Genomic DNA, 144,179 nt, shown 5'->3' on the forward strand with positions numbered 1-144,179 from the left:
GCGCAAGACAGAGGTTGGTCTTTCTATTCCTCTCTATCTATAATTCATAAAGGAAAAACAAAAGTAGTTTTTCTCTGTTTGTTTCTAAGGCAGCTATCACACCTTAGTGGGATAGAGCAGTTCTATATAGACACTTTTCCCTGTAACACTCTACTATCCAGAATATTGCCATATTGACATCAATGACAACCTAGGTCAACAGCTAGCAACACGGCGATGCTTGTGTGGTACTAAGACAACTTCGTCAGGGCTATGGATGCTCGCTGGCAGCAAAGTGACGTCGGGTAAAGGAGGTCATTTATATCAAGGGATGTATACTTTCTTTAAAACTTCCTATTTGTACTATATAGGAAGTTTTGTCACTCGCATGAGGTAGATTTAAAATTAAATATTTCCCTAAAAACACATATTTATGGTTTTATACTCAATTTGTTTCAAGTACTTATCTTTTTAGAACTTATATTACTTGATCTATTAATGTAGGACCCATGGGAAATGTTTTATTGTTTGAAGGCTTCATAAAATTCATCATTTCAACCTTTTGGTAAATTGGAACTCATTATCCTATAACTAAAGATAATTGTTTCACCCAGTTTATTGCCAATTGTTGTGGCAAAACAAAAACCCCTACTTTTGCATTATTATGTTCATAATAATAATGGGGACCCTCTTTGTAAATTTTGTTCATTTTGTTTCTTTCATGATTTTATTTTGTTATTTTTGTGGGATTTTCATTTTTTTTTTCATTTTTCCCCTTTCGATTCCTTCATTGTGTGCCATCTCTCACTAGCTTCCCAACAAATCTAATTTTGCTGAGTTTTGACTTATGGTTTGAAGATGACGCTTGTTCAAAGTTTGGATAATTTTCATTGCCCTAGATTAAACAATGTACAAAAATGTATTTTATTTTAAAAAATGTAAATATAATTATTTAATTAATTTGTAAATATTATTATTTAATTAATTTATTAACTAATCTAAATTAATTAATTTAGTTGTAAATTAATTTGTTATTCAATTTATTATTTTTATTTTATTAATTTAATATTAAAAACCACGATTCAAAACTAATATATATTAATTAACTATATAATAAAAAACATATATCAAAAATTTCATGGTAATATATATTATATAGAATAATAATTAAAAAACTAAAAAAAAAATATTACCTCATCCAACTTGCTTTAGCCCGGAGGTTTTATTTTGTTGTACTTCATTCCTCCCGGGCTGTCATTCACTGCATAACATCATTGCAAGTGGGAGGAGCCATAAGGGAAAGGATTAGTGGAAGAATTTATTTACGCTGGGTGGATCAAAAATACCACGAAATATTACCTCCACTCCCTCACTTCTCCACTTCAACTCCCCATACTCCCCATTGCCTTTAACACTTATGCCTCGTGTAAATTTTTGTTTGAGCTTTGTTTTAATTGATTTTATAACATTAAATTTTAATTTTTTTATATTACTTAATTTGTTGTTATTTACTATGTTATTCTAATTTTGATTAATATTTTTAATATTTTGGTTTTTTTTTTTCTTTTTTAAAAGCAAAAAACAAGTAACTCCAATTTTTTTGCCATGGAATGATATTTTCCAACATTTTGGCAATTTTGAAACTTAATCTTTGACGGGTTCTATCTTGAGTTTTAGTAAGTCGAATGAGACTCATGATGTCTTATTTTAAAGTTAGAATCATGGAGAATAATCTAGCAAGATTAAATCAAACATATCTGAACATTTAATAGCCCAAAAATTTAACTGAATGTTGAGTAATGAATTTGTAACAAAAATTGATTTTTCTCGGCTTAGTTTGAGAAAATTTCATTGGCTTGAAAGAATTGTTGTCACTATTGTTTTTCAAGATTTATCAAATGAATATCTCTCTAGGAAACAATCACAACATGGAATTTCTTTTTCTCTGTCCAATATAATTTTTGTTTGGAAATTTGTTGAGTTAGCATTGTATTTTTATTATGCAAAATTAATTTGTTTTTTATTTTTGTTTTTGGATTATTTTTGGGGGGGAGCAGTTGGAAAGATCAACCCCATTTTTTTTTAATCAATGAGATTGCACGAGCAAGGAGACAAAAACGAACTTTTCTAGCTGAAAATTAATGGAGTGAATCTACCTTCCAAGAACTCTCCAATTTTAGATTCCTTCCTGTAAATTATAAATTGCAATTTGGAGAATGAAGAATGGGGTTCCATATTTGAAACTATAGCGACAATTCTCTAATAAAAGAGGAATTTTTGCACTATTCTAGAAGGAAGAATTTTGTAGAGGATTAGACATTCTTTGGACCAAGCTTAAGGAAATTTCATAGAGATGTATTTTAGCTCAGAAAATTTCATGCTACCATGAAGTTTTTTTTTGTTGAGAAATTTTCTACTCAAAAGGCGTCGATCAGATCTATGATTCTTTGTACACTTTTGTTAGAAATAAAGGTTGATATATGAACTGCATTTAATCAAATTTTGACGTAATTTTGATCCAGATAAATATGTGGTTTTGTATTTTTCACTATTGTGAATTTAATTTAATTACATGCTTATTTAATTAAAGGAAAACTATATTTTCTTGTTGATCTAATTGTAATAAAATTAAATGTTGAATTCAAATGGATAAACTTGTCCTTTTTGTTAACTATTTAGGAGATTAATGTCAATTTTTTCTTTGTTTTATCACAATTGTATCATGAGAATTTATTTTTTTATATAGTTGTACTTATAAATTTGAATTTGGATGTATGTGCACAAACATTTGATTACTATTCATTAGATAGTTGAATGTATATACCTTCTTTAATTGGTAGTAAGTTCTGGAACTATTTCCTGGGCTTATTAACTTCATTTCCATTTTGAATTCAAAGTTGGTCCAAACTTCACTACCTTTCTCTTCGTTGGGACCAAATCTATATCTTCCCAATCGAGATGGATTTAGAAATTTTTTTGTTGTTTTCATCATAAATTAGATTTTCATTAAGAATTTATTCATTTCGCTGTGTTGAAGCCCCAAAAATCGGGTCTACAACAAGGGGGATACCGGTTGGCAGCTCCTTTTCCGTTTGGTATAGCGGGTCCGACTTGGGATATGGGACCAGTTTCCCAATTTCAGTGTGTGTGTGTGAGAAAGATGAATATTTCTGTTTCTAACAGTTTCCAAATGGAATACTTCTACTCTAATTCTAATCTAATAATAAGGAAATTGTATTCTAACAACAGAAACATGTAAATCTACACTAACCCGGGGTGTGATCCTTCTTCTATGCGATCTAAAATGATTTCAAACAACAACTGGTAATAAAGACCATTCAGCTGCCATGAGAAAAGAATTCAATAGAGATGAACCACTTCGTATAAAAAGTTAGACGAAACAGTTGTGAAAAACATATCACATAATGAGCTATTCATACACTAAGCATAAATAAATAGCTATCACCGTACAAAAGTGTCAAATGATAACTCAGGCATTCATACATTAATATATAAATAACTGAACTGGAAATCACTTTAACACAAGGCAGAAATAATTAAGAGATAGAAATGCCATTTATAACTAGTCCTACTCATGAGCTTCAAGTGATAACGATTTATCTCTCCATGGTCAAATATCTACTAAGAGTACAAAAGTGCTACATCAGTAGTAGATATCAAATGCAAACATCAATAAATCATATTCCATTCATTCATCAAAACCTCCTCAGAGGGTACAGAAGTGCATGTTCTGAGGATAAGTTTTTGATAAATTTCAGGACCCTTCTCTAAATGCATGAGAAGGGTTTAAATACTACTAACTAAATCTAAAAATAAATTATTAAAAAAATATAGGATGCAGTTTAATGACCGTCCTCTTTTCAGGAAAATAAAACAAAATTAAAGCTAAAATTGAATCTAAAATTAAACTACTTCTGTATTTGGTCCTTGAAATCACACGCATGCAACATCTATTTGAGAAGAGTCGGCTGGCTGACTTCTGCTTTTAGCTGAGCTGAGAAAACAGAATCGACAAGAGCTGGTGCCGTTGTTTTAGCCGAATTGATGATACACTTAACAGTCATCCACTGGCTATGTGGCTTTACCAAGTATGCCCAGTAATAATCCCAGTTCAACTTGGTTAACCCTTGGATTGCTTTTGCCTTTTCTTGAGCTCTATGTTTCCAATCTACTTGTATCGTTACTTTCTTGTGATTTTCGGGGCTTGCAGGTGACTGGGCAACTAGCAGCTTTCCTTTTTCTAGAAATTTTCCTCAGCGATGCACGATTAGCGCTAGGCGCTAATCGCGCATCAGAAACTACCTCTATTTCTTGATCCGGGTTTCCTTGATGTGTTTTTTGTCTTTTACGCTTTTTCCTTTTAGCAGATATAAGGTTCAAAATTTGTAAAAATAATACTTCCGTAAGCTCTTGACCCTGAGCTTTAAACTGTCTGTTTCTGATATCAACGCTGTCCAGTATCCCCTTGACCATGTCGGTGTATGGGAGAATTTTGGGTCTTGCTGCTATCTGGTATAAGAATGAGCAAGCCAGCTCTGTGATGGATGCTTCAGAAGAACCATTTGAGCCCGCGGTAGCAGTAACTTCCATTACTCTGGGATTCTCCTCTTCGAGAAGATTATACATTCCTTCCCACGTAGCAATTCCCGCGTCTCTGTTATAGGCCGTGTCTATATACAAGGGCGCCATTTCCTTTTCTTCTAAGCTTGGGGCTTTGCTTTTCTTTCCCATTTCAACCTGCATATTGCTTTGTATTGGCCTCTGTCCTCCGTTCCTGCCATTCACAAGTGAAGTGAAAATGAATGACAAGGAAGGGTGATGGGAAAGTTAAATGCCGCAGACATACCAAGTATACCACCTTACGTGAAATGATTCTTTGAAAAGCATGCACCCATATTCCATTAATAACTGACAAATAACTCATTTATTAGCATTAAAGTGCATAACCATGTGTCAGCTTAAGGAAAATACTTTTCTTGAATAACGTGCCCAAAAGATCTGCGATGAAACGATTTTGCGATTTGCTTCACAATATCGCAGATCGCAACATCACGAAATGATAACATCGGAAAATCGTAACGTCACAAAGTTGACTGCTCGTTACATCGCATTGTCACTGATATCGCGAAATCGCAATATCGCAGATCGCAGAAATATTATGTATGACAATCTTTGTTAACCTGTTTTCTGCGAAATGCGATCTTGCGATCGGTGCCATTGTATATCGGTAAATTAACGAGTTTCGTTGTAAGTTGTGTTGTATGCGGTGCGATATTTTATTATCGCACATCGCATTGTCGCAATGTTTAAAAATTCAGCTCATAAGGTGGTACCCCGTTTTCTTTTTCCGATGCGATTTTTTCTAAGGAAAGGTTTTATGTCTTACCTTATCATCAAACTTAGATTTTTATGAATTTTAGAAGGGGGGATTCCTAAGTTTATGATGGTAATTTTATTCAAAAAAAGGAAATCTAAACACTACTTTGATTTTTTAAATTTTTAACTAAGGGTCCCCACTTATTTAGTATTAGGAATAACACTAAATAAGAAGGGGGGTTGTTGTTGGCCACAACAATTGGCGATTCACTTGGAAGAACCAGTTATCTCTGCTGCTTTTTGAATTTTCAAAACTTCCAAAACAAATTTTTTTCCAGAAAGCTAAACTTTATTATAGAAAGATAAAGTACATTATATTCTAACCTGTCAATGACATTTTGTTTCAACTATTTTCAACTTTGATTATTTGCTGCCTCAAGCTAGTAAATATTACTTGGTTTGTAAAGATAAAACAAAGTCTTCTTTGTAAACCAGTTTTGAATATGCTCATTTGTCGTAGGTAGAGCCTCTGCTGCCAGAAGGTGTTTATAACCTCGACAGGGTTACCTGTTACCCAACAATGATCCTGTGTCCTACTTAAAGAAACCCACAATTCTCAAAGAAGAATTCACATCCACACTCCTTCCCTTAATTTTCTTTTTTATTCTTAAAGAGCAATGTCTTGGTTTGGTAGCCAATTTATGACACAATCATTCACTGATTTATAACTTTGCTGAACAAGCTGGCTTGTGATGAGACCCCTTGCCTTTTGATTGCAACAATCTTGAGTCTTTTCCCTGTTGTGGTATGCAGTATTGGCAAAGTCAACAAGTTATAATATCTGTGATTATGATCAGCCGGCTCGTGATGAGACCTCTCACTCTTTAAGATAAATTGTATCCTTGGATTGTTCCTCTGAAAGTTGTGATTTCCTTAGTAGGGAGGAAGTCATTATTTCCTTAAGATAGCTCTGGATGACAATAGTAGAGTTTTTGGAAATAGTTGTTCTACAGAGAATCTTTATTTTGTTATTGATACTTTTCATTGCACTGATATAAAACAATTTCTCACTAAAGGTTGTTTTCATCAAATTTTATGAAGTTGAAACTAGTATCATATCTAGGCTAGAGTTTTTAACTGTATCTTTCAATAATAAAGATCAATTTTCCAAAATATTTGCCATTTATACAAGCGAAAGATCAAAATTTGAAAGAGAATTGGTGTCTTTTTTGTAAATGCCTATTGTAACCATTCACAACTGGTTTTATTATGAAAAGCAAAAACAACTACTCTACAAAAATAGAAGAATATTCTTCTATGGAAAATATTTCTTAAGCATCTGACCATTAACAGGTAAAGAATCCCTTTTCCCTGTTAAATCTTGTAACATGAAGGTAGACGGACCTACAATTTCTACAATTTGAAAAGGACCAAGCCACATTCTTTGAAATTTTGTATGTTTTCCCTTTTCCTCATGAGCCTTGTCCCATTTTAAAACTAGATCTCCCATATGAAAATCTTTTCTAGATACCATATTGGAATCAAAAGAGGCTTTCACCAATGCTTGATGATGAGCGTGATTTACCTTAGCCTGTTCTCGTTGTTCTTTTAATTTAATTAATTCCAGCTGCCTAAGTTGTAAAGAAGAAGTTGGTACTTCATCAATATATTTAACCAAGGTTAAAGAGGGAATTGCCAGATGTGTTGGAAGAACTACTTCTTTCCCATAAACTAAATTAAAGGGAGAAGTGCCGATAGAGGCTTTCTGTGTTATTCGATCTGCCCATAAAGAATATATTAAAGACTTATGCCAATTCTTATGATTTTGGTCAATGGTTCACTTGATAATTCTAATTAAGTTCTTATTTGTGGACTCAGCTAAACCATTGCCCTGCGGATAGTAATTGGCAGAATATTTAAGTTTGAAACCTCTTTTGGGTGCAAATTCAGTCATTATATTTCCAGAAAAGTATGATGCATTATCAAACATTAAAGCGAAAGGCAATCCAAATCTGGTGATTATGAACTGATCTATGAATTCAATGATATTTTCAGTGTTAGCTGTCTTGAGGGGAACTGCTTCTACCCATTTGGTAAAGTAGTCTGTTGCTGTAAGGATGTATCTATGTTGTTTGGAAGAGTTAGGAACGATCTCACATATTATGTCCAATCCCCACTAATCGAAAGGCTATTCAATGGTAACTGGTTGCAGTGGCAAGGATGGTTTCTTTTGTCTTCCAGCAGCAGTTTGACAGACTTGACATTTCCTTACGTAGTTGTGTGCATCCTTGAATAATGTGGGCCAGTAATAGCTTGCACATAAGATCTTATGAGCAACGGTGTCTCCAGCGTAGTGTCCCCCTGCTAGCCCATCGTTGAGTACCTACAAGACTTTTTCAGCTTCAGTTTTCTCAAGACACCTAAGAAGAACATAATCATAATTTATTATAAAAAGAATGTCATTCACAAGTTGATATTGTTTGGATTTTAACCTTAGGGCTCTTTTCTTGGTATGATCGAAGTTTGGAGGAGCATATCCATTCTTTAAATAATAAATAATATCAACGTATGATGACTCAACATCGTTTAGGCTTACCTCGTACACTTGTACCTCTTCAGATGGATTTTCGGGCATTAGCGATGCTCCTGCCAGTGTTTTACAAAAGCCTTGACCTTTTACAATAGTTGCTGGTTTGATTTCTACGTCGTATTCCTGTAAGGCAGTGACCAAATTGGCCCTTTTCTCACCCACATCCTTCTGTACTAGAATATTTCTTACCGCTGGAAACGGTACTATGATCTTGGTATGTGTTTTGAGTAAGAAAGGTCTGAAATATTTAATTGCTTTAAAAACAACATAAGCTTGTTTTTCTACATCTGAATAATTCAATTCAACACCTTGTAAATTGGAACTGAAAAAAGCAATTGGGGCTTTCACCTTCTCTTGATTTGCTTGAGTGAGTATCGTAGCATATGATCTATCTGAGGCAAATGTGTACAAAATAAAAGTATCGGAAAAATTTGGAGTTGCTAATGATGGAGCGTTAATAATGGCTTGTTTGATCAGCTTGAATGCCTCATGTTCATCTTGGCCCCATTTAAATTTTGCATTCTTTTTAATCATGGCTTGTAAAGGAGACATGATTCTGGAAAAATCTGGAACAAATCTCTTTACAAAGTTAATCTGGGCAAGGAAATATTGCATGGCTTTTTTATTGTGAGGTATGGGAACTGTGGAAATTTCTTTGATTCTGTCGGGATCAATGTGAATTCCAGATTTTGACACTATGAATCCTAGAAGCTTTCCTTCACTTAATGTGAAAAAAGGATTTTTTCGGGTTAAGTGAAATTCCATACCTTAAACAACGTTGGAAGATCTGTTTTAAATCCCTGAGATGGTTTTTTCGTTTCTTGGAATAAATAGTTATATCATCCAAATAGATTACCACTGACTTATTAACTAACCCTTTGAATGCAATGTCTACGGCTCTCTAAAATGTGGCGCCCGCATTAATCAAACCAAATGGCATCTTTTGATATGCGTATGTGCCCCATTTAGTTCTGAATATCGTTTTCAATTGATCGTCGGGGTGTACCAGCACTTGGTTGTATCCTGAGAATATATCTAAGAATGACATAAATTCTGAGCCCGCAACTGCCTGCAGTATTTATTCCATGGGAGGTAAAGGAAAATTATCCTTTTGGTAGGCCTTGTTAAGGTTTCGAAAGTCAATGCAGATTCTGATATCTCCGTTTTTCTTTATAACAGGTACCATATCGGAGACCCATTTAGAATGTCTAACGGGAAAGATTATTTTGGCTTTCAATAAATTGTTGAGTTCAGTTTTAATCTGATTTTCTAAATTTGGATGGATCTTTCTCAACCTCTGTTGGACAGGTCTTTCATTATCGATCATTGGGATAGTATGCTGAATGATGGAGGTATCGTATGTTTTGAGTTCATCGTAATTCCAGGCAAAGACACTTTTGTATTGTTTCAAGAGATGGATATATGCTAATTTCTCTTCAGGGGCTAGGCCAAGGCCTAGGTTGATGTTCTATGGTTTAACATCAGTTCCTAGATTTACTAATTCATAATTCAAAGTTGAACTTTGGAGTTTTGAATTGGTAGATCTTTTGAATCGATCTTCCAAATCATAAAGGTCTTCTAATTTGACTTCTGATTTAGGTATAGCATTGTTAGTACTATCCTGTTGCAATTGTTGGTCATGTTCGTCTTCGTCAATTGTTTGATTGGTGTAGGATCCTTCAGATGTGAGAAAACTCACGATATCAGGATTGTCATTGAAAATTCTCCAATTGGTAATGTTATCAGGGATAGATGGTCTAAAAATTAACTCAATTGAAAATTGGTCAGGGCTAAAATCTTATGAAGGAATGAGCTTGGAAGCTACGTTGGCTAAGAGGTCTATGCTAGCATTCTGGAGTCTGGGAATTGACGAAATATTAAATGCTATAAAATGTTTAGTCAGATCTTGAACTAAAGATTGGTAATGATTTAAATGACCTGATAAACAGTGTATAGTATTGCGTACCTGTCTGATTACAATTTCAGAATCTCCGAAAACTTGCAAGTATTTGAAGTTTAACTCGATTGCCTTATACAACCCTTGGACTAGAGCTTCGTATTCTGCGGTATTTTTGTGCACTCAAATTCGAGTCTATAAGTTAACATGGTTTTATCTCCCTCTGGGCTTACTAACACACATCCTGCTCCTGCTCCTTCGTTAGACTTAGAGCCATCAAAAAATAGTTTCCAAAACAAAGATTTATTTACAGGACTATCTATAAAATTAATGCATTTAGAACTATCTGTTCGAGAGAAATTTTCTACTTGAGATAAAACAGAATGTTCTAAGTAAGGTGAATAATGAGCATTAAAATTTCCTAAGAAATAATCTACTGAATAGTTGCCAATAATGTTAGAATTGTATGCTATTGGTTCGTTTTCTCCCTCGAGTTCTGTTACTATGTATTTCTGATGTCGCTTGCATTCAACTTTTATTTGGTTTGGTTTTACCATTATAAGGTAGCCACATGTGGGACCAGTCAGTTGCAAAGTATCCATGAAGTTTTTCTGACCAATCTCTGCTAAGAATTAAGCCATAAAATTCGGGAATATCAGCAACTAAAATGTCGATAACTTGACATATCTTTGGATTGGATGACAACCTTATGGTAACCTGATTTAATTCACCAATCACTTTGACTTGCGATCGATCTAGCTGAACTATGCGCACAACGGATTTCTGTGGTTGAACGTTCAATTTTGCGCAAATTGATCTTCGCAAAATATTTGATGAAGCTCCAGAATCGACTAAGCAATTATGCACATTTTTATTGAAAATTTCATAAGTAAGGAGAAATGGGGGAGTATGTGATCTCGATCTTCCTCCAATTAATGCGATATTGTTTGGATCAACTTTATTCATCCTACTAGTTGGAAGTCTTCCCATATCGTGGGAAGCTTGAGAGATTACAGCAGCTGGTAAAGGTGCAACTGGCACTGCATGTAATTCTTTCAAAAGTACTTTCTGCTGGTGTTTTAACTTGCTCAATTCAAAAAGAGTAATATTGGCCCTAGTCTTTTTCATGTCTTCTACGATGTTATACTCCATTTCATCCGAAACGATTAGCGTTTTAGATGGAGTAGATGTGTCTGTTTGGACTGGGCTGGTTTGAGTCGCTTTAGGTGATGTTTTCTTGGTTGCGACTTTATCCTTAGTCATTGAGCTTGCGTTCTTTGGCTTAGGTGTAGGTTGAGGAGGATCAAGTTGATTTTTGCTACGAGTGCTAACCGGGAATACCTCTTGATCTTATTCATTTGGGAGGATGAAATCCCACATACCTTGTAATTCTACAACTTCTTCTTCATCCGTATGTTCTTCGGTAGTGTTTTCCTCTTCCTCTTCTTCTGACTCAGCATTCGATATAATGTTAGGGGGTTTGGAATCAATTGAAGGATTTCTTTTAAAAGGCTTGTATGGCTTTTTAGAAGAAGTTTCTACCACTTGCTTCTTGATGTCGACCATTTCGTTAGACATGGTCTTTAAAACTTTTTGTAATCCTTATAAATCGAATGGATCTTTGGGTTGTTTTTTCTTGGGATCTTCTTTGAAAGAGACCTTCTTAGATTTTCGTTCTTCCATCGCATTTTTCTTTTCTATGGTTGTAATACATTTCTCTACTGCTATCGCTTCTTTCATGTTTTCAACTAAGGTTGTTTTATTAGCCCTATCAACAAATATTGCTAAGTTTGATGGTAAAGCAGTAATGTACCATTCACTTCGCACTTCTTCACTAGGTTGAGAAGCAGTAGGACTTTTGTTTAAAATTTTATTGAAACGTAAATTGAAATCTTTGATAGGTTCTCTTGACTCGGCTCTAAGATTAGACAAGTCATTAATTAGTGTCACTATAGACCTGTCATCACCAAACTTGGTCATAAATTGTTCTTGGAAGATGTCCCAACTAGTAATAGATCCAGATGGTAATGAGAAATACCATGATCCGGTTGTTCCTTGCAGAGTATAAGGAAAAAGTCGAACAACAACATCTTCATTAACAACTCCATTGAGATTTATAGATAACATGAAGTTATTTATATGCTCTTCTGCTAGCATGCCTACCTTGGGGTTAAACTTAGGTAGACATTTTTTAGGATGGGCCGGTATCTGACTCAAGGGTGTAGGCATTAAGACTGCCCCTGGGTTATTCCATGGAGATTGGGCCATTGCTGAACTACTAATACAAGAAAGTGTAGAAGATGATCCTTGTGGTTGAGAAGATGAGGATATTATGACTCCATATGGTTGAGAAGGAGTTGAGGAAGTTGCAATAGGCTAATGGACGATGATCTGAAGTGGAGGAGTGGATGGTTGACTTCGCGGTGAAAAGGTTGAGATGGATGATGAGGATGAAAGAGTCTCGCTATCGGATCCTTTAGGAGACTTCCTTGCTCTCTTTCTAGAAGGTAGAGGTAATTCGGTTGGCTGAACACCAAACTTTTCAATCTTTAACCTGGTAAGGGGATGAGCATGGTTATATTGCGAAGTCACGCTGCCTTGAGATTTATTAGACTTTTGAGGAGGTATTGAAAATCACTGAAGTTTGTGGATCAAAGATTCAACTTCAGGAGGTTCAATAGTAGATTGTTCTGAAATATCAGGGTTTGTAGTAGCAGCTATTGCTCCAGCGACTTCTAACTCTCGATTTAAAGTTTCTAAATGCAATGGAAAAGTCGGAGGAGATGGTGAGGGCGATTTACTCTCATAATGGTATTTAGATTTGGATTTTCTTTCCATTCATAGTTCAGGCCCTCCTTCTAGTGCCAAATATGTTGAAGCCCCGAAAATCAGGTCTACAACAAGGGGGATACCCTCCCGGTCTGGACCTTGGTTGGCAGCTCCTTTTCCGTTTGGTATAGCGGGTTCGACTAGGGATATGGGACCAGTTTCCCAATTTCAGTGTGTGTGTGTGAGAAAGATTAATATTTCCGTTTCTAACAGTTTCCAAATGGAATACTTCTACTCTAATTCTAATCTAATAATAAGGAAATTGTATTCTAACAACAGAAACATGTAAATCTACACTAACCCGGGGTGTGATCTTTCTTCTATGCGATCTAAAATGATTTCAAACAACAATTGGTAATAAAGATCATTTAGCTGCCATGAGAAAAGAATTCAATAGAGATGAACCACTTCGTATAAAAGGTTAGACGAAAAAGTTGTGCAAAACATATCGCATAATGAGCTATTCATACACTAGGCATAAATAAATAGCTATCACCGTACAAAAGTGCCAAATGATAACTCAGGCATTCATACATTAATATATAAATAACTGAACTGGAAATCACTTTAACCAAAGCAGAAATAGTTAAGAGACAGAAATACCATTTATAACTATTCCTACTCATGAGCTTCAAGTGATAACGATTTATCTCTCCTTGATCAAATATCTACTAAGAGTACAAAAGTGCAACATCAGTAGCAGATATCAAATGGCAACATCAATAAATCCTCTTCCATTCATTCATCAAAACCTCCTTAGAGGGTACAGAAGTGCATGTTCTGGGATAAGTTTTTGATAAATTTCAGGGCCCTTCTCTAAATGCATGAGAAGGGTTTAAATACTACTAACTAAATCTAAAAATAAATTATTACAAAAATATAGGATGCGGTTTAATGACCGTCCTCTTTTCAAGAAAATAAAACAAAATTAAAGCTAAAATTGAATCTAAAATTAAACTACTTCTATATTTGGTCCTTGAAATCGCACGCATGCAGCATCTGTTTGAGAAGAGTCGGCTGGCTGACTTCCGCTTTTAGTTGCGCTGAGAAAACATAATCGACAAGAGCTAGCGCCATTTTTTCGGCCGAATTGATGATACACTTAACAGTCATCCACTGGCTATGTGGCTTTACCAAGTATGCCCAGTAATAATCCTAGTTCAACTTGGTTAACCCTTGGATTGCTTTTGCCTTTTCTTGAGCTCTCCATTTCCAATCTGCCTGTATCATTAATTTCTTGCAATTTTTAGGGCTGGCAGGTGACTGGGCAACTAGCAGCTTTCCTTTTTCTAGAAATTTTCCTTAGCGATGTGCGATTAGCACCTAATCGCGGATCGGAAACTGCCTTCGTTTCTTGATCCAGGTTTCCTTGATGGGTTTTTCGCCTTTTGCGCTTTTTCCTTTTAGTAGATATAAGGTTCAAAATTTGTAAAAATAATACTTCCGTAAGCTCTTGACCCTGAGTTTTAAACTGTCTGTTTCTGATATAAACGCTGTCTAGTATCCCCTTGACCATGTCAGTGTATGGGAGAATTTTGGGTCTTGCTGTTATCCGGTGTAAGAATAAGCAAGCCAGCTCTGTGATGGATGCTTCAAAAGAACCATTTGAGCTCGCATTAGCAATAACTTCCATTACTCTGGGATTCTTCTCTTCGAGCAGATTATATATGCCTTCCAACGTAGCAATTCCCACGTTTCTGTTACAGGCCGTGTCTGTATACAAGGGCGCCATTTCCTTTTCTTCTGAGCTCGAGGCTTTTCTTTTCTTTCCCATTTCAACCTGCGTATTTCTTTGTATTGGCCTCTGTCCTCACTTCCTGCAATTCACAAGTGAAGTGAAAATGAATGACAAGGAAGGGTGATGGGAAAGTTTTAAATGCTGCAGACATACCAAGTATACCACCTTATGTGAAATGATTTTTTGAAAAGCACGCACCCATATTCCATTAATAACTAACGACTAACTCATTTATTACCATTAAAGTGCATAAAGAGGTGTCATCTTAAGGAAAATACTTTTCTTGAATAACATGCCCGAAAGATCTGCGATGAAAAGATTTTGCGATTTGCTTCACAATATTGCAGATCGCAACATCGCGAAATGATAACATCACAAAATCGTAATGTCGCAAAGTTGACTTCTTGTTACATCGCATTATAACATTGTCGCTGATATTGCGAGATCGCAATATCGCAGTATCGCAATATCGCAGATCGCAGAAATATTATGTATGACAATCTTTGTTAACCTGTTTTCTGCGAAATGCGATCTTGCGATCGGTGCCATTGTATATCGGTAAATTAACGAGTTTCGTTGTAAGTTGTGTTGTATGCGATGCGATATTTTATTATCGCACATCGCATTGTCGCAATGTTTAAAAATTCAGCTCATAAGGTGGTATCCCGTTTTCTTTTTTCGATGCGATTTTTTCTAAGGAAAGGTTTTATGTCTTACCTTATCATCAAACTTAGATTTTTATGAATCTTAGAAGGGGGGATTCCTAAGTTTATGATAGTAAGTTTATTCAAAAAAAAGGAAATTTAAACACTACTTTGATTTTTTAAATTTTTAACTAAGTGTCCCCACTTATTTAGTATTAGGAATAACACTAAATAAGAAGGGGGGTTGTTGCTGGCCACAACACATTCTTAGAAGTCTCCTTACCTAGGATAAAACTTAGGTGTGGCTTGCAAAAGCCCTCAATTCATCTTAAGAATTGCTTTCTTGTAGACATGTAGCAAGAGGGTAGGTTTGATTTCCTGTTCATATTGATAGTTAATTAGAGGCATCACAAGTCAGAAAGAGGGTGCGAAGGTAGCTAGACCCAATAGAACTAGTCTGAGCCATCATTACAAATGGACAAGAGTATGATTTGAGACTCTTACTAGGTGGTATTCCCTAAATATTGATGAGGTCATTTTTGGACATAAACGTTTTTGGCATTGGAAGGCATGTTGGAAGGAGGGCAACATTAAGTTGTCCTTTTGATGTTTTTTCTTGTTTTAGAAGTTTTATTTCTTTGCAATGGATCCTTCAAAATTACCTATTTGGAGTTGTTTTACTGGAATTTCACCATCCGCCACTCCAATAAAGGTAGTCAAGCTTCTGTCAAAAAAAAAGTTCAATGGTAGGACTTCTGCTTTAGACCATCTCCTTCAATTTATTTCAGGTTTTAATAATTTTAATATTGAAAAAGGTGTCATTTGCAGGATATTCACTCTTACTTGGACATACCAAGTAAAGACTAGTGCTGATCATTACCACTTTCCTCTTTACATAGTTGGGATGAGTTTTCAAAAATATTCCTTCATGTTTTGTAGGAATATAATTGTGAAAAGGTTTGTGATCAACTTGATGCATTGTGAAGGATGGAAGTGAGCCTTTGGACAATTTTCTAATTAGATTTTACTTAGTTTGTTTACAATTTTGATCCAAATATTTTCCTCCCGGTTTTTAGTTAATAGGATGGTTTATATATTTAGTGTCTCTTCCATGTAATTCTAACAATTTTAAGGATCTATAAGATATGGCATTTGTAATCATAGATACTATTGTTGAAGAGTAATTGGCTCAAAATGGTAACGTTGATCCTTCACAAATAATGTATGCAAATACTTCCAATCAACAATTTCAGTGAAGTAAATGTTGTTGAAACAAATAATGTGAATCTTGAAAATGTTGTTATCATTCAATTAGTTGTTGCTAATCAAAGAAATTTAGCTCCTTCAAATCATTCTACTTCTGTTGATGTGGAAGATCAACAAGTTGCAAAACCCATTAGCAACAACCAACAAGAAATAGATTCGACAAGTAATAAGCAACAAGCTAATCAATTAGAAGATATGCCAATAGAAAATTTCAAATTTTCTGAAGTTATTTCTGAATTTTCTCATGCTGAACTAAATGATCAATCACAAATTGCAGAGCATCCTAGCATCAATTTTCAAGTCAGCCAAATACACTCTTCTCCTAAAATTGTTTCAAGTAATAGCAAATATGATTTTTGTGATGAGGAAAACATTGATCAGCAATAAAAAATCTACAGTAATGTAAATGTTGAAGAGTATGAAATGTGAATTTTGAAAATGAGCAAATTTCATCAAATAGGGAAATTTTCAGGTACATATCTTCAAATAGCCATTTCTTTTTTTATCTCGATTTGTTTGATGATCTTAATTCATTGAATAATATTTACAAACTCCTTTTCATATAAACAAAATCCCTTATATAGTCCTTTATATAATTGAATAATTGTTTGGAAGAACTAAACTGAGGGAATGATTTCACTGGAAATATGATTCTATTTAGCTTTAGTCTTCTCTACTAAATTAGATTAGGAATAGGATTAGTTTAGTTATAAATTTCTTTTCCTTTGATTTTTCTTTTAATAATGTAAATTTTGAATAAGTAGGTAATGAGCCTATGTGTTTCCTTGGTATTCACTTTATTTCTTGGCAAAGAGTGACTTAGAGCATATTGAACATCAAATATGTTCAAAAAGGATACCATGCTTAATATTTCATTTGTAAATGTACTAGATTCTCTTCCTTTGCAAACTTCATCACATTGTTGAAATTGTTACTTGCAAAGAAAATCATGAATGGAGAAGTTCCAAAGAATATCTATAGTTGGGCGCTTTGGAAAATTCCCATTTTCTAATCCACAAGCATTATTAAACTGTGGCCATTACCACTATTATCCCTTAACTGTAAATATGAACACAAATTGACATCTCATTACTTAGCATTTAGTTTAGATTGAATATGTCAATGATTTTGAATGTGTGCAAATTTTGATAAAAGGCATGCGAGAATGTTATGATATATGAGGTAAACATGCAATTAAATTCTTCCAGGTGTGCATATATATGTTCATCCTCATCTGATGTTAGTTTTCATTTTATCACTTGTTTTCTCTTTAGTCACATTTTATTTCTTAATTTTGATGTGATTGTCTTTTAGGGTCTTCATTGGCTTGAATTGAAGGCTTTATTTTGTTAGTAAATTAAATAAAAATAAAGTGAGAAATTATTATAAATTCACAAACATGTTCAACAAAGAATTCATTTTCTCATCAGAATGTTTTTAATTTTAGTGCTCTGTATAAGTAGTTTTATTTAAATTTTCTTTCCTTTGCAAACTTCCAAGATGAGTCATAATCATTTCTCACCTTTTTTTTTTTTTTTAATGAAGTTCCAACAAAATACACGGTTCTTACTTGTTCTGGTATGCCATGATCCTTTGGTCTCTTAAGTTTTGGAAAAATAACCAAAGAAATGTTCTTGAAGTCCAAGGAAAATCACAAATAATTTTACAACAATCTTGGAAATGTCATCCCCATTCTCACCCCCCTGTACGTTAAAAAAAAATCATTTGCTAAGGTTGTGTTGGTCTCCTCTCACAATCATTTTTCATATTTGACTTGGCCTACATGTCACATCTTCCCGCTTGGTTTTCCCTGGAAATCTCACCCCGACTCTGTTACTTATGAATTCTTTTATTTCTGTCGGGATTATTTTAGTGGGATGATGTGTTTAGGTTCCACATGAAGATGAAAATTTTGAAATCTGATTGGCTCTGGTTGCCATATCACATCCTTACATCATCTCGTCGATCACAGCCTGAAATATTTATTTTGTGACCAGATTAAGCTAGCATGTCAACTCTTCATAAATAGGTCCCATTTGCTCCTTTACCATTGGATTTATATTTAATTTTGGAAAATGGTTAGCATGCTCAAAACGTAAAGGTAAATAGAATGTCTCTAATTTTTGGATTCTCTCGCACCTTGAAAATTTTTAGAGTGTCTCATTCTATTGATCATTATGAAAAGCTTCAACTCCTCACCATATACATCATTGCATAAGTTGGGATTATGGATTGATTCCATGGGATTTTATCAAAGTTTTACATCTACTGTACAAACCAAGGCACGTTTTAGGCAGAGTTTCATTATTTTTGTAAATATGAAATTCATTATTTATTGAACATGTAATTAGTATTTTTGGTAAGTATTTCTCTTGGCATAGACTTACTGCTGGCCTTAGATTTCCTTTAATAAGACCAATGACCTTGAGCATGCATAATTTTAATTAAAATATCTTCACTTTCTAAATTTTATCACAAAAGAAGATTACTTCTTTAAATATTTAAATTTGGGAAAGATCAAGACCTATGAGGTAAATTATAACCAAATTTTTCAAAAGTAAAATTTCATATGCCTATGCTCATCTTTTACTATTTTTTATTCTGGTTCTAGATTCAATTTTTATTTTGGTTTTAACTAATCTAAAGATTTGTTTTTGAAGTTCTTGAAGAATTTCCTTGAAAACTGTGCACCCCTGTTTTCTTAGATTTGGACTTTACTCTCCTCATTTTGCTTTCTTTCGAGTTTTGGAAAGGAAATTTCGATGTCGATCAAATTGTAAATCGGCTAAATCAGGGGAGTCTCTAAACCTCTAGTTATTTTTGCAAGCCTTATTTTTATTAGAAAAACGTGATGATGTTTCCATGCAGTTAATTTGAAAACAATAAATTTTTCAACGGGAGAAACTTCTTATTTGGCTTCACTTTCTGTCATAACTGCTATCTAGAGTTAGAATTTTTTATTGCTTTAAAAGCCTAATTATCTATAACTCTATAAGACCTAGTTGATTAAAATCTCAACTTAAGAAAAACACATGTTATTACTCTTCATACTTCTTTTTTTTAGACATTTTAAATATTCTTGTTGAGATTGTTGGGCGTGGAGCCTGATTATCTTCCTGATTGTTCATAGGTTTTTTTTTTTAGTTGCGTTAATACATGTTCCTAATAGGGTGACAATGCCACCCATATGATCACCACCAAGGGGGTCTAAGGGGGCGATGACACTTTTATGAGCCCCCCCATTGCCCCTTGGGAGGGGTTCAGAGGTAGCACCCTTGAAGCTTAAAAATAAATGGAAAATTACCTTGTAAAATATTGTGATTTCATAGTAAATATGGGTTGGTCATAAGGTAGATGATCTGATGGTAAAAGTTATATTAATTTAGGGCTTTTTTCCCTAGAAAGAAACCCTCAACTTATATGAGGGAATTTTATTGCAATTTTGTATTATTATTTTGAGCGAGAAAGAGAGAGGAGACTTTGCGAGATCGAAGAGGAAATTACAATGGATATTCTATAGGTTGTATCTCTTCATTTTTTTGGATAATATAAAAGGAAGGACTCGTTGTTTTTCCATGGATGTAGCCCAAATTGGGTGAAGCACATATATCTATGTTTCTCTTGTTTTATGTGTTTCTATGTTTGTGTTTCCACAATATTTTATGTGTTTCATTGCTCCGTTAATTAATTTCTAACAACTGGAATCAGATCTGAAGGTATATTTTGTTGATAAAATCATAGGAGAAAAGGGTTCTTGGTTTAAGTGGGAGTAAGATGGAAGATGTCAGGTTTAGGGTTGAGAAATTTCACGACCAAAATTACCTATTATGGAAGATGCATATGGAAGATTATCTGTATTATAAAGATTTGTACCTACCATTGAGTGGAAATTAAAGAAGTTGACAAGTATGACAGACAAAGAATGGGATCTTCTTGACAGAAGGGCACTAGGAAAAAGATAGTTGTGTTTGGCAACATCAATGTCATTCAACATTTTAAAGGAAATGACAAAAAAAGGTTTAATGATGACATTGGCCAAACTACATGAAACAAATTGACCTAAAATAAGGTATTTCTTGTAAAGATTCTATTTGATATGTAGATTTTAGAAGGTGGATCTATTGTTGATCGTTTAAATGAATTTAACGTGGTTACTAATCATTTATGTTCTGTAGGGGTAAATTTTGATGATGAAGTTAGGTCTATATTGTTTCTATGATCATTGCCAGAATTTTGGAATGGCTTAGTCATGGATATTAGTAACTTTGTCTCTGGATCTAGTACTTTAAATTTTGATGATGTTGTTGGTGCTATCTTTAGCACTGAAATGTGAAAGAAAATATCAGGTGAGACAACAAGTAATGCTTTGACTATAGAGACTAGAGGAAGAAAATTAGAGAGAGGAAAGAACCCAAGACATCAAAGTAATTAAAGTAAGGGAATATCCAAGTCCATATCAAGGATAGTGTGTTGGAAATGCAAGAAGAAAGGACATCTGAAGAAATATTGAAAATCTTGGAAGAGAAAAGGAGATAGAAAACAAGAGGACAATCATGAAGTGAATGTGACATATGATGTGTTGCAATACATAATGATTATTTCATTAGAAAATATTATTGATGCCTGGGAAGTAGATTTAGGGGTTGCATTCCATGTCACACCTAATAGAAACAAATTTCATGACTATGTTTAACGAGATTTTGGATAGGTTTGTTTGGGTGATGATAAACCCTATAAAATCATTGAATGGGTATTTTTTTGTATACAGAAAAAAAATAGAAAGAAATGGATATTGAAGGAGGTAAGGCATGTTCTAGATTTGAAGAAAAATCTAATTTCAAAAGGGAAGTTAAGTGGTGAAGGTTGTGTAACTACATTCATACACAAAACCTGGAAGGTCATTAAAGGAGTCCTAGTAATAGAAAAAGGAGAAAAGGTTTGTATGTTATATTTATGAAACTTTATTTCTAATTTTGTTAATGCTTTAACCTTCACATAAGAATATACAACACTCTAACATCATAGGCTCATACACATGGGTGAGAAGGGGATGCAAAGTATTCGCTCAAGAAATTTGTTACCATGTTTGACGCATGTTCATTTGGATTTATGTGAAAACTGTGTTTATGGAAAACAAAAGAGAATCATATTTATCAAATTTCGGAAGGAAAAGAAGAGAAGAAAATTAGAGTTAGTGCATACAGATGTATGGCTCGACCTTCTTAGGTATCATCCCTTGGTGGCTCTCACTATAATATTACTTTTATTGATGATGCAACTAAGAAAACCTAGATTTATTGTATTCAGAATCAATCTGATGTATTTGATACTTTCAAGAAATGGAAAGATTCAGTCGAGAATGAGACATGCAAGAAGTTGAAGTGTCTCAGATCAAATAATGGAGGTGAATACTGCAACAAAGAGTTTGATCAATATTGTTTAGAGCATGGAATTTGTAGAGTGAAGACAATTCCAGGAACACCACAAGAAAATGCTGTGGTAGAAAGGAAGAATAGAAGAATCATGGAGTGTGCAAGGTGCGTGATATTACATGTAGGATTGTGCTTACAATTTTGGGCAGATTTTGTAGATAGTATTTTTGATCTAATAAATAGAGGGCCTTTAAGTTCCTTGGATGGTGGTATTCCTAAGGAGGTAGGACAGGCTAAGAGGTAAGCTACTCATTTTTAAAGACTTTCAGTTATGAATCCTTTGTCCACATTAATAAAGAAAATAGAAAAAGCTTGAGGAAAAATCAAAGAAATTTTCCTTTATTGAATATAGTGTTAATGATTTTTGTTATCTCTTATATGATTATGAAAATCAAAAATCATTAGGAGCGGAGATGTCATATTTAATGAAAAGGTGTTGTTAAGGATCAAATGCAGATAAAGAAACACGAAAAGGTAAACAAATAATACACATTGCTTGATGAGGTCACAGACAAAATAAAGGTGCCTGAAAATCATAATGACCAACAACCACAACAACAATAGGAACCTCAAAAACCTGAAATTGGTGTTAGAAGATATACTAGAAAAACTAGACCCCCTAAATGATACTCTCCTTAATTATATTATGTATTATTCATTGATTCTAGATAACTAGAAAGATATGAAGAGAAATGCACGTAGAAACCAGGAAGAAGTGGGATCAAGCCACGGAAGAAGATACATACTCAATGATGCATAACCAAACTTGGGACTTAGTCAAGTTCTCTACAGGTAAAAAAAACGTTGCAAAATAAATGGCTTTATAGGTTGAAGGAAGAAGATGGAGGTAAACAGAGGTAGAAGACTAGACTTGTGGTGAAAGGGTTTTCACAAAAGAAAGGTATAGGCTTTGATGAATTTTTTTTCTCCTTTTGTTAAAATGGCTTCAACCAGAACTATTTTAATTATAATGGTAGCAAAATATTTACATCTTGAGTAGTTAGAGGTAAATACAACCTTTCTCCATCGGTATTTGGAGGAAGAAATATATATGCAACAAGAACAATGGTATGAGATCAAAGGGAAGGAAAAATTAGTTTGTAAGCTAAAGAAGAGCTTGTATGGCTTAAAACACGCTCCAAGGTAGTCGTATCTAAAATTTGACAGGTTTATTCCTGAACAAGGTTATACAAGATGTCACTCTGACCATTGTGTTTATCTTAAAAATAAAAATGATGAAAACTATATTTATTGCTATTGGGTGTAGATTCCATGCTTGTTGCAAGGTCTAACATGCAGGAAATAAATGTGGTCAAAATAAAATTGGAAAATTCATTTGCAATGAAGGATTTGGGTGCTACAAAAAAAAATCCTTGGTATGACAATAACTAGAGATAGGAAAAATCATAAATTGACGTTGTCTCAATGTGACTACATAGAAAAGGTGTTGGAAAGATTTAATATACAGAATGTAAAACTAGTTAGTACACCTTTGACTAGCTATTTCAACCTAAGTAAGGAGATGCATCCCAAGACTCAGGAAGAGATGGATTATATGTGTAAAGTTCCATATGCATCAATAATTGGAAGCTTAATGTATGCAATGGTTTGCACAAGACCTGATATTGCACATGCAGTGGCAGTTGTATGAAGGTATATGAAAAATATAGGAAAGGGCATTGGATGGAAGTGAAGTGGATTCTTAGGTATTTAAGAGGTACCAAAAATAAAAAATTATGTTTTGGAGATTTAAACATTTTTCTAAAGGGATATGTTGATTCAGATATGGCAAGTGATAGAGATAACATGAGAATCACCACAAGTTCTATGTTTACTATAGGTGGAACAACTATCAATTGGGTTTCAAAATTGCAAAACATTGTTGCACTTTCAACAATAGAAGCAGAGTACGTTGCTGCTATAGCAGCTAGTAGAGAAATGATTTGGGTACACAGATTTATGGATGAATTGGGCCAGAAGAAGGGGATGATCAGGTTATATAGTGAAAGCAAGAGTGGCATTCATCTTGCAAATAACTTAGCATTTCATTCAAACACTAAGCATATATATCTCAAGTACAATTTTATATGGTCAGTGTTGGAAGATGGATAGTTGAAGCTGGAAAAGATACACACTAGCTAGAATCTTACAGATATGTTAACAAAAGTTGTAACTAGGGAGAAATTGAGCTTTTTCTCAGTTTAAATTGGCCTTCAAGAATGATGATGAAGATTAGAAATAAGAAAGTCCAACTGGAGTCATTTTCCAACAAGTGAAGCAACGACGGAGTTTATATAATTAGTCTCCAAGTAGGAGATTGTTGGGTGTGGAGCCTAATTTTCTTCCTGATTTCTCATAAGCTTTTTTTTTCATCGATGTTGGATCGTTGTTCCTGATGGGGTTATAATTCTAGCCATATGATCACCACCATGGGGGTCCATGGGGTGCGATGATAATTTTATGATCCCTCGCCTAGCGGGGGGGTTCAGGGGCAGTGCCCTCGAAGCTAAAAATGGATGGAAATTCTCCTTGTAAAATAGTGTAATTCCGTAGTCAATTTAGGTTTTTCATTAAGAAGATGATTAGACGATAGAAGTTATGTTAATTTAGGGTTTTTTTTCCCTAGAGGACAACCCTCAATTTATGAGGGAATTGTATTATGTCTATGTATTATTATTCTGAGTGAGAAAGAGGGAGAGACTATGTGAGAGCGAAGAGGAAATTACAATGGATCTTTTGTAGGTTGTATCTCTTCATGTTGGTGGATAATATAAAAGGAATGGTTAGTTGTTTCTCCATGGACGTAGCCCAAATTGGGTGAACCATGTATGTTTTTGTCTCTCTTTTTTTTTGCGTTTCCATGCTTGAATTTCCGCAATATTTTATGTGTTTCATTGCTCTATTAATTAATTTGTAACAAAGGTTTCTTTCATTATGGCTTTGCTTTTACCTTTCCTTTTTGGTTTGAATTTTATTTTCCATTTGCAGTCCTCTTCTCGTGTCTTTATTTCACCTTTGCTTGTGATTGGTTTTGGTGATATTACCAAAATTTATGTGAGTAAACATTTCCTACCTAACATTGGTTGGCATGCATGGAAAATATTTACTCTATTAATTTCATGCATTTTCATTTACCTTAAAGGGACATCTTTAGTGAATTCTAAGTGCCCTTACCTTAACATGTTTCCCTTGGAGGAACATACATCCTTTCCAAGTGATAAAGTTCATCTTTCCAAGGAATGAATTGGCTTGAGCCTAACTCAATGAATCTCATTCATCCCTTCATTTCACATAAAATTCGTTGGATTGATAGTTGTGGGGAAAGATCAGGGCATCAAAACTTTGTATGTACTATATCCATTTCCTTTAAAATCTCTCGTACCCCGCCCTCTTCACTAAATTGCTAAAACGAAATTCTCTAAATAAAATTTATCAAAATGGTGGTAAAAGAGTTTTGAAAACCCATATGTGCGGGAAGCACAAGAAAACTCATCAAAGTACTAAAATGGCTCATTGGCAGTGGGGCTATGCTTGTGTGGTACTAAGACAAATTCATCGGGGCCATGGATGCTCGCTGGAAGTGAAGCAATGTTGAGTAAAGGAGGTCATTTATATGAATGGATGTACATGTTCTTTAAAACTTCCTATATCCACCTCTTTTGTCACTTGCAAGAGGTAGATTTAAAATCGAACATTTCCCTAAAGAACACAGATTCATGGTTTTAAACTCAGTTTGTTTTAAGTACTTATCTTTTTAGAACTTATATTACTTGATATATTAATATGGGAACCATGAGAAATGACTTATTGTTTGAAGGTTTGATAAAATTCATCATTTAAGCATTTTGGTAAATTTGAACTCATTATCCTGTAACTAGAGATAACTTTTCACTGAGAGTGTGGTCAATTGTTATGGCAAAACAACAACCCCCATTTTAACATTACTATATTCATAATAATAATGGGGACCCTCTATGTGAATTTTGGTCATTTCCCTTCCTTCAAGCTTTTATTTTGTTATTTTTGTGGGATTCTCATTTTTCTTGGTTTTTTCATTTTGATTACTTCACTGTGTGCAGTCTCTCACCATCTTCCCAATGACCCTAATTTTGTTTAGTTTGGACATATGGTTTGAAGATGACACTTATTCAAAGTTTGAGTGATTTTCACCACCAAGGCTTAAAAGATTTACAAAATGCATTTATTTTGAAAAATGTAAATATTTTCTTTTAATTAATTAGGTCAGCGAATTTGTAAAATATTATTATTGAATTAATTTATTAACTAATCTAAATTAATTAATTTAATTGTTAATTAATTAATTAATTAATTAATTTAATTATTTTAATTTTAATAATTTAATATTAAAAACCACCCGATTCAAAACTTTTGTATATATATTAATTATATAATAAAAAAGACACATATTACAAATTTCATTGTAATATATATTATATAGAATAATAATTAAAAAAAAACTCTTGCCTCATTGTTTACCTCATCCTTTCTTTAGCCAAATGTTTTATTTTGTTTCACTTCATGCCTATCGGGCTCTCATTGTGAGGATGAAATCATCACACTCGGAGCAGCCATAAGGGAAAGCTTTAACTGGAGGATTTATTTACAATGGGTAGATAAAAAATTTCAAAAGTGGAGAGAGGGTCCCACGTGGGTCCCCTCCTCCACTCTCTCACTTGTTCTCTTCTCCTCCCCAAGCTTCCCATTCCCTTTAACACTTATGTCTCCTGTGAATTTTTGTTTACGCTTTGTTTTAATGGTTTTGATAATATTAAATTTGAATTTATTTTATTTATTCTATATTATTTAATTTTATGTTATTTTAATTCTCATTAATATTTTTCATATTTTAGTTTTATTAAAAAAAACAAAATTTTATTAAAATAGAGTTTTAATTTCCTTGATGGGGTGATCAAACGTCAGCACAAGTGTCAACTGAGTGGCTCTTGGAACTTGATTTGGCTCCATGCACACATTAATTCTACATCATGCTAAATATGGGTACTCACTTTGCTGGTATGGGGAAGATCTTGCTCTCCCCGTGAAAAAATTCGTAGGCAAGTTTGGAAGATAGTCCAGTGTGGAGGCTCATGCAATGAATTTTAGCAAGAGAGGTGTGTGGGTTTGCATCCATGGTGGCTCCCCTGGGTTTTGGCCTTAGCTGTGACACGGTGTTGAAGTTAGAGTCTTTGTGGTGTGGTTTGGAACTTATCATTTGCTTTGTCCTCAAGACCCACGCTCGTGGACGAGCCTGAAACTAAGTCGACTCCAAGATTTGGCCTATCATTAGCTCTCACTTAGAAAAATCCTCTCTTTTAGAATTCAAATTTCTAAGTGGGGTAAGAAATTTGTGTCTCTTAGCTTATTTTCTTGTCTGTATGTTATGAACATTTCCTCTTTGGATTTGGGTGGGTGCAAGGTTGCAGGCTATTCGTGATCTCTCTAGGTGTCTCCTGGTGTGAGGACGGATTTTGGGTGACTCGGGAGTAGCTCGTGTGTTCGTTTTTGTTTAATTTTGGTTTTGTTGTCTATGGTGGAGGGCGGTTAGGGTAGTGGACTCAATTTTTACCGTTCGACCTTCCGGTTTGGGAAGTTGTTTGTTTGTATTGCTTTTGAGGGCGGGTGGAGAGTAACTCGGTGTAGTCTTCTCCTTTGGGGTGGTTTTATGTTTTTGGTACTTGTGTTGGGTTTTGCAGGTGCTGTATTGTCGCTCCTTTAGGGGCTTTCCACTGCCATCTGGGCGGCTCAGTCCTCTTCTTCGTGCCCCATTAATGGGGTTTCCCTCGCTACGACGGTGGGAAGGAGTTTCAAGGGAGGTGTCTAGAGCCTAGTGTTAGTGAGTCCTCAGCCAATCTAGGTAGCCAGGAATTCGAGGATACTGAGACTCTGTCTCCATATCGTTTGCCTAGTCATGTAGTAGCTTCGGTCACCATGGAATCTATAGTTGAACAACTCTGACGCATCCAAAGCAATATGGATATCCTTAGGGACCACAAGTATGAAGACATAAATGAAATTACGGATTACTTCAATGACATCTAGTATAGCCAGGATGAAATTCAAGAGCAGTTGGACTATCTCTCATGCCATCATTGTCGTATGAATTACCATCTTCACAGTGTGGAAGTGAGGGTGGAACTTATCGATTTCCATATGCATGATCAAGTCGGTTTCTTCACAGCTCTGCCTATACCACCACCACCCCCCTGCCCACCACTCCCCTACCCACCACCCCCTTGATATGGTGCTGTCAACTATGGCTTCTTTTTTGTTAAGTTCAGATATGCTAAGGCTAGAAAGCCTCCCAGAAATAATGTATGTAAGTTGTTTTTTTGGTATTTTCCAATCCCCAATCTCAAAAGTTATGGTCAGAATGAGAGCGCGGGGACTGCCGAGATGAACTTTGTAAGATGAATTTTGTTGAAAATATAATGAAAGCAATTTTGAATGACAAAAAAGAATAGAGTTTGAATTAAAAAGCCCAATGTTTTTTCCTAGTAATGATATTTTTCAGCACACTAGCAATTTTGGAACTCAATCTTTGATTGGCTCTATCTTGAGTTTTGCTAAGCTAAATGTGGCCCACTATGACTTGTTTGAACTCTAGAATCATGGGAAATAATATGGTAACATCAAATCAGGAAGATCTCAAAATTTAATAGAATATAATTTAGCAGAAGGATGAGCAACAAATTTGTAAAAAAAATGGCTTTGTAGAGTTTAGTTTGGGAAAATTTCATTGGCTTGGAAGAACTGTTGTCACTATTTTTTTTCATGATTACTCAAATGAATATCTCTACAGGAAACAATCATAGCATGGAATTTATTTTTATTTGTCCAATTTGAATTTTATTTGGAAATTTGTTGAGAGAGTTAGCATTTGTTTTTATTATTGAAAATTATTTTGTTTTTGGATATTTTTTGGTAGGGAGTAGTTGGAAAGATCCACCACAAATTATTTTGAATCAATGAGATTGCACCAACCAGGAGAGGAAAAAGAATTTTTCCCACTAAAAATTAATGGATCAAATCTATCTTCCAACAACTCTCCAATTTTAGATTTCTTTTTGTAAATTATAAATTACAATTTGGAGAATGGAGAATGGGGGTTCCAGATCTGAAACTATAGGGAAATTTTTCTTCTAAAAGAGGGTTTTTTGCACTACTATAGAAGGAAACTTTTTGTAGAGTATTAGACATTCTTTGGACCATATTTAAGGAAATTGACAAAGATGTATTTCAACTTAGTAGATTTCATGCTATCATGAACTTTTTCTTTTTGAGAAATTTTGTACCCAAAAGGATTCTATCGAATCTACGATTTTTTGTACACTTTTTTCAAAAATAAAGGCTGATAGATGACCTGCATTTAATTGAAGTTTGATGCAATTTTGATCCAGATAAGTATGTGGTTTTGTAATTTTCACTATTGTGAATTTAATTTAGTTACATGTTTATTTAATTAGAGAAAATCTATATTTTCTTGTTGGTCTAATTGCAATCAAATTAAATGTTGAGTTAAAATCGATAAACTTGTCATTATTGTTAATTGTTTAGGAGATTAATGTCAAGTTTTTCTTTGTTTTATAACAATTGTATCATGAGAACTTTTTCCATTATACAATTTTAATTATAAATTCGAATTCATTTTTTATTTAAATTTGTATGTATATGCACCAGAGATCTGATGATTATTTATCAGATAATTGAATGTATATACATGCTTGAATTAGTAGTAATTCCTAGAACTATTTCCTTGGCTCATTAGCTTCATTTCTATTATGAATTCAAAGTTGGTCCAAACTTCACTACCTTGCTCTTGGTTGGGACTAGATTTATATCTTCCCAATCAAGATATATTTAGGACTTATTTTGTGTTGTTTGCATCATAGATTATATTTTCATTTATAATTTATTCATTGCGTTCTTAGAAGTCTCCTTACATAGAAGTTGTTTTACGCGTGGCTTAGATGAGCCCTCAATTCATCTTAAGAACTACTTTCTTGTAGGCATTCAGCAAGAGGGTAGGTTCAATTTCCTCTTCTTGTTTATAGCTAATTAGAGACATCAAAAGTCAGGAGAAAGGCTGAGGGGGTAATTGAACCCAATAAAACCAGTCAGAGTCATCATTACAAATGGATAAGAGGCATCAACAAGCCATCAACAAGTTCCCAAATAATTTCCTCTATAAGAGGCATATCCATCACAACTTGAAAATTAAGTCGACTGTTGCAATGTGAGAGTCAATGGACACCAAGATAATAGTTGTCTCAGCTACTGCAATTTGGAAAAAAAAAGACTAGATTTTCTAGTATGGGATAAGCCCCTCAAATCCTTTTATGGCACTTCCCCCTAGTGGGTTAGCACAAGAGCTTCTAGACACAACTCTGAGGTGTGCTTCCTGAGGTAGCTTTATTTCAATAAACCACATATCATAACATATTATTTTTTTGTCTTATCCATAGGTTCATTGGAACCTACATGTTTAGTTAATGTCTTGTTATTTATCATTAGTCTAATAAAATACATCTATCCAGGCCCTATGGCCTGATTATCTTAGGGTTTTAATTGTTATCCATTATCACCCTAGGGAAACCCTACCATAATGATCTAGTCAAATTTCATAGATCTGTAGGGTTGTCACATCTCACACTGTGTTGGGGGTACAAATGGTTATCTCATGGTCTCCAAACTTCCATACAACCCTATGTTTTCTATTGGAAAGAGGTGAGTAATTTGTAATGCTTTGCTAAAATTCACTATAGGGTACCTCATGGTCTTAGGGATCTTCCAAATCTGCTGCAAAATTCACATAAGAACCTTAAAGTTAGTCCAATTTGGCTTTAGAATCCACCCTAATCCACCTCAATATCATTGTCATAAGTATACCATATGTATCAACATTTTTAGGCTAAAATTAAACTTGTAGAAGTTGTTATCAAGGGCTTGGACATAATATTAAGGTTAGTATGATCATTATATGATTGTACAAGCTACTATGAAAGCCACGAGTTACAAAGATACCCAAAAATCCACATTACTATACTATATGATTTTCTCTTTCATTTACCAAAGATGTGTCAAGCCTATGATTACAAAACTCGATGAGAAAGTGATTCATTAACAACTCAAATATTATTATCAGGATGTAATGTTTCCCTCTTTTAGCCCTTCTTTCATCATAGATCATTGTCATATTTCATGAATGCCACTAATTGGTAATTGAGTCATTGAAATAATGAAAGTCTCAACATTTTCCTATGCAATGTGATTTTTTCTCCTAAAATTAACAATATCAATCTTCTTTCATGGACTTCCAATCATAATAAATCATAATTCATGGGCAACCACAACCATTGATGCCATAAGTGTCATACAGATGTTGTTAGGATCTACAAAAGTGAAAAACTTTCAAATCATGATGTATTTCCTTTGTTTAGTGTTTGGAGGAGGACTTGGATTCCATATGCTATCAAGAGGTCGTCTATTCTTTCTCATATCATACTTCCACTTTAAACAAGAAAAATATGTCCATATTTTCCTTCAAAATTTTGTAACAAAATCCTAAGATATGGGCAGTCATGAAAATATTCACTAGGAAACCTACAGGACAGTCACAAATTCGATCAAGCTATCCATTAAAATAGTCTTGGATTCATCTCATTTTTCTAAAATTTTGCAACCATAAGTAGTGATTTTTAGGGGGGGTCTTGTTTGGTCAATGAACCTCAAGCGAAATACAGTCCAATTGGTAGACATTTTTCCAAATCACCATGTTTTCTACACCTCAAGTTAATCATCAGTGTTTTCATGAAAAGGTATGGTTTCAAGCATTCCCTTCATCTACAAACTTAGGTCAAGGGCGATCTATTACAGATTCAAGGAAAATTCCTTCTATTGGTTCCAAACACCTTTCATTTGTGAGATTTTGCTAGTGTCCTCTTCCAAAATTATAGATTTTGTAGCTAAAATATACTCTTGTTTCTCCACTTCCTGCTCTATTTCAAGATCATCCATAGAATCATATTTGCATAGTTCAAGGCCTGATTTACTATCTCCATATTCATGGCTCTCATCATCATGGTAAGTTATAAGCATCTCACTATCAAGGAAAATTTACACATCCCTTGTAGCATATAAGGGTCACAAACATTTGAAAATTATAGTTTGTTTTAGGTTTCATTCAAAAAATAATAGTGGCTCCCAATAAAAGTATCTACCACAATGCTTAGCAATTGAAACAAGCCTCAAACTATGTTTGAGCTATTGGAACTTTCATCGTAAAACAAACAAACCTCCTCCATTTAGGCCATGCATTTGAATAGCCCACCAATTTCACTTCAAAGGCATGAACTAGTTCCTGATTCAAGACATCAGATTTGAGAAATTTCCAGGCATTTTCGCTGCATGCAAAATTTAATAAGTACTCCATTTTTGAAGTCAACATAACCCACTTGGGAAACATTTATGGCACATATCCTTAACCAATAAGAATTCAATAAGAGGACTCAAATATAAAGGCATCTCTTCAAAAAATGGTTCATGATATTAAAATATTTCACATGTAGGTATTTTCTCTAAAAGGGTTTCAACAGTTATGTAGACATTTAGTTCTCTATATATATGCTAGAAGAGAACTTTTGTGAGCTTTTTTCAATATTTTAGATTTAAAAATATTGGGGATAGACTGATTATGATTGTTATATTTACCATTAATCCAATCTATAACCAATTTACAGTCTCTTAAAAAATATATATGTAGATCCCATTTTTGATCCAACCTTATTAACATCCATATAGAGTTCAACTTTTCCCTATCATTTGTCCTTTCCCCAAATGAAACTTTAAACAAATATTTATGATATATCTTCATGATAAAGTCCTACCCACGCAACATTTCAAGAATTACCTTGATATAACACATCAAAATAAGCCCTTGCCATATGTTTATCTATGATTGAGTTAATAATTACCCTTAGAGTTTATCCTTTCTAGGTTTCCACACTCATATGATTATATAATTTGATGGGATAACTATATCAAAAGGACATCATTTCCTTCAACCAACATTTCAATACTTGTGAATCAAAGTGCTTGATGACCCTAAAATTGGGGTACCCTCAAAAGATTTTCTTGCTCAGGAAAAAGAAAATGTGGATGTGGTCAACTTGATGAATTGAAGTGGTGAATCACCTAATGCATCTGAACAAGGATTGCAATGAATTGTATGGGAAACTGATATGGGGGAGAACATGGCATCTTTCCTTACAATCAACCTATATTTAATGAAGGCCAAGAGAATACATGCCCACTCCACTAGATATATTCTCAAAGGATGACTTGAAGAGGTCAAGTAAAATGAAGCTTAAGTGTAGCTACCATGACCATATTTGTAATGTTCTCATTTTTTAATAAGATAAGATAAAATAAGATAATTCTATTAATGTCTAGATGATATAAAAAATGAATGACATAAGATATATAGAAAATAATTTTTTCCAATCTAGAACTATTTTTTGATGCATTTCCAAGTCCAAATCCAGTCTAAGTTTTTGCCATGTCTAAGTCGCATGACCTTGATAATAACTTTCATCGACATAAATTTATAATTAACAATTAAAGGAATCATTTCAAGGATTTTTGTGTTCAAATTAAAGTCTTGGACCAGTCAAACTTCACACGGAGAAGATAGAAATTAATTATAGTTTTATCTTATCAGCTTTTTTAGCTTAAAACAAAAGTAGAAGCATTTATCTTTTGGTCATGTACCCAAAATTGGAAAGAACATAAAATTGAGATTGAATATTGCAGTTAAAATGCAAATAAGAAGTATGGAATGTCTAGGAAATCGTGTGATGGTAATGCACTTTTCCATTTCATTATCATGTATGTTTTTCTTATCACGTCAACTTCTCGAGTTGGCTATTAAGGAATATATATTTAATATGTAAACAGAAACTCATTAATACTTTGAATTTAATCAACTAAGTGAATTAAATTTAGCAGATAATTCATAGTAATTAATTTCCTATGGAAAGGAAAAATTATACAAAATATACACTAGTATTATAATTCCAATGAGTGTCTCACGTGACCCTAAACAATCATCCCATCCTATAAAAACCTCACTCACCTTTGTTTCCTCACTAATTACTCATTGTTATTGTCCATTCATCATTGAAGAACACCAAGAGCACACTAGTACCCAATCATATTGATTTTCGTTGACAACAAACAAAAAAGAGTGGTTGTGTCATTGTTTAAGTCAAATTTCCTTGGAATATCCTTTTGATGTGTTGTTGGGATAGATTTTAGAATTTTCATAAACACATGCTAATCCTTTATCAATGCCATACTACTGTTTAAGGAAGAAATCCTAAATTTATTCTTGTAGAACCATTCATTGTCCATGTAACAACAATAGGAGGATTTTTGGACTTAACCATCTTTATAAAATGGAGAGACGATAAGGCATATGATTTACTCTAACATGTGAAGTGGGATATGCAATTATAAATTCATGGAAACCTTGTAAAATCCATATATTGTAAGAGATACACATGGAGGCCTCAATACATTTATGGGTGGAAAACCTCGCTACTTGGTGATGCATTGATATAGAAATTGCATTCTTATATAGTAGATTTGATATGAAACTCCTATAAAGGTTGTATTCTAGACTAAGTTCTATTTTTTTATGGTGATTCTATCTCTGTTTCAAAATATACCAATAATATATTAGCCCACACTTGTGCAATTTCATGAAGTCTGAGGGTGAACTATGACACAAATTGGGACAAACTCCTAGACCATATTTTAATCCTCATTCTAGTTTTTAAGTTGTTTAAAAGGGTGATTGGGAAAGATTACAAGGAACTGGAAACTAAATATTTCTTAATAGAAAAAGCTGGCATTTAGTGTAGCTTTGAACCACTGGCTAGGGCACAAAGGTTGGAAGAGGTGACTATGCATAATGATCACACTTTATACTAAAATGTTTTTCACTAATTCTCTTCTAATAACAAAGTGGAACCTCTTGAGAGGAGTAAGGTTTGAGAATATTCCAAGAGGCTACAAACACATAAAAAGCCATATCAACAAATAAATCAACATGTAGAACAATAATATAAGAGGTTGTAACAGGACAAGAGTGACCACATCTTACAACACAAATGAGGTATTTCATTACATTAAGGCATGAGGTTTTGTGGTGTATATTTGTGGAAATTTTGAGGCTATATGAAGATATGATATGCATCAAGAATTTTGGAAGCATGTACATGATAAAAGGGGGAATGTTTGAGCATCTAAACATACTCAACATTTCAATACTAGCTATAATTAGCAATATGGGAAAATAAAACAACAATATGCACAATAAATTAGCTTAGAATGAGGCGATTTATGAGCATCCATGTGACCTTGTCTTAGGACCAATTTAAGTAATGTGATGGATTCAAGTTTGGCATGCATCAATGGCCATAATTACATATCTAAGTGATTGCATAGCAAAGAAATATGGTGTCATATGAACTAAGGAAAGTAATGGAATTTAAAAGTCACATAGGTAATGGAATCAATAAATAAAAAAACTAATATTATGAGCAAGGATATTGATATCCGAACTTTTCCAGATTCCAAATTTTGAGTAACCACTCATTTTTGCATTGATCACTCCATAGAATTCAGAATGGAAAGAGTAACATAGATAAGATAAAGAGGTGAATGCTCCAAAGGGTGGGTGGCGTGTGACAATGAAGATAAGATTGGTCAAAATTTAATGGAAAATAACTAAAACTACTCACTACCAAAAGAAACCCACCTGAAATGTGTGTGAAACCATACAACATAAAAGCATGAATCTACCATTTGTAAAACATGACTAACTCTTACCCCATTATCAATTTCTTATCTCAAACTATGTTTACCTCCATGGCCACTAAAATTATAGACTCCCAACCTACTCTATACCAATGTTTTCATTCTCCCTCCCACTCTCAATAATCCCATGACACTCTTGAACCTCTATTTCTCCATCCCTCCTATTGTTTGCCTCCACGTGGCCATTGTATTATATAGAAATACATTAAAATACACATATTTCTATACAACATATAAAATCCCTTCACCCCCCTATTATATGTTCAATATATTACTTCATTTTTTCCCCATATTTTATGCCACCATATGAACACACATGGTATGGTGTTTCTTTGTCAGTGAAGCCCCTGTGCAGGGAATCCTCCTCAATAGTAGGTTGTTTTCCATCCAAAAATATGTAAAATCATGGCATTTGGTTCCCTAGGGCTTGTTGTGTAGCCACTTATTGTCTAACTATGATAAGTCTTACTTATAGCATTATTGTAGGTGCATATTGATAGGCGAGGGGGAAAATCCCCTATCTTCATGGCAAGTTATTGGGGGTTTCCAGAGGAACTCACTATTTCTTCAAGAACCCCTCTAAACCAAGGTTTTATGGTTACCAAAATTTACACGAGTCATTAGTATGATTAAATTAATTAAGCACATATTCAATCATAAGGAATAACATTTAAAATAGAAAAATTGATAATGATAAACGTTAAAAAATGTTTTTTTTTCCTAGGTGATAAAGGTTATATATGGGCCTCTAAATATATAATTTAAGGGCCCATGAGGCCCATATTAGCAATACTTCAAAGTGGGGCATGGGATATTTTAGTATGAAATTTCTTGGAAGGCGTACCAAAAATATCTCACTGAAGTCCCTGGTGACATGTGACCCTAACAACAATTTGTGGTTGCTTGTGCTTCATATCTGCAAGAATAAAACAAGAAAAACCTGCAAAAAAAATACATATGTGATCCAAAATAACAAACAAAAATATATATCCAGTGTAATAACCCAATATGGAAATAATTTAAAATGAATATTAATCTTTATTGATAACACTTGGTGATGGAGATCTACAAAAAGGGTTTGCAAATCCCCCTCCATCGGTCGGTTCCTTTGATGTCCTTGATGCTTCAGTGATCAATTCTCTCTCAATATGTGAAAAACCCAAAACAATTTGTAGAGCCCAAGTGGGAGCTCAAATGAAAGAAGACGATAGCGGTGATGACAATAATGATAATGGTGAAGAATGAATGGAAAACCCTCTTATTTATAACAAAGTATTGGGTTGATTTCGAAAATGGAAAATAATAAAATAATATTAACCAAATCAAGATCTAACCATTAGGTTTAGTTGTGGAACAGGGCTGGAGAAAGTTTCAAATCACTAGAGGCTAATCTAGGTTTTCCAAAGAATTCAAGGTCACCTCGAGGGTCTTCATATAGTTAGTTTCAACCATGTTCGCAGAAAGGCTAATAAACTGGCAGATCTTCTGGCTAACCAAGGGGTGAACTGTTCTGATAGCAAAGTAACAATGGAATGGCAGGAGTAGCCTCAGAGCAGAGTAAAAACTCTGTGTCATGAGCAAGCGAAAGAGGACAAGGACATTGAGGCAAGGTCCTGTTGACTTTGTTTCTGTATGGGTAGCTTTTTCCTACATGGTCAGGTCGGTTATGGGTTGCAGACATTTTTCACCTCCACAACCCAGGTAAGATTTTTCCCAGAGATCCCAGGGAGAAGCAAAGGGGGAGTTTTAGATTTTTAGCAGAATGGTTGAAGGGTAGATGTAGTATTGTTTATGGGTTCAGGCACAGAAGCAAAGGGAAAGTGACGATTGATCAGTTTCCGGGATCGTTTGTTGGCCGCAAAACCCCTAGTTTCCCGTCGGTGATCGCCTTACCATGTCGGGGGGTGGTTCTCTGGTGATTGCATGCTTCACAAGTGGGAAGTGGTTTTCCAGATTTGGGTGTGATTCCATACATCAGGCAACACCTGGCAGTGGGGTTAGTTTGAATACCGCCCTCATCGTGCGTTATTGTTCGGTGTGGTTTCCTCGCACAATATGATCCTCGGCCATTGAATCAGGAATGGTGGATCAATGGTCAGGATTGATTGTGCAAGTCAGTGGGACCTTCTAGGTAAGGGTCGGGCTTCTTTGCAGTGCGAAATCGTCCACAACCATTGGATCGAACGGGAGGATCTAACAACTGAGATTAAAGATGCAAGTCGGGCGATGCACAGTAATAGGTTCTTGACGGATATCAGGATTAGGGAGTCCTTCCGACCCGAAATCTCAGCTTCAGGTGTGCCTCTTCTACCTGGGGAGTCGAATTTGAGTGGTTTGACAGTTTGGAGGCTTTGTATTCCTGTTAAGGGTTAGAAGTTTTGTGTGTAAGGGGCGGGGCTTTGGCCTTGGGCCTCGTTAAATTTAGTTTTGGATTTTTCACTAAGATCATAGTTCCTTGTGGACTGGTGTACATTATGTAATGCATATTATAGTTTAATGAAATAGAAGGTAAGACTCTTGCTTTAGCAAAAAAAAGGATCTAACCATTAGGAATACTTTATTATATTTTTTGGAGAGAGAAAATATATTCAGAATGGTCAAAATCTTTATTTAAAAATAATTAACAAATAAAATGATTTATAAATTATTTCACAAGGATTAAGAATGGTCTGAAATTGAAATAATTATTAAATAGGGCTTTAACAATTATTCCAAAACTAGATTTAAGGAATAATAAATAGTGATTTATTTAATTATTCCTAGGTGATTTAGTCAAACGTGACAAGCGATAATTATCAAATGTTTATTTAATAATTATTCCTAGAAAAAATTAAATAAATTATGTTTTATTCAATTATTCTCATGGGGGTTTTTTAATTTTAATCAGAAATAATTTAATAAAAATGGTTTATTAAATTATTTTGTGTGGTGAAAGTGATTTTACTATGGTAAAATTAATCCTACATGGTGTATTTTGATCCACCTAGTTAGAAATGGCTAGGTGATCATTATTTTGGTAATAACAGATTACCCCCCAACATATGAGTGTTAGGAGAAAACCATATGACTGAAATATGTTGTAGGTTACAATTCCACAAGACACCAAAGGGGAGAGAGAAAGAGAGAGATATCTGAAGAAATGCAAGGAAGGACAAAAATGGAGGGGGTGAGAGCTAGTAAATGGATATAAGTCTCCTTTTATGTTGGACTACATGATCTCAAATGAGGTTGGGGAAGCATAACCATATCCACCGAGATAAATGACTACAAAAAATAATGGTGAACCCAACAATGTGGGACTGAGCTAAAAAGTACATGATACATGATATGCTGGAAATGATGGGCCAACAAATAATACAATGAATCTCATATACACAATGTTCCTTGTTAAACAGAGGCCGGGACTATATACAATAACATCTAAATACATGAGACATAATTCCCCTCAAGCTAACACGGTGAGGAGGGATCACAAATAAAGAAGCCTTGTTGAACAAGAAAAGAGCTCTCAAGATCTAAATGGATCATCTGAAGGAGACATGTATGTTATGGGTGCTGCAAGCGGCTGACGCTGAACCCATCACATCTATAAGACTATATCTGAGGCTAGATCAACATATGCGGATGTTCACGCATGTGGGGGGCTACTTGAAGGGTCATACCCTTATGAGGTCTGGAACATCTCACACACACCGGGGAATCATTGGGACAATTGTCTGGATCACTGAATCATCAAGTGTACTATTCTCAATCGTGTGATAATGAGCTGGCATCGAGCATATGGGAAACAACCAAGTCAAAGGGCAATGATTATTCCATTTTCTTCAAAGATGAATGTTGGAAACAAGGTACACCATGGTCTAGACCATAATTCTAGAATAAATGTGCTGAAGTCAATAGAAGAGGGCCTGCCATATTTAAGTCAATGAGGAATCCTTAACAAAGGCATGAGGTATCATAGTAGAGTAACTGATGGAATGCCACTAGGGATGATGATGGAAGGAAACAAGATGAGTAGCAGATTGACGACTTCCCTTGTCAAAGTATAATATGCGTGGTTGACTTGGCAACAATTGACTCAATTCTAGAGGGGATGGTTAATGATGGGATGGATTCGACAACAATATGTATGGAACACTATAACTAGACTCAAGGGAGCTTGAAATAGACTCCATAGATGTAAGGGTGACTCATCTCAGATGCTCTGAACAAGGGTGACTGGATGATGCTGCCACATGGGGGAGGCCCAAAGGGGACCATAAAAACATGATAAAATGATGGTTACTCATGACGCAAAATTGACACGTGAGTCAATCAATGCATGGGTAAAGTGGTACTAGAGTATAGATTTCTCAAATCAAGAAATTCGATTTCAATTGGAGGTAAAGTGAGACCTCATGGAAAAAATGGCTTCCTGGTGAAGTATCACATTATCAAAAATAAATGGAGACCCATTATATAACTCGGTGAGGAATTTCCAGTGATGTTGATGGTTCGTCAAACGGAGCTATGGCTTGGTCACAATGGATGAAATAAAAACTAGTGTTTTTCTTATAAAAGGGTTTTTTTCCCCCAAAGCCAATTCATTTTCATAATGATTAGTTGGAGAATTTGGAGAGGAGGAGAAGGCCCTAAATCTTGTGGAGATAGGCATGGACAAACCAACCGTTGGAATCAAGATCTGCAAGTTGGAGGTAGGTGGCCTAACACTACTCATTATTTTTGGTCAATTGGATTTTCCGATTAGGGCTTCATTGCACTGGGGGAAACCCCTACTCTTTGTCACGGTCAGCGTGCACTTTTTGGGCCCTAGTCTATATTCTGGAATGTATAAAATAGGCCAAGAAGTGCATCCAATGCATTTTTTAGGGTAAAATATGTCTTCTGGACTGAGAAGAAAAGCAGGATGGGGGATCTCTATTGAGCTAAACCTGTGAACCAATGATGTGTGCTTGTTGGGAAAATTATGTGTTATAATTCCAACATTAAATTATCAATTCGAGACTCGTAAGCTTCGAGGCACAAGTCTAGGGAATGCAGGATCAAAGCATCTAACCTAAACTATCATCATGAACATTGAAATTTGTTCCTAAATTAAGTACGAAATTTCTATTCCTAGTTTGAAACTAATCTATTGATAAGCAAATGAATAAATCTAATCAAATAATGAACTAATTAAGACTTACTGAGAAATTATGGAAAATAATAAATGATCTATTCAAATGGGTGCTACTTGATTCAAAACAACTCAACATGTAAAAGATAAAATTTATGCCTAAAGCTAATTATTCACACAACACAATTTATTAACAAATGGTCTATAATTCCATAATCTAGAATACAAATTGAAGTGTTAGAATTCTGAATACTATTTAGAAAACAAATTGGAAATGAAATATAAATTTATTTAAAAAAATAAAAAATAATATATATATATATATATATATATATATATATATATATATATATATATATATATAATAAAAAAAATAAAAAAATAAAAAAATCCTAAAAATATTCTCGGGATCACACCATAAATCAGGAAGCAATTACATAATCTAAAATGCATAAATAAATTGTAGAAATAAATTAACAAAGAAATTAAATATAATTCAAACTATTTGCAAAGAATCAAAATATAATAGGCAAAATGAAATAAATACTAAAATTCACACTTACATGATCTAAATTAACCTTGCAAACACAATGGGTTCAGGCGCCCTTCTTGTCCATGTGCTGCAGGTAAAATCTCAATTCACAAAATGGGCATCAAAGCTATAGCAACTTCATCATCCTTTATTCATCCAAAAACATAATTTTAATATGCAACAACCTTGTAGGTGTGCTTCCTCTCCTATGTAGCTCCTCTATGTGTAACATGTAACTCTTGTGTGTAAATATCCTCTATGTAGCTCTCCCTTTATATACTACACTTTCAAAGTTTGAGATCCAAAACTCAAGGACCTGATCTTAGCCAAATGCCAATAAAATTACAAAATTACATTTCATATGATGTTTTTCGAATTGGTTATGGAAAATTTGTCTTGGGAAATCACATGATCCATGCACAACATGATTGAGATATAGAATGTGTGATTGCAACTCCATAGAGCTTGAAAAATAAATAAAATAAATCTTCAACCCAAAATATATGGAACCGTGGCTGACCTGAAACTATCAAACCCAACGATTATGTACTTAACTTCAGAATTCAACACCAATTTTGCACTTAAAAATTGCGCTAACCATAACTTCTTCATGATGACAAATTTTGACAAATGGTTTTTCGGTTACCTAAATTTAGGTACTTTGAACAAGCTTCATGTATTAGATTCAAAATATCCTTCTTTATTTAATCACAAATTGAGATTTTAATCTACAACCATTATGTACTTAACCTGTAGCAGCTAGTTTAATTGACTTATGAAGAATTTCGGCAATGGATCTCTGCATTAAATAAAATTGGCAAAACCATCATTAGAAAATCATAGAAAAGTTATCTCTAATCATTTAAAAGTTAAGAAAACTAATGATAATCAACCATGAAGTGTAAGATATGAATTGGCGGCAAGTTGAGAAATTATAGTATGAAATAAGCTAAAAATATAGGAATTTAGGTTATGAATGGTGATATTGTTTGGTGGAAAAATGGGCATATTTGAGGCCCAACATCCCCCCATGCATGTTTATTTTCATGTCCTCATGTAGATAGATCCCTTTCTCATTGACATATTCTTAACATTGTTTGTTCTTGTGGAGCATCACTTTTCACATTTAACATATCATACTAATTTACTCAGCAATACAAATTGAGGACCAGAAAGGGATGGATGAGGAAAAGATGATGGGTGAAATGAGGTGCTGATGGAGATGGTAAGTATGTGAATAGATGTTTACATACTCTCTCATTGCAAGGCCAATGCGTATAGGTGGTTTCCTTTATAATTTCATGGCAGTAATGAATTCATCCTCTAAATAGAATGCTAGGAGAAGACACTATAGAGACTTCCTTTATTAATATACCATAAGGATTTTCTTTTAACATGGTCATGTAATCAAAGTATAAGTATTTTTATTATGAGTGGAAAAAGGAAGGAAAACATAAGATAATGATTTATGAAAGATCAAATGCATGGAATAAGAAGCAGTTAATTATTAAATTTCTTAAATCTTCTAATGAATTAGATAACCTTAAGCCAAATTTAGCTCAAGTTTTACCTTTATTATTGATGTGCTTGCTGCTATAGGATGAAGTGGAGGATGGAATGGCTAGAGCTGATTTGACTAATGATCTGGTATGTTAAAGAAGGATGAAGGATGAATTGAAGGGTTGATGAATGAACAGAAGGGTTGAAGGATGTATTGAAGGTTCCCGTCTCCCCGATTCCTAAGGAGTTGTATGTCCCCAAAATACTAAGGAAAGGTGAATGTTGCTACAAGTGAATGGCTAGGCTGCTATATGTCAGCCTTTACTGAAACAAAATATACTCCTGCAAATGAAAATGGAAATGTTGATACAAATATCCAAACTACTGTAAATATGTGTTGAGATCACAAAACCATATAGTCTTCACCAGCTACACACCCATGCTAAATATTACATATGTGAATAATGGTGTCGATGTTGAACATAAGAAAGAATAATTGGATTACCAATCATTGAGGAGGTCATTAACCAATGCGAGATATCCCACCTTTGATGTCAATGGGAATCAAGGCAATAGGTACATTCTACTAGCCATGAATGGATTGTAGATGGTACAGGTGGATTTTAGTGGCCACTTACCTATTCCACTTGGACCCCCACCACTGCCTCTTTCAGGTTTTTCTCAGTTTCCTTTGTAGCACAATTTACTATTTTTAGCAATTTTTCGGGTCTTGAACTTCCATAGCCATTTTGAGGCCCTACACGACATTATTTTGGCAAATTTCCTGCAATGATTTCAAATGAAATCATGATTCTAGATGTATTCCTAGGAGATATCTTTCTAACAAGGTATCATAAACATCAAATGGAGATAATATGACCAAGTTATGACCCCGGGAAGTTGGCTGCCCAACTAACCCCAATGGGGTCCATAAACTCTTGCTGTTACACCTCCTCAAGTTAGGGTTTTGGTTGTTTACGGTTTTCTCTTATTTTTCAATAATAAAATGGCCCTTGAGCCTCATTGTAAATTAGTTCAAAGGCATGTAGCCGCCACATCTCTTCTCATAGATAAGCTACCATCACCCGAGATAGTCTTATTTACATTTTTTTTGTAAGCATATTTCAGTATTTGATATTAATGAAAATAAGTATTATTTTTGTTGCATCTCTGTATTTATGGTTATATCTGTAATTTGTTACATTCCTGTTTAAATCCGGATTAGTGGTATCAGAGCGGTCTCCTCTTTCTCTGTTTTTATTTGCATGTCCCCAATGAGGTCGGGATATAAGGAGTTAGGGCTCGATCTGGTTGAACCTTTGCAAGATCAGCCTTGAAAATGCCACGACTGCCCAAGGGGGGAGAAAATAAAGATGAGGGAGCAAGAGATTCTATCAAAATATTTCCTGAGGAGGCCCTCAAGAAAGAAAGGAATTCAATGATGGAGAACTTTGCCCAGATCCTTCAACAGTTGCCCACCGATGGCACATTCACATCTGACAGCCACTTTGGAGGCTCCACACCTTTTAAGGTACAAGTAAACTTTGACATTCCCATATTTGAGGGCCAAATACAAGTAGACGCCATAGATAAATGGTTAAATATGCTAGAAGGATATTTTTATGTTCATGATTTTTCCAGCCGGGAGAAGATTACTTTTTCTCTTCTCAAAGCAATTCCCCTTATCAAGGACTGGTGGGAAACCTATTGTGAGCAGAAGGATGAATCTACGACCCATCCATCCGATCTCGGCCCATCCATGCGACGGCTGATATTCATTTCGTGACCCCATCAACTACCGAGCTTTACCTCCCAGGGAAACGGTGGTTTTGGCATCGTACCAAATCCACGTGTCGCACGCCTGCTGTGCTCGCTAGTCCTCCGCCGAAACCGCCCAAGCCCAAAAGTGATGCGGGAAAAATTGCTTACCACCTCCCCCTCCGCTGATGTCATCCACTGACGTCAGCTGTCCTTTGCTGACATCACTTGCCACATCACCCGCCATGTCACCATCCATGCTGCCATGTCACTTTCCACACCATCTGTCCCGTACCCCCCACTGACGTCATGCTTACGTCATCTCTCCTTCAAGTCAATTTTTTCTGCCAAAATTCATTCTGTCAAATAAAAAGGGAAAAGGGTCATTTTGTTATGTTTTTTGCATATAGCGCCCTACACACTCTAGGCTTAAAAGCGACTGAATTCACAGTTCAGGTGTTTCGACCGCCTCTTAATCAAAAAAGCTACAGCGCAAGCTCCACAGCCTGCTATTCAACATGCCCAGTACATTTTCTTCCTCTTTTACCATAGTTGAACCAGCAAGCAGGGGAACTTCTGAGCTTGCAGAAGACAGAAATGAAGATGTACAGGGATACTTGCTGCCCTATCCAATGGACCGTCAGCAGTTCTATTTTTCCAGACAGTGGTGAGCAGGGTTAGTTCAACATTAAAGAGTATTCGATCAAATTCAAAGTGTATTAGATCAGAATTAAATACTGTCAGATCAGTATTAAGGAGTATCAGGTCGGCATTGAAGGAAATCAGGTCAGAATTAAAGAGCAGGTAAGACAAACAGTCGGCACAGAGCTACTACAGGATGGCTGCAAGCCGAACCATAAAGGCCTGCATCTAGCGCAACATCAGTTATCTTTCTCGAGCCGCTTCTATGTTACTTGTGAATTACTTTAGGTTAAAATCTAGATATTATCTCATAACTGTGATGAGATATTCTGTTGTACATATTTTTGTTGTATAAATACCCCCTCCATTAGATTTGTAAAGAGGTTGGCTGTGTGTGGATTTCTTAGACTCTGTTGTAATCCTGAACTTTGGAATAAAAAAGTTGTTGGAAACAAACTGTTGCTTGGCCTACTGGATGAAGAATTGAAGTAGAGTACTTGTCACATAATTATTGAATCAACCTCCGAATCAATGAGTCCCTTATATCTTATGTTTTACAGTTTTTTGGTTTATTATGTCATCTATGTCTCATAATCTGAATGATAAAGAAAAAGATTAATTCAGAATTTGCTTGACTACACTCTATTTTTAGTCTTTATTATTCATTGTGTTTTCTTTAGAATTAGCATAAACATTGAATTCTTAATTACTCATGTTTCCTGATTCTTTCATGTTGAGTATTTTCTAAGAAATTATTAACTGCTCCTTATCAGTAATCACCCATTTTCCCTCTTTCAATATACTGAAGGATTCTTAACTGCCCTTCACCCATTTGAGCCCATTCCATCTGCTTCAAATCTTTATTCATTCCCTGTTTGACTACCTTGCTCTGTGATGCCATCTTTTGTTTATTAACCAAATCTAGAAAACCATATCCTTTGACTCCATCATGCCCAATGGACTGAAGTGTTCTATTTTACCTCACTGTTCTATTGAATCTCACCACCCAAACTCAAAACAAAACCCTTGAACTTCATAACTAGCCTAACACCTTTAAAAACAAAGCTAAATCGTAAAGAGAGAGCCCTCTCTGGATACAAATTGGCTAGATTATGTATCTAAAAGATTGGTTTGTGGTTACCTCGGTCGTATTCCCTTTCTTACAACTTTTGGGAATAACCTGAGTGATAAAATCATTGGCGACTCCACTGGGGACCTGAATAATCGTTTGTTACTATTGTTTATTTCATAAGCTATAGATGGAGCCTGAAGTTAGCTAGGTAGCCTTTGAAACTGCTTTTGCTTTGAAATTGCAGAATTAAATAAATGATGCTTCAGTCTATCTCTAGTCTAGTTTATGTTTTGAATAGTTGGCTTCAAATCATTGATCAGTTCCTCTTTTCAAATAAATCTTTAGGAAAGTTCAAAGCTCCCACATCTAAAAACTTCCTATAAGAGACTGTTAAAGTTGTATTGTTAGAACTATTTCAAGAAAAAACCAAAAACATACCTAGAAACTGGCTTCAAAAGGGATTCACTACACCAGATCAAATCCTGATCCAAATCCTCCACCTATGTTTGAAAATCCTAATCTGATTCCTAGGATCCTTAGAAGCCAAGAGTGCCAAGAAAATTCTGCTAGTTCACACCTCGATAGACTTTTGCAGAACTCCGTTCAATCTGAGCTTACCTCTGAAAAAACATCAAACCTTTCTGTGATCACTGCAGCTTCTCCAAGTTCATCATCAGCACTTCAAACCACTCTTTTCATTCCTCCATTGACAACACATATTCCCATTGTTATCCCTACTCCTCTAGTTGTCACTCCTATTGCAGAAACCATAGCAAACCTATATACTCCCCTAAATTTACCTACCAATCCAGGGGCTATGCCTCAATACTATCAAAGTAAAATCCCTTCTTTTGAAGGTACTAGCACTTACACAGCTCAACAGCATAACAATAAAATGACCAACTATTTTGAAAGTTATGAGATTAATGATGATGATGTTAGAATGAAAGTGTTTGTTCAAAGTTTAACTAGAGATGTTAGAACTTGGTTTAGATCCCTCCTTGCAAATAGTATCAATGACCCACAAGCTCTTTATCAGATTTTCTTGAACAGATGGGAAAAGAAGAAGGACCCTCTCCACATTTTATCAGAATATGAGAACTTAAGAAGAGGCACACAAGAAATTGTCCAAGACTATTGCACCAGATTCAATGATATCTACAGTGCTATCCCTCAAAATCTCAGACCTCCTCTAGATTTGGCCTTGGTCAAATTCCCTGATGCATTTGTTTCTAATATGGCATACAAACTTAGGGAAAGAGCTCGTAGAAACTTAGAAGAGATGCATAGTATAGCTATCAGTGTTGAGGCCAACCTGATATCTAAACGATTTAGAGCCAGAGCTGAAAGAAGGATACCTTCCAAAGAAGAACCTTCTGCCTTTGAACAAAAATTAGATGCAATTATCAAAGGGATGGATAGACTGGGAGATAGAATGGAAACAATTGAGAGAAAATCCCAGTGGGATGGTCAACTAAGCAATATTAGGAGAAATCCAAATTTTAGAAAAAACCAAAATCCTAACCCTGGAAAGACAGGGCCTGACCAAAATATTAGGCCCCCATTTCAAGAAAATTATGTTGAAGCCTCAACTTCTGATGAACCAACAAAAGATACTCAAATTAATTTGATGGGACTCAATAATGAACAACAAGTTTTCTTCACCCAAGAAGATCAAGAAGCTCACATTGTGAAACAATTCCAAACTCAGTCAGGTGAATCATTTGACTTTAGGGAGGGATATGATACAACCATTTATGAAGTCCACAAACAATACAATCTGAGGAGTAGAAGGATAGATGTCTCTGAAATCAGCAAACAGAAAGATACCAAGCAATCTAACAAAGGTAAAATCAGTACCCCCTATACATATTCTTTCTAAAATAGATCCTAACCCTAATAATCCAATCGTTGGGGACATATCAGACAATCAACCACTTAACATACAACCTCCCACTTCTGTTCCTGCTAAAGGAAAAGAAGAAGAGCCTCTAGAACCTGATTTGGAATAAAATTCGGTCCACAATTCCACTCTTGAAAAGGAGAAAAACGCAGAAAATTCAGCTATCCGAAATACAAAAACTCAGACCGAAAAACCTTTTAATCTTGAGACAAAAGTAGGCAAACTAAAGATAGTTGTTCCCTTATGATAATTAGCTAAACATGATTTCTACAGAAGTCAAATCAGCAGATCACTCAGAATTTCTGTGAACGAAGATTCAGTAAACGTTTTTGATGACCAACCAGAATTGATATTTGGCCCCGAAGTAAATGGAAAAACAACAGAGGGAGAAATTCCTCCTTTCTATGTGGGTTTAAACATACATGATAAAATACTCCATAATGCCATGTTTGCTTCTGGTTCTTCCCATAACTTAATTCCTAAATCTGTAATGGAGAAACTTGACCTTGACATAACCAGGCCATATAAAGATCTTTTCTCTTTTGATTCAAGTCAGTTCAAATGTTTGGGTTTAATCAAAGATTTTTGTGTGTCACTAGTCCAATATCCTGCCAAAACCATCTTAATGGACATAGTAGTAGCTGATATTCCTCCAAAGTATGGTATGTTATTGTCTAGATTTTGGGGTGCTAAGCTTCAAGGATCTCTACAGATAGACATGTCTTACGCTAATATTTCAGTGTTTGGTCAACCCAAGAGACTATAGAGAAAAACCTTAATGAAGTATGTAGTAAGTAGTCAAGAGAAACCTCAAAATTTCCCTATCTACTCAATACATTCAGATATGGATTCTTTTATCCTTTACAATGCTGAAATTGATCCCCCACATGAAATAAAAGTTCTGGCAGATGAAATAGAAGAAACAACAAATGAAAAGTCTAGTGTCCAAATCCAAGAAATTTCTGAACATCATAAAACATGAAAGGAATCAGAAGAAACTAAAAAGCCAGATCTCCTTATTAAACAGATCCCTGAAGCTCTAGATACTAATTTTGAATAGAAAATCCTTTGGTACTTAGAATTTGATGGTTCTATCAACAAATTAGGAGCTGGAGCAGGAGTCTGGGTGCACAATCTTGAAAAAAATCATGCTGAAGGCCATGCCTATAGGTTAAACTTTTAGTGCACTAATAATATGGCTGAATATGAAGCTCTACTGTTAGGTCTTAAACTGGTCGAGAAATTGGGAGCAACTAGAGTATCAGTCTTAGGAGATTCTGATTTAATCATTCAACAGATAAAAGGGAATTTCTTAACAAATGATCCCAGATTGAGAGAATACGGAGAAACATCCATAGAGATCCTCAACACATTTCTAGAAACTCAGCTTGCTAAAATCCTGAGAAAACATAACTTGCAAGCCCACAACCTAGCAATGTTTGCCAGCACCTGCAAATTACCATTTGAACCGAATCATCATTTCATAGCAGAAATTAGACATAGGCCAGTCATACCTGATAATGCAAAGAACTGACAAGTGTTTGACAATGATAACCAGATCAACAAATTTTTAACCTTAGAAGAAGAATTTTCCAGCACTAATGTACAAGGAGATACAGTTAGTAACTTTGATCCAGCAAATCAGATAGAAACAGACATGTCAGCAGAAAACGCAACTCAAATGCTTTATCCAACGAAATTTACCAAAGAATAAATGCAGGATCTTAAAGAAGTAGATGTTGATAAGATTGTTGAAGGAGAATTTGAAATTATTAATTTGAAAGACAATCATTTACCCAAAGAATTAACTCCTTTGTAAGATATCTTTGATTTCAACGATATTCCAAAAAAACCCCAGATGGAACCTCCAAAAGCAGACATTGAAGACTACAACTTAGGAACTGAAGAGAATCCAAAAATGGTAAAATTGTCCAAGTCTCTGTCCCCTGATAAAAAACTGAAGCATGTTGAACTGATCAAAGAATTCCAAGCCATTTTTGACTGGAGCTATGAAGACCTGAAATCTTATGACACTTCTGTAATTCAACATACAATACCCCTCAAAGAAAATAAAAAACCATTCAAACAAAAGCTCATAAGAATCAACCTTGTATTGCTTCTTTTAATTGAAAAATAAATCAGACGAATGCATGATGCAGGGATAATTGCTCCAATCAGATTTTCAGAATGGGTGTCTAATTTAGTGCATACCAGGAAGAAAACAGGGGAAATCAATTATGTGTTGACTTAAGAAATTTAAACATGGTTTCTTTGAAGGACAACTGTCCTTTACCTAAGATGGATCATATGTTGCAAAGGGTAGTAGGTGCTTCTAGGATTTCACTTTTGGATGGGTTTTTAGGTTTTAATCAAATTCTGGTTCATCCTCATGACCAAGAAAAAACTGCATTTACAACACCATGGGGTACATTCGAATATGTTAAAATGCCATTCAGACTTAAGAACCCAAGGGCAACCTTTCAGCGAGCAATGGACATAGATTTTGCAAAAGAGATTCATGATTTTCTGGTAATATATCTAGATGACCTCATTGTGTTTTCCAAATCAGACCAGAAACATTTAGATCATTTGAGATAAGTGTTCCTAAAATATAGAGAATATGGTATTTCATTAAATCCTAAAAAATCTTTGTATGGTCTAAAAGAAGGAAAACTGTTAGGCCACATCATCTCCAAAGATGGCATCAGAATTGATCCTGCTAGAATAGAAGCTATGTTGCAAATACCCCACCCCAGAAATGTCAAAGAGCTTCAGGCCTTCTTAGGGAAGATTAACTTTTTGAGAAGATCCATACCCAATTTGGTTGAATTAATTAGATTGATGAACATGTTGAGAAAGGATTCAAAGGTCAAATGGACAGTAGAAGCCAAACAAGCATTTCAAGAAATTAAATTGGCTTTAACTAGAACACTAGTCCAAAATTCGACAGAGACTTCATAATTTTCTCATTTGCATCAGAACACACTATAACAGTTGCTTTACTTCAAAAAGATGTCAAAGATGTGAAAAACCCATAGCCTTTTCCAGTAAATCACTTAGGGATGCACCTCTCAATTACAAAATCATGGAAAAACGGGCTTACACACTTGTGAAAGCCATTCAAGACTTCAGATTCTATATACTGTACTCCCATGTAATAGCTTATGTGCCAAATGCTATTGTCAAAGATATCCTGACTCGGGACGGAATTGAAGGCAAACGAGGTAAATGGATAGTTAATATATTGGAGTATGACATTGAAATAAAACCAACAAAGCTAATAAAAGGACAAGGATTAGCTAAACTCATGACTGAAACAAACTTTCAAGCCCTAGGCATCAATGAACTAGATAACAAACATGAGATGGCAACTCCACAAATCAACCAAGCCTTCTTAGAATCACCTTGGTATGCTGATATAATTCATGTATTATTAAACTTGCAGGCTCCTCTAGGGTTATCCAGAACAAAGAAAAGATTTTTAAAGATGAAAGCTTCAAATTTTTTTATTTTAGATGCTGCTCTTTTTTGGAAAAATCATGAACGTATTTTATTGAATTGTTTAATAAAATAAGAAGCTGACAAAGTTCTCAAAGAATTTCATGTAGGGGACTGCAGTGGACACCTGTACTGGAAATCAACTGCAGACAAAATCCTAAGGGCTAGATTTTATTGGCCAACCTTGTTCACTGATGTAAAGAAGTTTGTCACTGCTTGCCACAAATGCCAAATTTTTGAAGGTAAAAGGAAACTATTGTCCTTACCCTTGAGACCAATTTCCACTGAAATACCCTTTCAACAATGGGGTTTGGACTTCATTGGAGAAATCCATCCTCCCTCTTCTGGCCAACATAAATGGATTCTTACTGCCATAGACTATTTCACCAAATGGATAGAAGCCATTCCTTCTAGACAAGCCAATGATACAGTGATTATAGGATTCTTAGAGACCAACACCTTGTCTAGGTTTGGCTGCTGTGAAAGGATCATAACTGATAATGTTGCTGCCTTCAAGTCCAAGAAACTAATAAATTTCTGCAGCAAATACCATATCACTTTAGGCCATTCCACAACCTATTACCCTCAAGGTAATGGTCTAGCTGAGTCCTCCAATAAAAGCCTGATCAATATTATTAAGAAATTGTTGGAAGAAAACAAGAAAAACAGGCACAAGAAGCTTACAAATGCACTATGGGCAGATAGGCTTACTACAAAGAGATCTATTGGAACCAGCCCTTATGAGCTATTTTATGGCATGGAGGTTGTGTTTCCTTCATCTCTAGGAGTCCCTGTGATGAAATTGCTACAAGAAGCTTAGGTGGAACCCAATGACATTCAAAGGAGAATAAATCAGACCATCCATTTGCAGCAGACCATAGAAGAAGTGCACCAAAGATCTCATGTGTTACAAGAAAAACTCAAGAAAATATTTGATAAAAGGACTAGAGCAGAAGACTTCTACATTGGAGACAAAGTTCTAAAGTGAGATTCTAGGAGAGAAGACAAAAGAAAACATGGGAAGTTTGACTTCCTATGGAAAAGGCCATTTATCATCCATGCATTGCAAGGGAACAATACTTACTTTCTAAAGAGCTTGGATGGTACAGAAATAGAAGAAGGACCAGTGAATGGTCGAATGCTGAAACATTACTTTGATCCAGTTAGTTGATATTTTCTGACTCTAACATGTACATAAGGAAATTCAGGTTCAAACAGCTTGAAAAAAAAAAACATATATATATATATATATATATATATATATATATATATATATATATATATATATATATATATATATATAAGTGATCAGATTGTTCATTTCAGCAATGAGAATGAGGAGGAAAGTGCAGAAAATTTTGAAATCAATGAAGGAACTTTACCATTTTGTTTTGCCTCATTTCAGTTTATCAGAGCCCCAAAATGCCATTGAATGTCAGATTGCAGAAGAAGACTTAGGAGTAGGAACATAAGATCAAATAATCCAAGTAGACTATTCAGCACAGATATACAGTTGTTTGAATCAGCTCAAGAGTAGTGTATATATTTTACAACATCCTTTTGTACAGTTTCTACATTCAACAAAAGAAGATTTCAGAGCATAGTAAAAGTTATTCAAAAGGTCATCTGACCTACTGTTCTTGACTTTCCACCAAGGAAATCCATCCCCAAGTGGAGCCAGTGTTATACTCCTATAGTTATAGGTGTCATATTTCATGATTGACTGGTTGAGCTCTGCAATATGTTCATCCTTTCCTTGCTGTAAAGGTTTACATATTATGAAAATATAAAAAAATTAAAATATGTAAAGAGGGTATACCCTAAAAGAAAAATAAAAGGGTAAAAAGAATAAAATGGTCAAAAAAAAATGAAAGAAATGAACCCCAAATAAAAAAGACCAGGAAAGTGTGCAAGTCCAAATGCCACTACTAATTCATTTTCTGTAAATAAAGCATCATGTACAGCTTGTTGAACTTTTGCCACAGTTGATGAATGGCCAAACAGCTTAATCTTGGCCAGTTCATGCTTGAATTTCCTATTTTAGAGATAGAGAATAGAATCTATCCAAACTATTTAATTTTGGTAGATATGTAGATAGGTAGAGAAGCAAAGGAGCTCAACAGTCTAATCTAAGCCCTTGGAAGTAATAAGTGCAAACTTAGGTAGGCTTACAATGAAAAGGAAATAAGATTGAAAAGGGTTTGCTAGTCTAAAATGCACCCAAAGCAAGGAAGAAGAAATGTTAGGCAAAGTAGGCTGGGTAGGTAGATTGCTATTGCAGAATGAGACTTGTGATAGGTTTTGTCTCTAAAAAATGTGTTAACTTACACTTCTATCACAAAGTGCTATGACAGACATTACTCTTGGAGCAGCTCAAGTGATACAGATTCATAATTAATTTCCCTTTATGTCTTTCCCCCAAATCATTCACTAACTTCCCCAAAGGTATTAAGATCTACTTAATATCTCTCTTAAACCACTCATTCCATTTCATATCAATTGCCTAAGTAAAACTTTGTTGAATTTAGGAAAATGGCTGCATTCCGCATATAAACTCTTTTTCCCTTTAGCCTAAGTTTCTAAACATTATGGCTTAGCGCTTTCCATTTCATAAAAACATATTAATTTCTAACGTGTTTATTATATAACTCCCTTGTAATTGTTTCCCTTCCCGTATTATGTTATTACATTAAAAAACCCCAATATTAAATATCCCCGCCCCCCGGTTAACTATAACCATATTCATTATTTAAATCAGGGATTAAAGGTTTATTTGAAACCTATTAATAACCTTTCCCCTCATGCAATTTTGGGATTAATTAACCCTACATTAATTAATAACTAAACCAAGCCCCGAACCAATCAAATCCGCCCCGATACAATTAAAAAATGTGATTTACTTGCCTCGGGCCCACGCGTTAACTCCCCGCCATCTCCGTAGAGCGCCCACCATCCGATCTCAGCCCATCCATCTGATGGCCGATATCCATTTCGCGACCCCCTCAATTGTCGAGCTTTACCTTTCGGGGAAACAGTGGTTTTGGCGCCGTACCAAATCCATGTGTCGCGTGCCTATTGTGTTTGCTAGCCCTCCGCCCGAAATCACCCAAGCCCAAAAGCGGTGTGGGAAAAACCGCCTACCACCTCCCCCTCCACTGACATCAGCTGTCCTTTTCTGACGTCACTTGCCACATCACCCGTCGTGTCACCATCTGTACTGCCATGTCATCCATCCTGTACCCCCCGTTGACGTCATGCTTACATCATCCATCCTTCAATTCAAATTTTCCTGCCAAAATTCATTCTGTCAAATAAAAAGGGAAAAGGGTCATTTTGTTATGTTTTTTGCATGCAGCGGCCCAAGTGCTCCAGGTTTAAAAGCGACTAAGTTCACAGTTCAGGTGTTTCGACCGCCTCTTCATCAGAAAAGCTATAGCACAAGCTCCGCAGCCTGCTATTCAACATGCCTAGTATAGTTTCTTCCTCTTTTAGCACAGTTGAACCAGCAAGCAGGGGAACTTCCGAGCTTGCAGAAGACAGAAATGAAGATGTACACGGATACTTGCTGCCCTATCCAATGGACCATCAGCAGTTCTATTTTGCCAGACAGCGGTGTGCAGGGTTCGTTTAGCGTTAAAGAGTATCATATCAAAGTCAAAGTGTATCAGATCAGAATTGAAGACTGTCAGATCAATATTAAAGAGTATCAGGTCGGCATTGAAAAAAATTGAAGGAATTTACAGGGTAAGTTCCTCAGAAAGAATACCAAAAGGACACCGCTCACAACCAGATCTCAAATCAATACACCAGTATTTTTGACGTGGTTAAAACCCTCAAAGTGCAAGGAGGGAAACAGTCCACGGCCTGTCCCAACGTGGGTACTACAGGCAATTTATTAATCAAAGAATGAAAATTTACATAAGCTTCTCTCATGCACAGATTACCCGAACAATGACCCTCCATGCGCTTTAAATAGAACTCATGGACCAATCGGGTGTCAAGCCACGGATCAAGTGTCGGTAATACCGAGGTGAGAGTGAACCGTCGGATCACTACATATCGTGACCGTCGGATTGTAAGTTACAAAATGTAAAACGGTAAAGAAACACACATTACCTAACTCTAACCTAACTCTATACTAGACCAAGTTGGACTTAACTATATCCTATGTGTCGGAATATCCTAACATCCCCCCTTAAGAACAACTTGGGATAGGATTGAAGGATTTACAAATATGACACAATAGGATAAGGAAGGAGGCACTAGAGCCTATCCCCCCTTAGTGACAACTTCCTGAACTCCAAGCATATATCGAAGTTTAGTGAACTTCGCCTCTGTGAGAGCCTTTGTGAAGATGTCTGCAACCTGATCATCTGTTGGACAATATTGCACTTCAAGAACATGGTCATGAATGAGCTTTCTGATGAAGTGCATGTGTAGTTCAATGTGTTTGCTGCGCTGATGCTGGACTGGATCTTTGCATAGCTGAATGGCACTTTGATTATCACACCAAAGTGTGGTTGGATGCTGCTGCTCAAAGCCAAACTCTGATAGGATCTGACGAAGCCACAAGGCTTCCTTACTAGCTTCCACGGCACCACGATACTCTGCTTCTGCTGACGAAAGAGAAATGGCAGCCTGTTTCTTACAAGCCCATGTAATAGGTCTTGAACCAAGAGTGAAGACATAACCGGCAGTAGACTTCCGATCATCAGGGTCACCAGCCCAATCAGAATCAGTGAAACCAACTAACAGAGGAGCTGCTTTGGCACTGTAATGAATCCCAAACTGTACTGTACCCCGAACATAACGAATTATTCTTTTAGCTGCTTTCCAATGACTTTCACGGGGGTTTTGCATAAAACGAGCAACAAGGCCAACAGCAAAGGAAAGATCAGGACGAGTATGGGTTAAATACAAGAGTTTTCTGACAAGTTGACGGTATAAGGTAGCATCAACTTCAGGAGAAGTACAAGAGACTGAAAGTTTGACTCCAGAATGAAAGGGAGAAGGGGCTGGCTTACAGTCTTCCATGTGAAAATGACGAAGAATATCACAAGCATACTTGGACTGGGAAAGGAAAATACCCTCTTGGGATTGCAAGACTTGAAGACCGAGAAAATAGTGTAAGTGTCCTAAGTCTGTCATTTCAAATTTCTTTTTAAGGCTGGACTTCACATGGTTTATAAGGTTGGGATCACTACCAGTAAGAATAAGATCATCAACATAAAGAACAAGGATGATAAGAGAGTTGCCCACTTTCTTGGTGTAGACAGTATTGTCAGAATGACACCTAGAAAAGCTAGATTCTAAAAGAAAGCTATCCATTTTGGCATACCAAGCCCGAGGAGCTTGCTTGAGGCCATAAAGGGATTTCTTAAGTCGACAAACAAGGCTGGAGTCTGTTTGTATGAAGCCAATGGGTTGTTCCATATAGATTTCTTCCTGCAAGTCCCCATGCAAGAAGGCAGATTTAACATCCATCTGATGGACTTCCCATTTTAAAGAGGCAGCAAGGGAAAGAACAAGGCGGATAGAGTTCATTTTGGCAACAGGGGAGAAGGTTTCAGTGTAGTCAATGCCTTCAACCTGTGAAAATCCCTTAGCAACGAGACGAGCTTTATGTTTATCAACTTTCCCATCTGGTCCATACTTGGTTCTGTACACCCATTTACATCTAACAAGTTTGCGTCCCTTTGGTAGAGGAACAAGATCCCATGTATCATTTGTCATCAATGAATGATATTCTTCATTCATAGCTGCTTCCCAATGTGGATGGCCTGAAGCTTCTGCAAAAGTGTCAGGATCATGATTTACTGGAGCTTGAGCCAGTAAAGAAGAGGCTCTTTCAAACTGAGAACGTGTACGTCGCTGATCTGTAGGATCACCGGCAAGATCACCTGCTGCATCCCGAGTAGCACGGACCCATCTTGGAAGTTGAGGATCCTGAGAAGGTGGGGGAGGATTATCATCCTCGCTTTCATCATCTGAAGAAGAAATGTTTTCAAAAGTAGAAGAGATAGGAAGAGGTGGCACATCCGCCGGACTAGGCTCGCAGGCCGATTTTTTTTCATCAAATTTTACATCTCTTCTAATGATAACATTTTTGGACTTAAATGGAATAAGTCTATAACCTTTTACATCTTCAGAATATCCAACAAAAGTACATTTCTCACTCTTAGGTTCTAAAGCTTTATGCTTTTCATCTGGAATATGGGCCCATGCTTCACTTCCAAACACACGAAAGTGACTTACATCTGGTTTAATGGAACTCCAAGCTTCTTCTGGAGTGACATCCTCTAGAACCTTAGTAGGAGTGCGATTGATTATATAATTTGCACAATTAATTGCTTCGGCCCAAAAACTAAGACTGAGTCCTTTAGATTGCAGCATACAATTAGCCATTTCCTTTAAGGTGCGATTTTTCCTTTCAGCTACACCATTTTGTTGTGGAGTGTATGGAACAGTATGTTGCATTTGAATTCCATTTTCGGTGCAAAAGTTGATGAATGTGTTTTTAACATATTCTCCACCATTATCAGTTCTTAGCTTAAGAATTTGATGTCCAGATTGTTTTTCAACAAAGGCTTTGAAGGCCAAAAAAGTGTTAAATACTTCGCTCTTGAGTTTTAAGAAGTATACCCAAGTGCGTCTGGAGAAATCATCAATGAAAGTTAAGAAGTACTTGCAGCCAGAGAATGAAGCAACAGGAAGAGGACCACATAAATCACTATGCACAAGCTGTAAAGGGGTTGAGGCGTGCCAAGAGGCACGTTTGTCAAAACTGTCCCGATGATGTTTTCCGAGTACACATCCGGAACAAACACCATCTCTGCAAGATACCATAGGAAGACCTGTCACCATATTTTCTTTACATAGATGCTGAAGGGAGCGATAGTTTAAGTGACCAAATCGCTCATGCCAAAGTTTGCTCACTTCATCATTATGAGTAACAAATACTGAGGGAAGATTTGATGACCCAAAGTTGTGAAACTTATACAACCTTTTGGAATCATCAGCAAGACCAGTAGCTAGAATCTGTTTAGGATCTTTTAGATCCTTGATTACAACATCATGAGGTGAAAATTCAACAATTTTACCTTCACCTGAATGAGTTATCTGATAGACAGATAGAAGGTTGCAGGATAAGGTTGGAACACATAATACATCATTAAACTAACCATTGTCTAGATGAACAGTTCCAGTCCCTACAACATTAAGAGATCTATCATCACCAATATATATATTTTTGGTGTTACAATCATTTAAAGAAGAAAACATGGCTTGGTTTTTGGCCATGTGACAAGAGGCTCCAGAATCAATGAGCCACTCATGAGAATGAGAAGAAGAAGAAGATACATTTAATGCATAACCAGACTGAGATGATTGACAATGACATGCAGAAAGTGCCATTCCGGAAGTTGAAGTTGAAGTAGGCTCCACATGGATGTTATGTTTCTTCATTGCGGCTTCCAAGGCTTCCATCTTCTTAAAGCATTTAGATTCTAAGTGGCCATCTCGATTACAAAAGTTACAATGTCTATCAGTCTTCTTCCATTTGTTTTTATTGGTCTTATCATTTTGCTGAAATGATCTTTCATTTTGAGGCTGAGATGGTTTAGGACCATTCTTTTGAGGATATGACTTCTTAGGATTCTTTGAATTTGGTTGCTGCTGGGAGGCTAACGCTTTCGTGGAAGAGTTTCCAAGATTAAGAAGACCAAGGTGTAAGAGTTTTTCTTGTTCTCTTATTAAGGAATCACAAAAGGAGTCAAAGGAAGGGGCCTTGTAGTCTTGTCCTTGACAAATGAAAGCTTCCCTTGTAGAATGGAAAGTGGAAACAAATACAGAGTAGGCTGGTCCCAACTTAGTAAGGATGGAATAAATAAGGTTACCATCTTCTTTCTTAACTTTAACACCTTCCAAGAGATATCTAAGGGTCTTGAATTTGGACAAGAAATCTTCAATGCAAGAAAAAGTATTAGGATCCAAAGTAAGCAGCTCATTTTCAAGTTGATGGGCTCTAATTTCATTTTTAATCCCAAAAACTTTAGCAAGTTTTTCTAATGCTTCATGAGGAGTCTCAAGTTCTGCAATGTGGAATCTAAGATCAGGAGAAATAGAAATCCCTATCAAATCACGTGCTTGATCTTGTCTATTTTCCCATTTTGCTGCCTTGTCTTCATCTTTTGGTTTCTTCTCTTGGTCTGTGGCTATTCTGAAGAGACCTTTACTTCTAAGTAAATCTTCTATGTAGGCTACCCATTGGAAGTAGTTAGTGCTGTCGAGAATGACTTGGCATGGACTTTCCATTTAAAAAAAAACTGAAGCTGAAGATGCTGAAGGTAAGTGTTCCAATGGATAGATCTCAAAAAGATAGGCGGTTTTAAAAAAAACGGCTCTGAAAAAGGCTTCCGGATGAAGAAGTTATGGCTTTTTGAAAAAACATTGTTGACGTTGCCGGCAAAGTGCGCGAATGTGCAGGAATGAAAAAAATCCGCCCCCACAAAATGGAGACTTGAACCCAAGACCTCTACTCTCTTAAAATAGCTTTGAACCAATTGATCTATACAAAAAATTTGAGAGAGAGAGAGAGAGAGAGAGAGAGAGAGAGGAGGGGGGGGGGGGCCTTGGTTTGCGTGCTTGCCTTGAGAAAGCTCTTTTTCCCTACAAAACACAAAACACAAAACCCAACCCGAATATGCAAAGAAAAACGAACCTTGCGGCTCGAAGTTAGCTTTAGCCAAAAAACTAGAAATTTAAAAAAAATCTCAAAGTTAGCTTTAGCCGAAAAACTAAATATTTTTCTCAATGTTTCTGATTTTCTGAGATCACACTAAGGTGCAGGGAAAAGAGCATACGCATGAGAAAAATCCTTCCTTTTTGTTTCTGATTTGCCCAGATCGCACAGAGTCGCAGGGCAAAGAGCATACGCAGAAATGAAAGGTATAGATCCAGTTAAAAAAAAAGGCTAAATAAACTGAGACCGAAATAAGCAGATAGAAAATAATAGTAAACTGCAAAAAACACTGTATACCTCCCGATCTGAAAAATGACGCAGCTAGAGCTACCGGAAACCTTTTCGCGTGAAACGAAAGGGGTTCCTCACTGGAACAGATGCTCCGAACGCAACAGAGCAGTCCTCTCAGCCCGAAAGCAGTCAGAAACAGCAGATCTAGGAAACGACAGCCGCATGCAGTTCTACCGGCTTCAGATTTGGATCACCAACGGACGTGGCCCTCAAATAGCTCTGATACCATGAAGGAATTTACAGGGTAAGTTCCTCAGAAAGAATACCAAAAGGACACCGCTCACAACCAGATCTCAAATCAATACACCAGTATTTTTGACGTGGTTAAAACCCTCAAAGTGCAAGGAGGGAAACAATCCACGGCCTGTCCCAACGTGGGTACTACAGGCAATTTATTAATCAAAGAATGAAAATTTACATAAGCTTCTCTCATGCACAGATTACCCGAACAATGACCCTCCATGCGCTTTAAATAGAACTCATGGACCAATCGGGTGTCAAGCCACAGATCAAGTGTCGGTAATACCGAGGTGAGAGTGAACCGTCGGATCACTACATATCGTGACCGTCGGATTGTAAGTTACAAAATGTACAACGGCAAAGAAACAAAATTTACCTAACTCTAACCTAACTCTATACTAGACCAAGTTGGACTTAACTATATCCTATGTGTCGGAATATCCTAACAAAAATCAAGTCATAATTAAAGAGCAGTTAAGACAAACAGTCGGCACAGAGCTAATACAGGATAGCTGTGAGCCGAACCATAAAGGCCTGCATCCAGTGCAACATCAGTTATCTTTCTCGAGCTGCTTCTATGTTACTTGTGAATTACTTTAGGTTAAAATCTAGATATTATCTCACAGCGGTGATGAGATATTCTGTTGTACATATTTTTTTTGTATAAATACCCCCTCCATTAGATTTTTAAAGAGGTTGGGTGGGTGTGGATTTCTTAGACTCTGTTGTAATCCTGAACTTTGGAATAAAAAAGCTATTGGAAACAAACTTTTGTTTGGCCTACTGGATGAAGAATTGAAGCAGAGGACTTGTCATAGAATTCTTAAATCAACCTCCGGATCAATAAGTCCCTTATATATAATGTTTTACAGTTTTCTGGTTTATTATGTCATCTATGTCTCATAATCTGAATGATAAAGAAAAAGATTAATTCAGAATTTGCTTGACTACACTCTGTTCTCAGTCTTTATTATTCTCTGTGTTTTCTTCAGAATTAGCATAAACAGTGAATTCTTAATTGCTCCTGTTTCCTGATTCTTTCATATTGAGTATTTGCTAAGGAATTCTTAACTGCTCCTTATCAGTAATCACCCATTTTCCCTCTTTCAATATGTTGAAGGATTCTTAACTGCCCTTCACCCATTTGAGCCCATTCCATCTACTTCAAATCTTTATTTGTTCTGTGTTTGACTACCTTGCTCTGTGATGCCATCTTCTGTTAGAAACCAAATCCAAAAAACCATCTCCTTTGACTCCATCATGCCCAATGGACTGAAGTGTTCTGTTTTACCTCACTGTTCTATTGAATCTCACCACACAAACTCAAAACAAAACCCTTGAACTCCATAACTAGCCTAACACCTTTAAAAACAAATCTAAATCATAAAGAGAGAGCCCTCTCTGGATACAGATTGGCTATATTTTGTATCTAAAAGATTGGTCTGTGGTTACATCGGCCATATTCCATTTCTTACAACTTTTGGGAACAGCCTGAGTCATAACACTTCAAACATTAAATTATCAATCTAGGACTCATAAGCTTCGAGGCACAAGCGCAGGTAATGCAAGATTAAAGAATCTAACCTAAACTATCATCATAAAATCTGAAATTTGTTCCTAAATTAAGTACATAATTTCTATTCCTTGTTTGAAACTAATATATTGATAATAAAATGAATAAATCTAATCAAATAACGAATTAATTAAATTTTATTAATAAATCATGGAAAATGATAAATGATCTATTCAAATGAGTGCTACTTGATTCAAAACAACTCAACATGTAAAAGATAAAATTTATGCCTAAAGCTAATTGTTCACACAAAATTTATTAACAAATGATATAATGATTAACTATGATAGTTACTCTATTTAAATCACACAACTCACACTTCCGAACTAGATTTTTCTAATGAAATAAATCAAAGAAATTCCGAGTATAGAACATAGCTAAGTACATAACACGGATTGCATCTAGAATGCGGCCTGGGTATAGAATGCGGTTGAGTACAAAATGTGGTTGAGTACAAAATGTAGTTGAGTGCAGAATGCGGTCGGGTGCTCACTCCATAACCTGTAAAGTGAAACCAACAACAATGCACTCGCTTCCCTCTACTCAAATTGTTGCCCTCTACTTAGATCTACAAAACATAAATGAATCTAGAATACGAGTTGAAGTGATGGAATTCTTAAAACGATTTAGAAAACAACTTGGAAATGAAATATAAATCTATTGATTGAAAACAAAACAAACTTCCTAAAACTATTCCTGGGATCACACCATAAATCAAGGAGCAATTACATAATCTAAAATGCATAAATAAATTGCAGAAATAAATTAACAAAGAAATTAAATCTAATTCAAACCATTTGCAAAGAATAAAAATATAATAGGAAAAATGAAATAAATACTAAAATTCACACTTACATAATCTAAATTAAACTTGAAAACAAAATGGGTTTAGGTGGACCTTCTTGTCCATGTGTTGCAGGTAAAATCTCAATTCACAAAATGGACACCAAAGCTATAACAACTTCATCATCCTTTATTCATCCAATTTTTTTTTTTAATATACCACAACCTTATAGTTGTTCTTCCTCTCCTACATAGCTCCTCTATGTGTAACCTGTAATTCTCATGTGTAACTCTCCTCTATGTAACTCTCCCTCTATATACTATGATTTAACAATTTGAGATCCAAAACTTAAGGATTTGATCTTAGACAAATGCCAACAGAATTACAAAAAAACATTTCAAATCATGTTTTTGGAATTGACTATGGAAAAATTGTCTTGGGAAATCTCATGATCCATGCATAGCATGATTGAGATATAGAATATCTAAGTATATCTCCATATATCTTGAAAAAGAAATAAAATAAATATTCAACCTGAAATATATATAACCGTCGCTGACCCAAAAACTTCAAACCCAGTGATTATGTACTTAATTTCTTCATGATGATGAATTTTGAGAAACTATTTCTAGGTTACATGAACGAGGGTACTTTGAACAAGCGCCATGTCTCATAATCACAATATTATTCTTAATTTGATCACAAATTGAGATTTTAATATACAACCATTTTGTACTTAACTTGTAGCAACTAGTTTAATTGACTTATGAAGAATTTCGGCAATGAATCCCTGTAGTAAATAAACTTGTAAAAACCATCATTACAAAATCATATAAAAGTCATATATAATCATTTAAAAGTTAAGAAAACTAATGATAATCAACCACAAAGTGTAAGATATGAATTGGTGGAAAATTGTTAAATTATGGTATGAAATGAGCTAAAAATATAGGAATTTAGGTTATGAATGGTGATATGGTTCGGTGGAAAAATGGGCATATTTGAGGCCCAAGAGTGCCTTTGACTATAAACTAAAACAAAATAATGGTATGTTGTAGGTATGGCAGAGCTAAAGGAGTCATGGAAAGAAATGGGTTTGGAAACTCTTCATGTTGAGATTCAGGGGAATCAAGCTATCATAGCGATTTTGGAATCGTATGGGGTGTTCAGGCTCTTGGAGAACCCATTTATGAGGGCTGGTGAGCCCTTTATGTCAAGGATTGTGAGCTACTGGGACCCATATCAGAAGGCCTTTGTAGTACATCGACATAGGATTGATATCACGATTTAGGACATATATTTTCTGATAGGATTTCCCCCTTGGCGGTAGTGGGGGAGATACATCCAGTGATCATCGTTGGAGGAATATAGGAGAGTTTTTTTATCCTCACTGTGTACCAAGTGTTCAGGGAAAGGGCATGACTATTCAGATCCGTGCCTTAGAGAGGCTTGAGACATGAGCTACAACTGTGACAATGTTGTGTATCTTGGGTAGCCATGTCTTCCATCACATAACTAGGGGGCAGATGATGCTGGTGGAGAGTGTGTTGGTAGGGACCTTCTATGGGTGGGCTCAGATGATGTTGTCATCATTGAAAAGACAGATGACACTATGCAAGTGAAGGACCAATGATAATTTTTCTTTTGGGAAATGTTATGCTCATTCGTCTTTGAGAAGATCCAGACCATCCAACCTCATGTAAAAATCGTGATGGGGGCCCACAGGAGCCCAGGAGGCACCTCTAGGGGTAGCTACAATGGCGAGGTGGAGGAGGGGGAGTTGGGTGACTATTCTGAGTGGAATGAAATATGAAGGAGATCTTCACTTATCACTTATGTTAGGACGAGCATGGGGTCTAGATGGTAAGTGAAAGTTGTTATATATTTGATGCATTTATAGTTTAAGGAATATGTGTATGTGGTATTGATTTCTAAACTTTGTAGTATGAAGATATATTATCGATGAGGCTGAAAGGATAAATGGTATGAATTGCATCACCTGGGGCTACATATGAGGGTGATTCCACATCACAACAAAGAGCAGGTAGTGATGATCTACTCGAGGATCTTTCACATAGATTCAACGTGAAACTGACCGAGGTGATAGAGCATGGGTGGGATGAGTTAGAATATTGGTATACAAATGAGTGCATTAGTCTTCCCTCATAGTCGCAGGGAATTACACGATGCATCACTGTGGCCAGTTAGGCAGTACAAGACCTACAATATGGTGGAATGGAGCCATTGGCTTGGGTGTCGGTTTTAACCCCATACAGAAATTACTTGCATGCGAATTCTAAAACACAGAAAGTAAAGAATGCGAGAGCATAACACATAAAACACATATACACAGATATTTCCCCTGGATCCCAAAACTAGGACTATCGGCTTGATTTTTCATTATGTTCCTTTCAATGTTACAATATATATTTATACATGCCAAAGAATCCAATACTATGGACCTAAAACCATCACGTCCAAAACCATGGACCGAAAACCATCACGTCCAAAACCATGTGCGAAAAACATGCACAAAACCATAGGTAGGTTTTCCCAACCTAATATAGGGTCCAAAACCAAAATTTCCAGGGTGCTACCCCAGCCCCCATAGAGTGGGGTTACCTTCACCCCTCAAACCCCCTGTGACACCCCCCGCTACACAATCGGCGCAACGAAGGGGGGGCTCCACCCCCTTTCTAACGCCCTGGTTAACTACATGGGCTAGTCATGGAAAAAATATAACACAACCCAACATTCTCCCACTTGTTGTTTTCTTTCCACAGGGGGCCACAAGAGAGCTTAGTCATTTATCCAGCCTTGCAATGCCCATTATTTCTCTACACCAAGATAACTTCTCAAAGCTCATAGATTTTGTCAATGCATTTGCAGTATTCTTCAAAGTGTCCACCTTTACCAGCAACACCTTTTTGTCTTCTATCATATCCCTCACAAAGTGATACTAAACATCAATGTGCTTTGCCTTTGAATGATATGCAGGGTTCATTGCCAAGAAAATTGCAGTTTGGCTGTCATAGTCTATTCTAATAGCTCGCTGTACTAACCCCATACTTGAACACAATCTCTACAACCAAACTGCTTCCTTGCTTGCATGAGTGGCTGCCATGTATTCAACCTCTGTAGTTGATGGTGCCACTACAGGTTGTTTCGTACTCATCCAACCGAATACGCCTCCAAATAGGTTAAACACATACCCACTTGTAGATCTTCTCTGATCTAGATCTCCAACCTTGTCTGCACCAATGAAGCCATGAATATCCAACACTCTGTCCAAACCTGGTCTTCCTTGGTAGCACAAACCATAATCACTAGTGCCACGCAAATACCTGAAAACCCTCTTTACTGTTTTCCAATGCTCCTTCCCTGGTCTTGACATAAACCTGCTCAATATCCCACTGCATGTGCAATGTCTAGTCTAGTATAGACCATCACATACATCAGGCTATTGACTGCACTTGCATATGGAACACGGGAAAAATTCTCTTCCTCTTCTTGTGTCGTGGGACATTGTTCAGCAAATAACTTTACACCTATAGGAATAGTAACCTTCATTGGTTTACTATCCTGCATATTAAACCTCTACAATATTGTCTCGACATACTTCCTCTGGTTTAACCAGAGCTTCCTCTTTCCCCAATCTCTTTTAATTTACATTCCCAAAATATAGTTTGCAGCACCAAGATCTTTCATGTCGAATTTGGAGGACAAATGGGTCTTCAAATCTTGGATAATTTCTTTTTCATTTCCAACCAGCAACATATCATCCACATACAAGAATAGATAAATAACACGGTAACCAATTAATTTAAAATACACATAGTGATTTTCTTTGCTTCTGGTGAAGCCAAGTCCCCATATAAATGTATCAATTTTTTGATACCACATCCTTGGTGATTGTTTTAACCCATACAAAGACTTCTTTAACTTGCATACCAGTTCTTTATTACCCTTCACCACAAAGCCTTCAGGTTGCTTCATGTAGATCTCCTCTTCTAGATCCCCGTGAAGAAATGTTGTCATCACATCCATCTGTTCTACCGAAAAATCAAAAGCAACAGCAACAGATAAAACTAATCTAATAGAAGTTACTTTGGAAACAGGAGAAAAAATATCACCAAAATCAATTCCCGACACCTGGGAATAACCTTTTGCTACCAACCAAGCTTTGTATTTCTCCATCTTTCCTTCTGCATTTGTCTTCTTCTTGAACACCCATTTGTTGCCAATAGGTTTCCTTCTAGCCGAAAACTCCACCAGATCCCAAACCTCATTTTTGTGCAAGGATGTCATTTCATCAACCATGGCCTATTTCCAGAGTTTTCCATGCTTTGAATCTACTGCTTCCTTCACAGTTCTGGGATCATCATCAGTAATAGATAAAGAAAAATTTGAATAGAAAGCAGATGGACTATACCATTCTGGCTGCCTTCTTTCTTGAACTGATCTTCTGACACCCAGAGTTTGTGGCTCTTCATCTTCTGATTCCTCCTCTGCTATAGAGTCTATTTATTCCTCCTTTAGCTCAAACTCTATCTTCTCAGGTTCCTTTGGTTGGACTTCATGTTTAATAACATCTTTCACCTCTCTGAACACCACATCTCGACTATACACAACCTTCCTTGTTACTGGGTTCCAAAGCTTATAACCCTTTAAACCATCCTTATACCCAATAAAGATGCACTTTTTAGATTTACTATCCAACTTGGTTCATTTCTCCTTTGGAACATGTACATACACATCACATCCAAATACCCTTAGATGTGAAAGAGAGGGTTTCTTTCCAGTCCATACCTCTTATGGAGTCTTATCCTCCAACACTGATGAAGGTGATCTATTGACCAGGTAACATGTTGTCTCCACCGCCTCTGCCCAGAATTCTTGTCCTAACCCAGCACCACTGAGCATGCTTCTTGTCCTTTCCATCAATGTCTTGTTCATTCTTTCTGCAACTCCATTTTGTTGAGGTGCATATGGAGTAATCTTCTACCGTGCAATACCACACTTCTTACAGAATTCTTCAAATTCCTTACTGCAAAAATCTCCATCGTTGTCTGTCCTCAGCACCTTTATCTTCTTCTATATCTGGTCTTCCACCATAGCCTTAAATTCTTTAAACCTATTAAAGAATTCATATTTATTCTTAAGGAAATATATCCATGTATTCCTTGAGAAGTCATCTATAAATGATACATAGCACACATACTTACTTAGTGATGGAACCTTCACAGGTCCAAACACATCATTGTGCACAAGCTCTAATATCTGTTTCGCCCTCCTACCACCAGAGGGGAAACTCACCTGATTCTGCTTCCCATATACACAATTTTTACAAAAATCAAAATCCAGAGATCTATTACTCATATCTTCTACCATACCTTTACCATGAAATATTTGAAGGCCCTCTTCTCCAATATGTCCAGGCCTTTGATGCCATAGCATGGTCTTCTCTCCAGAGACCACTAGATTTTCTACTCCACTTTTAGGAACCACAAAATTGTTGCACCCATCAACAATAGTGCTACCTTGCATCTTGTATAGAGTTCCAATACGAACTCCTCGCATCAATACCAATGCTCCCCAAACCATCTTGCAGGTATCCTTCTCAAACATTGTTTTTACACCTGCATCATCCAACTTGCTTACAGAAATCAGATTTCTGGCCAATGAAGGAATATGTAGAACACCCTGAAGTGTTCTAACCCTTCCACGTTGCAACTTGAACTTTAATTTTCCGTGACCAATGATTCTAGCCTTCCTATCATCCCCTAAGAAGACATCACCACCATTGTATTTCTCATACTCGTAGAACCACTCTCTACGGGGAGTGAAGTGAAAGGATGCACCTGAGTTAATCAACCATGCCTAATGATCTGCATGTGTACTTGAAGAAGCCAAGTACACATCCCCACCTTCATCTGAGGTGGTTTTCGCCTCTACAGGAGGAGCATCATCAAATCCCTTTCCTTTATCAGGAGCTTTAGATTTATAGTCCCTTTTGTAGTGCCTTTCCTTCCTGCATTTCCAACACACCACCTTTACAAGTTTTCCTCAAGAATTAGATCCCCATCTACATTTAGATCTCCCACTTGATGACTTATTTTTGTTTTTGTTATGGGACCATACTCGTACAGACAACGCCTCACCATTCTGGCTCTCCATATTTTTCCATCTCATCTCCTCCATCAGCAAGGATGGGACTATTTTATCAAATTGCAAGGCAGTTGCATTGCTAGCTATTGCAATAACCAGACTATCCCACGAATCTAGTAGAGAACACAACAAACTAATGCACTTATCTTCATCTGAAATTTTGATATCAACAGACGATAACTGACTTACCACAGTATTAAATGCATTCAGATGTTCTGTCACCAAGTCTCCATCTTTCATCCTCAGGTTATACCACTTTTTCCACAGGAATAGTTTATTCACCAGAGACTTAGATTGGTACAATGTCCGTAACTTGTCCCACAAAGGCTTCGCCGTAGCTTCCCTTAATACGTTCAACAATACTAAATCTAAGAAACACAATCGTATTGTGCTATTTGCCTTCCGATCCAACTTATTCCATTCTTCATCCAACACTCCCATTGGTTTAGTACCCAGATCTACTGTGATCCACTGATCTTTATCCACCAACAGATCCTCCATCTTGAGTTTCCACAACTCAAAACTTTGACCATTAAATTTCTCGATCTCTATCTTTCCACTACTCGCTATCTTCTTTCACCACCAGAATCAATCTCGTAGATCTCCCACTGAACAGGGTCTACCACAGGCCTAAGCGAAACCCCCCAGCAACAAAGGTGTCGCCTTGAAGCCAAAATAGCTCTGATACCAAATGTAGGTTTTAACCCTGTACAGAAATTACGTACATACGAATTATAAAACACAGAAAATAAAGAATGTGAGAGCATAACACATAAAACACATATACACAGAGCTTTTCCACTGGATCCCAAAACTGGGACTACCAACTTGATTTTTCATTATGTCCCTTTCAATTTTACAATACATATTTATACATGCCGAAGCATCCAATACTATGGACCGAAAACCATCACGTCCAAAACCATGGACCAAAAACCATCGTGTCCAAAACCATGTGCGAAACACATGCACAAAAGCATAGGTAGGTCTGTTGAACCTAATATAGGGTCCAAAATCAAAACAAAGTGGGGTTACCTGCACCCCTCAAACCCCCTGTGACTCCCCTCGCTACACAATCGGTGCAACGAAGGGGGGGCTCCACCCCCCTTCTAACCCCCCGGTTAACTACATGGCTAGTCGTCGAAAGAATATAACACAACCCAACATCAGGAGCCTCGAGATGATAGTGATTAGGAATAGGGACATGTGGGTCCCCATTTTTGTTCTGTTATAACATTCAAATGAGCATGTTGGATTTATTTAGAGTAGTGGGCTACAAACACTATATGTTGGATATACATAATATGGTTATGCATATTTTTGTGATGAGTGTGGTTCGCCATTTGTTTATGCTATGGATGTCTTCTTGTATAGTTATGTGATAAATTCCAATCTAGAATATTTTTTGTAATGGTATCTACATAGTGATTTTGAGCTCTAGGAACATGTCTGAATGTAATGGATTCAAATTCAAGTGGAAAAATATTAACTTGTAGTTATTTTCTAAATAGGATAGGATTACGCAGAAGATAAACACTATTCAATTGCATGTCAAGTAGCAAGGAATCAAGACAAACATGAAGGTGAAGGATGTGATGATTAAGGACATCAATTAACAAACCTATCACAACATCATATTCGACTTGGTTATTGGTGGTAGATCCAATGCAGACATTGTTGGAGTGGACTATTGAATGCAAGGGGGTGAAAATTACCCAAGCTTTCGTGGCTAGATTCTTGAGAAGTGACTCGCACCATCAGTATAACCGATATGAGGTGTGGATGATGAATCCATATGAAAGATGCAATAAGACAATGAATAAGATGGTGGGGGATGAAAACTACCTAAATGCAAGAAAAAGAGAAAGATACATGCATTTCAATGGGAAATTTTATGGGTAAAATTTCATGAGGTTGAGTGGATTGCAAGGTTATGAAGGATTTATCCTTCTGGACCCTCTAAAAGGTATGCCCCTTCCCTAAACACTTACGGATGATGTAAGGTCCTAGCCATAATGGTTCAAACTTCCCATGCCCCAGGACATCATGAGCTTGGTCATAGATGAGAACAAGGTTTCCTTCATGGAAGGTACGAGGGTGGACTTTTCGGTCATTCTGAGCTTTGGTGCAAATTTTTGCTACTTCAACTGTTTTCAATGCAACATGGAAGTCTTCATTGGCACACTTAAGGTATGATAAGTCGTTGTTCTATAGGTTGTGTGTTTGGGAGGAGTTCAACAGCATGGTGGAAGGAGGGGATTTCACACTCGATTGGTAAGACTTCCTCCTCTCCAAAACGAGGTGGAAAGGAGTGAACCCAGTGGAAATTTTGACAGAAGTTTTATAGGGCCACAAAGCAGGGAAGAGCATAAGGTTCCAATTGGTATTGTGTTTGGTCACCATCCGTTGAAGCATAGTTTTGAGGATTTTTTTGACAGCTTCAACTTGGCCATTTCCTTTGGCGTATTAAGACGATGAATATTGGTGTTCAAATCCAAACAGAGAGGTTAAATCACACCATATCTCATCTTCAAAGTGTTGGCCATGGTTAGAGACCAAGTGTTTCACAACCCCAAATCAAGTGATAACATGGTTAAAGAGAAAGAGGGTTGCAGTACTTGCAGTCTTATTGAACATTGGCATGGCTTTAGCTCATTTAGTGAAATAGTCAGTGACCATGATAATATACTTATGGTTATTAGCAAATGGGGGTTAATATCACATAAAGTCAACAACCCATTTACAGAAAGGACCGAATCCAATGACAAGATGGATGCGAGCAGGTGGAGCTCATGCCTTAGGGGTGTGTAATTGGCAATTGGGATAATGCTTCACTTCCTCAATGCAATCAGTAAAGAGAGAAGGCCAAAAATAACGAGCGTGCATTATTTTATGTGAAGTGGCCATTTAGGAGAGGTGAACACCACAAGCACCACTATGGCAAGGATTAAGCACTTGCTCAGCTTCAGCGTGGGAGAGACAAATATGGAAGAAATTTTTGACACTGTGACAATAGAGATCGTCATTGATGAGGAGGTATCGAGGGTCTTGATGTCTAATACGTTGTCAATCATCACAAGTGAGATGGGGCGTGAATTTTTGGGTTCACAGATAGGTAAGGATGTCGCCATACCAAGGATCATTTGAGGTAATGGAGAACAAGTGTTCATATGAAAGATCATCATTTACCAGCAGATCAAGTGCACCAATGGGAAATTCAGAAATCACTTCAGTAAGGGCTAAACCTTTCTTACTCTTCGGTGGGACAAACTCGAGATCGAATTCTTGAAGGATAATAATCCAATGGGAGTACTTCACATTAATGATCCGTCGACTCAATAGGAAGGCCATGGGGTTGGAATTAGTCACAAATTTGGTGGCACATGTAAGGATACAATGACAAATATTTTGAACAGAGAACACAATAGCCAACACCAAGTTTTCTTTGTGTGAATAGGACACAAGTGAACCATGAAGGTTCTTACTGACACAATAGATGGCATGCTCATTTCTAGCAGAATATTCTTGGATTAGGACCCCAGTGATCGAATAGCCAAATACAGAGATATATAAGATGACATCACTCTCAAAGTCGGGTGGACTGATCAAGGGAGCAAAAATGATCAGAATCTAGACTAGGGGAAAAATTAGCTCAAAAACAAAGTTCTTGGAATCATGCGAAACCTAAACGACCACGTTTGTCTCATCAAAATGATCCCAACTCAATTCATTTCATTCAAAACATAGTTCGTATGAGGAATTTGCATCCCACTGATAGTTTCACCAAAAAGGCAAAATTTTTGGCAAAGGTTGACTGGGATGTTGACTAGGCATCCGTACAACCCAATTAGTAAGGATAATATTCCTTAGAATATTCCCTAGCATATTCCTTGCAATATTCCTATATAGGTGGTTGAATCATATTTTGACAAGTGGTAGAACAACATTGGGTAATTTTGGTTGAGTTGGAGCAATGGGAAGGGGACATGTGGCAAGCACAGAGGCCGCCACGTGCCCCTATGTTGGTGTGTTAAAAATGTATGGAGGTGTCAGGGTTCACCCCATAACCTCCGCTCCACGACCAAATCTCTCAACCAACTCCACTACCGGTTATTACTTAACCAACTATAATCATTGCGCATGTTTATGGTTTAGTTGTTTTGGGATTGGTGGTTAGGGAGGGCCAACCCGTGGGCCAGCCCTCGCCATGTAAACGCACCAATGGTCACAATTAAAATTACATCTAGTGGATAGCTAACCATTAACATTTACTTCTCCATGTGAATGCATCGACAGAATGTTACAGTTAACAAACCGACGGATAGTGATACAACACAACCATTAACTTAACGCAATTCATGTGATCACTCTAGCGGTTACGGTGACCAAATGATCTGGTGATAACTTAAACTGTGACCCATGAAATTTAATGTCACCATGTGACAACACATATCTGGTGGTCACGACTATATTAATGGTCAATGTTACAAACCGTTTGTAGAAAACCACATCGAGCCAGTCCATGCGTCTGCCTCCTTTAACCGCGGGGTAATGATTAGTAAAATCGCAGGCCTTAGTGCTCATCTAGGATTAGTTTAATTAATACACCAGTTAACCCAAGATTAATCTAGTGGTGTTTTTGGCGGTTCCACCATTTTCAGGCTTGCCTCCAAAATTAATGGCCTTAACTGGAGTTCTTCCAGATTTGGAGGAGGATTTCTAGGGAAAAACAGTTTGAGCCATAATTGGAGTATTTTTCGATCAAATTGAGCTCAAAAAAAGGTGTTCCTAGATGATTTAGACACTCTAAACATAATGTAATCTATTTTGGGAGAAATGGGGAACTTCTATGTGTTATTTTTCCACATTGAAGTTTAAGGAAGCTTAGGGCCACGAGGAGAGGAGGTCAAGCCCGGAACAATTGTAGTCCATTTGTAGAGCTTGGAGAGTCATCTTAGGGATTTTTGCATGATCTGAGATCATTGAAGCAAGTTTCAGGAGCTGTAGAGCATTGTAAAATGTACGTTTTTCCATTTTGAGAAAATACAAAGGCCCAAGCCATGGAATTTGGACTAAGGAGGTAGTCGAGGAGAGGTGAACTCCTTTATCAAAAAACTATGTTAAGTGTTTTTATTGATGGTTTCCTATTCGTTTTGTTGTATTGTTTTCTTCTCAAAGATGTATGAAATCAACCCACTTACGAGTGTGGATGACCAACAATCTCAACAATATAAATGGCCGCTAAACGTTTTATATCTGCAGCAACTGATAGAAACAAAACCTGCCAAAGTCTGGATCTATGCCACAATTATAGTTAAACAACAAAAAGAAAGAATAATAACTTCAATCATCCAATGGAAACTAGATATACAAAGAATAGTTTTATTATAACACCTGTGAAGGGAACAAATGGATGTTACCATTCCCCCTTTATGGGATGGGTTCTTGGCTATCCTCAAATGTCTTCATCTTGTGTGGAGTCTCTTTCCTCTATAATGTGTGAAACCAACAAAAATATGGTCTGCGACAATGAAAATAATCAAAGTTACAATAGTGAGTTCAACAATGAAAATAATCAAAAGTGAATAATGAATGGAAAACCCTTCTATTTATAACAAAATATTGATTTATCTTCGAATAATGAGAAATAATAAAATATTATTAACCCCATTCTTTCAATAACCACTTGGAATATTTTATTATATTTCTTTAGGAGGGAAAAAATATTTAAACTTTTATTTAGAAATAATAAATAAATAAATGATTTATTTATCATCTCAAGGAATTGGTTAAGGAATAATAAACAAATAATGATTTGTTTAATTATTCCTAAGGAATTTAGTTAAATTTGACAAGGAATAATAATTAATTAGTGATTAATTAATTATTCCTAAAGAAAAATAAGATAATTAATAATTTATCTATTGATTTTCCATAATTGGGTCAAATATGATAAGGAATAATAATTGAACAATGGTTTGATTAATTATTCCTAGAGGAAAATTAAACAAATAGTTATTTTTTTAATTATTATTCATGGGTTTAACTATAAATTACTTAACAAAGGTGGTTTATTAAGTAATTTCTCATAGTGAAAGCAATTTTACTATGCTAAAATTGGCTTTACATGGTGTACTTCGATCCATCTACTAAATTAGGCTAGATGATCAATTTTTTGATGATAAAACATTTTCTTACTGATGTTCAACACTTTATTTTCATGCTATTCTGCTCATGATTCTAACATGAAACTTGACATGAATTTACTTGTTTTGATTCACAAACACCTAAGAAAACCTATGCACAACAAGCAATTGACAAGCATTTGTTTTTAAATCTGAAGTTGAAATTAGCACAAAAAAGCTAACATTCAACTACGGATCAAGTTCGTATCAGAGAAAATATTTATTTGCTTGATGTTTTTATATTTGTGCAAGGAGAATTAATAGTGTGCAAGTTTATGTGATGGCAGCTTCAACAAGTGATGTGTATAATCTCTCTTCCTTAGCAAGATTCGTTGATGAAGAGATGTTGCAGGATTTTTTCATCAAGAGAGATATGGTTCTAGAGATGATTGAAGATAGGAAGGAGAACACTATACTTCAAGAGGATTTGATGGCCATGAAGGAGGATAAGTAAGAGCTTCTTAAAAAGATGCATGAGATGGAGATTTTACTCCATGATGCCAAGGAAACCCTAGCCAAGTATGTGCATGAACATGAGGTATGAAATTCAAGTTTATCTTCAATTTCCTCTCAAAATGAATGTTTTGGTGCTTTTTAAAGGAATACTAGAGGAATAGGGTCTAAATTATTGATGAATATGGGCTATGAAGGTAAAGAGGTAGGTAAACATGCACAATGCATAGTTGAGCCAATTGTTGTTGAGGAAAGGCCTAGGTATTTGGGTCCTGGTTATGGACAACATGATGGAGAATGCTCCAAATCCAATGAGGAACATGAAGGTGTTTCATGAGGCAATTTCTTTACATGTTCATACCCTCAAGCTTGTGAAGTTTGTGTTCATGAGGAATGAAAAAGTTTTATACCCACTTTGCAAGAAGATGCTCATAATCATGGAAGTAGTGGAAAGGGAAAACAAGAGGATGTTGAAAGCTCTAAGGTCATTGAAAACATTGTTGGCATCCTGAAGAGAGCCACTACCTCATCAAATTCACCTCCTCAAGAAGGTGACAAAGGTGAATGTGAAAGGTATAAATCTTCCTTTAATCAAGTTTCTTTTGATTATGATAAACCTGGTAAATCTTCACATAAGAATTGGAGAGAATTTACATGTTCTTTTTATGGTTTGAATAACCATACTATTTCAAGGTGTTGTAACAGGATAGCCATACACATGAAACATTCAAAACAAAGGAGGAAGAAAACAAGAGGTCCATTGGACAATGAAAACCATGTTGCAAAGAAGATGCAATTATTTTGCATTCATTGCCATAAGCAGGGTCATGTTGTAGAAAATTGTTGGAATTTGTATCCAACAACTCACACACAACATTTCAAGAAAGTGGAGAGAGATTTTGACAAGAATGGAAAAGAGGATTCCATAATTGATGTGGATCACGATGATACACATGATGATGTGCAATTGAAAGAAGCACCATGGAAATGGTTTGGTAAGAGGTGGTTTGATTTTTTATCCAAATAAGGCTTGCATTTCTTTTGTTGATAGATGCAATTCTTTGCCTTAGAAATTCATTTCTTTGCCTTATGAATGCATTACTTTCCTGTTAAAAGTATGTTTCAACTTGTATGGTGCAAGATGTTGAAAGTGGAGTTCTGTTTGACTAACTGAAATGTAGTAAAGAAGGAAAATTGTGGTTACAAGTATTTATGTGAATGCATTTCTTTGCCTTATGAATGCATTACTTTCCTGTTAAAAGTATGTTGCAACTTGTATGATGCAAGATGTTGAAAGTGGAGTTCTATTTGACTAACTGAAATGTAGCAAAGAAGGAAAGTTGTGGTTACAAGTTTGTATGTGAATGCATTTCTTTTGAATTAATTCTTGATGTTGCATATTTTCACTAGGAAGGTGTGTGAAAATGTGGTGTTTTTGCAACAAATTTGTCAATTCATCTCTTTATGTACCCATAGATTTTTTTGGGCTTATTGTACTTGTGTTTGTACTTGAGGGAGAGTTGAAGAATTGTACATATACATGCGAGTTTGTGTATGTGTGAATAGTGGAATTGTTGCTAGTTTCATTGTGTTTGGATACATGCACGAGGGTCGACTTGTGTCAATTGTTGTCACGTGTATGCATATCAACTTGGAAGAGTTGATTTTATCTCCAAATATGAAAGGGAAATGTTGACGTATTATTGCATTAGATGTGAAATTCTAGTTTTTTATGCAAAGCATCATCAAGTTGTTGCACATGCTTATGTTTGGCTCTCAAGTCAAGTGAGTTGCTTGAAGAAGTACTTTTTGTCGACTTATGTTTAGTCAATGATGTTTTGTCGACTTATGTTTAGTCGATGATGTTTTTTCGACTTGTGTTTAGTAAACCATCAAATAAACACCAAGATTGTTTGTACACCAAGATGCAAGAGTACATGGCGATGTTACATGATGTGACAATTTTTTCTTTGAAGGAGCAAAAGAAGAGGTGGTAAATTTGCATTTGTTGCATAATGTATTTTTCCATTTAACAATTGTATTTATGACAAGACGTCGCAAGATTTTGGAAGGTCCATTCTTGAGAAATATGCTCATGCTTAGCCTTCATTCTCAAATCATGACATGAGAAGCATGTTGAACTGAAGGATGATAGAGGCAAGAAGCAAATGTCGACGAGATGTCAAAAATTTGCAGCCATTGAAGACAGTTGTATGTGTTGACGCTAAGATTCTTAGTGGGAAGGCTATCAAATTGTATCAGTTTTCCAAGAACCGAGGGATCAATGTGGTACAACAAAGGTATTTTGTAGCCAAAAAGTATCCAACAAGTGTTGGATTGGGTCAACAGTAAAAGGAGAATAGTGGTTGAGGGACATAGCCATTGCAATGCAAGGCATGCCAATGTACCTAAGTGGTTGTCATGGAGATTTGTTCAAGTATAATAAGTTGATAGAACTTGGGAAAGAGAAGAGTATTCAACTCTCATAAGATAACTAGCTTTGGTGGGTCCAAAATCCCTTCAGTGGGAAGGAGTGATAGGAATTTGAATTAGGGGCAAAAATTACCTCAAAAATCAAAGGTTTTCTAGTATGGTATAAGCCCCTCAAATCCTTTTATGGAACTTCCCCATAGTGGGTTAGCATAAGAGATTCTAGACACAGGTCTGAGGTGTGCTTCGTGAGGTAGCTTTATTTCAATAAACCACATATCATAACATATTATTTTTTGTCTTATCCATAGGTTCATTGGCACCTAGATGTTTAGATAATGTCTCATTATTTATCATTACTCCAATAAAATACATCTATCCGAGCCCTATGGTCTGATTATCTGAGGGTTTTCAATGTTATCCATTGTCAACCTAAGAAAATAATACCACAATGATCTAGTCCAATTGCATAGATATGTAGGGTTGTTACATCTCACACTGCGTTGGGGGTACAAATGGTTGTCTCATGGTCTCCAAACTTCCATACAACCCTATGTTTTCTATTGGAAAGAGGCCAGTAATTTACAATTCTTTGCCAAAATTCACTATAGGGTACCTCATGGTTTTAGGGATCTTCAAAATATGCTTCAAAATTCACATAAGAACGTTAAATTTAGTCCAATTTGGCTTTATAATCCACCCCAATCCACCTCAATATCATTTTCATAAGTATATCACGTGTATAAACATTTTTAGCCTAAAATTCAACTTGTAGAAGTTGTTATCAAGGGCTTGAACATAATATTAAGGTTGGCATGATCAGTATATGATTGTACAAGCTACTATGAAAGCCACGAGTTGAAAAGATACCCAAAAATCCACATTACTATACTATATTATTTACTCTATCATTTACCAAAGATGCCTCAACCTTGTGATTACAAAACTAGATGAGAAAGTGACTCATTAACAAATCAAATATTATTATTCAAGATGTAATGATTCCCTCTTTTAGCCCTTCTTTCATCACAAATCATTGGCATATTTCATGAATGTCGCCAATTGGTAATTGAGTCATTGAAATAATGGAAGTCTCAACATTTTCCTATGTAATGTGATTTCTTCTCCTAAAATTAACAATTTCATGGACTTCCAATCATAATAAATCATAATTCATGGGCATCCACAACCATTTATGCGATAAGTGTCACTCATATGTTGCTAGGATCTGTAAAAGAAAAACACTTTCAAATCATGATGTACTTCCTTTGTTTAGTGTTTGGAGGAGGACTTGGATGCCATAGGCTATCAAGAGGTTGTCTATTATTTCTCATATCATACTTCCATTTTAAATAAGAAAAATATGTCCATATTTTCCTTCAAAATTTTGTAACAAAATCCCAAAATATGGGTGGCTATGCAAATCTTCACTAGGCCACCTAGAGGATAGTCACACATTTGATCAAGGTATCCATTCAAATAGTTTAGTATTCATATAATTTTGCTAAAATTTGGCAACCATAAGTAGTGCTTTTTAGGGGGGGTCTTGTTTGGTCAGTGAAACTCAAGGGACATATTGTCCAATTGGTAACCATTTTTCTGGATCATCATGGTTTCCACACCTCAAGATAATCATCATTGTTTTCATGACAAGGTATGGTCTCAAGCATTCCCCTCATCTACAAACTTAGGTCAAGTGTGAGCTATTACGGATTCAAGGAAAAGTGCTTTTTTTGGTTCCAAACACCTTTCATTTGTGATATTTTGATAGTTTCCTCTTCCAAAATAGTACATTTTTTAGCTGAAATATGCTCTTGTTTCTCCATTTCCTTCTCTATTTCAAGATCATCCATAGACTCCTATTTGCATAGTTCAAGGCCTGATTTAGTATCTCCATATTCATGGCTCTTGTCATCATGGTGATTTAGAAGCATCTCACTATCAAGGAAAATTTACACATCTCTTGTGGCATATAAGGGTCACAAAAATGTCAAAACTATAGTTTTTTGTAGGATTCATTCAAAAAATAATAGTGGCTGCCAATACAAGTATGTACCACAATTCTTATCAACTGAAACAAGGCTCAAACTATGGTTGAGATGTTGGAACTTTCATTGTAAAACAAACAAGCCTCCTCCATTTAGGCCACACATTTGAATATCCCACCAATTTCACTTCAAAGGCATGAACTAGTTCATGATTCAAGACATCACACTTGAGAAATTTCCATGAATTCTTGCTCCCTGCAAAATTTAATAAGTACTCCATTTTTGGAGTCAACATAACCCACTTGGGAAACATTTATGGCACATATCCTTAACCAATAATAATTCAATAAGAGGACTCAAATATAAAGGCATCTCATCAAAAAATGGTTCGTGATATTAAAATATTTCACATGTAGGTATTTTCTCTAAAAGGGTTAGCATTTAATTCTCTATATATATGCTAAAAGATATTTTTTTGAATTTTTTTCAATATTTTAGATTTACAAATATTGGGGATAAACTCCAGTTATGATTGTTATATTTACCAGTAATCCAATCTACAACCAATTTACAGTCTCTTAAAACATATATTTGTATATCCCATTTTTTATCTAACCTCATTAACATCCGTATAGAGTTCAACTTTTCCCTATCATTTGTCGTTTCTCCAAATGAAACTTTAAGCAAATATTTATGATATATATTCATGATAACTTTCTACCCACCCAACATTTCAAGAATTACTTTGGTATAACACATCAAAATAATCCCTTTCCATATGTGTATCTATGATTGAGTTAATAATTACCCTTAAAGTTTATCCTTTCTAGGTTTCCACACTCATATGACTATATAATTTGATGGGCTAACTATATCAAAAGAACATCATTTCCTTCAACCAACATTTCATTCTTTGTGAATCAAAGTTCTTGATGACCCCAAAATTGGGGTACCCTCAAAATATTTTCTTCCTTAGGAGAAAGAAAATGTGGATGTGGTCAAGCTTGATGACTTGAAGTGGTGAATCACCTGATGCATTTGAACAAGGATTGTGACGAATTATATGGGGCACTGATTTGGGGCAGAAAATGGAAGCCTTCCTTACAATAAACCTATTTCTAATTAAGGCCAATAGAACACATGCCCACTCCACTAGATATGTTCTCAAAGGATGACTTGAAGAGGTCAAGTAAAATGAAGCTTAAGTGTAGCTGCCATGACCATATTTGTAGCGTTCTCATTTTTTAATAAGATAAGATAAGATAAGATGAATTTATTAATGTCTAGATGATATAAAAAAGAATGACATAAGATATAGAAAATGAATTTTTCCAAGTCTAGAAATAAGTTTTGATGCATTTCCAAGTACAAAATCCAGTCTATTTTTTGCCAAGTCTAAGTCTCATGACCTTGATAATAACTTTCATCCACTTAAATTTATAATTAACAATTAAAGGAATGATTTCAAGGATTTTATTGTTCAAATTAAAGTCTTGGACAAATCAAACCTCTCATGTAGAAGATAGAAATTAATTGCAGCTTCATCTTATCATATTTTTCAGATTTAAACAAAAGTAGAATCATTTATCTTTTGGTCATGTACCCCAAATTGGAAAGAACATAAAATTGAGATTGAATATTGCAGTTAAAATGTAAATAAGAAGAATTATGGAATGTATAGGAAATCATGTGATGGTAATGAGCTTTTCCATTTCTTTATCATGTATGTTTTTCTTATGATGTCAACTTCTCAATTTGGCTACTAAGGAATATATATTTAATATGTAAATAGAAACACGGAAATCCTTTGAATTTAATCAACTTAGTGAACTAAATTTAGTAGATAATTCATAGTAATTAATTTCCTATGGAAAGGAAAAATTATACAAAATATGCACTAGTATTATAATTCCACTAAGTGTCTCACATGACCCTATACCATCATCCCACCCTATAAAAACCTCACTCACCTTTCTTTCGTCATTAATTACTAATTTTGATTGTCCATTCATCATTGAGGAACACCAAGAGCACGCTAGTTACCAAGCATATTGATTTTCATTCATAACAAACAAAAAAGAGTGGTTGTGTCATTGTTTAAGGCAAATTTCCTTGGAATATCCTTTTCATGTATTGTTGGGATATATTTTATAATTTTCATAAACACATGTTAATCCTTTATCAACACCATACTAGTGTTTAAGGAATAAATCATAAAGTTATTCTTGTAGAACCGTTCATAGTCCATGTAACAACAATATGAGGATTTCTGGACTTAACCATCTCTATAAAAGGGAGAGATGATAAGGCATATGATTTACTCTAACATGTGAAGTGAGAAATGATATTATACATTCATGGAAACCTTTTAAAATCCATATATTGTAAGAGATACACATGGAGGCCTCAATATAGAACTCGCTTCGTGGTGATGCATTGATATAGAAATTGCATTCTTATATAGAAGATTTGATATGAAACTCCTATAAAGGTTGTTTTGTAGACTAAGTTCTATTTTTTATAGTGATTCCCTCTCTCTTTCAAAATATACCAATAATAGATTAGCCAACACTTGTGCAATTTCATGAAGTTTGAGGGTGAACTATAACACAATTTGGGACAGCCTCGAAGACCATATTTTCATCCTCATTCTAGTTTTTAAGTTGTTTAGAAGGACGATTGACAACGATTACAAGGAACTAGAAACTAAATATTTCTTAATAGAAAAATTTGGCATTTACTGTAACTTTGAACTAGTGGCTACGACACAATGGTTGGAAGAGGTGACTATGTGTAATGATCACACCTTATACTAGAATGTTTTGCACTAATTCTCTTCTAAGAACAAAGTGGAACCCCTTGAGATGAGTAAGGTTTGAGAATATTCCAAGAGGCTACAAACACATAAAAAGCCATGATCAACAACCAATAAATCAACATGTAGAAAAATAATAGAAGAGGTTGTAATAGGACAAGAGTGACCACATCTTAGACATAAATGAGGTATTTCATTACATTAAGGCATGAGGTCATGTGGTGTATATTTGTGGAAATTTTGAGGCTATATGAAGATGATATACACCAAGATTTTTGGAAGCATGTACATGATAAAAGGGGGGTGTTTGAGCATCTAAACCTCCTCAACATTTCAATACTAGCTATAATTAGCAATATGGGAAAATGAAAACAACAAAAAGCACAATAAATTATCTTAGAATGAGGCGGTTTATGAGCATCCATGTGACCTTGCCTTAGGACTAAATTAAGCCATGTGATGGATTCAAGTTTGGCATGCATCGATGGCCATTATTACATATCTAAGTGGCTGCATAACAAAGAAATATGGTGTCATATGAACTAAGGAAAGTAATGGAATTTAAAATTCACACAAGTAATGGAATCAATAAATAAAAAGACTAATATTATGAGCAAGGATATTGATATCCAAACTTTTCCAGATTCCAAATGTTGAGTAACCACTCATTTTTGCATTGATCAGTCGATCGAATTCAGAATGGAAAGAGTAACATAGATAAGAGAAAGAGGTGAATGCTCCGAAGGGTGGGTGGGGTGTGACAATGAAGATAAGATTGGTCAAAATTTAATGGAAAATAACTAAAACTAATCACTACCAAAATAAACCCACCTAAAATGTGTGTGAAACCATCCAACATAAAAGAACTAATATACCATTTATAAAACATGACTAACTCTTGCCCATTATCAATTTCTTATCTCAAACTATCTTTACCTCCATGCCCACTAAAATTACAAACTCTCAACCTACTTTATACCTACTTTTTCTTTCTCCCTCCCACTCGCAATAATCCCATGATAGTCTTGAACCTATATTTCTCCATCCCTCCTATTGTTTGCCTCCATGTGGGCACCGTATTGTATAGAAATACCTTATAATACACATATTTCTATACAACATATAAAATCCCTTTACCCCACTATTATATGTTCAATATATTATTTCATTTTTTCCTCATTTGTTATGCCACAATATGAACGCACATGGTATGGTCTCTCTTTGTCAGTGAAGCCCCCGTGCAGGGAACCCTCCTCAATAGGAGGTTGTTTTCCATCAAAAAATATCTAAAATTATGGTATTTTGTTCCTAGGGCTTGTTGTGTAGCCACTTATTGTCTAACTGTGATAAGTCTTATTTATGGCATTATTGTAGGTGCATACCGATAGTCGAGTGGGCAAGGCACCTATCTTCATGGTAGGTTATTGGGGGTTTCTAGAGGAACTCACTATTTCTTCAAGAACCTCTCTAAACCAAGGTTTTATGGCTACCAAAATTTACACTAGTCATTAGTATAATTAAATTTATTAAGCACATACTCAATCATAAGGAATAACATTTAAAATAGAAAAATTGATAATAATCAACATAAAAAATGCATGCTTTTTCCTAGGTGATAAAGGTTATATATGGGCCTCTAATTATATAATTCAAGGGCCCATCAGACCCATATTAGCAATAATTCATATCTACAATAATAAAACAAGAAAAACTTGCAATAAAAAGACATATGTGATCCAAAACAACAAACAACAATATATATCCATTGTAATAAACCAATATGGAAATAATTTAAAATGAATATTAATATTTATTGATAACACTTGGTGAAGAAGATCTACAAAAAGGGTTTGCAAATCCCCCTCCGTGGGTCGGTTCCTTTGATGTCCTTGATGCTTCAGTAATCGATTCTCTCTCTCAATAGGTAAAAAACCCAAAACAATTTGTAGAACTCAAGCGGGAGCTCAAATGCAAGAAGACAATAGTGGTGATAACGATAATGATCATGGTGAAGAATGAATGGAAAACCCTCTGATTTATAACAAAGTATTGGGTTGATCTAAAAAATGGAAAATAATAAAATAATATTGACCAAATCAAGTTCTAACCATTAGGAATACTTTATTATATTTTTTGGGGAGAGAAAAGATATTCAAAATGGTCAAATATCTTTATTTAGAAATAATTAACAAATAAAAGGAATTGTTAATTATTTCATGAGGATTAAGAATGGTGTGAATTTGAAATAATTATGCAATAACGATTTAACAATTATTCCAAAATAGAATTAAGGAATAATAAATAGTGATTTATTTAATTATTCCTAGGTGATTTAGTCAAATGTGACAAGGAATATTTATCAAACATTTATTTAATAATTATTCCTAGAGAAAATTAAATAAATTATGATTTATTCAATTATTCTCATGGGTTTTTTTTAAAATTTTAATCAGAAATAATTTAATAAAAATGGTTTATTAAATTATTTCATGTGGTGAAAATGATTTTACTATGGTAAAAGTCCCTAGATGCGGGTGCATAACTGAGAGAGTAGTACGCTGGCGGCGCGAAGGAAGGGCACGTAGCTCATCACAGGGGCTAGCTGAATCGTAGAAAAATGGATTTAATGGCACAGTATGGAAACATAAATGCTGCAATTACGCAGCTCATTCCCTCTTGCAGGTGTATTAGTATATGGGTAATGATGCTCTGCTTGTTATTCCTCCCTGATCCTCCCTTCTGCACTTGTTGGTTCAACAAGGTGGATGACAGTCCAGGGTATTGGCAGTCTTAGAAACAAGGCAACGATATTCATATGGGCTTTCATGCCACAATCACTCCTCATTGCAACTCCCTCGCTCGTCCCCTCTCAGTCCCATCCACGGCTGTCTGTTCGGTTCTCCCTGATTTCTTCAAGATGCTAAGAATGCGCACTAGGATGATTAGCGAAAGGGGCAGCTCCCGAGGTCAATTCTCCCACCAGCCCTCCTCCACAACCTCGGACCCTTCGTCAGAGGCTTCAGATTTTCATTTTGACAGATACCCTGAGACAAGAAGTGGACGTGGCAGAGGTCGAAGGCATTTCTTCTCCGAAGAGCACTCTCTCCATCCCAATTCTCATACAGCTCGCTTCCGCTTCCCTTGTACCCTTGGCAATTCCTCCTTCATTATCTCCTTTACTGTCGAGTTGTGCGAGGCTTCTGCGGGTCAGGAGGCTGACAGTCTAGGACATCCTTTGGCACCAAGGATGGAAAACCCGATGGATACCTCGCAGAATGTGTATACTCAGAGAAATACCCAAGGCAGCTCTGTAACTCTGGATTCGACCTTCCAGGCTGGACCGAGCACTCCTACAAGTGGGGGTCCTTTAGGTAATGAGTGGAGACCCTCTAAGTGTGAATACCCAGACCAATTTGGCTGCCGCATTATTGAAGAATCACCTCCAACTTCGCATGAAGGCTGATCAGGTTTGCTCCTTATGATTTTTGTTCAAATTACTGAAAGATGTTGCTCACTCCCTTCCAAATTGTCAGCCTCTTCATGTTTTCAGCTCTCAGAATTAGGTCTTTTTCAATTTCGGATTTATTGGTTTCCCCTGCGTGAGTGGCTTACTCTTGTTTTTGTTCAATATGTTAATGGGTCATTGTCTTGGTAGCGGCTGCGCTGTTCCTCTCTTTTTGTCTCGGTACTCCATTACTATTTCTAGTTATCTTAAGTCTCAAAGAAAGTCATTATGCTGGTCTTCTGGTCAATTTCTCAAGTTTTTTTGTAAGCATGCCATCTCATCGGCTAGAACTCTCGAGGCCTCTTCCTCTCTATAACCATATTTTTGCATCAATATAGGAGTAGTCATATTCAGAAAAAAGAAAAGAAAAGATTTTACTATGGTAAAATTAATCTTACATGGTGTATTTTTATCCACCTAGTTAGAAATGGCTAGGTGATCATTTTTTGGTGATAACAGATTCCCCCCCATTGTATGAGTGTTAGGAGAAAATCGTATGACTGAAATATGTTGTATGTTACACTTCCACGGGACACCAAAGGGGAGTGAGACAGAGAGAGAGAGAGAGAGAGAGAGAGAGAGAGAGAGAGAGAGAGAGCTAAAGCAATGCAAGGAAGGAAAAAAATGGAGGGGGTGAGACCTACTAAACTGATAGAAGTCTCCTTTTATGTTGGACTACATGATCTCTGTTGGGCAATTTAATTGCTTAAATTTCTTTCATTAAATTATCAACCAAGGAAACTCGTAAGCTTGTGATGATGCCAACAAAATATATGCAGAAGTAGGAAACTAACTCTATGACTAACTAAATGATTTTTGATTCAATATAATATGCAAGGGAAGAGGTTCCTAATTGAGGAGGTCATAGTTTTCCTTCCCTACAGTATTTTAGATTGAAAAGAAATTATTGATTACATAAAACCAGAAACATGAAATAAAGACGAGAATGAATTTTAATTGTTGTTTAGATTCAAATAGGGAGAGAGACTAACTTAGTCCCTTGATTGTCCCCTCGTATACTAATCCAAACTAAACTAAGATTCATTCATAAGCATATGAAATGAAATAACTTGAAACTTAAAAGCAAAATAATGAATTTCAATTATCATGCAAATCAAATAGAGAGAGAGAGCCTAACTTAGACCCTTGGTTGTCCCCTCATATGCTGATAAGATTTTAATTTAAAACTCATTCATCGATCACAAACAAATCCTCAAACATCTAGGCAATTAAATGAAATAAGGTCTATTATAAAAATTTTCTTTGATCCTTGTAGATTGAGCTCAATTCTCTTAAGATTAAAGTGACAAATTATTCCATAAATTCATATACTACATTAAGACAATTTATATCTAAAAATATAGAATGGAAATTTATGTAAAATGAAGCTTTATTCTATTCCATCATAAGTTGGATACATGCTCCAAGAGTCCTCCTTTTGGAATGGAGGAGGTGCTCCTATTTATACAAAAATTTAAGCAACTAACTCATTAATGGGGATCCACTAATCCCTCATATGGTTACAACCAATATGAGACACATATTCCTTTATCCATGATTTTTCTCCATGAGATATGCTTGACCCCTATCCCAAATATCCTTCAAATCTTCAAGAGAATTCGAATTTGAGTCTTGGAGGCCACATAAGAGTATCTTGGAACCTTCCAAATCACCTACACATGTCACCAAACTCATTCCACCTTTAGGTATAAGCAAATGCATGTTTATTTTCTAAATTTTAATCATAAATTCACTTTAAATACTTGAAATTAATAACTTTGGAAAATGAAAATATAAACCCATATGGTAATGGAAATATAGGGTTATGTAATGATAATGTGATAAAATGAGGTGACAAAATGAGGATAAAGGTGAAAATGGAGTGAAAATGTATGTTAATTTGGTGGCCCAACAATCTCAAATGAGGCGGGGGAAGCATACCTATACCCACCAAGATAACTGAGTACAAAGAATAATGGTGAGACCAACAATGTGGGACTAAGCTACAACGTACAGGATACATGATATGCTGGCAAAAATGGGCCAAAAAATAATACAATGAATCTCATATACATAATGTGCCTGGTTAAACAGAGGCCATGACTATATACAATAACATATAAGTACATGAGACATAATGCCCCTCAAGCTAACATGGTGAGGGGAGATCACAAATAAAGAAGCCCTGCTGAACAGGAAAAGGGCTCTCAAGATCTAAATGGATCATCTGAAGGAGACATGCATGTTGTGGGCATTGCAATTAACACTGAACCCATCACATTTGTGGGACTATTCTGAGGCTGGATCAACATCTGCAGACATTCCTGCATGTGGGGGGCTACCTTAAGAGCCACCCCCTTATGAGGTCTAGAACATCTCACACACACTTGAGAATCATTGGGACAATCATCTTGATTAGTGAACCATCAAGTGTATGTTTCTCAATTGTGCGACAATGAGCTGGAGTCTAGGACATGAGAAACAACCAAGTCAATTTGAAATGATTATTCCATTTTATTCATCCGAGGCAGCGAAAAAAGATGAAGGATGGAACCAAGGTACACCATCCTGTAGACCGTACTTTTGGTATAAATGTGTTGAAGTTGATAGAAGAGGGCCTGTCAGATTTAAGGCAATGAGGAATCCTTAACAAGGGCATGAGATATCATAGTAGAGTGACTGATGGAGTGACACCAGGGATGATGATCGAAGGAAACAAGATGAGTAGTAGACTTATGACTTCCCTTGTCAAAGTATAATATGCATGGTTGACCTGGTAGCGGCTGAGTCAATTCCAGAGGGGATGGTTAATTACTCAGACTGGGGATTTTCAAAGATGGGGTAGTATAGATGGAGGCAAAATATTAACACGATGGGATGGATCTGACACAAATTGTATGGAACACTCTAATGAGAATAAATGGGGCTTGAAACAGACTCCATAGATGCAAGGGTGACTCATCTCAGATGCTCTGAACAAGGATGACTCGATGATGTTGCCACGTGGGGGAGGCCCAAAGGTGACTATAAAACATGAGCAAATGATGGTTACTCATGACGAAAATTGACACGTGAGTCAACCAATGTTAGGGTAAAATGGTACCAGAGTATAGATTGCTCAAATCAAGATATTCAATTTCAATAGGTGGTAAAGTGAGACCTCATGGAAAAAATGGCTTCCTGGCAAAGTATCACAATACCAAAAATAAAGGGAGGCCCATTATATAACTCGGTGAGGAATTTCCAACGGTGTTGGTGGTTCTTCAAACAGAGCTATGGTTTGGTGGCATTGGATGACAGAAAAAATAGTGTTTGCATATAAAATCGCCTTTTGCCCCAAAATCCAATTCATTTTCATAGTGTTTTTTTGGAGAATTTTTAGAGGAGGAGAAGGCCCTAAATCTTGTGGAGGCATTCGTGGAAAAACCAATTGTTGGAATCAAGATCTGCAAGTTGGAGGTAGGTGGCCTAATTCTACTCATTACTTTTGGTGGATTGGATTTTCATATTAGGGCTTCAGCGGACTGGGGGAAACCCCTACCCTTCTTCACGATCAAAGTGCACGTTTTGGGCCCTGGTCTACATTCTAAAATGCAGAACTAGGCCAAGAAATGTGGCCAATGCATTTTTTAGGGTTAAAATGTGTTCTGGACTAAGAAGAAAAGAAGGATGTGGGATCTCTATTGAGCTAAAGCTGTGAATCCATGATGTGTGCCTGTTGGGGAAATTATGTGTTATAATTCCAACATTAACTTATCAATTCGGGACTCGTAAGCTTCAAGGCACAAACACATGTAATGGAGGATAAAAGTATCTAACCTAAACTATCATCATGAAATCTGAAATTTGTTCCTAAATTAAGTACAAAATTTCTATTCCTAGTTTGAACATAATCTATTGATAAGCAAAGGAATAAATCTAATCAAATAATTAACTAATTAAGACTTACTGAGAAATGAGGGAAAATAATAAATGATATATTCAAATGAGTGCTACATGATTCAAAACAAATCAACATGTAAAAGATAAAATTTACGCCTAATGCGAATTGTTCACGCAACGCAATTTATTAACAAATGGTTTGTAATGCATAAACTGCAAAATAAACAAATTATTAACTATGATAATTACTTTATTGAAATCACACAACTCATGCTTCCAAACTAGATGTTGTTAATTGCCTAATGAGATCATTTAAGAGTACAAAACACGACTAAGTACAGACCGCGTCCTGAGTATAGAATGTGGTTGAGTATAAAATGTGGCCAAGTGCATAATGCGTCCGAGTGCTTACTCCAAAACCTGCAAAGTGAAACCAATAGCAATGCACTCACTGCCCTCTCCTCAAATTGTTTCCCTCTACCTAGATCTACAAAACATAAATTAATCTAGAATACGAATTGAAGTGTTTGAATTCTTAAAACTATTTAGAAAACAAATTGGAAATGAAATATAAATCTATTGACTGAAATAAAACAGACTTCCTAAAACTATTCTCGGGATCACACCATAAATCAGGAAGAAATTACATAATCTAAAATGCATAAATAAATTGTATAAATAAATTAACAAAGAAATTAAATATAATTCACACCATTTGCAAGGAATAAAAATATAATAGGCAAAATGAAATAAATACTAAAATTCACACTTACATAATCTAAATTAACCATGCAAACACAATGGGTTCAGGCGGCCCTTCCTGTCCATGAGCTGCAGGTAAAAGATACATTCAAAAAATGGACACCAAATTTATAGCAGCTTCATCGTCCTTTATTCATCCAAAAACAAAATTTTAATATAAAACAACCTTGTAAATGTGCTTCCGCTCCTATGTAGCTCCTCTATGTGTAACATGTAACTCTTGTGTGTAAATCTCCTCTATGTAACTCTCCCTTTATATACTATGCTTTCACAATTTGAGATCCAAAACCCAAGGATATGATCTTAGCCAAATGCCAATAAAATTACAAAATTACTTTTAAAATGATGTTTTTGGAATTGGTTATGGCAAATTTGTCTTCGGAAATCACATGATCCATGCACAACATGTTTGAGATATAGAATATGTGATTGCAGCTCCATATAGCTTGAAAATAAGTAAAATAAGTCTTCAACGTGAAATATATGGTACCGTGACTGAAACAAAACCATCAAACCCAGTGATTATGTACTTAACTTTAGAATTCAGTACCGATTTTGCACTTAAAATTTGCGCTAACCATAACTTCTTCATGATGACGAATTTTGAGAAACAGTTTCTGGGTTACCCAAATTAGGGTACTTTGAACAAGAATCATGTCTCAGAATCACAAGATTCTTCTTCATTTAATCACAAATTGATATTTCAATCTACAACCATTTTGTACATAACCTGTAGGAACTAGTTTAATTGACTTATGAAGAATTTCGGCAATGAATCCCTGCATTAAATAAACTTGGAAAAACCATCATTAGAAACTCATAGTAAATTTATCTATAATCATTTAAAAGCTAAGAAAAAAATGATAATCAACCACAAAGTGTTAGATATGAATTAGCGGCAATTTTTGAAATTATGGTATGAAATGAGCTAAAAATATAGGCATTTAGGTTATATATGATGATATTGTTCGGTGGAAAAATGGGCATATTTGAGGCCCAACGTCCCCCCATGTATGTGGATTTTCATGTCTTCATGTAGATAGATCCCTTGCTCATTAACATATTCTTAACATTGTTTGTTCTTGTGGAGTAACATTGCTTGAATATTTGGAGGAGCTAGTTCTTGTGGAGCAACACTTTTCAAATTTAACATATCATACTAATTTACTGAGCAATACAACTTGAGGACAAGAAATGGATGGATGAGGAAATATGATGGGTGAAATGAGGTGGTGATGGAGATGGTAAGTACGTGAATAGATGCTTTCATACTCTCTCATCGCAAGGCCAATGCTTATATGTGGTTTTCTTTATAATTTCATGGAAATAATGAATTCATCCTCTAAATAGAATGCTAGGAGAAGATACTATAGAGACTTCCTTTATTAATATACCATAAGGCTTTTCTTTTAACATGGTCATGTAATCAAAGTATAATTCTTTTCATTATGAGGGACGAATGGAAGGAAAACAAAAGGATAATTATTTATGAAAGATAAAATGCATGGAATGAGAAGTGGTTAATCATTAAGTTTCTCAAATCTTCTAATGAATTAGAGAACCTTAAGCCAAATTTACCTCAAGTTTTACCTTTATTGTTCATGTGCTTGGTGCTACAGGATGAAGTGGAGGATAGAATGGCTGGAGCTAGTTTGAATGTTAATCTGGTTTATTGAAGAAGGATGAAGGATGAACTGAAGGGGTGATGGATGAACTAAAGGGTTGAAGGATGAACTAAAGGTCCCCTTCTCTCCCATGCTTAACGAGTTGTATGTCACCAAACAACTGATGAAAGGTGAATGCTACTACAAATGAATGGTCAGGCTTCTATATGGCAACCTTTACTAAAACAAATATACTCTTGCAAATGAAAATGGAAATGTTGATACAAAGATCCAAACTATTGCAAATCTGTGTTGATATCACAAAACCATAAAGTCTTCAACCGCTACACACACGTGTAATATTACATATGTGAATAAGTGGTGTCGATGTTGAACATAAGTAAGAATCATTGGATTATTGGCCACTAAGGAGGTCGTTAACCAATGCGAGATATCCCACCTTTGATGTCAATGGGAATCAAGGCACTAGGTACATTCTACTAGCCATGAATGGATTTGTCGAAGTCGAATGGACTGCAGATGATCCAAGTGGATTTTAGTGGCCACTCGCCTGTTCCACTTGGAACCCACCAATGCCTCTTTCCTTTTTTTTATTTTCCTGAATTGTAGCACAATTTACTATTTTTAGTAGTTATTGGGGTCCTGAAATTTTGTAGTCATTTTGAGGCCCTTAACGATTGTTTTTGGCAAAATGCCTCCAACAATTTCCAAATAAATCATGATTTTGGTTGTATTCCTCAGAGAGATATTTCTAATGAGGTATCATAAACATCAAATGGAGATAATATGACCAACTTACGACCCTGGGAAGTTGGTTGCCCAACTAACCCCAACGGGGCCCATAAACTCTTAATGTTACATCTCCTCGGGTTATGGTTTTGGTTTTTTAGGGTTTTCTCTTATTGTTCAATAATAAAAAGGCCCTTGATCCTCATTGTAACTTAGTTCAGAGGCATGTAGCCACCACATCTCTTCTCAAAGATAAGCTACCATCACCTGAGCTAGTCTTATTTACATTTTGTTTGTAAGCATATTTCAGTATTTGATATTAATGAAATGAAGTGTTATTTCTGCTGCATCTACGTATTTATGGTTATATATGTAACTTGTTTCATTCTTGTTTAAATTCAGATCACTAGTATTAGAGCGGTCTTCTCTTTCTCTATTTTTCTTTGCATGTCCCCAATGACGTTGGGATATAAGGAGTTAGGGCTCGTTCTGGTTAAACCTTTGTAAGATCAGCCTCACAAACCCCCACTACTACCCATGGGGGAATAAAATAAACATGAGGGAGTAGGATATCCTACCAAAATATTGCTCAAGGAGGCCCTCGAGAAACAAAGGAATGCAATGATGGATAACTTTGCCCGGATCCTTCAACGGTTGCCACCGGAAGTGCATCCACATTTGGTAGCCACTCTGGAGGCTCCACACCTTTTAAGGTACAAGTAAACTTTGACATTCCCATATTTGAGGGCCAAATATATGTAGATGCCATAGATAAATGGTTAAATATGCTAGAAGGATATTTTTCTGTTTATGATTTTTCCAATTGGGAAAATATTACTTTTTCTCTTCTCAAAGCCACCCCCCACGTCAAGGACTGGTGGGAAACGTAAATTGAGTAGAAGGATGAAACTAAGACCTCACTGTTTTCAGCTGCTCCGAGTTGGAATTCATTTTGGGACACCATCAAGGAGCAGTACTACCCTGTTGGGAGCTATGAGGAGAAATACATAAAGTGGACCACGCTGTGGCAGGGAAGGGACCAAGATGTGTCAGAATTTACCAATGTTTTTCATACCCTTCACATGAAGTTGGGTATCAAGTATTTTGAGAAACATTTGGTACTCAAGTACTGCGTCTACCTACACAGATCCATCCAAAACGAGATGGAGTTGTTAGACATCTCCTCACTTGGCACGACATACTGATATGCTGTCAAGATCGAGCATAAGTTTAAAAAGAAGAAGTGAAACTTTGGATCTGCGAATTTGAAGCAAGGGAAAGGTGCTGCCAAACTGTAGAGCAAAGGATAGAGCTAAGGAAGGATGACTTAGGACAGCTCGCTAGAGCCACAAGAAAATGAAAACACTACGAAGCTGAAGAAGGACATGGAAAATTGGTGTGAGTTCCATAAGAGCTCCACTCACAATAGAAGTGAGTGTTGGGTCAAGCAGTCATTAGTGGCTGAGCTGAAGGCTTCGAAATTAGATGCATTTTCCGACTTTGAGTTAGAACCCAGCAAGGAGAATGACAAAGGGAAGAATATTATTGATGCATAGCCCAATTCCACAATTTCTACCATGAAGATCAAAAAGGAGGAACTCGAAGATCCAAAGGAGGAGGAGCGTCTCTTCCACTCTTAGATGTGGGTAAAGGGTTCACTGCTATAGTTCATTGTCGACATCGGGAGCTAAAAGAACGTCACTATAGAAGAGGTCATGAAGCAGCTAGGCTTACCGTCCACATCACACCCACAACCATACACAATCAGGTAGCTTCACCAAGGATGGTGTTGGCTTAGGGGGTCCTGACCCACCTTCGTTAACTGTTTATCGATTTATCCAACCACTCATACAGTTCAATGGGGAAGGTGCAAAAGAAGATATCATGTATCTATGTATACAGATACCTATTCAACCACTCTTCCTTCGATAGGTGCAGATTCCTATTTTCTTGCATAGTGAACTCGTGAATCTTCCGCTCCAACCACTTTTCAATTTCTTTCTTGGTCGGATTCCAATGATGTGGCATCACACATCTCTTTCAAGCAGATCCTGGTCCCAGCAATAGAACCATTTGTTGGATTATGGGGTCCTAAACCAGGTTCAGTGTTAGTTGCGCCAAATAATAAAACCTTACACTACTGGACCTTTTGGCAACGACTTGCATAGTGCAGGCTGTAATCTCACCCGAAGCAGTATGTGGGGATGTAAGGACCAAGTCTTTGTATCTAGAAACTAGTGTGATGTCTTACAGCACCTTCGATCTACCTTCGCAGAGATAAACTCTTAGCTTCACACTACTGCAACTTTGTTAAAACAATCTTTAGACATTCGTGAAGGTCTATGAACAGCCCTTGCAGACCTTTAACAATCGATTTACCTACTTACATGCATCAGAAAGCAATCCTCAATTGGTGTTCACGCATATCTACTTAAGTTATTAATAAACATAAGAGGAATCAATAGAGTCTTCATGAACGTATTTAAACATGTGTTACGTACATTATTAAGAATTATTCAAGAGAATCACATAGCATTCAATCAATATTTCATAAAACAAGTCATTCATCAGTTGTATATAACATAAGTAGACATGAAACAAAATACTCAATAATTTTTCAGAAACATTTTCTTTATTGATCTCAATTCAATGAGTATAGACTCAAACCACCCTCTGCACACAGCTGCAGGCCTTCACGCACTCAGTTGCAGACTCTATCTAGGCCTCCGTGGACACAGCCGCAAAGCCTTTCTCTACCTATCTAAGCATAGGAAGCAAAGCCCTCCTTCCCAGACTCTTCAATCAACCCAATTCCTTATCTCAATTCCACTTAGTTACTACTTCCTTTCGCTAAGAATCACTATTTATAGACTTTTTTCATACAATGCCATGGTCTGCAGACCATGGGTGAATCTCAAAAACTAACTCAAAACTTATCCAGAACAAGGGGCTAAGCCCCTTCGACTCCTAATCATCTATGCACTCCGCATCCACAAGTTGTAGATACTTTACATTATTTAAAAATGTACCACAATTTGGGTTATATTAACCCCAAACTAACCCAGGGGACCCCATCACAATAGGCCCCCAACACAAAGATCATGACTCGCCCTTGAGTCACTCTACAGGTGTCGCAATCTTATTGTGAATATCCCCCAGTTGCACTTAGATCACTGCAACTTCAGAAATACTCTATGTTACTCCCTGTCGAACCTTCTTAACCAATTTTTTAATGGCTTGTCCTTGTATTGCCAACCTCATCATTTGTTGTATCTGCTTCAGTCCCTTAAGCTTATCTTGAATGGAGAGCGTGATCTGATAAACCTCATCCAGCCAAGGCTACAACCCGGCCTTTAGCAAGGCCTCTTTCTTCTACGCTTCCTCTACCTGTGCTAGTAGTTTCTTTCCTTCCTATAACTTGGCAAGGTGCTACACTGGTGCTAAGGTGCGCACAATCACCCTGACCTCTTAATATTGGCTGCATCTCCCTTACCTCTGTGTTCAATGTTTGCAGGTTCATATCCTCCTGCAAATTGGTCAATAGCTACATAGCCTAATCAAATAGTGTCACATAGTTAGTGACTGTGGTATCCAAGGTAGCCATGCCTTCCTTAATTGCAACTCTGCACTTCTTCTAGACCTCAGGCAGAGTCATGGCTGCAACTTTAATTGCATCTCTCCAATCTTCATGTTGAACTTGAAAGTGACTCATCCAACTTATTCTCTAGCCTTACGCACACCAGCGGCTGATTTTATGACTTTGGCTTCAAGTTCTGCATCCTCCGGGATGTGAAGCTCAAGCACTATCTTACATGCCTCTACTACTGCTAAATCCAGACTTAAACTACGTGCCTATAGTGCCTCCTTTTCCTTCAGAGCCTACATCTTCTTAATGAACAGTTACTGAGTGTTGACTTTGATCTTACTGATGACAATGAGTGCTCGATGTTCTCTGGTCTTGAGCTCTTCCACGACCCCCTGATGTAATACATGTAGAGACTCAAGAGACAACTTGGAAAGGTTCAGTCCCATTTTATTGACTGTGTGAAGCACCACGTTCTGTTCATCCATTTCTGCATGGACTGACCCCTCAGGCAAAGGGAAGACTCTGACGTCCTATGGTCAGTCTAGCTCCATGACTGTACTCTTTCCTCATGCCAAATTAGCTTGCGCACCTCTCACCTTCTTAACATCTTCCTAAATTCTGGTTTCTTGGAGATATAACTCATGTAGATCCTTCTGGACGCCCCCAAGCGTCTGCATGTATTGCTGCTCAAACTGTTGCAACACTTTTATTGTCGTGTCCCAAATTTTATCGCTGATCTCATTGAGATCTCCCTCTATTAATACCATGGGATGAACTTGTGTTTTATCAGATTTCTGCTTTTTGCATGTTCCACCCTTCTGCTCCGCGCCACATCTTTTCAAAATGAAGGGGGTGCTCTGCCCCTCATCACGGCCTTGGCCTTGATTTGCAAGTTCTTCTTCCTCTATCTCCAGTGAAGGTGACTTATCACCTTTATGTGACTCACATTGTTCTTTGTCCGCCTACTCCTTAGCAACGTGTTCTGGATCTATGCGGCCTTTTCTGTAACTTCCTTCTTTTTTTATTCTGCTAGGGTACACACATATTTCTTAGCAGCCTCCTTTAGTTTCTGAGAATCAAAAATTTCCATTCCCGTGTTTATTCCAACATCCAACTATAATGGGGTGCACCACTCTGTAGTCCATAACCCTACGATCTCCTGCATGTTTGCTTCTAACACCAAATAGGGCAACTGGTGCCATTTCTACTCTGGACCCTTTTCCGATTGGATATAGACCCTGTGGTAGTCAACCTTGAACACCGTGTAGGCTAACAACTGTTTGAACAAGGTTGGGGACAACCTTGGATGCTGACTAAGTACCATATGGATATCCATTTCCATAAGAGTCCAAAATATCTTTGTTTCTGCAATCCACGTAGCATCATTTGTAGACCATAAAAAGGAAAATTGTGCTGCCTCCAGAAATCCTTCCTCGATAGGAGGAAATTGGATATCCTCCGACCATCTCCATGAAACAAGCACAATTGATAGCAGCAACCAAGCATAGTGGAATGACTTGGTTTCCTCCTGGGCTTCTCAGTAGTTTTCTAGGAACTATTTACAAAGGTACCTGGCATAATTAAATTGTATGCCTTTCGTGCACTATGCAGCAAGTGAAACTACTTGCGCTAAAACATCATCCATGGGGCATTTTCTCATAACCTTCCCTACTAAAATCTAGGCAATGAATTGAATTGCCTGGTCTGTAATAGAAAGAATGGAATACCCTCGTGACTTCTTGAAGAGGCTGTAATCCTTCTTCACGTTACCTGCAAGTTCTTTCTCCAGAGTCTTTCCTCCAAACTCCTTAGCTGGGTTCGCGCATTTATAAGGCAGCTGCGTGATTCTGTGAACCAACGTGTCCATGATGGGGATAGGATCACCTAGCCATAAGCACCCATCATGTACCAATGTGAGGAGCTGGTGCACACATGTCGTATTAATGGGGGTGTAGTGATAATGTGGCACCAACAGAAAATTGAGCAACCTTGATTGCTCAACATCGCGGACCCATTCCATTGTCTCCAATGTTGTAACACCTGTTTCTTCGTAATATAAATTTTGCATATATTTGTCTATCATCAAATGTGGAAACTTAGTGTGGTCTATGAGGTCCCAATCCTCCAACTTTAACGACAGGATCCACGTGAGCCAAGGACCTTCAAAATTGACTTGTTTAGGTAGCAAGGACGTGGATACTGTAAAATTCCCGAGATTAGGGTCCTTTGTTACCTTTTCTTTTCCTTTCTGCAGAGGGATGTACTTTGGCAACCTCTTCATGGGTTCCACCCCTTCGGCATTAATATCCTCCATTCCCTGGAATTATTCCTCCTCTAGGTTCACTACTCTTTCTAGCTACTTATCTTTCTTCTATTTTTCCTGTGTTTTGGTAGGCCTCCTGGGTGACCTACACACTAGCACCGACTTATTCTGCTTTTCCTCCACTTCTAGTTTATTCTCTTTCATTGCAGGTTGTTTGTCTTTTGTTGCAGTCTATTTCACCCTAGGTGACCTCAGTGCCATGGGAACTGTAGGCGTAGCCTCTACACTCGACACTTCTAGTCCTGGTGCGTCGGAAAAAACTTCTTCTGAACTCAGGGTTTTGACTAGGTTAGTGGAACTTATTCTCTCAATAAATAACTCGTGGGCTATAGGAGAAACGTTTGCTCATGATAGGAATTCTTTCCAGAATGCTCGATTCATAGGCAACAGATAGCGAAATTCAACAACAAGTATTAGAGTGCAAAGTGTTATCTGTTGGACTGACACACATAATTTATAGGGTTTTTGAATTCAAATTATACAGTTCCCCCCAAATTATGATAATAAATTATGTTTTGGTAGCAGATATTCAAAGATTTTCACCTTAATTGCTACCAACTTGCTCCGCTTAACCGTCTTCTGGCTGTCAAGTCTTGAATAGTAACTCCAACGGTCATTTTCCTATTGGGCTGCCCAGTACCATCCCTTTTTGCATAGCTTCCTAAGCACAACCTCATTGGTTGCATCTTCTTCACTGTCCACGTAGCCTTCTTGTTGCGTTTTCCACCAAGCCGGGCAGTGTAGTTTACAGTCCCACACTCCCTTACAACTGCTTAGAGAACTAAGACCATCCTATTGCCATATAGTCATTGCGCAGGATCCCCTGTATACAAATTCAATATACTCCCATTCACTCTTCCTGGGAAGGATTCCCCATTCATCTTTGCGAGCTGAATTGTGCCTCCATCTGTAATTTCTTTGAAAATATATGGCCCTAACCAATAAATCTGGAATTTACCTAGACATTTAGTGAATTTACTATCATATAACAGGACAACGTCATTTACCTTGAACTTGCGAAGCTTGATATGGTGATCATTCCATGCTTTTTTGAATTCCTTCTGTACTTGTTGATGGAATCCTACCAAAAATTGATCTTCTTTGTGCTCTGTTAAAGCCATATTGTTAAAGTTGCAAGGCGTAGACTAGGCACAATGTATTCCATCATCATTATGACTTTGACCCAATATACTAATCTGAATGGTGTTTTCCCTGTCATCTTCTTACAAGTAGTCCTATAAGCCCAAAGTACGCAGGTATGCACACATCCCAGCCATTTCACTATGTGTTACAGATCTTCATCAGTGTGTTCTCCAAAATCTTGTTAAAGGCTTCAATAGTTCCGTTTTCCTATGGGTGATACGATGTAGTCTTCTGATGGTAGACCTAGAATACCTCAGTCAATGCATTGATCATTTCATTCAGAAAGTGCACACCCCTGTCACTCATTAAAACTTTTTGGCATCCAAATTTGGTTAAGACATACTCAAACAAGAATTTTGTTGTCGTGGCTTGTGTACAATCCTTAACCGGCTATGCTTCCACCCATCTGGTTAGATATTCTATCACAGTGATAATATAACGCGCACCCATTTTCTTTCCAGGGGGCTGAATTAGCCCAACAAAATAAATTTCCCACTTCTCAAAGGGTTGCAAAGAGACTTGAGGGTGTAGTGGTAGCTCATCTCTTCGCGACGGTCTACCAGTTCTTTGACATGCATTGCATGCCTTACTGTATGCCTTGGAATATTTATGCAATGTTCGCCACCATAGTCCTGTGCGCAAGATCTTCTGTGCAATTTCCTTGCCTCCATAATGGCCTCTCGCATCTCCCCCATGAGCTTCAGTGAGAATGTTGTCCCGCTCAAAGTCCAGCACATATCTTCACAATATTTCATCCGCACCCATTTTATACAAATCTCTCGTAATAACTGAAAAGTTGGCTATGCACACAACTAATTCCTTCTTCTAATGACTTGTATATCCTTCTGGTGCCATCCCCGTAGTAAAGAAGTGAATAATTTCTGAAAAATGGTCATCCACTAAGCGCACTGCAAAGAGTTGCACATATGGTAACCCTTCCTACAAATTATTAGGTTCTTCTCTTGTTTTGATTCATGATAGATGGTCAGGTCCAACATTTAACCTCCCTGGCTTAACAATGACTTCAAAGTCATACTCTTGAAATAATAGCAACCATCTACATATATTCCCCCCCAAAATAAGCTTTTCGACCAGGTACTTCAAGGCAGAATGATTTGTGTACATGTTGAAATATCCTCCTAACAGATAATTCCTGAATTTTATAGTGTGTACACAATGGCCAATCCTTCGTGATCAATCGTTGAATAGTTGTTCTTAGCATTCGATAAATTCCTACTTTCGAAGGTCATAGGATGGTCCATTTCTCCTTCACCAACCTGTGTTAACACTACACCCTGTTAGCCTTGTGGGAAAATGGTCCAAAAAAGGATCCAAGCGTGCCCCAAAAGACTTCAAAATCCTCTCAAGGATTGTTCAAAGTCGAAATGGTCGCGGGAGGAAAGCCCTTGGAAGGGTGGAAATACACTATCGGGAGGCTCAAAACACTCTAAAAACATGGAAAAAACCATTACCATGGGCTTAAATAATGGTTGCATAATAGTCGTTAGATCTAGTCGATCAACTGCCCACATCTAATCGACGGATCGCATCGGTGGATCTAGTCAGCACAGGTGGGCAATGACAATCATCACTGGACACCGCTGATCAGTGATCACTAATGATCAGATCAACGAGTCACAATGGCAAAGGAAAATAGGCACAAACCATGGGGTGATTGCAATGGTGATCGGTGATTAAACAAGGATCGTTAATCGCACATGTGGATCGGCCGCCCAAATCACATCGTTAGATTGCAGATTAGGGAGACCAAGCGGCAGGGCCTTTACATATAGCAATATGCGATTGTGATCAGATCGCATCGCAATATTGCATCGAAGAAAAACAAAGGGATGGGGTTTTAACATATGGATATGGTGCAACTCAATGGGCTAGACTCGACGTAATTATATGCGATAGTTGATAACTTCTGAAGTCCGCGCCAAGGCCATTTTTAAGCGTTTTTATGTATTTTCCCTGTATAATGAAAATATGAAGGGAGCATTGGCCAGTAATGATTGCGATGAAGCCCAGACACAAAAGGGTCTGGGAATGGAAATTAATAATTTTTGAAGTCTGAAAAGGCCTATTGTTCATGGTTTTTAAGTGTTTTATGCATATTTCACAATGTAAGGAAAATACACAGGGAAAGCTTCTTTGCGACTTTTGTCAGCAACAAGGGTGGACTCGAGAGGATATAAACCATCTTTGAGGACTTTTTGAAGTCCGAAAAGGACATGGAATGGTGGGATTTCACAGTATGCCTATGCTTTCGGTTGATAATAGAAAAAAGTCATTATTAAATAGTTTGAAGAGAAACCGAGGCCGAGAGGCATCTACAGCGCAACAAAGCATGCCCAACTAGCCTAAAATAGAAATATCATGGGCATATATAGCACAACATAGTCTGAATCAGATACATCATGAAGCAACATAGCACGACACAACTAAAATCAACAGAAGAGATTGTGGGCATCTCTGTTAAGAGAGAGCTCCCTGCCAGTGCACCCAAAATATCTAAATGTGGTTATGCCTCTATCAGAAAGAGAAAAACCTTCAAGCCATGCCTGCCTATTGAGGGAATCAAATGGTTAAGGGATAGGTCAGAAAAGGTTAAGGCTCCGAGCCTTCTAGAGAGCTGAGGAGCATTATAAAGGGCCTATAAAAGGTAGAGAACTAGATGTAACAAGGGTTCAATTTTTGGAGATTATTCCTCCTCTATTCCTTCAAGCTTCTCATCTGCATTCTTTAGTAATACAGGCTTCTTTTGCTGTTATATGTTCAATGTCCATTTCTCTTCTGTTCTATGCTTGCACTCGAATAATTTGTTCAGGTTTTCTTTGTGTTTAAGGCCACATAACTGTCATCTTATCTTTTCTTTGATATATTATATTTGCAAGCTTCTTTGCTGCTTGTAGCTAGCCATTTATATGTGTTATTATATATGCATCTGCTAGTATAGTCAGTAAGTTCATTTGTTGCATGTAGCTAGCCATTCATATATGTTCATGTATGCAATCTGCTAGTATAGTTAGTATTCTCCATCTATCCATTAAATCTACAAACTATTGAGAATTAGTGGTCTAAAGCCTTGTGTTGTTGGGGGTGTTCATGCATGTCTTGAGTGAGAATAGAGGTGAAATGGTTATCTGACTTGATCCAAACCATCATCCGTTCTAGTAGTTCAGAGAAAAATACTGAAGATTATATATTCCCAGGCATCTCCGATTTACAAACTAGGAGAGTTTCCTGGAGGGATAACATAATTGGCACCATTGTCGGGGAGAGGAAACTGAAGCTTAGCTTCCTTGGGAAACAACACAGATCCAAGTTTGATGATAGGAAAAGTCTGGGCACATTTTTGGTTGTAATCATCTATCTGGTGACTCTATTGGTGGCCAAACCTTTTGGTGACTCCACTTCATAGTTTTGGCTCGGTTTGTGAGGCATACTCGGAGAAATCCTCAAAATCTACACGCTGACCCAGTACCTGATCCTGAAAAAATCATCAAAGAGAGAAAGGTATTGCAGAAAGGAGCATCAAGTTCAGGTAAACCTAAATAATCTCCTATATCTCTATAAGAAAGGCTTGTAATAGAACAAATACATGTTGAGAGTATAACATCTAATACTAGCAGTGAAGAAAAGCTCTCAGAGGTTCATAAAGCTCCTTTTGATTTAAGCCCAAAGGAAACCTCACCTCCTATCCATCATACTCCATTAGTCCTATCAGTCACTCCTCAGCCCTCTATCATTCAAACTTCCAGTACTCTTTTAGCTACCACAGCTATGGTAGGTCCACAAGCACCTACCAAAATGGAAAGAATCATAGCTGCTAGGTATGGACCTCTAATACTCCAGTCCTTTGAATGCGATGCCTACTGGAGAATATCATAAATATAGGCCTAAGTTCACTGGGACTGAAGGAGTTGCTGTTGAAGAACATATTGAGTCATTCTATAGCTATGATGATAATTTGGACATTAGTGAAGATGATGTGTGGATGAGAGTCTTCATCCAAATCCTAGATGGAGAGGCTAGAAAATGGTTCATAGAAATAACCCCCAGATCTATAACAAATATTGAAGCTTTAGATGATGCATTCCTAAAGCATTGGGGGATAAAAAGGACCTCCTCTACTACCACACTAAGTTTGGTAACTTAAAGAGAGAAAATGGTGAGTTTCTGTTTGATTTCAATAAAAGGTTTAACCATGTGTACAACAAGAGTCTAGTTGAAGTAAAACCCACTACTACCTCTGCTAAACTCACCTATGCCAGTGCTTTTGATTCTGACTTCTGCTTACTGTTGAGAGAGAGGTGATGTACTACTTTGGCTGACATGCAAGATGCAACCTTGGAAGTGGAATCAAACATCATGGCTATGGAGAAACTCAAGGGAAATGTTGATAGAAGAAGACAGAGGGGCAAGACTTCATCATCCTCTGATCCTAAGATAGATAAATGACCAAAACGATCGAGTCATTAGCCATTGAATCTCTAAATTGAAGGTTGAGCAACAACCGGGGAAAGGAAGAATGCCTAATACCTTTGCCCCAAGAAATCTAAATCCAAATCCATATAGAAGAACAAATGAGGAGTTGCAGATTTTGAAAAGAAACAAAAATGCAAATGAAGACCAAAGGGTGAAGGCTCCTTTTCAAAATACAGTCATGGAAGAAGAGAAGTTTGAATAAGACGATGAGATCCGTTGTCTATAAAACAAAGGAAATGCTTCCTTTTTGACCTCGGCTACATACGAAAAGTCATTATGCAATGACTAGATCAGCCAGGAATGGGATGGTGAAGATATTCTACAAGTTGTAGATCAGCAAAGGTATAATTTAAGGTCAAAGATAAATAATGCCAAGGAAACTCCTGTTCAAAGAGCTACTATCCCTACAGTACCGCAAGCTGATAAGCAAAAACAACTAGCAGTCGATCCGATCATCCTCAAAGCTCCAGCTCATGAGGTAAGAGGCCTCGACAAGTCCCCTTCTCCTTTTAGTTTTCAATCAGAAATTTAGATGCTAAGAATACCGATGCCTCTGATTGAACTAGTGAAGAATGAGTCCTTCAAAAGATCCATCCTCGAGGTCCTTGAACCTAAAGCCATCCAAGCCTCCACTGACTATGTAAATCTGTAGGATGACAAGCCAGTTGTTATCCTCAGCCTAATAATTGAAAACTGTGAAGCAAGCTCCCCTTCATTCTATGTCTCTCTGACTATTCATGATAAAATCCTTAACAAATGCCTTTTGGACACTGGAGCCAGCCATAATCTAATGCCTAAGGCTGTCATGGATGAGTTGGGTCTTGACATCACTAAGCCTTATCATGACCTATTTTCTTTTGACTCTAGAAAAGTGAAATGTCTAGGGTTAATCAAAGATCTAGCCATCACTTTGTCTCAGCTGCCTATGAAAAGCATGATGATGGACATTTTGGTAGTAGATGTACCTCCCAAGTTTGGCATGTTACTTTTGAGAGGTTGGATCAAGATATTAGATGGATCATTACAAAATGATCTGTCCTATGCTACTGTCCCAGTTTTCAAAGGTGAGAGAAAGAGATTATACACAGAGGCACAGTTGGCTTACATAATCAGTGCTGAAAAGAATCCCACAAATCATCCCATATATGCTATCGACACTGGTTTTGGAGCTTGTATCCTTCATATTGAAGAATATCAATTTGCCTCCACACAACTCAGGAAACCCATTTGCCAGATCGTTGAGGAAGAAAACCCACAGATTTGAGATACGTTTTTTGATGGAGCTTTCTCTAAAGAAGTTGCAAGGGCAGGTGTGGTCCTTGTGTCCCCAACATAGGAATACATTCATTTATCTTTCAAATTAACCTTTCAGGTCACAAATAACATCGCAGAATACAAAGGTTTAACTCTGGGCTTAAGTGTTGCTAAAGAAATGGGTATGAAAGGCCTGGAAGTGTTCGGAGATGCAGACCTCATTATTCAGCAAGTGAACAAGACATTCCAAGCGAAGAATCCCAAGCTAAAGACTTACAGAGATGAGGTATGGAGGCTCAGGGACTCCTTTGATAATTTCAGCATTTCTTACATTCCAAGAATGAAGAATCATCTTGTCGACTCCCTTGCTGTGTCTGCTAGCACGTTTATTCCTCCCTTGCCTCCTAAATTAACGTATGAAGTTCAGGTAAAATATAGACCGTCTCTGCCTAACAATGTCAAATATTGGAAATTTTTTGAAGACGGTGAAGAAATTAGAAGGTTTTTGCAAGTCATGGAGGAATTCGCTGAAACACACATCGACCAAGAAAATGAAACCCAAGAAGAAGGCATCAAGTCCAAGCTAAAAAATGGGATCGGTCAAGAAAGCATAGTCCAACTACCTAGCAATCACATACCAAAAGGATTGGTGCCTCTACAGAAGCTTTTCGACCAAAACGATGTGCCATATGAGCCCGCTGAAACAGAAAATGAATCCACTATTCGTAAACATAATATAGGCAGCCTAGCCTGCCCGAAATCCATTAATCTGTCCTCTCATTTATCCTCTGCCAAGAATTTTGAGTATTGCACCCTTATGAGGTAATTCACTGACATTTTTTGCCTGGGAATCTAGTGATCTTAAAACCTATGATGCAGATGTCATTCAGCATAAGATCCCATTGGAAAAGGATTCCACCCCTTTTAAGCAGAAGCTAAGACCTATCAGCCCTCTCTTATTTCCTTTGATTGAGAAAGAGATCAAGAAGCTATTAGATGCCAAAATTATAGTGCCCCTAAGGTATTTAAAATGGATAACCAACCTTGTGGTAGTAAGAAAGAAAAATGGAGACATCAGGGTTAGTGTTGACTTTAGAAATCTGAACAAGTGCTCCAAAAAAGATAACTATCCGCTGCCTAAGATGGAACACTTGTTGCAAAGAGTTTTAGGGGCTAGAGTCATGTCTTTCTTAGATGGATTTTTAGGTTACAATCAGATTGTTGTACATGTTGAAGATTAGGAAAAGACCGCCTTCACTACTCCTTGGGGCACTTTCATGTACTCCAAAATGCCTTTTGGACTGATGAATACTGGCACTAAAGGGCCATGGACATAGCCTTCATGGGAGAGAAGGAAAATTTGTCCTTATTTATCTAGATGCATAACAGTCTTCTCCAGCAGCCACAAGGATCATTTACAACATTTGAAGAAGTTCTTCCTAAAGTGTAGACTTTTTTGAATTTCAGTTAACCCAAAGAAGTCACAGTTTGCTCTAGAAGAAGGCAAACTTCTGGGATATACTGTATCTGCTGAAGGTGTGAAAATTGATCCATCTAGGGCTCAAGCCATTTAGACATTGTCCATCCCAAGGTCAAAAAGGGACATTCAATCCTTCTTGGGTAAGATTAACTTCATAAGGAGGTTCATTCCAAACTTTGCAGAGCTTGTAAAGCACATCACTTCCATACTGAAGAAAGGAGCATAAATAAAATGGACAGATGCTTCAAGAAGCTCTTTTGAAGCCATTAGGCAAGCTATCTTGGAAGCTCCCACTCTAATCAACCCAGATTACACTAAGGAGTTTTGTATCTTCTATTTTGCCTCTTACGATACACTTGCAGTAGTTCTGTTGCAAAAAAACGATTAAGGCATGGAACACCCCATGGCCTTTTTCAGCGAAACATTAAGGGATGTTGAACTAAGGTATGACCTTATCGAAAAACAAGCCTACGCTCTCATAAAGTCTTTCAAGGAATTCATAATTTATTTTATGCATTCCAAAATATTTGCATATGTACCTTCAGCCTTGGTAAAGGATATCTAAACCCAGCCAGATATTGATGGAAGAAGGGAAAAATGGATTGCAAAATTCATATAATTTGACATAGATGTGAGGCCCACTAAGCTTGTCAAAGGCCAGGGCTTGGCTAAGCTCACGGCTGAAGAAAATTGTAGCTTGTTAGATATAAATTCCATGGGTCTAAATTTAGATTACGAGCAAGCAGAGGGAGCATCAGAAGAGCAAAAGAAGAATCAATCCTTGGCTGAAAATCTAGCCACATGTGGATGGTATTCCAGCATAGTTCATTTCTTACAGAAGCTGGAAGTCCCTCTAGGGCTTTGCTCAAGTAAAGCTCATACCATTAGACTCAGATCAACCAAAGTCTACATTGAAAAAAATCTGCTTTATTGGAAAGACCCATCAGGAATCCTCTTAAGGTGTCTAGATAAAGAACAATCTGTGGAGGTCATACATCAGTTCCTTTCTAGCATCTGTGGAGGGCATCATTATTGGAAAACCATAGCTCACAAAATCTTGAGGACCGGATATTATTGGCCTACTCTGTTTTCTGATGTGCTTTCTTTTGTAAAAGCTTGTGACAAGTGTCAAAGGTTTGTAGGAAGACAACAACTAAAATCTCTGTCCCTGAAGCCAGTACATGTCAATGGTCCCTTCCACCAGTGGGGCTTGGACTTTATAGGTGAGATCAACCCACATTCCAGTGGTCAACACAAATGGATCTTAGTAGCCATTGATTATTTTACCAAGTGGATTGAGGCTATTCCCACTAAGAATGCCAATCATCAAGTTGTCATAAAGTTCTTGAATGAGAATATTTTCACTAGATTTCCATCCAAACTAGTCATTGATACTGCACTAGCATTCAAGACAAAAGAATTGATGGACATGACTGAATCCACGGGAATTCAAGTGGTGCATTCTACCTCATATTATCCTCAAGGTAATGGCCTGGTAGAATCATCTAACAAGAGCTTGGTGAGGGTAATCAAAAATTTGTTAGAGGACAACAAAAAGAGCTGGGATTCCAAGTTGAAGTTTGCTCTATGGGCTGACCGAGTTACCATCAAAAAATCCATAGGGAATTATCCATTTAAACTGGTTTGTGGAGCTGATGTTGTTTTCCCCATACAACTGATTCTCCCTGTGGCTAAGTTCTTGCAAGAGGAACAAGATGAAGAAAATGACATGGTAAGAAGAATGAATAGCCTGGCTGAACTATAGCAGATTAGAGAACAACTGATTGAGAAGTCGAAGGCTCATCAAAATAAAATCAAAGAAACCTTTGACAAGAAAGTAAAAGTGGACAATTTCCAAGTTGGTGACTGGGTTCTTAAATGGGATGCATTTAAGGGAAAGAGAGGAAATCATGGCAAGTTTGACTCCTTATGGACAGGTCCTTTTGTTATTACTCAAGCTTAACAGAACAATACATTCATTCTACACAGTCTGGAAGGAGAAGATCATTTTGGCAGCCTAGTAAATGGGCATTTCTTGAAACTTTATCTCGTTTAAGGCTTTAAGGCCTAGTTATTGTAAATATGTTTTTCAAAGTTTTTATTTCATTACAAAATAGACTCCATGCCCAATGCAACACTAGAAGGAAGATCTAATTTTTGTTTTTACAGGGAAGGCATTGATCTGTAATTCCTGAAACCTCACAGGGAGGCTTTCATCCCCAGAGGGAGCCAGTGTTAGCATTGTGGGCAAACGGTCCAAAAAAGGATCCAAGTATGGCCCAAAAGTCTTCAAAATCCTCTCAAGGATCATTCAAAGTCGAAATGGTCGTAAGAGGAAAGCCCTTGGAAGGGCGGAAATACACTATAGAGAGGCTCAAAACACTCCAAACATATGGAGAAAACCATTACCATAGGCTTAAACAGTGGTTGCACAGTAGCCGTTAGATCTACATGATCAATGGCCCACATCTAATCGGTGGATCACATCGATGGATCTAATGGCACAGGCAGGCAATGACAATCAGCACTGGACACCGCCGATCAATGATTACTAATGATCAGATCGGTGGGTCGCAATGGAAAAGGCAAATCGGCGCAAAGCATGGGGCGATGGCAATGGTGATCAGTGATTAAGTGAGGATTGTCGATCACGCATGCGGATCGACGACCTAAATCACATCGCCAGATTGAATATCAGGGAGACCAAGGGGCAGGGCCTTTACATATAGCGATATGCGATTGCGATCAGATCGCATCGGCGGAAACCAAAGGGGCAGGGTTTTAACATATGCTTATGGTGTGACCCGATGGGCTGGACCCGACGTAATTATATGTGATAGTTGATAACTTCTGAAGCCCGTGCCAAGGCCATTTTAAAGCACTTTTATGTATTTTTGCATTATAACAAAAATACGAACAGAGCATTGACCGGTAACGATTGCGATGAAGCCCAGACCTGAAAGGATGTGGGAAGGGAAATTAATAATTTTTGAAGTTCGAAAAGGCCAATTTTTCACGGATTTTAAGTGTTTTATGCATATTTCACAATGTAAGGAAAATACATAGGGCAAGCTTCTTTGCGACTTGTGACAGCAACAAGGGCAGACCCAAGAGGATATAAACCATCTTTGAGGACTTTTTTAAGTCCGAAAAGGACACGGAATGGCGGGATTTCGTAGTATGGTTGTGATTTCAGTTGATAACAGAAAGCACTCATTATTAAACTGTTTGAAGAGAAACCGAGGCCAAGAGGCATCTACAGCACAACAAAGCATGCCCAACTAGCTTGAAACAGAAATATCATGGGCATCTACAACACAACATAGCTCGAACTAGTAACAAGGGTTCAAATTTTGGAGATTATTCCTCCTCTGTTCCTTCAAGCTTCTCATTTGCGTTCTTTAGTAATACAAGCCTATTTTGTTGTTATATGTTCAATGTCCATTTCTCTTCTGTTCTATGCTTGCACTCGAATAATTTGTTTAGGTTTTCTTTATGTTTAAGGCCAGATAACTCTCATCTTATCTCTTGTTTGATATATTAGATTTGCAAGCTTCTTTGCTACCTGTAGCTAGCCATTTATATGTGTTATTATATATCCATCTACCAGTATAGTTAGTAAGTTCATTTGCTTCTTGTAGCTAGCCATTCATATATGTTCATGTATGTATTCTGTTGGTATAGTCAGTATTCTCGATCTATCCATTAAATATACAAACTATTAAGCATTAGTGGTCTAAAGCCTTGTGTTGTTGGGGGTGTTCATGCATGTCTTGAGTGAGAATAGAGGTGAAATGGTTATCTGACTTGATGCAAACCATCATCCGTTACAGTAGTTCAGCGAACAATACTGAAGATTATATGTTGCCATGCATCTTCGATTTACAACCTAGGAGAGTTTCCTGGAGGGATAACACACCCAACACAATTCAAGAGGCATCCACATGTACATGAAACTCCTTTTTCCAATCAAGAAATACTAAGATCAGTGTAGTGACCATCTTTTCTTTCAACACATCTAAGTTGCGCTGACATTCTTCGTCCCAACAGAATGTCATGTCCTTCTTTAGTAGTTTCTCCATGGGTGCAGTAATTTGAGGATAAGCTTTAATAAAAATTTTATAGTATCCCGTATATCCCAGCTGTTAGTGCCAGTCTTTGCAGTCTTCCTCCAATGATCAAACATGCTCTTACAAAGTGATTTTAAGGTGTTGAGGTCAAATTTTGTCATTTCAGTGAGTCTTCAAGCAAAATTTGGTCACTAGGTATTAGGTCTAGGGTTTGTTTTCACTCCTTTCAAAGTTTTCCAAATTTCGGTCCATGTCACCATTCAACTGAGTGTACCATCATTCAGAGGGTTTTCATCATCATGTCAGGTTCCAATGGGTCATTTTACACCTTGTTCATGCTTCAGTTGCGCCCAGGTAAGGTTCATTTCCCTCTCCTAGGGTTTTGAGGGTAATTTCTTTTGGATGGTCAAATCATCAGCAAAACTTGTATCCTGATGTTCATACACCTTCCCCTATCCTTAATGTACCTTATTAAACACTTGCCAATGATATCCCTCAAATTACTCATTTTCACAAAAACCCTAGTTTCTTGCTACAACTTGGCAATTTTCTAGGCTAGACCTGTGTTTTGCCCTTTTGGACCCCTTCCCCTCACTCAATCTTTGAAATTCCACTTTCCCCTACTTCCTAACATCCCTCCCTACTTCCCAAAATTTTCTCAAGAATTTAGAAGCTCCTTATCCCCTTCATTTCAATTCATTTCGACAAATCCCCTATTCCACACATCGGGATAGGTTTTACTTCAATGATCTTTCTGAGAAAAAAAAGATGAATTTGGGAAAAATAAGAGAGTGTTTTGTCCAAAATAGGCCAAAGAAGAAAAACATCCTTCTCTTTTTACGCAGATGTCATGGATTTAGAGAAATGTCAAAACTACAGTTGCCTCAGGAGAATTGATGCATCTCGAAAGTGACCTTGGGAGAATCAAGCTGTTTCCTAGCTTGGTTGGTCAAATGACTTGTTTGATGAGTCAAATGATAACTAGACACAAAGAGCTTTCCAATCAGCTATCATGAGCTCAATTTGGAGTTGAGGAAGACCTTCAAAATTTTACTACAACATCACTCTGCCTTGAGGCAACCTTATTTGGCACATTTTGACAAGTCTTGGAAGATTTGATTTTTGACAGGGAAAATGAACTCAAAGTTGAAAATTTCCACTTGCATTGGAATGTAGGCTCAATAATATTTCCAACGAGCTATCCTGTGCCAAATTTTGACACTGGGAAGGCCTCCAAAAGTCTCCTGTAAAATGGCGCTACGCATTGAGATGGCGCGGCGCATTGGGCAGTGCTATGCAATGTAAATTTTGAACTGGTGTGACACATAGAGCAGGCGCGACGCATTGGGTTTGGAAGCCTGATTTCACTCACAAAATCTCCCAAATTGAAAAATTTGCTCAATCTTCTTGTGTTCAAGTAAGTTAACATTTCTCCCATGACCAATGAATGAGTTACCTTGGTGTTTATGGTGATTTAGTGAGAAATTTTTCAAACCCTACCTCCTTGCAATTTTTCCTCAAAAACAATTGCTTAGGGTTTGCAGTTTGAGTTTTTGTTGTCAAGTCCACTTCATCACTCCCTCCCTGATTTATTTTCCAGTTTCATAAACCCATTCCCTAACCCCATATCCCTAATTCTCATTAACCCTATATCCCTAATTCTCATTATCCCAAACCCTAGCTACATGTTCCTAAACCCTAATTGTTGTCCCAAAGAGCCTAAATACTATTCCTTAAACCCCTTATTCCCCAAATCCTATTAACAAACATTCCCAAAACCCCTCATATCCTCTCCCTCCACAGTCCCTTATACATTTTCATACATTTGGCAGCAAAATATCAAAGACACTTAAATCTCTTCATACTCATCCAAGACAACACAAACAGTTGGCAAACATGGAATCTGATCCTTCCGAAGAGACACACAGTGAATCTCCTATAGAGATGCATGCACCAAGGAGGCCTCACAAAAGTGGAAAACATAACCGAGTGGAGCTCACTTCACTTGAGCAAGAGGACAATGCCGATCAGGATTCATGGCTTGAAAGAGCCAATATCCACTTAGAGAGGTTGTTGGAGAAGGCCAACAAGGAAAAGACATTGTTGAGACATATGGCATATCATTACATGGCAAGAAACAAAGTCTGCAAGGCGAGAATGAAGAGCTTAAAGGAAAAATTGAAAAGGGCATCAAAGAGGCAAAAGGAGCATGATAGACTTTAGATATTGGTCGAGGCTTCCTTGGCCCAACACAATGCTTGATGGAGAAGACTCAACCCAAATTTCAAAAAATTTGGGGCACTTTTTTCATTTTTGGAATTTTTTGCTCAAAAAACAGGTTTTTCTACTCTATGCGCTGCGCCACCTGGCGCTCGCTTTTGATGGGAGATTCCAAATGAAAAAAACTCAGAATTTTTGGATTTGTCATGGAAAAATATGCTTTCCTACCAATGGCCAAGAAATTTGGACAGGTTTTGAGCCCTCAAAAAGGTCAAAAACACTCAAAAAATGACTTCAATGCCCCTATTTTGACACACAAGAAGTAGTGTTAGGAGAACTGAATTTTGGAAGGGAAAATGGAGGTCAAATTAGAAAATTCCACTTGGGTTGGAAAGTAAATAGGTAGACCTTTCCAACAAGCACACGTGGAGTGAATTTGGACACCAATAAGGCCTCCAAAGGTGGCTACAAACAGGCACTACGCATAGAGAAATCAGGCACAGTGCATAGGGAAACTTTTGCCAGTTTGACCAAGTATACTCTATTTTTCACCTAGCTTTTGCCAGTTTGACTTTTTCACCTTCTTAATGTCAAATTTGTGATGTAATTTAATGTACATTTATGGATCATGATGTAAATATGTCAAATTTTCACTTATGGAGGTAGATTCATCTGTTAAAAAGTTGTTTGAAACTGAATGAATCAGTTCCCATGTTTCTAAAGGCATGCTGTTCTATTGCCTGGTTTCTAGTTCTCAGTTTAGAATTAGTTGAAACAGCTCCTAAACATATGAGCTCAACCCCTAGAGGCTAGGATGAACTATGGTTTGTCTATATCTTATGTTTTTTCAGTCATTAACATGTTTGGACTTTGGAGAAAGCCTTGAGCTTCATTGTACACTCATATCAACATTTTGGCTAAGGAATTGAGACCAAGGTTTGCAGCACTCTTTGGGATCCATGTGGAAATTTGTCTTGGTACATTTCTTTCTTTTTTAATTGTGAATTTTCTTATGTGTTATGTATGCCATTCCTTATCTTGTTTCCTCTGAACTAAACAAACACGAGTGTAAGTAGAATCCATTGAAATTGCAGTGCTCTACTTGAGGTTTGCTTTAGTTTCTTAATGTTTTCAGCTATTTGGAGAGGATCCATGACTTTCCTTGCCATCTTTATCTCCTCACCTATCTAATCCTTCCATCTCACTCAAATTGAAGTGCCAAAAACAATTTCCTACATTGCCCCATTGAGATCTCCACAAGACTGAGCCTCGATCCCCGCACCCAAAATCTACCTTTCCATCTGAGCCAAAAAAAACATCTTTTTATTCAATCAAACTTTTTCACACATATACCTAGCCTAAAATCAGTATTTCTATCAGTCATCTCAAGCACTCATCGATCATAATTTACTGAGATTGACCTGGAGAGAGCCCTCTCCCGACCTGGTAGGGCTAGCTACTAGGTTAAGCGTGGTTTGATGTTGGTCCTCGATCCTACCTTCCTCAGCCTAAGGTAAATATAGGCGCTAACACCAGTGTTGCGCACAACTGCATAACATTCCTAGAGGCCTCCAAGTTCACAATTACCACAATCTTTGCAGGGTCCATGATCAATCCTTGCTTACACACAACATGAACTAGGAAGATCCAAAAAGGAACACAAAATATGCATTTTTTCAAATTGAGCGCCATCTGGTATCTGCGACATGTATCCAACTTCAGGTGCAGACTTTCTACATGGTGCCTCACTAATCCAAACACCATCCAGTCATCAAAGTATACCTCCATAAACTTATGAATGAACTCCTTGAACACTATTATGACTACATGGGAAAATATCGTAGGTGCATTCTTTAGTCCAAATGGCATCACAGTGTATTGAAAACAACCCCACTCCATTGCAAATGTCATTTTGCGTCTATCCTCTAGCACAATATTGATTTGATGATACCCTGAAAACCCATCAGTAAAGGAATAGGCCTCCTGCCTTCCAACATTGTCTAGCACTTCGTTTGTGAATGATGTCAAAAATGGATCGTGGACACATGCATAATTAAGCTTCCACAGATCTACGCAGATCCTTATTTCACCTTTTTGTTTCTTTTCTTGAAAGACCATCAGGCTCCCCCAATCATATTCTTCAACAGGTTCTATGATGCCTACCTCCAACATCTTATCTAGCTCCTGACAAACCTTTTCCTTACACTAAGGATTAATGAAACTTAGGCCTCTATTTAATAGGCTTCACATCTGATTTCAGTGTGATATTAATAACACCCAAATCACCGATTATGCCAGATCTGGAAACTTAGTTGGAAAGAGTTCCTAGTATTTGTAGAGTAATTCAACAATTTTATCTATTGTAGCATCATCCCAGTAATCTCTAATTTTAGTGAACTTTGGTTCTTCCTCAGTGCTAATGTTTAATTTCTTTATTTTCAAAGGTGCAGAGATGTCCAATTTTTCTATTTGTGGCCCCTCAACTTGGTGATGTCCTTCCGCCTCCAGAATATTGATGTTCATGGGGTCTTCTTCTTCCTCTTCAGTGGTCACATTATAGTATTCTAGTGCATGACACAGTTGGGTGCTCCAGACTGGTTGGGTCCATTACATAGGTTCCTTCGGTGTTCTGAAGATAAGTGCCTTAATTTCTTGTAGCACTTCATCGATGATTGCAAAGCCATCTTCAAAATGGAAAGTCAATAATAACCATTCCTTCAATACATCCTGTTCCACAATGCCATGGTGGAGCTCCATTTCCAGATACTAGTTCATGGGAATTATATCCAAGGTATGACAAAATATGTGTACCCACTCTAGTTGTAGTTTTTTTCCCCGTGCTTTAGTCCATTTCACTAGTTGATCGTGCAGATCATCCCTTCCATTATACTTCTCAATCATTTTGGTGTTAGCATGCCCAAACCATAGCTTCATAATTCTTCTATAATCTCACCGTCTAGCAAAACTATCCTTATTTGTACCCCACCAATGTGTAGGCGTAGGGCGCAGTTCCAACTCTAATGCTTAGGAGCGGTGTTCCTTAGGGACTTCACGCTGAAATTCATCCAAAAAAAAATCTACGTCAGTTAAACCATCATAATAAGGTAATTTTCTTATTTGTGGCGAAACACAACACAACAACTTAGTCATCATATTTCATCACAATGTAGACACTTCATGCAAGTCATTCTACCAATGCTCTAACTCCTCATCTGAATCAGAGGTGCAGGAACTCTCCTGGTCCCATGTAATTCGTCCATCTACCATTGGATTGATCCATTTCTAATCTTGCATTGTTATCTTTTAAATCTGATCCAGTTCATCATCACTTTCTTCATAATAGCAGATTGGTTCAGTATAATGTGCCCCTTCTGTAGGGTCTAGTGGCACTATAGCTATAAGCGACTTCCTTTCAAATGACATTTTCCTCCTCTTCAGATTAATGACCCCATTCATATCAATAGCCCAGTTAATTCCCAGGAGCACGAGGTAGGGATTGTTGTCATCGACAATTTCCATAACTTCAAAGTCTACCACCATGCTCGAACCTTCAATGTCACCTGTTACTCCATATAATCGTCCCATGGGGATGATTTTTTGTTGGCTTTCCATCCTGAGCTGAATCGGAGACCACTACAGTGTAGGTCTCCCCATCATTTCCCATGTCTATTTCAGTAATATGTTCACATCAAACCCTAGATCGAAGATGACCTGGTCCATTTAATAATCATATATTTGCGCGGTTAACCTGATCTCTCTCCCTGTTCATTCCTTATGCTTGTCAATCTTTTTGACTATGCAATGTTCATGAGGGGCATTTTCCTTGCTGGCACATTTATTTATTATCTCCTGTAGACCTTCCATAACCTTCCTATCATGCAACAGTTTCATGCAAGTCTCCAAAATGTAGTGAGTACATAAGGATCAACATCTATAGGCACATTGAGTTCTTGTATCTTGCCTTGGATTCTTGAGGTGGAGGACTCAGTGAAGCTCTTCTTGGCTTCCATAAATGTTTCCTTGGCACGATCTAAATCTAAGTCATCTTCTTTCTTTGGCGCTTTGTGGACTCATCCTTCTTCTTTAGGTTGTTTACCTTTATTAGTGCTAGTCATTATTCCACTTATTAGCAAAATATTAACGCTTTGATCTTCCTCGCACAGCTCCGCACTCATCATTTGTAAATTCTACGTAGGTTGTTGAGGCTGTGTTTTCTTCTCTTTCATTTTATCTATCAGCATCGAGAATTCTTCCATAGTATGGTAAAATTGTCTACATTATTGACATGATGGGTTTGTAGTGTTCTGACATTCTCGCTCATAGTGCCCCACCTACCTACAATTGTAGCAAATAATATGATCGCGACCTCTACCAGGTCCTCCTCCTCCTCGGCCCTGTCCTCGACCCTGATAACCTCTATGTGCTCCTTCAATGCCTTGATCTAGAGGCCAAATTTTTGCTTTCATATGGTATGTAGGGGTCCTTTCCATCATCATCTCATAGCTACGACAATGATGCTCATCGTGGCCCAGAGATTTGTAGAAATTACAAAACAAGTGTTGGGTTGTCTAAACAAAGTTCTGAAGTAAATGGAAATTTTTTGTTACATGTTTCCCAATAACTTGACAAATGGCGCACCACAGCAAAACCCCCATGCTCAGCCCTGCTGGAGTTTATGGTTTCAAGGGAATCATTCCCCCTCGTGTAATATAATTTGAGTACACTGGACAGTGATCCTTATTGTGCCCGTGGCCTTTGCACTTCAAACACCAGACTTCTGCGCATGCTTCTAGTTTAATCTCCTTCTCTTTCTTCAAACTCTATATTTCTAGGTGTAATATCTTTAACTATGAGTGGATCTGTTCTACTCCCAGCTTCAAATTATGAATAGGTGATGCATGCCGCGTCATCGCAATCTCCAAGTCTTTTGCCTATGTTTCTATCTTCTATTGTGACAGATAAATTCTCAAATGGGGAAACAATGATGTTATAAACAATTCATGCTGTTGTTTATCTGTGATCAGCATGTCAGCCTCTCTAATCTAACATTTCAACCTATGATCACATTCCCAAGATGTCTCTTCGACCCTCATCATGATCTCTTTAAATCCAATTATTGATTGTGAGTCAGATTTAGGTTTACTAAACTCTTTGTTCAAAGTCATCTTAGTCTCTACTAGCATTGCAACAGGATTTTTAGAACAATACTTAATGTACTAGGTTAGCGCGTGATCCCACGAAGTGGTAACCAACTACGCTTTATTTATATTATCATCGACGATATGTTGAGTTGTCCATACAATATTCGCAACAAACCAGAACTACTATGGATCTTCACTTTCTATGCCCTTTAAGATCGACATTTTCATTGTGTTTGCCATGTTGAAAGGTGGTGGTGGAGGTGGAGGTGTGGGCAAAGGTGTATGCGGTGGAGGTTGAGACAGTAGTGGAGCGGATGGATGGCTTGTTCTAGGAATCCTTTGATTGAATAGCTAAAAGGCGCTTTACGGTGTAGTTTTCCCTGCCCCTTCGTCATCACTTGAAGGAGGTCCAATCAGGGGACTATACTCTGGTCCTGATCCTTCGTGATTTCTAAAGAATCTTCCACTTCACGTAGCTCCAAACATCAAGGTAATGGCATCACCCGTTTTTCACATAACAACATCCTAATCCAAGTATTCAATGATCTTAAATACTTACCTTGTGGTCCTTTGAAGAATCTTCACTATAGATAACTGAGGCATGAACTGTAAATTTTCTTACAAATCCTCCTAGAATTTGATCGATCCAATGATTGACAGCCCGCACGGTCTTGTTTTCATAGGCTTCCAGTTGTCACACTAATTCTAGGGTACACACTATAAGACTATCAAGCTTCCACCTTCCTTGACTGTCTATCAATTTAGCCAACCACTCATACAATTCAATGGGGAAGGTGCATAAGAAGATCTCATGTATCTCTGTATACAAATACCTGTTCAACCACTCTTCCTTTGATAGGCATGGATTCATGTTTTCTTGCACAATGAACTCCTGAATCTTCCGATCTAGCCACTTTTCAATTTCTTTCTTGGTCGAATTCTAATGATGTGACATCACACATCTCTTTCAAGAAGATCCCGCTCCCGGCAATGGAACCATTTGTTGGCTTATGGGGTCTTAACCCAGGTTCAGTGTTAGTTTCATCAACTAACAAAACCCTACACTACTAGCCCTTTTGGCATCAACCTTCATAGCACAGGCTACAGTCTCACTTGAAGAAGTATGGGGGGATGCAAGAACCAAGCTTCTGCATCCAGAGACTAGTGTGATTTCTTCTAGCGCCTTGGATCTACTTCACTCAGATAAAATATTAGGGAACTCTACTGCAACTTTGTTAAAACAACCTTCAAACCTTGACGAAGGTCTATGATCAACCCTTGTGAACCTTTAACAGTCGATTTACCTACTTATGTGCATCAGAAAGAAATCCTAAATTGGTGTTCATGTAGATCTACTTGAGTTGTTAATAAACATAAGAGGAATCACCAGAGTCTTTGTGAACGTATTTAAAGATTCATTGCATACATTATTAAGACTTATTCAAGAGAATCACGTAGCATTCAATCAATATTTCATAAAACAAGTCATTCATCAGCGGTATATAAAATAAATAGACATGAATAGAAATACTCAAAATTTTTTCATAAACTTGTCTTTATTGATCTCAATTCACAGATTTAAAAAAAAAATTGCTCCACGCACACAATTGCAGGGGTTTGCGCACTCAACTGCAGACTCTACCTAGGCCTCCATGCACTCAGTTGAAAAGCCTTTCTTTCCCTATCTAAGTGCAGGAAGCAGATCCCTCCAGCCCGGACTCTTCAATAAACCCAATTCCTTATCTTAGTTCCACTTAGGTACTACTTCCTATCTCTAAGACTCAATATTTATAGATTGTTTTCATATAATTCCATGGTTCGCGAACCATGGGTGGATCTAAAAAGCTAACTCAAAACTTATCCAAAACAACGGACTAAGCCCCCTTAACTCTTAATAATCTACACGCTCTACATCTACAAATCACAAAGGCTTTACATTATTTACAAAATTGTACCAAAACTTGGGTTATCTTAATCGAAAACTAACCTAGGGGACCCCATCCCAATAGACAGGATCTCCGCATGAGAAAACAATGTCGCCTTCCATATAGAATAAAGCCCTTCATGGATGAGGTATTATGTGACTTTTCTCCCCTTGATTTTTGTGATGTTTTATTATGCCAACCATACTTGCGGAAGTGACATGATGTGTATGAGTGGAGGCCTCATGTTGTTATTTTTACCTTGGGAAATAAGTTATATAGGATACTGGAGGTAGCATCGCCTACTGCCATCTCTCTAGTTACTGCAAAACAATACACTAAGATCATTTCAAAAATTGGGAAATTTGTTTTCTTGATGATACGCCCTCAGGAAAAGAGGAAGACGGTGGCCATGACCTCCAGACAGGGCCCCTCCGCAAGAAAATAACATATGGACAAGGTCGTGGAGGAGTATGAGGACATGTTCACCTCCCCTGCAGGGGTGCCTCTGCACTGTTAGGTCAAGCACTCCATTGATCAAACCCCAAGTGCGACATTTCCAAATGGACCAATCTATCGGTGCTCTGTTCTGGAGAATAATCGAGAGGAAGATTTAGGAGCTGTTGCAGAAAGGTCACATTTGGTTGAGTTCATCACCCTATGGGAGCCTGATCGTGTTGGTATAGAAAAAGGATGGGACTTGGAGACTCCGTATTGGATATGGGGCATTGAAGAAGATCACTATTTGGAATAGGTACCTAATCCCACAGATTGATGACCTTCTAGACCAACTCAATGGGGAGAAATATTTAAGCAAGATTGACTTGAATTTTGGATATCACCAGGTACCAATCGAACCCTCCAATGTGTAGAATTCTACCTTCAAATCTAAGGAGAGCCTTTTTGAATGGTTGGTTATGCCTTTCAGGTTGATGAATGCTCCTAAAACCTTCATGAGGCTGATGGATGACATATTGTGGCCATTCACCAATTCATTTATAGTGGTATACTTGGATGACATCCCGATCTTCAACCAGAGTTTGGAATAGCACCTCCACCACATCCAACAAGTTCTCGACACGCTCTGGCAACATAAGCTGTGTGCCAATTTGGAGAAATTCACTTTTGGCATGACCCAGGTTTAGTATCTGGGATACATTATTGATGAACTAGGGGTACATGTGGATCCAGCCATGATCCAAGTCATTTGGGATTGGCCAGCCCCAACCACATTGATGGAGCTCAACAACGTTCTAGGTCTTGTCGATTTCTACCACAGGTTAGTGTTGGGGTTCTCTCATATCAGTTGGCCCTTGAGTCAAGTCACTAAGGGAGGAGAGAAATAAAATTTATTTTGGTCTAAATATCAACAAAGGGCATTCGTAGAGTTGAAACATTGCCTCTTCTCTACACTAGTGCTCACACTACCAAACTTGCAACAACCATTTGAGATTGAGATAGATGCCTTTAACTATGCTATTGGGGTATTCCTCACTCAACAAGGGCATTTAGTGGAACATCACAATGAGACACTTTCAGACACAATCTGAAAAAGTATCCCACTTATGAGAAAGAGATGTATTCCATTTTGTAGGCATGTCGACAAAGGAAGCATTACATTTTGGGGAAGGAAACGATCATCAACACAGACCACTGATCCCTGTAGTTCATACAGACGCAAGGGAAGTTGCATAATGGTAGCCATCAGAAGTCATCCACACACCTGCAACAATTTCATTTGAATATCAAGTACAAGAAAGGTAGCACCAATAATGTTGCAGACTACCTTAATCAACCAACAATCATGGCATTAACCACTGTGATCAACTCTTGTGGGAACAAGAATTCTGATTGGCCATTTCTCTATAAAAGTGACCCATAATTCATCCACACATACCCTACGCTCTTGGAGGGTCAGCAAGTTCCAGATTTTCACCTCCAAGATGCTTTGTTATGCCAACTGGGACATATTTGTGTTCCTTCAAGCGAGCGTGCCAAGATGATTTTGGAAGCTCACTACAGTCAGGTTGTTGGGAATTTCAGGTTCGAGAAAATGGTGGTAGTACGGAAGAAGTATTTCTATTGGCTGAATATTCGATAGGACGTCGGGAAGTACATAATATCCTACACTGCATGTGCCATTCCCAAACTGACCATCAAGAAGCAAGGCCTCTATACTATGGTGCCTACCCCTAGTTGACCTTGGGAATTCATCTCCATGGATTACATGTTGGGACTTCCTTCTACTAAGCATGACAATGACTGTGTTTTTTTGGTCGTCGACAAATTCTCAAAGATGGCCATTATGGTGCCCTCCAAGAAGAATATCACAAGAGAAGCCACTGCTAAAATCTTCTTTGAACAAGTGTGGGTACACTTTGGGATCCCATAGTCTATCATCTCAGATCGGGACAGTAGATTCCTAGTACATTTTGGTCCAATATTTGGTCATGTTGGAAACCAAGCTCACTAAGTCCATAGCTTTCCATCCCCAAACTGATGACCAGACAGAGCTCGTCAACGAGATTATCGTACACATTCTACACATGTAAAACTCAAAGCATCCATGCACATGGGATGAGAACCTCCCCTATGTCCAACACATCTATAATCGGGCTCTCCATAGCTTGACTTGCCACAACCCTTTTCAAGTGGGCTTGGAATTCTAGCCACTATGTCCCATTGATGTGGTCATACCATTTACATCGACCCAGGTAGATTCGACTCATGTCCAGTCTGAAGTCGACAAGGAAAATAGCTTCATTGAGCACATTCAACACATCCGCCAACAAAGTCCATGACATATTGGACAAAGCAAATGCTAAGTATAAGCAACGACATGATCAACATCTGGTGCCACACAGGTTCTAGGTGGGCGAAAAAGTTTGGCTACATTTGGAGAAGGAGCGCCTCGTTGGGCCCCACTACAAGATTTTTCCACTTTGATATAGGCCATAAACCATCACCAAGTCTATGGGAGATAATTCTTTTGATCTTAGCATTCACCCATTCCGTAGCATGCACCCAGTGTTCAATGTGGATCACCTTCGGCCATACTTTCCACCATTAGTAGACACATACGACATTGTAGAACATCTCACACCAACAGAGTTAAATCCAAACTCCATGGAACAAGTTGCAACTAATCGGATCATGGACACGCAGATCAAGAACATGCGCCAGTAGAAGATCCATCTGTATCGAGTTGTCAAATCTTGCTAACTCCTACACCAAGGAAAATGAATCACCAGGGACCATGTTCAACAGAAGTTTCCTCATCTCATGGAGGAAATAAATGCAATAGAGACCATTCCTTCCTAAGGGGGGAGGAATGATTTAGGTGGATGTTAGTGGCCACCCGCCTATTCCACTTGGACCCCCATCACTGCCTCTTTCATTTTTTCTCAGTTTCCTTAATTGTATCATAATTTACTATTTTTAGCAGTTCTTCGGGTCTTGAACTTCTAGAGACATTTTGAGGCCCTAAACAATATTTTTTTGGCACAATTCTTTCAATGATTTCAAACAAATTACACTTTTTTTTGTAGTCCTCGGATATATCTTTCTAACGAGGTATCTGATGAGCTCCAGTATTGTAGCAATAATGCTACAACTCCTGGGGCTTCCTGTCTCTTAATTTTATCAACCCGGTAGTTCGTACAAACTTGGAAGCGACGGTGTTGTATGCACAAGTACTAGCTCTTGTCGCAGCTGTCACTTGGTCAGCTGGCACAAGTCCGCTAGGGCTCAAGCCAACTTCTATAGGCTCTCAGAAGAAGCTTGCTAATTGATGGACGAAAGCTAATCTCAAAGGAAAGCTACTCTACTTGACAAAATGAACTGAAAGCAAATCAAAGCATGTAAACCTAGGAAACCCTAATTTAACTAGTCTAACCTCTATAATGCAAAGAATGTGAATGAAACTTCTACCAATGCTGCTGTTACCTCTAATAAGTGCAAATGCATGGATCTACACTACTTGCATCGTGAAAGATATGTTTTTGTATTTTTCCTTTAAGTGTGTGGAATGATTGTGATCTTGTGCTAACTAGGGTTTGGTTGTGCAGATGGGATGGAGAAGGAAGGAAAGCGTGGGAAAGGTTGGGGAGGCTAGGAGAGGTCCCTAGGGATCCTTAGCATCCATCCACAGAGGTTCCTCACATTCAGAAGCTCGGCAACCGAGTGAGTGGCCTCCTACAGGAAGTCTGCAGGGGATCCTACAGGATACTCTGGTTTCTACAGGATGTCTATAAACAGCTACAGGATGACCTACCGTGAGTGTTTGGCGTGATGGAGGAGTGATGAAATGGTAAGGGGAGATGTGTAAGGTAGGAATGAGGCTGGTGATGGCTGTAGAAGTGGAGGAATGGGATAGGGAGTGAGTGTAGGGAGTAGGTTGGAAGATAGAGGGCTAGGTCAACAAAAGGGCTATAGGATGGAATCACGTGAGGAGTGAAAGACTTTGGGAGATATCAGAGTGGAGCAGAGGTCAAAGATGTGTTTGCAGGTGTGATCAAGATGGAGGATGAAGTAATGGAACGAGAGAGAGCAGTGTAAATGGAACAAATGCTTGTGACTATCATCAAACCGAAAATGCATTAACCTAAACTACCTATGCTTGTAAGTTCAATGAACAGCAATCCAAAATGCGAAGGAGAATGTGCATGAAGCTGTGGTAAAGGAGTGTGGTGCAGGTGTGAATCATGTGGAAAGATCTATCGTAACGAGACTATGTTGCAGCATGTATGAAGTGAAGAACTGCGTGTTTTTGTGGCTGGTATAGGCTGCACTCCAATCTCCAAACGGAGATGGCAGTGGAGACTTCCTCAACCTTTTTTGCTGGAGCTCCAATGTTTTATCAACCTGCTAATCTACTAAACAACCGAAAGCGATTCAACCATAAACTAGTCCTATCTATGCTCATGAAAAACAACTAAATCAACAACCTGTAATTCGAATTGCATGTGGAAATGAAAACTCAAAGTGCTGAAACGAAATGGAAACAACACTACAGCAGAGGGGATCTATGGCTCTCAGGTTGGGCCCTAACCTGAGAGCTATAGTCTCCTTAAGAAAACTCAGAGCTAGATCAAAATCTGCCTTCTTTATTCATAATCTGATGTTATACCAAATTGGCTTACAAAAAGGAACAAAAACTGAGCTCTAGCTCGTACTTTTCAATTACAATAGTAATGCCACGGTTCAAAAAGCTTCTCTACAAGGCTACGGCCTCAGTATTTATGCAAAAACGACTATCCAACAGGTGTCCTTGATTTTAGGAGCTCGGCTGTCCAACTAGAGTTCAACTGCAGATCCTGTAGGACGGTCATAACTGCTGTTCCTGTAGAGCAGTTTATAACTGCTGTTCCTGTAGAACAGCTGGCTGCCTCTAAGCTCATAGGGAAGATGGATTGGAGCTCGGAGTTCTTGGTGGGAATCACGAGGAATGTCCCCAAGACCGTGGACATCCTCTCCTAAAAACCAGCAGTGCCACCTCATTGCCTCCTTGTCTCCTTTTCACGTGGTCTTTTCTCCCTTTTAATGCAAAAAAACCTGAAATCATAATGCATTAGTCACGTAGATAAAGTGTCTACCCTTATTCCTACAAACAACACGAATAAACTAAGAAATGCATGCATAAGCAGTAAAAAGTGAATGGTTTGAGCAAATAGAATAGGCCAAAAATGAGCCCGAATTGTACCAAAATTGGGGCTCATCATCACCCCCCAGCTGAACCATTTGCTCATCCTTGAGCAACCTTGCCCTGGCTCCTCGTCCTTGGCCGAGAACTAGAGCCCAGAGCATGCTTTTCCTTCCCTGATTTTGGTGGTGCTACCTTCTCTGCCGAGGGTGGCTCTTCTTCTCTTCCCGTTTTTGGCGGCCCTGCCTTTGCTGCCCCTGGTGGTGACGAAGGTGATGCTTCCTTCCCCTTTCCTATTTCCTTGAGCCGGGCTTCGGAAGGCGACTGGCCTATCCTTCGTGTCCAGGAAGTTATTTTTGGGCTCCCCTTTTCGGGGGTGGCTGATGTTTTAGAAGGGGTTCTTGCACTGGGTGAAGTAGGGACGTCCCCTGAAGTAGTTTGGCTGCTGGGTGGAGGCTGTGGCTTGCCCGTGGCCATCCTCTTGCTTCTCCTGGCTTCAGATTGTAGAGGGGTCTCCCTCTCCCTTTTCTCCTTCGGTTTCGGAGGTGTACTGAGGGCAGCCAACGCCACTGCATCCTTCTTTTCGAGAATGCTAGCCCTCTCTTTGTTGCGTTTTGCTCTCTCAGAGCTCCTTGTAGAGGGTCCCTCCTTTTCAGATTTCGGGCTTCCTGTGGAAGCCTGTGGTTGCACTTTCGGGCTTCCTGTAGAAGCCTGTGGTTGCACTTTCGGGCTTCCTGTAGAATCCTTTTCTCCAACGATTTTCGGGCTTCCTGTAGAAGCCTGTTCTCTAACGATTTTCGGGCTTCCTGTAGAAGCCTTGGTCTTTGCTTTTGGGCTTCCTGTAGAAGCCTGCTTCTTGCTGATCTTCAGGCTTCCTGTAGAAGCCTTTGTTTTTGCTTTCGGGCTTCCTGTAGAAGCCTGTTTTTCAATGATTTTTGGGCTTCCTGTAGAAGCCTGAGTTTGTGTTGTCGGGCTTCCTGTAGAAGCCTGTTTTTGTTTCCCTATAGACACAGGGGTCTTCACTTCCGCTTGCTTGCCTGCTTGAACTTTGCTTTTTGCTTTGGGTGTAGGTGCTGTTGAGGTGCTTGGGCTGACGTGGGCCACCTCTGCTTTGTCCATTCTGCTCTTCATCCTCTTTTCCCTTGCTGACGGGGTAGGTGTGCCACCTTTTTCTTGGCCTTTCTTTTCCTCATGCTCCTTCCTTTGTTCTTCGGCCACTGCTTCGTGTTCCTCACTGCTAGAGGAACCCATTTCTTCGACCAACATTTTAATATCCCTGTCTTTAGTCAGATTGCGAAAGGATTCCCATGAGAGGGGTACCTTATATGAGTGCAATGCGTCCTCCACAAGCAATTTTATTAACCCATGATGGGCTATCTGATTAGGGATGCCCTATCTTAGCTTTGTAGCACACTCCATTAGGGACTGCAGTAAAAAGTAAGGAATGCTCAGCCTCTGCTCTGCGGGAAGATCAAGCCGATGTCTTAGCTCACTGAGCAGCCGGAAGTGATATGCATATATGATGCTGTAACGCCCCTCACAAGTGATATATTTCATAATGTGCAAACTGACTTCGTTCCAAGGTGGTGACAGGCTGGTCCTCCTCACCCCGTTTTTATCCTCAGAGAATTCTTCCTCAGGTGGGAAGAACTCCTTCTTGGCTTACTGACTCAGCTTTCTCTCGTCTTTGTCCCACGGCAGGCCCATAGGGAGTTCTGTGATCCGACTGATGTGTTCTGGGGTGAGTTTGAGGCTTAGACCTCTGAAGGTTACTGTGGCCAGTGTCTGGGACTTAGGCTGCAGAGCCTGCAAGAATTCCTCAGCTACTTCATCATTGTAGCCCTGTAGCTTATCACAAAAAGGCATCCATTGTGCTCTGGTGAAGAGCTCAACCACTGCCGGGTTTCTCCTTAATGTATTTGAATCAGTGGGCTCCCGTCTTATAAACCCACCCGGCATGATGGACACGGGGGTTTTGACTAAAGGTGACAAATGCAAAGGAGATTCGGTCTATTCCAGGCAGAGCATGCATACAATTCACAAAACATAGTCTAATGATACTGCTATCCTGTAGAAGCGATAGTATAGGCACAACAATCCGATATTTTTATGACCAGACTGTGAATAATGATCTTGCCACCTTTGAAAGCCAATTGCGGAATGAGTTTCAGGGTTACCTTTTTTCTGCCACCTTTTCTTACGTGAGGAATTCCTCTTCCTGTAGAACCGCGTTCCTGTAGAGACTAATTCTTGTAGGACTGCGTTCCTGTAGAAGCCACGCGCAATTCTCGGGGAGGACTGTAGTTGGCCGCGCTCACTGTGTGCTTGACCAGCGTTCTGGTAGCCAATAACTCGGCGTATCAAAATACAGAAGAAATCAGAATGGCTGGCCGAGTTGAAGTGTTGGATGATAAATGCGTGCGTTTGATTTAGCCGATTGGATTTTGAACTGGCGCAATCCATGGCGTGGGGGGATGAGCTGTCCCCGTGGACCGTTGGGCGACGTCATCCATCCTCCGCCTGCGTTCTCACTCACTGTTGCATTCATTTCCTCAGATTTGCCGCCGCCTTTCCTGTTAAACTCATGCTTCTGACGAGAGTGCTCCCACGTGCATGCCGTTCATTCTCTTTGTCATGTCCGCCACCCAATCACCCAATTACACTTTAACTAGCCGACGTGGCCAGTCGACTGGCCATACGGCCGCTCAACCATTCAATTTTACGCTTTGCAAACAAATTCAAAGTTAGATTCATGCGATTTGATGGAATGAAGGGGAAGACACTTACCTGCGCGCGGCTACACACGATTTTTCGGTTTTTGGACGACGGGGAGCGGATCTACCTGCTGCATGCGGCGTACACAGACCCGGAAGCTTGTGGTAACTGATGCCAACGCTGGAGTGGACGGATTTGCTTGCATGCGGTCGCGTTTCATCTCAGATGACGGTGCTGTGAATGGCATCCACTTGAGCAGGTTGAACTGTTACGGGATCCCCGCGAGGGGTCTCGTAACAGTCCTTTCTCCTTGGGTGCATGCTGCACGATGGCGGTTCTGATCACGATCCTGGAGCTCTTGATGCCTGTGGTATGAGATCCCATCATTTTTCTATTTGGAAATGGCTTTCTCACGAGAACTCATCGATTTCCTTTGTTTGTGCAGGGAATTGGCCGCATGTCGACACAGGTGGTGGAGCATGGTGACAGCAACATGCAAGGATGCTTAACAGAGGCTTGCATGCATCCAAACCAAGCCATGGTCGTGAAATCTCCTTTTACGACGAATTCTGGCCGCCCAAAACTCCTACAGGAAGTTTCCTGTAGACACAGAGCTTCCTGTAGAAAGTTCGGCCTTCCTGTAGAGAGTCTGCACTTTCCTGTAGAGAATCCGCGCCTTCCTGTAGAAAGACTGCGCCCTCCTGTAGAAAAACTGTGCCTTCCTGTAGAAAGACAGCAGTTTCCTGTAGAAGATTCAAACCATGATAAAATTGCACATACCTTGAAAAACATAAGCATTCTTGGAGGAGGAGCTTGTGAGGTGTCCTGGCTGCATGAGAAGGACCTTTGACTTTGACTTGAGAGGCTTCCTCTCCTCCATAGAACACCTGCAATCTGCATGCAAATTTCACATAATAGCTTATTGATCTTGTTTTTTTCTCTCTTTTTTTTTTTTTTTTTTTGTTTTTTTTTTTTTTTTTTTTTTTTTTGAAAGATAGCAGGGGCGCCTCAATGAGGTTTTCACCCTTACCACCTACCTTAAGCGCCTCAGAGAGGTTTTCACTCAAGGATCTTTATTTCCTTTTTCTCTTTTTTTTTGAAAGATAGCAGGGGCGCCTCAGATGAGGTTTTCACCCCTACCACCTGCCTTGGGCGCCTCAGAAAGGTTTTCACCCAAGGATCTTTATTATTTTTTCTTTTTTATTTCTTTTTTTTTTTTTTAGATTCTTCAGGGTGTGCCCAAAGTAGGGGCAGGACCCTTCTCTATGACCAATACTGCTTTCTCCATAGTTTTGATGAACTCTTGTCTGGAGGGAGGCCTCCTGTAGATCTTCAATCGATGCCCATTGACAAGCATGGGGATGGCTTTCTCATCAATGGTCCGGATAAGAACAGATCCATTGTCATGACATTTTTCCACTGAATATGGCCCTAGCCATCTGGTTCTCAGCTTCCCCTTGAAATCTTTGTATCTGGAATCATACAACAAAGCCCAATCTCCCGGCTGAAATTGCTTGTCATGGAGATGCTGGTCATGCCACACCTTCCTCTGAAGTTGAACCACTTCTGAGTGAAGGAGGGCCTGCATGCGGTGCTCATCCAGTCCATTCAGCTGCAATAGCCTTTCTTGTTGTGCATGGCTGAGATCTAGATCCAGCTGAGCTGCCATCCTCAAAGTGTTATACTCAAACTCAATGGACAGCAAAGCTTTCTTCCCATAGACCAGCTCATAAGGTGTGAAGCCGGTGGTGGTCTTCCAAGTGGTGTTGTAAGCCCATGTGGCTTCAACCAGGTGATCTGCCTAGTCCTTTCTGCTGCTGCTCACCACTTTAGTCAAGATCCCTTCTAATGCTCTATTGGTGACTTCCACCTGCCCATTTGCTTGAGGATGATAGGGAGTGGAAGTTCTATGCTTGATCTTGTGATGAGCTAGGAGATCTTCAACCAGGTGGGAGGTGAACTGGCTCCCTTGATTGGTGACCAGCTCTCTTGGATAGCCAAACTTATAGAAGATGTTCTCTCTTAGGAACTCGGCCACTTTTTCTTCTGTTGCTGCTTTGATTGCTTTGGTCTCTGCCCACTTCGTCAGGTAGTCAGTGCACACAATGATGTAGGATCTTTGCCTCGAAGAGGGATTGATTGGGCCCACAAAGTCCATGCCCCACTTCTCAAATGGCTCAAGAGTCACTTGAGGTTGGAGAGGCATCTCATCCCTTTGGGTCGGTTTCCCCATTCTTTGGCATTGGTCACACTGGCTGACATATCTTCTGACATCTTGATGAAGTGTGGGCCAATAGTAGCCTGCCTGCAGGATCTTGAAGGCAGTTCTCTTTGCTGCAAAATGTCCTCCACAAGGCCCATCATGACAGGTGAGGAGGATGTCAAAGACTTCCTCCTCCCTTACACAATGCCTTAAGATCTGATCGGGGCCAAGCTTGAACAGATTGCCCCCAATCCATGTAAATGAGGCACTCTTTCTGATGATTTTGCTCTTCTCTTTTGAAGAGAGGTGCGGAGGGAACTGAGCTGAAACAAGGTAGTTTGCTATATCAGCAAACCATGGAGAGAGTACTGAGATAGCAAACAGATGCTCATCAGGCATCTGGTCATCCACCGTCCCATCTTCATCTGCAGACAAATCCAATCTAGACAAGAAGTCAGCAACAACATTTTCTCTCCCTGGTTTATCAACAATGGTTAGATCAAACTGCTGCAATAAAAGTAACCATCTAATAATACGAGCATTCACATCTGGTTTATTCATCAAATATCTAATAGCAGCATGGTCAATATGTACAAAAGTCTGGTAACCAGTAATATAATGTCGGAACTTGTTCAGTGCATGGACCACAGCTAAGAATTCCTTCTCGGTTACAATGTAATTCAGCTCTGCTTTGGACAAGTTTTTGCTAACGAAGTAAATGGCATATGGAAGTTTTTGCTCAACTTGTCCTAAGGCTACACCTATGGCTTTGTTCGAGGCATCAATGTGGATGTGGAAAGGTAGGGCCCAGTTTGGACCTCTCAGGATTGGAGCTGACACTAACTTGTCTTTTAATTCATTCAAACTCTTCTGACAATCGTCAGTCCAATTAAACTCCACATCTTTGGCCAACAGACCGAACAATGGCGAGGCTAGCTTGCTGAAATCTTTAATGAATCTTTGATAATATCCTGCTAATCCCAAGAAACTCCTAACATACCTTACCTTTTGTGGAGGTGGAACCTTTTTTATTAGAGCGATTTTGTTAGGATCCACCTGTAACCCTTGGCGAGAGATGGTATGGCCTAGCACAGTCCCTTCAGTCATTAGGAATTCACATTTTTCCGGGCTAAGGGACAAGTTCATCTCGATGCACTTGGTTAGGACCTTGCCTAAGTTGGACAATGCTTCCTGGAAGTTAGCCCCATAAGGAGTAAAGTCATCCATATAGATTTCTACTGCATCATGGACCAACTCCGAGAAGATGCTCAAGACAGCTCTCTGGAAGGTAGCAGGAGCATTGCATAGCCCAAAGGGAAGGACACGGTAGGCAAAGGTACCCCAAGGACAAGTGAAGGTGGTCTTATCTTGGTCTTCCGGGCTGATTTGAATTTGGTTGTACCCGCTAAACCCATCCAGGAAAGAGAAGAACTTCTTTCCTGCCAGTCCATCCAACACTTGATCTATGAAAGGCAGAGGGAAATGGTCTTTCTTGGTAGCTTTGTTCAGCTCTCAGTAGTCTACACAGATTCTCCATTTCCCATTTTTCTTGGGAACCAAAACCAGAGGGGATACCCATTCACTATCTGAGATGGGGTAGATGAATCCAACATCCAACAGTTTCTGCAATTCTTCCTTGACAATGTCCTTAAGGGCTGGATTCATTCTCCTCTGGGGTTGCCTAACTGTTTTACAATCCTCTTTGATGTATATATGATGGGTACAGACCGGGGGATGGACTCCTTTCATCTCCTTATAGCTCCAAGCAAAAGCATCTAAGTGGCTGGCCAACAGGCTACACAACTCCTTCTCCTGGGAAGGAGATAGGGAGGAGCTGATCTTTAATGCTCTCTCAGGGCCGAACTCTACACTTTTGACTCTGGGAGTGACAGGGCTGGTTGTACAAAGGTCCACTAAGGTGCTAGCTTGGGCATCCTCCACCAACTTCTCTAAATATAGTGCATTGGAAGGTGGATTCTGGATCAGGGTCTCAATCAAATCATCCTCGGTAGGAGGGTTTCTTTTAGTGGTATCTAGGGTACACAGAGGTGCAGAGTACACCTCGTCTTCCTCTCCTTCTTCTAGCCAAAGTGGTAAGTCATGCTCTAAGGAGGGTTGGGCAGGAGGGTATAGGACTAGCTGCTTGGACATGGGACCATTTTTGATGGTCATATTTCCTGCCCTACAACTTATGTAAGCATCTGCAGTAGCTAACCAAGGCCTTCCCAAGATGAGAGGGTATCCAGTAAGCTTTGCCTTTGGTTGCAGAACCAGGAAGTCTGCAGGGTATTCCCAAGAGTCAATAGAGACCAGGACATCCTCCACAATCCCTTCGGGAGTCACGGTGGAGCGATCTGCTAATTGCAGTACTGTAGAGGTCTTCCTCAAAGAACCCTGGAGATTGAGTTTTTGCATGGTATCCCTGGTCATCACATTGATGGCCGCCCCCAGATCAATCAAGGTGTGGGGGATAATGGTGCCATTGATGTGAACATCTACTACAGGACTTCCAGGATCTAGGTACTTTGGGCAGATGACTTGTCCTAGCATAAGGTCAGACAGTTGTCCTATGACATTGATAGTTGAGGCATCTTTCTTCCGTCTGCCTGGGTGTTTGAAACACTTCTCCTTAACCAGCTTGTTATATATTGGCACATCCTTGATGGCTTGGAGAAGAGGGATTTTTACACACAACTGCTTGAGCTCACCCAACAGCTCATCTTCTTCGGGGTTAGGTTGTGTGGTGGCTGTTAATCTCTCAGGAAAGGGTGGAATAGCTTTTGGTTCACTTTCCTGTAGATCTTCCTCATCCTCAGGGGGAGGAGGTTGGCGATCTGGTAGAGTCTTTCCAGATCGAAGGTTGATCTCCTGGATCTCCACAGCATAGGTAGGACATGATGTTTCCCCAGTGTATACCTGCTGGGCCTGTCTATTGTTGGGGTTCGGGTTCGGTTGAGCAGGCATTTGAGGTTGCCTTGGAGGAGCAGGAGGTAAAGGTTGAGGTTGAGCTGCTGGTGGAGGAAAAATGGCAGGAGGAGTGTTGTATTGGGGCCTCCACCCCGACTGAGGAGCACTCCATTGAGGCTGTGACTGGGTATGTGAGTGATATGGATGAGAAGTAGGTTGAGTAGGGTACTGAGGTGGATAAGACCATGGAGGAGGCATGGACCAAGAAGGATGAGTAGGGGGACCCTAGGAAGGCATGGGAGTCGAGTGGTTGGGGTTGTAATAAGCTTGAGATGCCCCTTGCATCCCCTGCTGATAAGGTCTAGATCCTTGAGGCCTCCTTTGGTTGATGAAGTAGAGAGGTTCAGTGGGGGCTTCGGTTCCTTGGTACATGGCTTTAAACCTAGGTAAGGTTGGACACTGATTTGTTGGGTGGTCCTCCTCACAAACGAAACACACTTCAACCGAATGCAATGGACATTCGTTCTTAGGGTGTCTTCTGGTGCACCTAGGACAAAAGACAGCCAAGGCTCTCTCAGCTTCTTCTTTCTTTTGCTGGATCCTGAATGTGTCCAGCTGCATGGCAATGGTCTGTCTCACCTCACTCTTAAGGTCTTCTAATTGGTTTGTAAACTCATGTTTGGAGAAAGGGACACCAGTGGAGAGGAGATTTCCTCTACCTCGTTTTCTAGCTTCCCTGGAATGATTTCGAAATACAGTCTTGATGTCCTCATAAGGCAGTTGGTAAATGTCCCCCCCAGCTAACATGTGAAGGGTGTCTAAGAGATCTTCAGGGACTCCTCGGAGTAGGACCAACTTGAGGGATTCAGGGTCAAGTGTGCACCTGGCCTGTTTATAGCTAAGTTGGAACCTCTCCTCATAATCCTCTAAAGACTCATCATTCCCCATGGTCATTCGAAAGATCTCTCCCTTGGTTTCCTTGGACCTACAATAATCCCTATACTTGGTATTGAAGGCTTGCTGCATCTGAGCCCAAGTAGCGATGCTATTCCCAGGTAATCCCATGAACCAGCGTAGTGCTGCGTCCTTAAGAGTGGAAGGGAAAAGCTTCAGCTTTTGCTCATCGTCAGTATAGTCATAGGTTCTACAAAGGACAGAAAACTCAAACAAGAAGGTATCAGGATCCTCAGTGGTCAGTCCATGGAAGTGAGGCAAGGTGGAGGGGCTAATGTTTTTCATTTTCATATCTCCATTGGTCTCTCGGATGGGGAAAGCTCCTTCTATTCTCTCATCTTCTCTCCTATTATCAGCCATGGCTTCAGATGGAGTGGTTTCTAACTCTTCTTCTTCTATAGGGCCTTGGTATATCTCAGGATGTTCACCTATAGGTTCCTCTGGGTCATTGTCACCAAAGAAGAGAGAAGGGTGACTCAGTGATGTGGTGGGGGTGTTTGGTAGGAATTTGCCTTATCTATCTCGGTTCCTACGAGGCATGAAATGGAAAGGACTTTTCTTTTTTGAGTGCTTTTTCTTTTTCTTTGGTACCTGCAAAACTGAAACAAAGTGATCTACAACTAACTATATTGCTCAAATGAAATTGCAGAATTGGAAAACGAATCTAGGAAAGCAAGAAAAATTACTCTATGAAAGCAAGAAATATTAATCTAGGAAAGCAAGAAATATTAATCTAGGAAAGCAGGAAATGCTAATCTATGAAAGCAGGAAATACTAAGCTACTTTTGCAGAATGGAAATGAAATAAACTACTGAGCAGAAGTAAGAGTACGGAAGTAGAAGAAAAGCAACAATTACTAATACTCTGACGCTTCCCCGGCAACGGCGCCAAAAAGATGGTGAGCTCCAGTATTGTAGCAATAATGCTACAACTCCTGGGGCTTCCTGTCTCTTAATTTTATCAACCCGGTAGTTCGTACAAACTTGGAAGCGACGGTGCTGTATGCACAAGTACTAGCTCTTGTCGCAGCTGTCACTTGGTCAGCTGGCACAAGTCCGCTAGGGCTCAAGCCAACTTCTATAGGCTCTCAGAAGAAGCTTGCTAATTGATGGACGAAAGCTAATCTCAAAGGAAAGCTACTCTACTTGACAAAATGAACTAAAAGCAAATCAAAGCATGTAAACCTAGGAAACCCTAATTTAACTAGTCTAACCTCTATAATGCAAAGAATGTGAATGAAACTTCTACCAATGCTGCTGTTACCTCTAATAAGTGCAAATGCATGGATCTACACTACTTGCATCGTGAAAGATATGTTTTTGTATTTTTCCTTTAAGTGTGTGGAATGATTGTGATCTTGTGCTAACTAGGGTTTGGTTGTGCAGATGGGATGGAGAAGGAAGGAAAGCGTGGGAAAGGTTGGGGAGGCTAGGAGAGGTCCCTAGGGATCCTTAGCATCCATCCACAGAGGTTCCTCACATTCAGAAGCTCGGCAACCGAGTGAGTGGCCTCCTACAGGAAGTCTGCAGGGGATCCTACAGGATACTCTGGTTTCTACAGGATGTCTATAAACAGCTACAGGATGACCTACCGTGAGTGTTTGGCGTGATGGAGGAGTGATGAAATGGTAAGGGGAGATGTGTAAGGTAGGAATGAGGCTGGTGATGGCTGTAGAAGTGGAGGAATGGGATAGGGAGTGAGTGTAGGGAGTAGGTTGGAAGATAGAGGGCTAGGTCAACAAAAGGGCTATAGGATGGAATCACGTGAGGAGTGAAAGACTTTGGGAGATATCAGAGCGGAGCAGAGGTCAAAGATGTGTTTGCAGGTGTGATCAAGATGGAGGATGAAGTAATGGAATGAGAGAGAGCAGTGTAAATGGAACAAATGCTTGTGACTATCATCAAACCAAAAATGCATTAACCTAAACTACCTATGCTTGTAAGTTCAATGAACAGCAATCCAAAATGCGAAGGAGAATGTGCATGAAGCTGTGGTAAAGGAGTGTGGTGCAGGTGTGAATCATGTGGAAAGATCTATCGTAACGAGACTATGTTGCAGCATGTATGAAGTGAAGAACTGCGTGTTTTTGTGGCTGGTATAGGCTGCACTCCAATCTCCAAACGGAGATGGAAGTGGAGACTTCCTCAACCTTTTTTGCTGGAGCTCCAATGTTTTATCAACCTGCTAATCTACTAAACAACCGAAAGCAATTCAACCATAAACTAGTCCTATCTATGCTCATGAAAAACAACTAAATCAACAACCTGTAATTCGAATTGCATGTGGAAATGAAAACTCAAAGTGCTGAAACGAAATGGAAACAACACTACAGCAGAGGGGATCTATGGCTCTCAGGTTGGGCCCTAACCTAAGAGCTATAGTCTCCTTAAGAAAACTCAGAGCTAGATCAAAATCTGCCTTCTTTATTCATAATCTGATGTTATGCCAAATTGGCTTACAAAAAGGAACAAAAACTGAGCTCTAGCTCGTACTTTTCAATTACAAGAGTAATGCCACGGTTCAAAAAGCTTCTCTACAAGGCTACGGCCTCAGTATTTATGCAAAAACGACTATCCAACAGGTGTCCTTGATTTTAGGAGCTCGACTGTCCAACTAGAGTTCAACTGCAGATCCTGTAGGACGGTCATAACTACTGTTCCTGTAGAGCAGTTTATAACTGCTGTTCCTGTAGAACAGTTGGCTTCTTCTAAGCTCGGAGGGAAGATGGATTGGAGCTCGGAGTTCTTGGTGGGAATCACGAGGAATGTCCCCAAGACCGTGGACATCCTCTCCTAAAAACCAGCAGTGCCACCTCATTGCCTCCTTGTCTCCTTTTCACGTGGTCTTTTCTCCCTTTTAATGCAAAAAACCTGAAATCATAATGCATTAGTCACGTAGATAAAGTGTCTACCCTTATTCCTACAAACAACACGAATAAACTAAGAAATGCATGCATAAGCAGTAAAAAGTGAATGGTTTGAGCAAATAGAATAGGCCAAAAATGAGCCCGAATTGTACCAAAATTGGGGCTCATCAGTGTCATATGTGTCAAATGAAGATAATATGACCAGTTTACAACCCTAGGATGTTGGCTGCCCAACTAACCCCAATGGGGCCCATAAACTCTTGTTGTACATCTCCTCGGGTTAGGGTTTTGGTTGTTTATGGTTTTCTCTTATTTTTCAATAATAAAAATTCCCTTGAGCCTCATTGTAACTTAGTTCAAAGGCATGTAGCCACCACATATCTTCTCAAAGATAAGCTACCATCGCCCGAGCTAGTCTTATTTACATTTTATTCGTAAGCATATTTCAGTATTTGATATTAATGAAATGAAGTGTTATTTTTGCTGCATCTCTATATTTATGGTTATATCTATAATTTTTTGCATTCTTGTTTAAATCGGTCAGCATAATTCATCCACCAAGAAACATTGATGTATCTCCTCAATACATGACAAGGATACCCGCCATTAAGGCATGCAGGCTCCCAAGTACCTTATCTAACCCTAACCTTGGTCCTAGATAATTTGTTGATTTCGATGGGATAAGGCTTTTTGGCAGGTGGTCCTTAAGGGATCCCACATCAACCAACTTGAGTATAAACATAATGGCTTGAAAGATACATGATTTGAAGAACTCATACAAATTTACAAACTTTACTGAGAACTTTGCTCGCTAGTTACCTAGTTTTCAAGCAAGGTTCATGCGAAGTTTTACTAGACAAGTTGGTTATCACAACAAGGCTTATTTATCTCTTTTCTATTCTATTGATTTATTACAATGAAAAATTTCATACTCTATTGCAGAAAAAAAAGTGCTCCTTTAAGTGAAAGAGTACTTCCAATGAAGCCATGTACAGATTAGGTACAAAGATATATTCATGCCCAGATTTAACATGTAAACTTTAGAAGGTACATCAGCATGAAAAATTAGTGGTTTTGAAAGATGTGATACAAAGAGTATTTGAAGATGAGATTGATACTTTGATTGGATTTTGATATGGAACCAATGCTCGATGTAATCCTGGTGGTATTGGTCCATTTCTTCATTTGTACCACTTTGAAAGTCCTCCACAGTCATGCCAGTAAAAATTGGATAATTAGTCTTTGGAATGCATACAAGGCTTGCTAATGGGCATGGTGAAATTTCCTCGATATTAGGTTTAGCTGGATGCTCCCCATCAGATTTGGTACGTGATTTCTTGATTTCCTTGTTAGATAGGTAAGAGGAATCAAGGGAGAATTCCAAATCCTTTTCTAGTTGTGAAGAAATAGATAATTTCCAGAATGTGGTCAGGATGAACTCTTCTTGGGAGGCAGATATCCCAACTACTGCTAGGATTTGAGAAAGTACTTCGAAGGACATTCTTCAAAATCTCAATCATTCTTGAATTTCTCTTGCTGGTTGATGATCCCTGTCTTGCAACATGAATTAGTACAAACGGGTTCTTACAACACGCCAAAAATGTTTTTTCTCTAAAGAGCTTGAAATTTTAATGTAAATGAATAAAAACTTTGCAATAAAAACTTACCAAACTTGAACTCCTCGCTTACTTGGACAGCAAGAATTTGGAGCAACCCCAAACCAAAGCATATGTGTGCCTCTTCACTCATGTCTTACCGTCATATCCACCCTCTATTTGCCCTGTAACTAAGATCACACCGAAAACTTGTGAAAGAAACTATGCTCTAATCCCTTTAGCACCTCCCCAACAACAACGCCAAAAATGTTTGGGAAATTATGTGTTATAATTCCAACATTAAATTATCAATCTACAAATCGTAAGCTTCAAGGCACAAGATCAGCTAACACAAGTTTAGATAATCTAACCTAAACTATCATCATAAAATATGAAATTTGTTCCTCAATTAAGTATAGAATTTCTATTCCTAGTTTGAAACTAATCTATTGATAAGAAAAGAAATAAATATAATCAAATAATGAATTAATTAAAACTTACTGACAAATCAGGGAAAATAATAAATGATCGATTCAAATGAGTTCTACTTGATTCAAAACAACTCAACATGTAAAAGATAAAATTTATGCCTAAAGCTAATTGTTCACAAAAACTTTATTAACAAACGGTCTCTAATTCCATAAACTGTACAATAAGCAAATGATTAACTATGATAATTACTCTATTGAAATCACACAACTCACACTTCCAAACTAGATTTTGCTAATTAACTAAATCAGAGAAATTATGGGTACAGAACATATCTAAGTACATAACGCGGTCTCCGTACAGAATGCGGCTTGAGTACAGAATGCGGTTGAGTACAAAAAGTGGTCGAGTGCAGAATGTGGTCGAGTGCTTACTCCACAACCTATAAAGTTAAACCAAAAGCAATGAAATCATTGTGCTCTACTCAAATTCTTGCCCTCTACTCAGATCTACAAAACATAAATGATTTTAGAATACGAATTGAAGTGTTGTAATTTTGAAAACTATTTAGCAAACAACTTGCAAATGAAATACAAATCTATTGACTGAAAAGAAAACAAACTTCCTAAAACTATTCCCAGGATCTCACCATAAATCAGGAATAAATTGCATAATATAAAATGCATAAATAATTTGTAGAAATAAATTACAAAAACAAATTAACAAAATAATTAAATCTAATTCAAACCATTTGAAAGGAATAAAAATATAATAGGAAAAATGAAATAAATACTAAAATTCACACTTACATAATCTACATTAACCTTGCAAACACAATGGGTTCAAGCAGCCCTTCTTGTCCATGTGCTGCAGGTAAAATCTCAATTCACAAAATGTACACCAAAGCTATAGCAACTTCATCATCCTTTATTCATCCAAAAGCAAAAGTTTAATATACAACAACCTTGTAGTTGTGCTTCTTCTCCTACATAGCTCCTCTATGTGTAACCTGTAATTCTCATGTGTAAATATCCTCTATGTAACTCTCCCTCTATATACTATGCTTTCACAATTTGAGATCCAAAACTTAAGGATTTGATCTTAGCCAAATGCCAACAAAATTACAAAAATACATTTTAAATGATGTTTTTAGAATTGGCTATGGAAAAGTTTCCTTGGGAAATATCATGATCCATGCATAACATGATTGAGATTATAGAATATCTAATTACAACTCCATATAGCTTGAAAAAGAAACAAAATAAGTCTTCAACCTGAAATATATGGATCTATCACTGACCCAAAACCATCAAACCCAGTGATTATGTACTTAAGTTCAGAATTTGGCACTAATTCTATACTTAAAAATTGCGCTAACCATAACTTCTTCATGATGATGAATTTTGACAAATGGTTTCTAGGTTACCTAAATGAGTGTACTTCGAATAAGCTCCATGTCTTAGAATCACAATATTATTCTTCATTTAATTACAAACTGAGATTTTAATCGACAACCATTCTATACTTAACTTGTAGCAACTAGTTTAATTGACTTATGAAGAATTTTGGCAATGAATCCTTGCAGTAAATAAACTTGGAAAAAACATCATTAGAAAATCATAGAAAAGTCATATATAATCATTTTAAAGTTAATAAAAATAATTATAATCAACCATGAAGTGTAATATATGAATGTGTGGCAAGTTGTGAAATTATGGTATGAATTGAGCTAAAAATATAGGAATTTAGGTTATGAATGGTGATATTGTTCGGTGGAAAAATGGGCATATTTGAGGCCCAATAGTTCCTTTGACTCTGAACTAACAAAAGATAATGGTATGTTGTAGGTATGGAAGAGCTGAAGGAGTGATGGCAAGAAACAGATTTGGAAAATCTTCATGCTGAGATTCATGGGAATCAAGTAGTCATAGGGGATTTGGCACGGTATGGGGCATTGAAGCTCTTGGAGAACCCATTTATGAGTGCTTGTGATCCGATGATGTCAAGGATTGTGAGATTCTAGTACCCATATCAGGAGGCCTTTGTAGTATAGGGGCATAGGACTGATATCACAATTTAGGACATATATTTTTTGACAGGATTTCCCCCTTGGGAGTGGTGGGGGAGATACATCTAGTGACACACCATAGGAGGAATATAGGAGAGTTTGTTGATCATCACTGAGTACCAGGTATTGATGCAAAGGGCATGACCATTCAGATCCATGACTTAGAGAGGCTTGAGACACGAGCTACAATCATGGCAGTGTTGTGGATCTTGGGTAGCTATGTCTTCCATAACATCACTAGGGTGAAAATGATGCTGGTGGAGAGTGTGTTGGTAGGGACCCTCTATGGGTGGGGCCAGATGATTTTTTCATCGTTGAAATGACAACTTACACTATGAAGGTGAAGGACCAATGATAATTGTTCTTTTGGGACAATGCTATTCTCATTCTTCTTTGAGAAGATCTAGACCATCCGACCTCATGTACAGATCCATGATGGGGCCCACAAGAGCCCATGATGCACCACTGGGGGGAAGCTACTACGGTGAGGTGGAGGAGGGGGAGTCGAGCGAGTGTTCCAACTTGATTTTTTTTCATATTTGGACCGGATGCCATGTACATAGATGATTATCCATATAGTGAAATGAACTATCAAGGAGATCTTGGCTTACCACTTCTGTCGGGACGAGCATGGGGTCCAGATGGTAAGTGAAAGTCATTATAAATTTGATGCATTTATTGTTTAATAAATATGTGTATGTGGTATTGATTTCTAAACTTTGTGGTATGTAGATATAACACAGGTGAGGCCGAAAGGATACATGGGATGACTTGCATCGCCCGGGGTTACATATGAGGGTGGTTCCACATCACAATAGAAATCAAGTAGTGATGCTCTATTGGAGGATATTTGACATAGATTCAACGTGATACTAACTGAAGTGATAGAGCATGGGTGGCATGAGTTATAATATTGGCATACAAATGAGTGCATTAGTCTTCCCTCATAGTGGCGAGGAATTACATGATGCATTACTATGGCTGGTCAGGCAGTACGAGACCTACGGGATCGTGAAATGGACCCATTGGCTTAGGAGCCTCCAAATGATAATGATTAGGAATAGGGACATGTGGGTCCCCATTTTTGTTTTTTTATAAAATTTGAATGAGCATGTTGGATTTACTTAGAGGAGTGGGCTCCAAACACTATATGTTGAATATACATAATATGGTTATGCATATTTTTGTGATGATTGTGGTTCACCATTTGTTTATGCTATGGATGCCTTCTTCTATAGGCATGTGATAAATTCCAATCTAGAATATTATTTGGAATGGTATCTACATACTAATTTTGGGCTCTACGAACATGACTAAATGTAATGGATTCAGATTCATGTGCAAAAATATTAACTCATAGATATTTTCT

This window comes from Pinus tabuliformis, chromosome 9, assembly GCF_031772625.1.
Source record: "Pinus tabuliformis cultivar Carrire ecotype Pingquan chromosome 9, CPIR1, whole genome shotgun sequence".
Lineage (NCBI taxonomy): Eukaryota > Viridiplantae > Streptophyta > Pinopsida > Pinales > Pinaceae > Pinus > Pinus tabuliformis.